Source organism: Stylophora pistillata, chromosome 13 (assembly GCF_964205215.1).
Source record: "Stylophora pistillata chromosome 13, jaStyPist1.2, whole genome shotgun sequence".
NCBI lineage: Eukaryota > Metazoa > Cnidaria > Anthozoa > Scleractinia > Pocilloporidae > Stylophora > Stylophora pistillata.
The window spans coordinates 8,788,459-8,930,633 of NC_142531.1; the positions used below are offsets into that span (position 1 = coordinate 8,788,459).

At 38.5% G+C, this 142,175-nt stretch overlaps 13 protein-coding genes across 19 annotated transcripts; 8 read left to right on the forward strand and 5 right to left on the reverse strand.

Moving 5' to 3' along the window:
* Positions 1-915: 915 nt before the first annotated feature.
* Positions 916-7,029, forward strand: LOC111332399 (uncharacterized). 2 transcript variants are annotated; one of them, XM_088743768.1, is made up of 6 exons: positions 916-2,439; positions 3,392-3,448; positions 4,474-4,509; positions 5,425-5,614; positions 6,196-6,434; positions 6,836-7,029. In XM_088743768.1, the coding sequence occupies exons 1-6, from the start codon at positions 2,418-2,420 to the stop codon at positions 6,892-6,894; spliced, it is 603 nt and encodes a 200-aa protein (XP_088599894.1). In that variant the 5' UTR covers positions 916-2,417; the 3' UTR covers positions 6,895-7,029. The 2 variants fall into 2 exon arrangements, with proteins under 2 accessions (XP_088599894.1, XP_088599893.1); XM_088743767.1 differs by lacking the exon at positions 916-2,439 and adding an exon at positions 2,668-3,022.
* Positions 7,030-18,387: 11,358 nt separating this feature from the next.
* On the reverse strand, positions 18,388-21,716 carry LOC111332400 (uncharacterized). Of its 2 annotated transcripts, none has more exons than XM_088742381.1 (3): positions 20,993-21,716; positions 20,448-20,519; positions 18,388-19,749 (listed from the first exon to the last, which is right to left on the reverse strand). In XM_088742381.1, exons 1-3 carry the CDS (start codon positions 21,135-21,137, stop codon positions 19,652-19,654), a joined length of 315 nt encoding a protein of 104 aa, XP_088598507.1. In that variant the 5' UTR covers positions 21,138-21,716; the 3' UTR covers positions 18,388-19,651. The 2 variants fall into 2 exon arrangements, with proteins under 2 accessions (XP_088598507.1, XP_088598508.1); XM_088742382.1 differs by having other exon boundaries at positions 20,380-20,519.
* Positions 21,717-21,864: 148 nt separating this feature from the next.
* On the reverse strand, positions 21,865-65,518 carry LOC111332401 (vacuolar protein sorting-associated protein 53 homolog). 3 transcript variants are annotated; one of them, XM_088742369.1, is made up of 24 exons: positions 65,259-65,507; positions 60,238-60,318; positions 59,734-59,783; positions 58,606-58,672; positions 56,428-56,514; positions 55,719-55,834; positions 54,948-55,067; positions 54,175-54,253; positions 43,883-43,953; positions 43,014-43,086; positions 42,225-42,367; positions 41,856-41,985; positions 41,321-41,353; positions 40,588-40,667; positions 39,737-39,982; positions 39,123-39,246; positions 38,732-38,814; positions 26,778-26,856; positions 25,951-26,099; positions 25,372-25,441; positions 24,734-24,819; positions 23,485-23,536; positions 22,887-22,991; positions 21,865-22,598 (listed from the first exon to the last, which is right to left on the reverse strand). In XM_088742369.1, the coding sequence occupies exons 1-24, from the start codon at positions 65,370-65,372 to the stop codon at positions 22,425-22,427; spliced, it is 2,412 nt and encodes an 803-aa protein (XP_088598495.1). In that variant the 5' UTR covers positions 65,373-65,507; the 3' UTR covers positions 21,865-22,424. The 3 variants fall into 3 exon arrangements, with proteins under 3 accessions (XP_088598495.1, XP_088598496.1, XP_088598497.1); XM_088742371.1 differs by lacking the exons at positions 21,865-22,598; positions 22,887-22,991; positions 23,485-23,536 and adding an exon at positions 23,751-23,786 and having other exon boundaries at positions 65,259-65,518; XM_088742370.1 differs by lacking the exons at positions 58,606-58,672; positions 59,734-59,783; positions 60,238-60,318; positions 65,259-65,507 and adding an exon at positions 57,235-57,253.
* On the forward strand, positions 27,467-29,263 carry LOC148717491 (histamine H2 receptor-like). The gene has a single exon (XM_088742377.1). It carries the CDS (start codon positions 27,824-27,826, stop codon positions 28,745-28,747), a length of 924 nt encoding a protein of 307 aa, XP_088598503.1. The 5' UTR covers positions 27,467-27,823; the 3' UTR covers positions 28,748-29,263.
* LOC148717492 (uncharacterized) lies at positions 32,924-34,841 on the forward strand. Its single transcript, XM_088742376.1, has 2 exons — positions 32,924-33,191; positions 33,473-34,841. Exons 1-2 carry the CDS (start codon positions 32,972-32,974, stop codon positions 34,588-34,590), a joined length of 1,338 nt encoding a protein of 445 aa, XP_088598502.1. The 5' UTR covers positions 32,924-32,971; the 3' UTR covers positions 34,591-34,841.
* On the forward strand, positions 36,924-37,981 carry LOC148717493 (adenosine receptor A1-like). The gene has a single exon (XM_088742378.1). The coding sequence runs from the start codon at positions 36,924-36,926 to the stop codon at positions 37,824-37,826; it is 903 nt and encodes a 300-aa protein (XP_088598504.1). The 3' UTR covers positions 37,827-37,981.
* A 1,234-nt stretch (positions 65,519-66,752) lies between the features above and the next one.
* LOC111332379 (uncharacterized) lies at positions 66,753-83,671 on the forward strand. The gene is made up of 4 exons (XM_088742379.1): positions 66,753-67,024; positions 67,827-67,868; positions 73,684-73,867; positions 77,762-83,671. Exons 2-4 carry the CDS (start codon positions 67,866-67,868, stop codon positions 78,448-78,450), a joined length of 876 nt encoding a protein of 291 aa, XP_088598505.1. The 5' UTR covers positions 66,753-67,024; positions 67,827-67,865; the 3' UTR covers positions 78,451-83,671.
* Positions 83,672-87,914: 4,243 nt separating this feature from the next.
* LOC111332373 (uncharacterized) lies at positions 87,915-93,757 on the forward strand. The gene is made up of 4 exons (XM_022937685.2): positions 87,915-88,072; positions 90,889-92,135; positions 92,691-92,842; positions 93,053-93,757. Exons 1-4 carry the CDS (start codon positions 88,024-88,026, stop codon positions 93,393-93,395), a joined length of 1,791 nt encoding a protein of 596 aa, XP_022793420.2. The 5' UTR covers positions 87,915-88,023; the 3' UTR covers positions 93,396-93,757.
* Positions 93,758-96,151: 2,394 nt separating this feature from the next.
* On the forward strand, positions 96,152-97,964 carry LOC111332402 (histamine H2 receptor-like). The gene has a single exon (XM_022937720.2). It carries the CDS (start codon positions 96,843-96,845, stop codon positions 97,860-97,862), a length of 1,020 nt encoding a protein of 339 aa, XP_022793455.2. The 5' UTR covers positions 96,152-96,842; the 3' UTR covers positions 97,863-97,964.
* An 8,105-nt stretch (positions 97,965-106,069) lies between these two features.
* On the reverse strand, positions 106,070-108,616 carry LOC111332403 (adenosine receptor A3-like). The gene has a single exon (XM_022937722.2). The coding sequence runs from the start codon at positions 107,860-107,862 to the stop codon at positions 106,816-106,818; it is 1,047 nt and encodes a 348-aa protein (XP_022793457.2). The 5' UTR covers positions 107,863-108,616; the 3' UTR covers positions 106,070-106,815.
* An 80-nt stretch (positions 108,617-108,696) lies between these two features.
* LOC111332404 (potassium voltage-gated channel subfamily A member 1) lies at positions 108,697-121,353 on the reverse strand. Of its 3 annotated transcripts, XM_088742375.1 has the most exons (4): positions 120,748-121,353; positions 118,359-118,510; positions 112,939-114,728; positions 108,697-111,662 (listed from the first exon to the last, which is right to left on the reverse strand). In XM_088742375.1, the coding sequence occupies exons 3-4, from the start codon at positions 114,083-114,085 to the stop codon at positions 111,223-111,225; spliced, it is 1,587 nt and encodes a 528-aa protein (XP_088598501.1). In that variant the 5' UTR covers positions 114,086-114,728; positions 118,359-118,510; positions 120,748-121,353; the 3' UTR covers positions 108,697-111,222. The 3 variants fall into 3 exon arrangements, with proteins under 3 accessions (XP_088598501.1, XP_022793458.2, XP_022793459.2); XM_022937723.2 differs by lacking the exon at positions 118,359-118,510; XM_022937724.2 differs by lacking the exons at positions 118,359-118,510; positions 120,748-121,353 and adding an exon at positions 115,087-115,965.
* Positions 121,354-122,097: 744 nt separating this feature from the next.
* On the reverse strand, positions 122,098-129,169 carry LOC111332407 (oxygen-dependent coproporphyrinogen-III oxidase). Its single transcript, XM_022937731.2, has 5 exons — positions 128,739-129,169; positions 127,612-127,889; positions 125,451-125,562; positions 124,566-124,752; positions 122,098-124,463 (listed from the first exon to the last, which is right to left on the reverse strand). The coding sequence occupies exons 1-5, from the start codon at positions 129,082-129,084 to the stop codon at positions 124,271-124,273; spliced, it is 1,116 nt and encodes a 371-aa protein (XP_022793466.1). The 5' UTR covers positions 129,085-129,169; the 3' UTR covers positions 122,098-124,270.
* Positions 129,170-129,223: 54 nt separating this feature from the next.
* LOC111332392 (large ribosomal subunit protein eL6) lies at positions 129,224-134,303 on the forward strand. The gene is made up of 6 exons (XM_022937712.2): positions 129,224-129,294; positions 129,701-129,907; positions 131,269-131,400; positions 132,033-132,081; positions 132,522-132,700; positions 134,108-134,303. The coding sequence occupies exons 2-6, from the start codon at positions 129,701-129,703 to the stop codon at positions 134,258-134,260; spliced, it is 720 nt and encodes a 239-aa protein (XP_022793447.1). The 5' UTR covers positions 129,224-129,294; the 3' UTR covers positions 134,261-134,303.
* Positions 134,304-142,175: the final 7,872 nt, after the last annotated feature.

The window sequence follows — 142,175 nt, forward strand, 5'->3', positions numbered from 1 at the left end:
TCGAATAATCCCCGAGACGAAGTCGTGGGGATTATTCGACAATATTCACCGAACTGAGGCGAATAATTGTTTTAGTATAATTTCAGAGCTGAACAACAGAGAAATTTCTAAAATCATAACATTTTAGTAACATTTATTAACATTTTATTTTAAAATTTTATATAAACGGCGTGGAGCGGTTTATATAGCGTCATATAAGGAACCGCTCGACCAATCAGATTGCTGGAAACTCTTTGCTCAGCTCTGAAATTATACTTAAAGAAAATATAAAAGAGTTAAGTTGAACAGGATTGCTTACATGCATGACACATAAACTTAGTATTCGAGTTAAAGGTGACTTAAAGGGTGCGTGGGAAACTTACGTCACAGGACAGTTCAAAATGCGTGTTCAAAGACCAATTAAAAGAAAATTGTAAAGGTGCGAGAGATACTAACAGAACTATCAAATGGAAGCAGACAGTTTCGGAGCACGGATATCAATGAGATTGTCGTGTGCAATAGGTGATTAATGTCTATACACTTGAGTTGTGCGAGAAATTAGGTTGTAAATAGAAATTGAAAATGTTAATAGTTTAAGAAGTCCACTGAACTCCAAATTCTGAAAACGAGTGAGTATAAAAACTTCTTTTCAGAACAGTCCATGCAAGAAACTAATCTTAAAATCGAATCAAAGGGAAACCAATATGTGAAAGCTAACGTTACAAAACTTGAAGTGTGTTGCTGAATCACAAACATGAAGTAATCGAGTGATAGAGAACAGAAAGGACATTATCTCTAAAAACTTAAATCCAGTTGCTAAAGGGTTAAGAAATTTGAGCGAAATACTAACGAAATAATCAAATGCAAGAGGTCAATCGAGATGTTGTTAATATTAATGCGACTATCAACCGAGAGAAAGTAATAGTGTTGGAGATCGATGCTTTAGAAACAGTCTGGCAAAAGAGGAAACTTAAGGTACGTTTTCGTTGACTTTCATATACATTTTGTTGGTTAATGGAGAGAATTATTTCTTCCCCGTTATGTCTAACTGAGCCACGTTTTTTTTTCTTTCAAATTGCAGCAACAGTTTGTGTGGGTTCTAGCTTTGTGCATTTCTTTTAGGTTTTCATTTTCTTCTTCTTGCTTTTAAGCGGAAGTAAGTTTAATTTGAATTTTGATTATAAATGACCGCTTGCAATTAACGAAACTGGCGTTCCATGGCCAGCATTAATATCGCTCTTTTTCACTGAAAAGAACTCGTATGTGTTGGCTCGATCACCAAAGCTTATTCCACGTGGTCATCCTGAGTTGTCTGTTAGTTTAAAAACTGACTGACGTGACCCACTTTGTGAAAACAAAGGTTTGTTTGATCAGGTGGTAAATAGCACGTTTAGCAAACTCTCACGGGAACTCACATATGCTTCAAAGGCTAATGGTAAAATACTAATGCTGTTTCACTACCCTTCCATTTCGTACTATATTTCAGAAGTAGTAAGTAAAAGTGGAATTTCATGAGGTAAATGCTCAATAAAATATCTAAGAACCCTCACATTGCGATAGAAAACTAGAACCATTTTACGAGGAAAAACTAGACAACTTACATCTCGAGTTCGAAAGTTTAATTGTTACATTTGCCTAAAACATCGCTTCCCCCCTCCTCCCGAAAAAAATTTCTTCTTGTTTTTTCAGTATTCGAGAGGTTGATTAAAGTTTGAAAACGCTGATGTAAAATTTACCTCTTTAGTCATGCATCTGTTTCCGGCCGTGTGGAAACCGTAAGGAGAACATAAACGCCACAGTTAACTGCATATTATTTCCTTTTTTATAGCTTCATTTAATGGATCAGTGGGAAAGTAAATAAAATCAGTCTTAGCTAATGCTGTTTGCATTGTTGTTAATTTCTGGCAAATTTTCATGCGTTCTTGTTTACTTCATCAATCAAGAGATTTAATACTAAGACAGAAGAGGATATTCTTCAAATGTGGCAGCTGCCAAGAAGAACTGACGCGTGTTAAAATCTGATAAGAAAATTAAAAAATAAATAAATAAAAAAAATACAACAAAATAAGTCCAATGATTTAAACCAACTTCATTCAAGGCGTGACAAACTTCGCCAGTTGAAATTTTGTTTAAACTGAACTTTCTTTAGAAAAATGATTTTAAAAATTATGCAGGCGAAAAGGTGTAATGTACTTCAGTATCAAATGGAGAATATTTAAGTAAACTTAGCTTAATTGAGATTATTTGCAAAGTTACGGATCGCGATATACGTCGATACGCATTAATTCGTCAAAGATACATCAGAGCGTGTGCTTATCTAAACAAGAAAAAAGGTATAACAGTGGTGATCTGTGACCATTACAACTTACTCGCCTTGAAGAACGGCTGTAAGCATTGTTCATATCCGAGGACAGTACAGTGCGCATGATACAGCATTGATGATCGAAGATAAGATGAAAGGTGAGAACGATTTTATTTATTCATTTATTTTTTTCATTTCAGTATCTCTTTTTTTCTGCTGTTTGTTACAAACGAATATTTAAACCATGTTGTTTCGTTTCAAGCGAGCATAATGATAAATAAGTACTAATTTTGAAAAAAAAATTTTCTTTTTTCTTTTTAAAAATCAAACGAAACGCAAAAAGTCCTCTCGACGATTGAAAACAAAGGTTAAACTCTTTTTGTCGATTTTAACTATAAGCTTCACATGATGAATATAAAAAACAATCTTTGCTTTCTTCAAAAGTTCAAATTTAAAAATTAAATGTGAAGCATAAACTCCTGTGGGGCCCAATCTCTGGAATTTCCCTCGAGGTGTTTAAGCAATGAGTTGTAAATTGTAACCGTGTGGCACGAAGATTTTGCTAGGGTAATATCCGAAATGGCGAGCTTTTGTGCATTGTTCAAAGACATTTTTGAAAATTTCTGACCAAGAAACCGAACATTAACCAGAAACGTAACATTACATTACGAATTTTGTTACTGTTAAGTTGCACAGGGGAATCAATCTACAGGATGGATAATTCGAAGAAGGATTTTTCAAGTAGGTCCAAGTGTAAGAAATACGAAATGACTCGCACGCAGAATTTGTATTTGAAGGACAATGATGATAAATTGCGGCGTTTTCTTTTCCTGGAATTTTTTAACGGCTTGCTTTTTCTTTTTTTTGTGGATTATGCAAAAAAATCCGCAAAAACAGACAAAAAACTCACAAAATTTTCATTCATAAAAGTTTTCATGAAACTGCTTCTCAACTTTACAGCTCAACTGCATTTGTGATTTGGACATCTTTTTTTTGGCCATTAAGCTACCTAAACTCTGTCTATACTGATCAAAATAAATGAATGAATACACACAGATTTTTACTTTTTATGAATTTGAGTAATACCCCCCTATCATATTTTCTTTTCAGGATCTACCATGTTCAGGGAGTTTGTCTCTCTTTTGCTTCTCCTCGCTTTAACCCAAGGTAAACGGATGAAAATAGTAACCTTGATACTCAGCTTATTGGTCACCAAGGATTTCCATATGCTGCCTTTTAAGTAGTTATTATTCCGCTGATAGAGGGTCTCGATGGGGTGATGGCTTTGACGGCTGATGGTTAAAACTTTGGCTAATTTACGGCCAATTGTTGATATCTTTCCATTATGATCACCAGAAAAATCTCTACGGTTACTTTCTTTTTTTACGACGTAAAATTTGCCAAAATTATTTTAAATCTTTTGGCTGTTTTATGGCTAACGGTAAGCTCATTGAGACCTTTTTTTACGCCATTTTACCATTAGGGCTACATTTTACCATTTTACCATTAGGGCTACAGGACGTGTAAACGAGGCAACGGTATTACAATGTGAAGTATGACAGAACTACGGACGAAAAGCGGGGTATCAAATGGCCACACAACACAATCAAAGGCTAGAATTTTTAAGTGACGAATTTTGTGACAAAGATTTCTTGATCCCTTTTTAAAAACACTCTAAAATTTTCGTTTGTGCTGTTTTCATACTTCACGTGCACCTTCTACGATCAACATTCAGACAATGCTGAGGGATGCATTTTGGAAACTAGACAATGAAATAATGCCGGACTGATAAGGTGTATGTACGTGTTCCTAAAATATCACCTCAATATACGACCATGACTTTAGTAACAGTTTCTTCCCGAAGGACCGGTCATTTTTTCATCGCTAAGGGAGGGGGGGGGGGAGGGAGGAGGGTTTTCGTTATATCAGGATAAATATACCTGATTCCCCCCTAAGGCTCTGCATATTCATACTATCCCCCTCCCCCACCCATCCCCTTGCTGACAGCCAATCGCCAGTCAATTTTCTTTATCCCCCCTGTATACTCTGTTGGCGAAGACTAATCCCCACTCAAGTCTATTCCCTCCGAAAAACTCCACCCCCCTCAAATCCCCCAAGCCCCCCTTCCAAGCGATATTAAATGACTGATCCCTTACCGTTAAGATCACTTTAGTCGTTTTTTTTTTCAACAGAGGCTTCTACCCGAACAACTCCTCCAAAGTCAGGAGGTAAACATGTGAGCCTAAATCAGCCTAGATAAATTGGAGAAAGTTGGATCAGAGCCTCTGCTCTGGATGATCGAAACATTCCTTTGGCTTCATCCACTCAACTACTTTGTTCTCTACATTTAGCCTACGGGCAGGCGGTAGTTTATGTTTTTTTCAAACGCGAGACTCAGCGCGGCGAATATCAGGTCGCCATATTAGACGGGTGGAAGATCTGGGACGAGCGACAAAGCGAGGGGGAGGGGGAGAGGAAAGAAACACCAACTCCTTCCCTCTCGCTTTGTCTTTCGTCATAATTCTTCCACTTTTCCAATATGGAAACCGAATATTCCATGTGCTGAATCTCGCGCTTGAAAACACAAACTACCGCTTGCAAGCAGGCTACTCTACATTTGATGATGAAGTTGTATCGCATACCTCACAATTTTTTTTAAGAAGTTTGATCCTGGGTAGATTCAGCAGAATGGTAATGATACATGATCGACTGTCACTTATGGGTGCGAACCATTTCATTTTTTCATTGCTCTCTAGAAATCCTTTGTATTACCCACAATCCATCGCAATCTGTCGTTTGGAGTTTCACCCTAGATGCAATGGGACGATAACACTACACAATCCACTGTTACTTTTGAGTACAAAAGCAAAAAAATTCCAATTTATATAATTTATAAAATGCTTCATTTGGCAATTGCTATTGTTTTTCTTTGTCCTAATCACCAAGAGAACAAATCTATTTCATCTGTTACACGGGTTTTATTTGTTTTTAAGTATTTTTATTGGTGCCCCTTAAGGAGAATTTGCTTGTTGTCGTGTCTATTTTCAATCAGGAGAAACAGGGTAAAGAGGAAACGTGAAAGTCCTACTTCTCCCCTTAAAAAAATATCTATATATCACGCGCATGCCTATGTACTCTTGTAGGTTTTGGAAAAAACTGTTATACCTCACGACAACCTAAATGTCCATTGGAGCGACAAAGGATCGGTTGTTTCGAAGACGATGGATATCAACGGGCGTTTCCAGAACTTCTTCTTACAGCTAGAGATAATAGGTCTGCAGTCTATTTCGGAGAGAACATAAATTGGAAAGATTGGGAAAACTTCATCGACGGGTATGATATTACTATGAATTTCAGCCGGAGTATATCTGACGTTGCTGTGTGTACGGCCACACAGTCCAAAAAGGTTGATTGTCACATTGCGTGTACCCAAGTCCTATCTGCTAATTCATGAGGAGCAACTATGGTGTATATCTCCATCTGCTCAAGAAGCTAGAGTTGCTTTCACTTCCGCCTTGAACAAACCTTGCGCTTCTCTCGTGCTCTTTTAAACTTAGTGAGTGCATCTATATCTTGATATACGAACGCTGAGCATGAACTCAGTGGACTGAGTGTGGTAAAACCAAAGGCAAAGTAATCATAACAGGCATTCGGAAGAAAGAAAATACATTTAAGAGCTAATGAGAACTCTAAGTAAAACCAACCAAACTGCAGCTGCCTATGGTGCGGAAAAACGGTTTTAGCTTTGCATTTGATTGGTTGAGAGAGTGGCGCATATTTTCTGGACCAATCACAAAGCAAAGTAAAGCAAAAACCAATACCATCACAGAATACTTTCGACACTGACTTGAAAATTGCTCTATTCTCTATATTTATTCCATATCTTTCACTCTCCCTTTTCCTTTCCTTTACAGCTTTACTTGCGCATGTGCACAGAAAGCTAAACAAAAGCACTACAAATATTTTGGCATCGAGTATTATGGTGAATGCTGGAGCGGTGTACCTGCTGATTACAGCGTCCATGGAAGGTCTGGAGAGTGCAAAAGCGTCTCGGGGCCAGATTGTACATTCAGGACTTGCGATGAAGATTCATACAAGCCTAAAATTTGCGTCGGAGGTCAATGGGCTTTGTACGTCTACAAAATTAAGGAGTGTGAGTGAATGCCGGGAAATAGCTTATCGCCTTCGTGGAAATATTGAATAGAAATTCACTTATATTAGAGGTGATCTCGTCGGATGCCGAGTTGAGAGGTCTGGGTTCCAGCCTAGGGTCATTGTATGGTGTTTTTATCAGGCTCTTTACTCCGGTAGTGCCTCTCTCCCCCCCCAGGATTATATATGGGTACACGGAATTTCTGGGGGGAAAGGGGTAGCAGTAAGGGGGAACATAGCAATGCTTACGGTATAGCATAAAACAACTTTACAGTAGTTTATGGCGATTCCGTTTTCCATAACGTGGAACAACTGAAATGTCCGAAAGAAATTATTGGTACTTGTGACTTTTTTTTTCTAATTTGCTTCACAAACTAATGATTTTTGCATTTATTTCCACAGTACACCTACCACCACCACAATCGACACCACCAATCCCACCAATCCCTACAGTAGCATAATCCCCATCTTAACCTAGAGGAGGACGAGGGCGAGTAAACCTTTAACAAGCCATTTCGTCTGTAGTGATTGTGTGTGTTTCGATAATCGGACAAGATGTAGCATAGAATGGAATAAACCAGTACCGTCGTAGTAAATGCGTCTCTTTGTTATAACATCTAACGATCTTTAGAAATCCTGCCAAGCCATTTCGTGCTACCGAAAGTCTCTGCCTAACTTTTCTCTTTATATCCATGTAGTCGATTGCTAAACGTTCAAGCAGATGAATTATGCTTGAGGAAAAATTTCTGGTCGAGGATAACTGCCTATTACTGGCTCTTGCGCTTTGATTTCCAAAATAGTTTTTACAGCTATTAGAGAAGAGAGTCACAGGTAGTATAAGAAGAATAGTTTAAGAATTCTCATTACACCGAGAAGAATTAGAGAAACCTCATTTTATAATATGGCAAGGTAGCCCTGAGGTAGATCTGATTGGTTATTACTTGTTCGGGTTTATGCTATACGGACATACGGACCGTTCCCACGGCGTTGATCATAAGTCGTGCATTCTTGTTCGCGAAATCCAGCAAACTGAAAATAAACAAGTCTGGTCCGACTGTAGGCCTTATGCTAGCATAATTTTGGCATAATTTGAGCATACTGGCATAATTTATGCCAAGTAGCAATGCTAGCATAATTCGCATATTTTGATAATTATCGGATCATTTTTGATGCTACAATTTGATCACTGTTCGTCCTTACTCCCAAGTACTTGGTGACGTTATTCGATGTTTTAATTTTTTAGTTCAAGTAGTAGCATTTGTAGTTCACTGCGAATCACTGAGCGGCGTCCGAAACGGTCTGAGCCCGGGTCTGGGGTGCACCGGAACTGGAAGTCACATTGGAGGCCATGTTGGTCCCAGTACCTCTCATCAGGCAAGGCTACAAATTACAAAAGGGCGCAATCGCAGATAAGCTTTATGAGAGTATAGTCTTGTACTAGTGTGCATGTTAACATGAACCACATGCATGTTTCATTGTGGATTTGTTGCGTTTCTTTCATTAGACCAACGGCTTCTAATTAAATCAAAGGCTCTGTGAGCCAACTCGTGAATTGGATAAGCCAATGTAATTTGTGTGGTCAATAGAAATGGGTGTTTGATTTCCATACTGGGGTATGAATCGTTAGACTGGTAAATGAGCATTATGAGGAATATGATGCGAAACTAAATTAGGCCTCAAAGACAGAAAATATGGCCAGAACAGGATTTAGCGAAAGACAATCACTGTTCTAAATTTTACTGTAAAGGTTTGTGGAATGAAAGTTCAAAAGGGCGCTGTTTTGTTTATCATAAAACTATTGTTCCAATCTTGAACTCAGTATTAACTTGCGATGCAAGCATAGGGATAGGCATGTAAAAGCTTATGCGCTGGATGGAACGCACGGACATAAGGATAAGCATAAAATGCATATGATTATCAAAACGTTGCATTTTTTTTATGTTTATACTGTCTCGTTAAGACTTGGTTGGCATAATCGTAAGGATTAACATAAGCGAAAGACTTTCAGGCAATCAGCAAGCACTATAATGCTTATACCAACTATGTCCCTATTTAACATAACATCGACTGAGCGCTTGTGCTCATGTATATGTTACAGCTGTGCCCATGCACCTGCGCATTAGCTTGTTATGTTTATGCCTATGCTTCAAGCCTGTCTCGCACTTCTGAGATACTTATTAGCACGAGGATGAAAACAAGTACAAGGATGTTCACACCACTCTAAAGTTTATTTTTTTCGAAATTCTTTTTGGTCAGTGGATACTCAAAACAGGGAATTTTTTTCCTTATTTCGAGAGTCAATTCCTTGAAATGTAAGGATTAAGATTTCTGCTTTTAAGAATTTTATACTCTCCAATGAAAGTTCCTCAGTTTAAGAATACCACCATTAAAAATACGATTTACATTCCTTGTTTTAAGAATTATGACTTTCAATTCTCATTTTACGGGTATTTCCACTATTGAATAAATATCTAAAATCCTTGCTTTTAGGAAGTATTCATTCTATGTAGAAAGGTTCTTCTTCCAATTAGATTTATAATAAATGCTTGCCAAAATGTCAGAAATATCTGTGGAATTGTGCTTGTCAAATTCCCAAGGAAATATAACTATAAACATAATTTGAAAAACTTTTTTACATTAATTCTTCTTTCAACACACTCAGTATCTGTGATTCATGAAACAAGACCAAAGTTTTGAGTGTTCCTAGTTTACCCTAAATATAAAGCATTAGGAATATCCTTGTTGCATGTAATTCAAAAAAATTTTTAATTTTCAAATGACAATCAAAGTAGTTATCAAAATAAATCATAAATTTATAACTTCCAGAAGAATAAGCATGGAATGTAAACTGCTACCATTTGTAATTTTTTACTTACAATCATGTGATTGTTCTACGAAAAATTACTGAACCAGAGTAAAGAATCTCAAACTAAATATAAACCACTAGTTGACAGAATTATAGTCATACACCAGCTAGGATATTCATCCTTGTAAAGGGATTGTTGTTGTCACTGTCAACTTGTTATTGTTTTAATCTACAATATGATTCAAAAGAAAAGTTGCTGTATCAATTTCTTGAAGAATATGTCCTAGGTGTAAAGCCTCTATGACGAACATTTAGGTACAGGCAAATCTGTAACAATATTTTTGACAAAGAGAAAGAGTAATGTTCAGTATGATTCAAAGGAAAGGCTACTATACCTATTCCTTGATGAGTTTGTGTTTGTCATGAAGCCGCTATATACTGTTTATTTTAGTATTGGTAAATCTGCATGAAGATCTTTATTGAATAGTTAAAATTTCAGGGTAGTTACTAAAACAAGGAATTACCTGGAAAGAGCTGGAATGATCCAGAATGAGCTGGAATGACCAAGAATGACCCAAGAATGATCCATAAAAATGATTTTCGATTGAATTTGTCTCCATATACTCGATTTTAACTTGCTAAACAAAGTCTTTACGTCCTGCCACCATTTTCTCACTCAGTTGGAAAAGGCTGATGGGATAGTAGCCACAGAAAGCCCAATACAATATTTCACAATGGTGGCCGAGTTCAATCCTAGTGGAAAATCGTGACATGGAATGGAAGACAACATGTTTCACTACTAAGTTATTAGGTCAAAAACACAACAATATGGCTCACAGTGTGGCACAGTTATTAAGTGATGTTACTGGGTTCACAATTTAAGTAAGTAGCCAACAAAAAGATATATATTAGTTAATAATCCTACCCCCTAAGGGCGAGAGATCAAACTCCTCCGCCATCATGTTGGAGATTTTGCGGGAAATATCCTATCCCTTGATGCATTGTATTCTGCCCCATGAGGTCATTTGCATCAGAAATATTTTATCAGGCTTCCTGTGGCTAATATCCCATCAGCCTTTTCCAACTGAGTTCCAACTGAGTTCCAACTGAGTTCCAGCTCTTTCGTGGTAATTCCTTGTTTTAGTAACTACCAAAATTTCAGCATATTAAGTTAACATTTAGTTGTGCCATTTTTTGAAGAATTGGTGTTAGGTATAAAGCCATGTCACTTTGCTGTATATTTGATCTACATCAAATGAAGTGAGGTGCAACTTAAGTCTTGCTTCAAAATAAAACTCGCTGCTGTGCAGGTATCTTAAGTTCAAAATAATGTAATACATTTTAAAGAAAGCACAATTTGGGTTTATTATGTCAGATTAAAAGTTGTTGTTGAGTTTGTAGTATGGCCTGGCTAACCTGTGTTACATGCAAAAAATATTGATAGAAAGAACCACTTCCTGGAGTTAAGATCCTTGTCTCAAGGACATAGGGATGATGTATTATTTAACAATCTTTGAGGAGTAAGTGCTCTCTTTTGAGATCTTTACTTACTCATTTTGAAAACAATAGGTCTTACTAGGAGAAACTTCAGTCACCTTAAAGTAAGGACTCTGCTATCAGTTTTAGGCAGTATTTGTCACTCATTGTCAGTGCACATTCCTTGTTTTGAGAACTGATAATTACACTCATTTGAGTGATATCAGTCCCCATCTTTAGAACTTCCTGTCCTCACTCCAGGACGCATTTTTAAGAAAAAAATCCTTAATTCAAGGTATCTGGAAATATACAAACTTAACAGTGCACTAATAACATACGCATACACAGTGCGAGTTACACCATTGAAGAAACAGCATATCGATTGATTGAACTTATACTTGAGCTTCTTTCAATGCAGTTCCCACTTGTGAACCACTTTCCAACGTCGATACAGCTCTAGGAATACCAAACAAGTCACTTTACGAGCAGTTGGCCGTGAGCGATGCTCCAGTAATATCGGACTATCGGCGAGCAGCGACTCGAGTCGTTTGAGCCCGCGGTTGAAATTACCAAAAGATCAGCATTTGAAATGTAAAATTTATAATTAAATAAAGTTTCACAAATAATTCTGAAGGAGCTTCCGTGGCCTTACGGTAAATAGCAGGCGGTAGATATTGATCTCATGGTAGCGACGTAATTGGTTCAAATCCGCTGTATGCGGGTAAATTTTGCGTTTTGCTTACCTTCCTTTCTTTGTTTTCTTTTTTGGACACAATAATCATTTTCCTGGATAAATGCATTTAAAAATAGAAGTATTGACGCCATAAATAAAATATACGCTGCAAGAGATAAAAGTGTATTCGGAGATTGGGCAAACTTTAATTAATTCACAAATGAAAAACGTATGCTTTTTTACTCTTTCAAGACAGAGTTAATAGAGGGTTCCCTCTATTAACTCTGTTCAAGATTATCATTGGCTTCTTTTTCACCCCAACAGTATTCTTAGCAACAAAGGTCGCCATTTCGTTTGTTTATCACTCGCCAAAAACTATCGAATGCGTTCAAAAGCCTAAAATAAAACAAAGTTTACAGGAATCGACCAATCGAGCGAGCGAGCGAGCGCCATTCATCACATCATACCTACAACTCGCTCTTGCGCATGCGCACAATTCACGAGTTAAAATTGTATTTTTCGGACTTATTTGCAATTTTTTCAGAGCATAATTAAAAAAAGGGCCTAATTTGGAAAAAAAGAGCATAATTTTAGTATAATTTCGCCAAAAAAAGCAATGCTACTAGCATAATATACTACTTTTACTAGCATAATCTATAAAGGCCTAGGTCCGAGTGACATATGATAAAGTACTTACTCGGCTCTCTAGCTCGAGCTGTATTGAGGAATATTGGCCCTACGTTGTTTTTGTGAAGACCTCTCTGCGCTCAGTCCGTATTGGGACGAACTTCGCCAATATTCCCCAGTAAGGCCCTCACGCTCGGTTAGCAAGAAGTAAGTACTGAAGGCTGTACCTTGTAGTTCGTAGGTTTCATTGTTCTAATCTATTATCTGCCACTTTTAAGGCGGATCAACCTATTCGCCCCAAGAATGCAAGCTATAAATACAACAATACAATATCATTACATAGAAATCCAAATGTCCATGTTGAGATCCGTTTTATTCTCCTTTAGAGCGATGATCGTAGACTCTGACAATTTGGCATTCGGTTATGCTAGGAAACTAGAAAACAAGGAACAAATTATCCGAAAAAAGGCTGACACAAGAGAAGCAATAAATGTAGAGAAGAGAAAAGGAAAAGCTGAATAAAAAAATTGCAGAGGAAAAGAGATGAATTACAGAAGAAAAGGAGAAAAGGTAGTCAGTTCAGTGATTTGGTCTACCTTAATCGACTTATGACAATGAAGCTGCAATAGAATCCCACTGACTTTCCATTTTCCTTTTAGTACATTCACTGCGCAGTCCTTTACCACAACGGTTTTCTGAACCATTTTTCTAGTTCTGTGGGTTCTTCTGTAGCAGAGCTCTAGCTGTTGTATATTAACTTCTTACCAACCTAGCGTGAGGGCCATACGGGGGAATATTGGCTCGAGGTCATCGCAATGTGGACGAGTGCAGCGAGATCTGTACAAAAACGACCTAGAGCCTTGATGTTCTTGTTTCTTTTACTTGTTTCCTGATGCTTTTAAATGGTATAACCGTTCCCCAAACAGAATCAAGAGCCAACCGGATAACCAAGATGGGAGGGGTGCTATTTTAGTCTCGAACGAAGTTCTACCAGTGCCCCTGTTACTGAATGTTAAGTTTCGCCTGACGACAAGGCCAAAAATTCAGTTATAGTAAGTTTAAGTTCGTGGAACAATACTAAGAGAAGCGTGCCAAAAGACAGTTTTAAAACGTGCTGTCGCTGTAAAAAGAAATTCAGTGTTCAGTTCAGATTTCTTGCCAGTAATGAACCAGCTTTTGTAAATTAAGCAATCAAGCTTTTCCTAGAAAATGTTCTCCGTTTGGAAGGTTCGCAATTTTAAATTCATTTCCCAATTGTATTTCCTGCAAGTGTTTTCCAGTGGCAAGAGTACTAATGTCCTCGAACATGCGGAAAAAGGTGCTCGCGTATGCAACCTATCTCATCTACATCACAGAGAGGTCATTTACGTTTGTACACATCCTTAGTAACAGGTGTCTTGGGCTCTGTCAGTTCATTTCGTCCGAGTTTTCCTGGTTGTAAACCCCGGGCGTTTGGAAGAAACTCAGTGTTCATTTTCTTTCTGAGCTCAGACAGGTGCATCCATAAATACCTTCACATTCATTAGCGCTGACTTCGTTCCTAATTGTTTGTCCCAAACCTATTTGTTTGAAGGACATAGATAATATGAGTTCATTTTTCGTTTTTTACACTCTTCTCTGATAGGCGAATGAGGTAAAAGAATCGATCGTTGGAAGCACCCCACAAAGTAAACCCTTCTAACTTCGCACCATTGAAGACAAAGAGCATGAGAAAAATCGACACTAACAAAATATATTGTTTTTTTTTCCTCTTAGGAACAAACATGGTTGCAAACATTGTCAAGTTGTTATTCCTGTTTGGTGCAGTAATAGGTAACAGCTATTAACATGATATTTACTTTACTTTTGCAAGCTTGCATGAGTATCTAATAACTTTAAATCTTTGGTATTTTTGCCTTTCATGCTTAAGTAAGATATGGCCTCAATGGAGATAGCCGTAAAACAGAAAAAAAAAGTAGCCACTAGGCGAAAAAATTGACGAATTTTAACCATAAGTCGTAAAAAAAGTTAACCATAAAAACTTTTTCTTTTAATCGCAGCGAAAAGAAACTAACCGTCAGCCGTAAACTGGCCAAAATTTTTGGTCATACAAGTGCAATTTTGGTACAATTGTTGATACAAGTCGAACAAGCCATCACCTCACGAAGACCCCAAAGAAAGACTGTATCAAATAAAAACAAAAATAAAAATAATGACATTTAGCTGTAGACATTCCATGTCGGTTTTGTTCGAAGGAGGAAACTCAGGGGGGCCTGGAGAAAAGCCCTGCGAGAAGGAATGGGAACAATCAACAAACTCAACTCACATGTGACAGATGTGACATCAGCTTCGAACATCGAACCCGTGCCACAGTGGTGGGAGGCAAGCGCTCTCCCCACTGCGCCATCCCTGTCCCTCATTCCGTTCACTTATCAAAGGGTGTTGAGACTAAATATGAAATAAATAGTTCATTATCGAAAAACAAGTCTTCCTAAAGTCTCCTTTTAGACAGCAATTTCGACTTTGTATAATTGTCACATTTTCCTGCCGATTCTGAAGGGACAACATCAGATGATCCGTGTAACTGCTACCGAGAACTTGACATCAACGACCGTCTTGTGAGTTATACTGATCAAAGCTCGTTCAAATGTGATCAAAGTGATTTTCTCCTGCTTGGTATTGCTTCACTGAAATTTCTGGTAAGACCACAATGCCTGCTACTTGTCCGTCAGATGTGCGTCGATGTAGCACACATGCAGCGGAATGGCTCGACGGCCAACATCCTACGACTGATGAAGGCATTGTAACGCCTCAAGTTTGTTATCACTGGTCCAGCAACTGCTGCATGTAGTCAAACAACATCAAAGTGAATAACTGTGGAGCGTATTACGTATATGAGCTGCAAAACCCACCTGTATGCAAACTACGATGTTGTGGTTAGTGTTAACTTGTCACAAGTTACTTTCTTGTCCCCATGAATAACCACCAAAGTAATTCTTGCAGAGGCCACCCTTTTCGTTAACTGTGCAACAGCCTAGGGCAAGATTCTTTTGTTCGCGCTCGTTTTGAGCGCGTTCGTTTTGTACTAGCTCGATTTGTACACGCGAGTTTTGTACGCCCTCGCTTTGAATGTGGTCGTTTTGTAAGCGCTCGTTTTATACGCGCTTTTTTGTACGCACTTTTTATGTACGCGCTCGTTTTGTACTCGCTCATTTTATACGCGCTGTTTTTGTATGCGGTCTTTTCTCAATCTTCCTCCTAAAGATTCTAATCTGCAAAATTGGTAAAACGGAAAATAAAAAAGTGGTAATTTATATACCAGTTATTTCCGGTTTGCGACCATAACAGAATTCTTCCATTACCGCGTAAATCTAACTAGAGTTGTATCTATATGGATGTCATTTAGTCACAAACGTTTCAAGGTACTTCCGTTGAAAAGTCAAATTAAAAGTGGTGTGCAGTCTTTATAACCATTATCCTAAAATACATCTTCTTAAAATGGCTCTCTTGGCAGCTGTATGCACTTTATACAATTAATAGATGTTCTTGCGGATTCTATAGGTTACAACATCAGCGGATTCATGTAACAGCTACACTGAATTTGGTGTAAAGTCTCTGAATTTGTCAAACAAAGATCTGTTGAATACTTTTTTAAATTCCAACAGCTGAAACATCTATTGACCCATGCTCTGACTACCAAAAACTCGATGCAAACGACCGTCTTGCGAGTTATACCAATCAGACCTCGCCCAAATGCGATCAACGTGATCTTACTCCTGGTTGGTATCGCTTCACTGAAGTTTCTGGAGAGACCACAATGCCTACCGCTTGTCGGTCAGAAGTGCGTGGATGCAATACCCTTGCCCCTGGATGGCTCAACGGTCAGTATCCTACGACTGATGAAGGCATTGTAACGCGCAATGTCTGTCATCACTGGGCAAGCAACTGCTGAAAGTGGTCAAACAGCATTCAAGTAAAAAACTGTGGAGCGTATAACGTACATGATCTGCAAAGACCACCTGTATACAAACTACGATATTGTGGTTAATGTTAACTTGTCGTAGGTAACTTTCTCGGCCCCATGAATAAGCACCAAAGTAATTATTGTCGAGACCACCTTTTTCGTTAGTTGTGCAACAACCTAAGGTAAGATTCTTTTGTACGCGCTCTTTTTGTAAGCGCTCGTTTTGTACGCGCACTTTTTGTAAGCGCTCGTTTTGTACGCGCTCGTTTTGTTCGCGCTCGTCTTGTACGCGCTCGTTTTGTACGCGCTCGTTTTCTTCGCGCTCGTTTTGTGCGCGCTCGTTTTCTTCGCGCTGTTTTTGTACGCGCTCGTTTTGTACGCGCTCGTTTTGTTCGCGCTCGTTTTGTACGCGCTCGTTTTGTTCGCGCTGTTTTTGTACACGCTCGTTTTGTACGCGCTCATTTTGTTCGCGCTGTTTTTGTACGCGCTCGTTTTGTACGCGCTCGTTTGCACGTGCTCATTTTGTACGTGCTCATTTTGTTCGCGCTGTGTTTGTAGCGCTCGTTTTGTATGCGCTCGTTTTGTACGTGATCATCTTGTACGTGCTCATTTTGTACGCGCTCGTTTTGTTCGCGCTGTTTTTGTACGCGCTCTTTTCCCAGTTGTAGGTATCGCCTCCATTTCTAACTAACCGACTTAGTTCCGAGAAATTTATTTACAACATAATCTGCTCACTTTCAGCCTGAACTAAAATCAGTAGGAAAATTCTCCACTTAATTCTTGATACATTCTCCAAGCTAGAAGTAAAGAAAATTTGTTTGAGCTTACTTAATTGACGATCATTTTTTTTTTTTGTTCTTATGGCCTTGGCGTTTGATTCAGCAGTGATTTTGTAAGGAGGAGTCAGATGCCAGTCATTATTAGAAGTTAAACGGTTAATTCAGACATGGGGTAGGTGAAAAAAATTACGTCACTGATTAAATATAAGACGCAAGTATGACGTCATCATAGATGTTACAGCATGGGGTGTCTTGACCCTTTCTTCCCTAACATCAGTATACGTATTCATCCATACTGTTCTCTATGCATTTCCTGTGGTACTCACAAGGAGAATTTGTTTAATAATCAAGATCTTCAGTTGGTGATCATTTCTATTGTTCTCGTGATTGAGGGGTGACATTGTTCAGCGGTAAAAGGATTTAAACTGACTGAAAAGAAAATGGATGTGTGTGCGGTGCGTCAAAGAGCATTTCTTTTTAACTGTAGCTCAACCTTAAGACGGTAGTTCTCGGTACCAAGGGGTATCAAGGAGGTGTCAAAAGCAAAGTCCAACGACCACAACCAAGATGAACCAATGCTGTTACTCTGGAGGTCTTAGTTCTGTTTCCTTTTGAATAATATCCATAAAAAAAACTACTCCTGATTGGCTCAAAACGAGTGCATTTTTCATATAACACGAGTGCAAAGTTGTAATACGTATGGAAATTACAAATAGTGCGCGCGCTGTCAAAATTTGGCCGGTCTTGTATTTCCGTAATGCTTTTTTCATGTATATCATCCATAAGTATTAACATGATTTCGAGTGCAATTTGATGTAAATAACCACTTTTTTAAATAAACAATTTTCAAAGACTACCAATTGCATGCTCCCTACAAAAGTGTAAACGACATCATGTCTTTACCTTTACATTTTGATGTTAACCTTCCTTACTACGCGACTGGTAGTAAGGTTAGCCGCTCTTGGGACTTGCTTAGTTGATCAATATGATTAGCTTGTGGAACGCTGACACTGATAAAGGTGCTATTGGGTAATACTTGAACTAAAAGTATATTACAGTAAATGGTTTGAACCCGGGAGTAACATGTAGAAGTGTAGTGTGATCGTCCGGGTGAGTGTAGTCCTGACAAGGACTGTTGTCGGTGGTAGTGACTGACGTTTCGACAACCTGTGCGGAGGTCATCATCAGAGTCAAGAGATGATGGCTTCCGCACAAGTTGCCGAAACGTCAGTCACTACCCACCGACTTCAGTCCTTCTCAGGGCTACATTCAGTCGAACGATCACACCCAGTACGCTTTCACATAAAAATATATTAATGACTAGTTGCACCTAAATTTCATTTGACGTGGAGTTGAACAAGGACATCAGAAAGGAAAAATTCAGAACGATTCTTCAAGGAGTGCAATCGGATACCAAGATCGAACAATCGTACCGGGGACGGATGGTGTGGGGGGAGGAAGGTACGTAAATCACAGTGGGGTAACCTTTCCCTATGCGCCCGACCACGCCCTGAAAACTTTTTTTCGCCAAGCTCCTTTTTTGGCAAGCTCAGTGGAAGAAGTTACATGTCGACAAGCTAAAATCAAATCAAATCCTGCTGCCAACTCATCAAAAACTGTTAGCTTATCATCAATTTAAAATCTACGTAATTCATTTCACAAGAGCAATTTCAAATTTAATGTCGAAAGTAATCTAAGTTTAATGTCGAAATGTTTAATGTTTGCATTGGTCTGACCCCACGATTAATTTTGAAAAAAGACACCTCTCTTCTCGCGCCTCAGAGTTAGCTATTTTGAACTTTTTTTAAGGAATTTAATTTGTTCGCCACGGGAATACCAGGAAAAAATAACAGAACTTTCGTCCCAATTGACACCTAACCCCTTAAACCCACCTATCCCACCCCAGGGGAGGACATCCATCACACAGTAATCTAGTGTGTGGGTAATTAACGTCTCCTACCCTCAACCCTGCAGGAGACGGGACCTCCATTTATTCGTCCCTATCTGAGAAGACTAGAATATCTAACCATTTCTTTATTTTATAGAAAGGTAGCAAATTCTTCTCGATTATTTTAAGACCTTGAGTGTTGGTCCGGCCGGGGCTCGAACCCTCGACCTCCCGCACTGTTTTATGACCCTTAATTGAAAGAACAAGTGTACTATACAGCATTAACCCTTTGAATACGAAAAAGACCATATTTTTTCCAGTTGTAATTTGGCGGTACAAACTTAACCTCACTTTGTTGGTCCTTATATGGGTTATCCGTTACAATATTTGCGGTTTTGAGACACCATGGGCTCAGACCTTGGGGTCACATGACCTAGATCAACAGTTCGTGTTTGGATGCGTTCAAATCGATTCGGTTTCTCGCTTTTCTGGCCGTTTATAAGTGTTTTTCGAGCCATTTTCCCTCAACAGAAGCCCTCACGACGGCATCATTAAGCTGGAATGTGGGTGGCTGCAAGCCTCTGAAGGAAAACAGGTGAGAGATGGTTTCATGTAGACTGGACCGCCAAAGATGCTTTACTGCCAGCTTGGCGAGTTCACAAGTGAAGTTGTCTCTCGGGCCCATCTGTGGATGGCTTCCAGGACCTACCAAGGTTATGTGGCCAAGTTTGACCAGTAAAAATTTCAATCGATGCGATATTTTGCTGGTAGGACTGGATGGCCCGACGCGATTCTAATAATTCTTTGAAATGGAAATGATAGGAGTTGCCTTTTCGAGTTGTGGCGGAATTACACTGAACTCTTTTCGGGTATGAACAAGGCAACGGTTGTGTTCGCGACACTGGCTTTCATCAAATGGAGAAGCAGGGCTGGCAGATAAAGTGAGAAGGAATTTTCTTGCCAAACTCCAAGATCTGGCCCTGAGGTGTGATTTGAACGCAAACTTTTGATTTTTTTAGCAAGTTTTTATCCTAAAAGATCGACATGTTTTTGGTGTTGCTCTTTGGTGTTGCTCTTGGAGCAAAATGCTGGACTTTGGGATTTGTTGCCATACGAACGGTTCACTGCAATGAAAATCAGGAATCATTGTGGGCGTTTTAGGTTGCAATAGGTGTCACATCAATTAGCTGGCACAATTTACACACTTACATAATGTTGTGTCTTAAGTTCAACAAGAAACAAGTATCAAAAGTAGTAAAGGTATTCACTTAGTATGCAAAGGGTTAAAAAACATTACAAACTGAAACAACTTTAGGCACCGACGGTGACTTTTGGGCGAATGCGGTAATTCTGAAAGGGTGGGGTACCAACCTATGATTCACAAAACACAGAATTTCTTTAATGCCGTAGCCTAAACAAGCTGAATATTTCAAGACAAGCAAAAATTAAGTACTCCATATAGAGATGTAACATGCCATCTAGCCATTGAAAGAATTTTGGAGTCAGGCAAGTAATAATAATACTAAAAAAGGTACGAACGAGTGACTGAAACAGGAGAAGAGTTCAGAGAATTGAAAATTGATTGACATTTTAACGACACAAATGCGTTCGATTATTATTGGCTGTACTGGTACCATAGCTGTGAATTTGGCTATTTGTTACAAAAAGGTTAAGAAGCAATGGGGGCAATAGGTTACTTTCATAAGAGTACATGAATTTGACCATTTCAAACGTATTGATTTGAAAAATATTACCGTGCACGGAGTTTCCCAAAAGAACAGTGACCTCGAGCAGAACTCGTTTCTGTTGCCCCACCCCTCACCTCTTTTCTCTTTCTTTTGACAGTCGCCCATCCACTTGGTATAAATTTCTCTCTCTCCCCAGCCTTCCGCTCCTGTATTTATCAAAGATGGCAGCAAATTTTTTACTTAGAAAATACTGAGCACTCGCCCGCGTCAAAATCACGCCTGCTCTGCAGACCATTGACTTCAGCAAAGCTCGCCTGACTGCGAAACAATCATTCAAACAGAGCAAACAAATCAGACAACCGCAAAAGTGAGGTCAAATGAAACGTGTGACTCTTTGTCGCAATGGACACAATAAACAGGAAACACAAAAGTACCCTCTTCGTACTCCCCTTCGCTAATTGCACTTATAAATTCGCCTTCAGTGATAAACATCTATATTTAGTCTATTTTCAGCATCCGTAACTATAATGTTGCCGTTTTGGTCGAGAGGTAAACCATGCGGAGATTTCAATTGTTGTTCAGTTTCCTTCCAATCCAGACTTAATATCCATGTACTCTCTGGACTCGAGTTTACGGCTTAATACTACCTGAACAAGAGCGCCGAAGGACCGAACAATACCTTTTGTCATGTCTGCACATAAAATATCCCTGTTCTTGTCTGGCGCGTCAAACTGTTTGCCTCTGTTGTCTCGCCTACTAGACCAAATCCGGCCCTTGCAGGCTTCGGCCACGTCCGGTCCATTTGATGGTTCAAACACATTCATAAGGTTGAACTTTCTTTTTTTAGTTAAACAGGGAATGGACTTCAAATGATGTACCTCCCATTTAATTAACTTCACGAACGCACACAGTTTTTGTTTTGTTTTGTTTTTTTTCAAAAGCGTGTATCTCGTAGATTCTATCTTCAATGTTATGGTTCCTCACTCCTTTCTCCTCTAGTACTTTCGAGGCCATTTCTGTCTTTCCTTGGCGGACGAATCTCCCTTTTGAGAGGCTTGTAACAAGTTATACGATTCGAAAAGAGGGATATTCTAAATGCAAAAGCATATGCTTCTGCTAAAAGCTAATAGCCACTTAACTATGATGTTATCCAAAGTAAAAGTATTATCACTTTATGAAGACTGTTTCTTTTTTCCTTTCCGCTATGGCTGACGATAAAGTTGATGAAATGCTTTCTCTTGCAAATATGAACTGCTTCTGTTTAAGCTAATAGCCACTTAACTATGATGTTATCCAAAGTAAAAGTATTATCACTTTATAAAGACCGTTTCTTTTTTCTTTCCGCTATGGCTGACGATAACGTTGATGAAATGCTTTCTCTTGCAAATATGAACTGCTTCTGTTTAATTTTCAGCATACTTTGCCATGCGGAAAAGTAAAACAAAGCTTAGTCGTTGTTTATAAAAACTGCGTCCTAAACAACCCTCAGGTTGAGCTGAACCATTTATCTGAACATTTATTATTGTGAACAGCGTCAAGAAGGGCGAAAGCTAACAGTGAAAAGACATTAATTTAATGAAATAAATTCTCTTATAGAGAAAGCCTGAGGCTCACAGACTGCGTTATAACCGTGGTTTTGGTTAGACCTCGTGTAAATAAGCGGCCCTTATATTTTCCCGCCACTTTGAACAATTCCAATCGAAGTACCAGAAACAATTTGTTTCGTTAAGTCACATGCTTTTGCGATGCTTTACGAACATGTGGTAGCGACAATACAGCTGATTCGTGTTGCTGTAATCATTCAGAATGGTTAAAAGGAATAATTTCTTAAATCTCACTTTAACATATCTCGTGAGAAGCAACATACACCAAAACTTTTTTTTTTTTTTTTTAGTAAGCCCCCATCAATTCTCCCCATTAGAGAAAGGGTCCATTAAAACTATCATTAACAATATCATTATCAATAAAAATATCTTTGTTAGTTCCGTATCAAGTTCATCACGAAAAAAACCTACATTTTACGCGCCAACTGAGTAAGTTTGATAGAAGCATCCAAGGCGTGTAGCCCGCGCGTACTTTTCTTCACTAAGGAAATAGCATAACGTGTCGGTCTAGAACGGCTTTTTGATCAGTCTCTCAAGTTTCTTTATTCTACTCGACTCCTGCTCGGTTGCGGTGTGGGACGGAACGGTCGTAGACTCCCCGGGTGCACTACCTGCCGGAGGGGAGGGGAGACGAGAGCGGAATAGGTCCAGCATGCTGTGTTGTTCGCTGCGTTTTAAACCCTGGGGGGAGAGTTGGTACATAATGATTACTCTGTGAAAACAGTATACACGTGTATATACATAACATGACGGTTTTGGAAGGAAAAAGGACTAAGTATGGCCATTGAAACTGATATGATCACTTAAGCCACTCCAGAAAACAGTGCGAGACAACGTTCGCATAAAATGAAGCTCTATGCGCCGTCCTGTTGTTTTTCGGCCAATAAAGTGTACCCTAAACATGATAATCATGTTTACGGTAAACATCACTGTTAGATAACCAAAAGGTAGCAGTATCATTGATCTTACCTTCATGTCCAGTAGTTTTTGGAAGTTGGAAGTATCTGTATCTGCAAGTAACTTTATATAATTGTCCACAAATCCAACCGCAGGATCGTGTGGGGACATAACTACCTACAACGAAAACCAAGTGATTCTCCTTACTTTCTGCCATACAATTATTACAATGTTAGTTTGGAGAATTTGTCATTAGATCAACTAATAATCCCCTGATTGATATTTTTATAAATTCTCATCACTTGTCTGCTTGATTTCGTATTGATATTGTAAGGGGAAATTCTGTATTGGTCACTGGTGGGAGCTAAAGGAAAAGTGCAGTTGTCTTTAACTCCTCTAACGTGAAATTTATAGGCATCCAGCAAAGAGGGCTAAGATGTTATTCTAATAAAGGTGGATTTCGAGGAAGACATCTCCGTTGAAAAAACAAAGTAATGAAAAAAAAAAAAAAAAAAAAGCTGACAAAGACAGATACACTCATTGAAATCCTATAAGTTAAGCCAAAAGAGAAATCTGGTAAAGCTTCTTTCCTGACTATGAGAAAGAGGTCGTAATTTCCTTGTGCTCTTTTTCAACAAGAGGTGCAGGAGACATGAAAAAGATTTCCAACCTTTAATATCATTTCCGCCTTTTTCATTCCTTTCGCCACCACTTTAGTGTAACTGCAGCCAAGAAATCATACAACAAGTAAACAGCTGTTGAAATTTGGAATATAAATATAGAGTGTTCGAGACATCTACCTTAAAGAGTCTGTTTGTTTTCGAGACATCTACCTTAAAAAGAGCCTGTTTGTTTTCGAGACATCTACCTTAAAAGAGTCTGTTTGTTTTCGAGACATCTACCTTAAAAAGAGTCTGTTTGTTTTCGAGACATCTACCTTAAAAAGAGTCTGTTTGTTTTCGAGACATCTACCTTAAAAAGAGATTGTTTGTTTTGAGACATCTACCTTAAATAGAGTCTGTTTTTGAGAATGATTAATAACCCAACAGCAGGTGAGTATTGCAAACGCAGTGATTAGCCTCCCCTCCCCCACCTTTACCAAGCCCCACTCTCTAGTAATACGTCCCCTTACGGCAAGAACTCAAATTTTCTTACAGACCCTCTCCTTCACCTTCCCCTTCCTCTACGGCCAATTAAATAGCTGTAATTTAGTAATTTATTACAATTTGTTTGGGTTAAACACGAAGGCGCGCTATAAAAGGAGCCTTAGGTCCCACTGGACCATTTGTCAATCAACCGTCGTGTGATGTAGAACTCTTAGAGTCAAGTCAGCTTGAGCTACAGCTACTCCAAAGCAGTGAACAGCGGGCGCAATCCTCAAAATTGTTTTATGTCTTCATCACAATACAAGAATATTTGAGATTTGTATTTCCTTTCTCCAATGAAAACTGTCTTTATTTGTGGCAGTAAATTTGAGATCGAAGTAGGTGGTTCGCACGTTACCTCATGCCACCATGCTGGTGGAAGTAAACAATAGATATCTCATTAGCTCCTTTTGTTCGTCTACCAGCATTCAAATTTGACCCGCACACGTCAACGGTGAGTGACAAATGAGCCTAGGTCTTCCCAGGGAAGACTTCCTTATATAGCGCGCCTTCGTGTTTAAGAAGCGAGGAAGTGTCGCAACACGTACTTGAAATTGTCAGGCGGTTTAAGTTTCCGTTTTAATACTTTTGGCAGAGAACATTGACTGTATATGGTATTTAATAAACCTAGGTAATTATTCAAATAAAAGAGAGTAACTTTCATTTTGACCCTCACTAAGGCTTCTACACCCCTCTTCCTTAGAGGCCACTTCAGGGGGTGGGTTGAAGACATTTCTTTGACAGTCCAGTTAAAGGGTAAGGTGAATGGCTTACCTTGCTGGAGGCTTCCTTTGCACTTTGGAGCCGATGGAAGGGAGATCGAGGAGAATTGTTTTGAGAGAGTGAGTGTCCAGTAACAGCTGTAACGTAAAAACAAACAAAAGAACCAACCATGAGGACAAACCTCTCCTCTTTTAAAAATCCAGATAAACACTTTAACATCAGTTTTTTTTTATTAAGTAATTGGGGTCATGGATAGTTGTGGAAAGACAAAAAATGAAAGGTAAGACACCAAGTAAGACATTCAAGCTCTGCATAGCGCAGCCACATGATCGCATACATGTATCGTTATGGAACGTAGCAGACGTTGAGCCTGGCTTCTTTTCTCAGTCACAAGAGCAGAAAATTTAAAAAGTCAATTCTAGATATGTTAATGAAAAAAATGTGTATGAAATGACGAAGGTTCGCTCAGTTAAATGAACTAAGGGAAACGTAGTTTTTCTTTTTTCTTTTTTTTTTTTTAGAATGAACTCAGTAATGACATGCACGTCAAATCAACTGTAAAGGTAGACTCCAGAAACGACAGACCCATATACAACTGAGGCATTCTTTTCTTTGAAAATATGAGCAACGTTCATCGAACTAATAATTGCCAGACACGTAGCGTAATGATATAGTGTCTTTCATATTACCTGCTCAGCACCAACTGTACTGATTGGTTTGCATTTGTACAAATTGCTGATGAACCGTGGAATGAAAGAACTGAGGAGAAAACAGAAAAATTATTCACTAGCTCATCATCATAGTTTTATGATATTCCAAAACAATCAGAGCATTTTAACTTTTAATCATTCAACAGCGCTGTTTATATCGAATTATGGCAAATACTTTTTATCTGTGAGAGAGAACCATAGTAACGGCATTACCCAACCAAAACAGTCTTGAGTTCCTTTTTTCAGTAAAAAAATCAAGATAACCACACGTTCTAACAGGTAGAAAATAATTTGGTGTCAAATAAAGACAAAAACTTTTAACCGGTTAAGTTTAAGTATTCTCATTACCTGTTTGCTAGATGATGAATGGATATTAAAGGAAGAAGTTACATATTAATCACTTCTGGAAGTTACAAAAATACCGCGTTTTCTTGCGCTTGGGACCGGTTACTTTCCAACTGCGAGTTCCAAACGACTCCCCCTGTTGTTCATCATTGTTCTTATTTCCCGTTATTATAAAAAAGATTTTTCTTTTATGATAATCAAAATCAGGCTTACTTGACAAACTTTACGCAAAATTGAGTAAAGTATTTTCTTGCTGAGGACAGGTAATCGCGTAAGAGTGGTACGGCTTCCTTCAGGTGATTGGAAATGGCTGTCACGTATGAGCTCTCGTCTCCCACAGCCTCTACGCTCTGCCAATTGACCTAAAAGAAAGCAAAAGCAGTTGACATTAAATGAAATCCACGTGGCCTATGTTTGGTCGATATGAAGTGAGCATGCGCTTATGTGACGTCCCGAGATTGTTTGGTTGTTTTCTCAAACAAGGCTCATGGTTTTGGAAATGTTTCCACGATTTAGTAATGGCCTCGAGGAAAGTTAGGCAAGAACTATCAACTAGCACAAAATAAGAAACAATGGTGATAATAACTGGAGAAAAACCTCGAAAAGCCGAGCCGAGTAACTCTTTTTTTATGAGGTTAGAATTACAGTCATTTACACCAGATACGCTGTGGCTCGTGTGCCACAGTTTGGATGTCGTCTTTGGTCGATAACTGGACAAACACAGCAAAATGGAATCTATTTCTAAAGAATATAAACTGGCTGGTCTTTTTTCTCCTATTTTTTTTACATTTTTATAATTCGATCTCATGGATTTAAACGTGCCATGTTTATCTCTGATTATTATCCCTGCATTTAAAATAATTGTCAATTCAACAACAAGTACGAAATGGCGACTGAAAACGAGTTATGAAAGATCTGTATTTAGCGCTTCAAATGTGCCATTTCCTCTGGGGGCCATTTCTGTGATTATTTCTGGCTCAATTCGCGTCACCTGCAAAATTAACTTTTAATGAAAAAGGAAAAAAAAGAGTTTACTGCACCTTTATCAATGCTGTCAAGGGCGCATCGCAAGCATTCTCCAAGTCCTGTACAAGCAGCTGGATACAGTTTGAAATGACGCTGGCGATAAAATAAAACGCAATGAGTATATCAATAGTTAATCTCCACTCACCTCGCTTCCTCTAGTCCCGTCCTTGTTCCTGCCTTTCTGGGAAAGAATTGGGACGCAAAGGAATTACCACCCAGTGAGTGTCAATTAGCTAAGCCTGAAAAAAAAGCCGTCATCGTTCGTGATAAAAAACAACATTATATCCCTACTACGCAGCGTAAGTAGTCTTATTGGTGCCACAGGCACACCAATCAAACGACTACTATAAAGAGTTAAGGGAAAATGACAACAGGACAACGTCAGTTTCTCAAAATGGGTTTTTTAGAAGGGGGGAGTTGAGCTTCCTTAAGAAGCTCAGGAGTTTCTCAGTCAGTAGCTACTGCAGAACTACGCAGTCACAAGAAGAAAAACTCGCGATCTAGTTTTAGTCAACGTTAGTGGAATTTCAGTGGGCACAATACCGTTAAACAATTCAAATAGAACTTGGGCTGGTTTTCCGCGTTCTGCAGGTTGCTGTCATTGACTTTCAGTTCTCTGACCAATAAACTTTTACCCAGTCGACGGGTCCATTCTTTTGAATAAATATTTGCACAAACGGAAAGACAGAATTCTGAGCTCAGTTGCTAAGTGTCTCTGTTTCCAGAGACTAAAGCCCTGACGTTGGTCAGAGAGTTCCGCAAGAATCACTTTTCGGTTGATACACATACAAGAAAAACAAGTTTGAAACATTCCATTTTCAACAAGAAGGAACGAGTCACAGCTATATGCAGTGAAGTACATAAACTAACTCTTGATGCATACCGTTTAATTTATTCAGAAAGGAGCTTGTAAATCAATTTATCGTGTTCATTGCTGGTTTTTTTTTTTTTTTTTTTTACCAGTCACTTTGAAACTATTTCAAATAACTGCATTCGAAACACGCACAAAGAAGATCATTATCTGGCGTCAACTCAAGAAAACAACTGATCATCAATAATAATGCCAAACTCGTCCGGAGAAGGAATCCTCGTAAACACAAATTTCTCTGCGTCACCTAGCTCTGTTAAATTATTCACAGCCATAAACGTTCTCCTTTCCATCACAGCAACTCTGGGAAATGTCCTCATCCTTCTTGCTCTCCACCGAGTGTCTTCTATTTATCCGCCGACAAAATTCTTCTTCCGATGTCTAGCTATCACGGATCTAAGCGTTGGGCTAATTACCCAGCCGCTCTATATAATCTACAATATCTCTTCGCTAGTAAACGTGGGAAGAACAAATTCTTACGAAAAGCATCTTGAGCGAGTTCGCATAGCTTCAAGTGCAGTTTTGTGTGGATTATCCTTATTGACATCAACCGCCATAAGTGTGGACAGACTTCTCGCCCTGTTGTTGAAACTGAGATATAGAAATGTTGTGACCTTAGCACGAGTTCGTCTCACAATGCTTTGTTTTTTGGTCTTTTCTGCTTTATGCGCTGTGATTTGGGTTTGGAAAGAGGATGTTTTCTATAAGGTGTCCTCTCTTAGCATAGTGCTTTCTCTGGCAACTTCTATTGCATCTTATGTCAAGATCCACTTGTCTATACGACACCAACAGGCACAGATACAAAACCATGTTCCCCAAGCAGAATCGAGCTCTGGAGGGAATCCATTACACATGATAAGATACAAAAGGATAGTGTCTAGTATATTGTGGGTACAACTGGCCTTAATTGCGTGTTATGTTCCCTACGTTATTGTGGCTGGTAGTGGGAAAGGCAATGGGGTTGTTTGGTTGGCTGTGACCACTCTCGTCTTTTTGAGTTCATCTCTAAACCCGATCTTGTATTGCTGGAAAATCAGAGAAGTGCGACAAGCAGTGAAGGACACTGTCACACAGCTACACTGCTGTTGTAGGCAGAACAGCGTGGATCGACAGTGATCACTTTGAAACAGCATCAGTGGAATAGTAACGACTACGACATTTTCAACTCATGTTCGCTGTTGCGAAGAATCGTCTTCAAGTAAAATAGAATACGGAAATAACAGTTTTCGTCACTCAGTATTTTCACCTCGCCTGACTGCGAATTGCTCCTAGCAACTAAATGAATGTATGAAACATTCTCAATTTTTGCTCGAAAAGCTTTCCCCGCCAACTCCAATTAAAAAGTGAATCACATCAGCTTATGACCACGATACAGTTTTCTGTAATTTAAACATATCAAAAGAACTCAAAGTTAACTTAGTTCGCCGAGGAAATCTCAATGAACGAAATTAATTGAATTGAAAATGCTTTAAATGTCACGAAAATCCAGCAGGTGTAGCCATAAAAGTTTTTAATAAACAATGTCCTCCCTTCCCTTTAGGAAAATCGATCTGCTGGAAATTTCGTTAAAGAATGTTATCATCATTTTTAAGAGCTAAATCGGTAGTTATAAAAACTACTTTGTTTAGTTCATTGAGCTGTCTTTTCATTTCTGAGAGCAGGCGCAGAATTCGTCAGTTAGCATGCACGAATTGAAATTGAAATGCGGCAATGATATTTTGTATCATAATAAGGCATGATAGTCTTGACAAAGATTCGAACGATCTGATCGTTTCATTTTTGGTGACGATTTTGCCATACGACATTTGTTCGCTTTTTGATTTTTCCTTCCATTCGTCATTTTGTTTTCGTTGTTTTGTTTTTTTGTTTCTGAAAGCCACCGAATTTAAATTTGCGATTGAAATAGGGTATTCGAACATGTGAATATTCCCATTCCCCGTAAAGACAGTGCCCGAAAGATTTACATTTTCAGAGTTACAATTAAGTAAAAAGATAATTCACCAGCAAAACTCATTACTCTCAAGAATCTTGAAACTTAAACAGGCATACATGAAAGCGCGTTGCCGCACATAATTTTAAACACAAACAAAAAGATGTGCATAAATAGATAAGAAAACGGGTACTGATACAGGTGGACACTTTCCACTCCTCAATGCTTTATGGTATGCAAATGGAAGAACTAAACGCCTTCGTTTATTTGGCATCACATTTCACGTGATCAAACGACTGATAACTTTGATAATTTTTAACTTGTTCCCCCCTACATTGCTCATACGAGTGACCAAAAGAGCTTGTGTCATAAAAAATTAACAAGCATGGCAAGGCTGCCACTTGACAAGCTGCATACTTACGACCCTAGCATGCTTAAGCCGTACAGGCCTAGGGAATGCTAACCATCGGTCGTTTCCTTTAATTTCATAAAGATCCTAGCAGATGTAATCATCGAAACTAATTTCTTAAGTCAACAAACGACCATCTTTAAATAGTTGATGAGGCGTCCTTAAAATGAACATTATTTTGTTAGAAAACAATAACGAAGCTTTGACCAAAATAATATCCTGGTAATCTGTGATACGACAAAAACGGTGCGTTTTTCTTCAATTGTTTTCGTTTTATTTCAGCTACTGTTATTGCTTTCTTTTCGGTTGGATTAGCCTTACTGAAACGGGTGACAATTATTACTCCAGTGTTCTTAATTGCGTTTAACTTTTCCGATGATTGAACTAGTTTACAGCACTGAGCAGCCAATCGGGAGGTGCCATGTAACAGCGTAGCGCCGTATTTACCAGTTACCATCACAAATGATTTCTCAAATCAAGAAAAAATGTTAAAAATGTAACAAAGTACACACTCATCGTACAAGGATGGCACGCTTTGGGTTTGTAAAAATTACAACTTGAGCATGCTTTGAGAATTACCAGAATCACCCACAAAACGCTGAGAACACTGCAACAAGCCGAAAATTTTTACCAAGAAGAACAATGGAAAACTCTTCAGAAAAAGAAATCTTGAGAAGCGTTCTACGTGAAACTCTCAGATCATCACCAACAGGCCTGGTTGAATTTTTTTTAGTTTTGAATAGCCTTCTTTCCATCACTGCATTCATGAGCAATGTTCTGATCCTTTTTGCACTTCGCCAAGTGACGTCTATTCATCCTCCAACAAAACTCTACTTTCGATGCTTTGCAGTCACTGATTTCTGCGTTGGGCTCATTGTGCAACCACTCTATGTCTATGCAATGTATACTGCGTTTCGTGCGAAAGAAATAAACACCAATGCTCTGTATCGTACCTTAATGATTCCTGGGCTAACAAGTATGATTCTGTCTGCAGTATCTGTCTTAACCTCGACGGCCATTAGTGTGGACAGACTCCTCGTGTTGATGTTAGGAATGAGATACAGACATGTTGTAACATTGGGTCGGGTTCGCGGTGCTGTTATCTGTTTTTGGTTAATTGGTGCCTTAACTTTACCAATCTGGTTGTGGAGTAAAGGCATATTTTACCGAGGATCCTCCGTTATCGTACTACTGTGTTTGATAACTTCGACTTCATGTTACGTGAAGATTCACCTGACACTCTGGAAACATCAAGATCGCATAAATGTACAAAACCACTTCCTAGATCATATGAACGAACCAGAAAGGAGTCCGCTCAGCATAGCAAAATATAAAAAAACACTGTCCAGCATTTTGTGGGTACAAGTAGCTTTACTAGTCTGCTATATTCCTTACAGTATTGTAGCTGGGTCTGGAAGTACCAGCGGAGTTCTTTGGTCGGCTACAGCAAGTCTGGTTTTTCTAAATTCTTCTCTTAACCCTATCTTGTACTGCTGGAAGGTCACAGAAGTGCGACATGCAGTGAGGAACACAATCAACAATGTGAACTGTTTTTAAAAACAGTTCTCGGTAAGGATGCTCCAAACACAAAATTTCTAAGTTCGTACTGCTTGTAGTCTAGTTACGAATTGATCATTTTCGACAAAATTCAGACGCTACTACTAAACTTCAAGATCTAACGAACAATTCATTTACAAACCCAGGTGAAGGCGAAAAAGAAAAAGTAAATATAAAATGTTAGCGAAGGTGTTCATTAATAACAAAATGGCAGGAGGACAGCAACACTGAATCATATCAGAACTTTAACAGCTTTTGAACTGAAAAGTGTTAACCAGGCTTTACTTAACAACAATCATGGACACAAAGTTCTTAAGATCTCTCATCTTCCCACCAAAGTTCCAGAAAACCTTAGTTCAAAATGCACGCCCTTCTGCGGATATTCAATTCAAGAACAGACTACTCATAATCATTAATGTCATGATTACTTCAGTAAGTATTTCCACCGGATATACTGCACAAAAGGAGCTCAATGATTTGACGAGGTAGTACACTTCTGCTAGTAATCTTCAGGGAAGCTTGACCCGATAGTCTCGCTTTCGCGTACGCAACCATAGGATACCGCTGTCCAACTAAACCGCGCACGCGGAACTGGAATAGGGGATAATGAAAACACCATACAGGTGTTTTCATGGAAAAACTCACAGGTCAAACAACAACCTGTCATCATGTATTTGCTGACGACCGTTTTTATATCAATATTTGTAACAGCATGTAATTTAGCCTTGAGTTCTTGCACGATACCGAAGGAAATTAGCAGTTGAAGGTATAACTTATCAATAAAGATTTAGAAATGCAAAGACTAGCAAAAACTAACGATAAAAACCGACGTTTCGGTGTCATCATGACGCCATTGTCAAGGAGAAATAAAAAATGAAGTTTGTGGCAAGGTGTAACACTAAATTAGCATAAATATGTTACGAGCTAATTAAACAAATACTTTTGCGCGAATTGAATCGCTTTGCACGTTCAGAGTGGGTTTTAAGTCTCTGATGAAAAGCATTTCGTTCACCAAACAATCGAACTTGTTACTACACTTTTTCAGAATGCTAAAATGTTTCAGTAGGTCTTTCGGGACTTCGCTGTGCCGTTCGTGGTAGTGTTTATATATTGAAGATGCCTTTCGTTTATGTCCATCCACGCGACAATTAATTAACAAATCTTACGCGACCAGAAAAAACAAGCGCGCGCGGAAAAATAGTCTTTGCATTTGCTCACGTCAGCAGCGTACACCCATGAGCAAATGGGGGACGCTAAATTGACCAATCAGAGCGCGCGCTTTACTTTGGTTATGTTATAATTTACATTATAACATAACCAAACTAAAGCGCGCGCTCTGATTGGTCGATTTAGCGTCCCCCATTTGCCCATGGGTGTACGCTGCTGACGTGAGCAAATGTTTCCAAGTGAGGAAATGTTTCGTTGGAAACTGTTTCTTTAAATAATGGCTGGAGTCTCTTCTGCCGGAAATATGGAAATGTCTTCGAAATTTCGGGAAAATGAGACAGAAATGCCATCCTTTAAATTATTTGATTTCTCATTTCTTGAGCCACCTACAAAGAGATTTGCGAGTTTAAGTGAAAGCGAACTCGAATTGCTTGTAAGCGAGCGGCACTCCAAAAAGACAAAAGAAAACACAAACTGGTCTGTGTCCACATTTAAAGGTAAAGAGCAGCTATCAGAGATAACCTGACACTTTTAAATAGGCTTCGATAAAGCTAAAAGTAAGAACAAATTAGTTCCTGAAGCCTTTACCGATGAGTAAAATGTTTGTAACCGTAGAACCCCATTTAATGCTGTACGTAAACAATCTTGACGAAACCTTTTAAATTGCCTTTGTTAAAGAGCGTTTACGATGATTAGAGGTTAAAATACTGAAATTGAAAATTTAAGGTCTTAAAAAAAGAGAATTTTGACAGACCGTTTCTTTTTCTGTTAATTTCAGCTTGGTGTACAGAAAAAAAAATTCAAACCCCGCTTGAAGAGATGAGTATCGGCCAGCTGGATCAAAACCTACGAAGGTTCTATGCAGAAGCCAGAACGAAAAAGGGCGAAGATTACAGCAAATCTACCTTACTGGGATTCCGTCACTCAATGGAAAGATATCTCAATGCCCCTCCTTTAAACAGAGGCCTAAAAATTTCCACTGATTCGAGATTTTCAAGATCAAACTTGATGTTAGATGCACAAATAAGAAGCCTTAAGCGAAGCGGCAAAGAAAATGTCACACACAAACCTGCTATCGAAGAGGAAGACCTCCAGAAGTTGAAATCCAGCAAAGTCTTTTCCTCCTCTCAACCACTTTCCTTGCTGAGGAACGTTTGGTTTCATGTTGTCCTTTTTTTTTGCCGAAGGGGCCGTGAAGGTCAAAGAAGCTTAACAACGAAGAGCTTCAGGTTCGAAATTGATGCGGCTGGACGAAGGTACGCAACAATGAGCCATGATGAAATGTCAAAGAATCATCCTGGAGGATTGAACGATGTAGAGAGCACAGAAAAAGAAGCAAGAATGTATGAAACACAAGATCAAGGAGACGGCTACAAAGCGCTGAAACTATACCTGCAGAAAGTCAATCCAAATTGCACTGCCTTTTACCAGTATCCGAAGAAAAACTGTGCAGCCGAAGATGCAGTTTGGTACGAAGCACGACCGCTTGGAATACACAGCCTCACTAAAATGATGAAAAATATCAGCGAAGAAGCGAATTTATCCAAAGTTTACACAAATTATTGTGTAAGAGCTACTGCCATCACTCTCTGGTCCAACGCTGGGATTTCTAACCGCCACATCATGGCCATTTCAGGACACCGCAGTGAACAGTCTCTGGTGAGCTACAACTCTCGTCCATCGACATCACAACTGCACAACTGCAGTCAAGTCTTGTCGAGAGCCTTTTCTTCCTCCACTAATAACCACAGCAAGTCATCAGAAGTTTCTAAGCAATCCATGTCGTTCCAGACCAAACTAGTGGCAACGAAATCGCTTTTCGGCGACTGCAGTATTCAAAACTTGCAAATTGTTTTCAACAATTCTTCCTCCGAAATTGAGTCAATTTTTAAATGACATTTGAGGACAGTTTTTCACTTTCGTCAGAAACTTCGCTCGTGATTGAGCAATTGCAACGATTAGCTGTAGATACAAAGCTCAGAAAGAGCTTTTTTTCATGAATTTCAGTAAACATGATCACATTTGTCTTCGATTGACTTGACGAGCATACCCGTGCAATGCCTAGTTTTCGCGCTCTTGTTTTGTTTGGTCATGTAAGACTACACGAACATTTTTGGTTCAATAAAAGGGAAATTCTATGGCTACAATGTATCGATGTTATGTTATAAAACAAATGGTAAACACCACAGCGTACACTATTGAGTTATGGATGCACTTGGGAGGTTTGCTAAGCACTCAAGAAGCTAGAGTCGCTCTCGGCTATCGCCTCGAGCGACTCTTACGCTTCTTTCGTGCTTAGCAACCTCCCGCGTACATCCATAACTCAATAGTGTACGCTGTGGTGTTTACCATTTGTTAATTAGGACACCTCATATTAAATTATCCGCTCTTCTGGCTTTTTTGGATTTTAACCTTTCTACTTTGTTTTGTGCTACAAGATGCACGCGCAAATGAAAGTGCACGCTCGCCGTACGCTGGTTGTGTAGATAACAGCAACGCTGCCGAAAATGAGGCCCCAAAACAATTACCAAGTTGAGACAAATGAATTCTTGAGAGATACGCAAAGGAAAGGAAATACGATTCGTAATCTGAAGCAATTAAAATTAGTATTTCAGGTGAGAGCTTAAAGGTATGTCCAAAAAAGCCATAGCCAAGGGTGGAGACAGTAGAGTAGTCCCGCTCTCCACCCCTAAATGAAGCTCCCGATATCAATCAGTCTGACTCGTACCCAGTCGACTCCAAAATGTACGCGGTGCTAAAGAGGAGGACCAAACGGTGATGGGAAGAAGGAAGAATGAGTCTTCCCCTCTCGCTATCTCCCTTCCCATAACACTTCACGCTCCCATTCTGCCTGCGTACGTTGCTCCGCTTTGAAGGCGACTGGGAACGAATCAGACAATCATCTGCTTTCTGTCTACACCATGCCCCCTACTTCTAGGGAAAGATTACGAATTACTTTGGTCATGGAGATTTGAAATCAACGACAAGAGATGATTGTCTTCTGTTTTTTTCAAAGTCAATCGCTCTCGTCAATACTTCATTTTGTCGCGACTGCCAACAAGCAAAAAGTGCTCTTAAAAGCTGACATGCATGAACAACGGTGTGTGACTAATGAGCGGATACAACAAGGTAAATCCATTAACAAAATATATTTCAATATCGCCAAACAAACGTCTGTAAAAAGAGTGAAAATATAATTTCCTGTTCTTGCGTAAGCTTCCAGCTATAAATACTGTCCAAAATAAATAAATATATTGCCATAGTTTACACTGGCGATGTTTCCTAATACAACTTTTCTTAATAATGTAATGTTTGTTCGAAAATGAAAGTACAATAAAGGGAGCTGTGTCACGCGATTTCGATATTGAATAAATCATTCCTACTACAGTGGCAAAAATGAACTATTTTCAGACAACCATTAAATCTACACTTGATAAAAATTGAAAAAAAAATAGATCTCTCTCACATTAAATTCAAATATCATCGAAGACAAACGGCTAAAACCAGACGGCAAGAAGTTAAATCTTTGTCGTTTGATGTAAACGTCGCGCTCCAACCGCTAAAAACATAAATGAGAGGTAGTCCAAAATGAGTCCGAACGTCAGATGTTTACAGTCTACTCCTCTATGGCAGAGGGATTCACAACCGCACCTTCACGAATTCGTGAAGGGGACTTTAAGCGCAACGAATTTGCTTGAAATTTCCGAAAAGTATCCAATGGGTCTCTTAGCCGAGATGAAATGCTGCATCATAGCAGCCAGAAAGTCTTTTTTCATAAGTATTTGACAATCATTTATTATACATATCGCTGTTTAGTCATCTTTTGAAAGTTGATCCAAGTTTTCAAAAAGTTTACCATATGGTGATTGGAAATAACTTTCCTTTATCATGTGTCCATAATTTGGCATCCACTGAAAGGTTCGCAATTCTGTAAATTTGCGGTAACAATCGGCGAAAATATACAAATTGATCCAAAGTGAAGTGACTTTCCCTCACAAAGTTATTGTAAAATTGGATTAATGAAACGTTCTCGGAAAATCGTAACAGCTGTTACAACAAACTTTCTTAAGTGAGTGACATGCGTCCATCACCTTTCAACAAAAAAGACTCCTTAAAATAAACAAAAAATAATGTTAAACTCTATAAGGACTGGGTTGTCTATCAATAACACAAAGAATTATTTCTAACCCTTAAAGTTGAAAAACTCATCATTACACTTCCCATAAACAATGGCAGACTCTACGAGAGAAGAAAACATTACCAGAACATTCAATGATGCTTTCAATGCATCTCATGCAAAATTAGTTGAAATTTTCGCAGGCTTTAGTATTTTTCTCGCCACCGCCTCATCTGTTGGTAACGTTGTGATTCTCAGCGCTCTTCAGCGAGTGTCGTCCATCTATCCTCCAACAAAACTCTTCTTTCAATGCCTGGCAGTTACCGACCTCTGTGTTGGCCTAATAGTACAACCACTCTATACAACGTCTATCACGTCTTACGCGGTAGAGATGGACGAGAATGTTTTGCATTACATTCGCAAGATCTGTGCGGCAACAAGTACAATTTTGTGCGGATTATCTATGTTAACAACGACTGCAATAAGTGTGGATAGACTTCTTGCGCTGATGTTAGGACTGAGGTACAGAACGGTTGTAACAATACAGCGAGTTCGTTTTGTTATAACTTGTATTTGGATTATAATGGGTTCAATTGCCATGATTGGGTTGTGGAAAGTGGATGTCTTCAACAGAGTAACTTCAGTCAGCACTGTGCTTTCACTGGTAACTTCCACTTTCTCTTATGTAAAGATTTACTTCACCATAAAAAAGCATCAAACTCAAGTACAAAACGACTTCGCCCATGGACAACCATACGAAGAACGATTTGTATTGAACATAGCAAGATACAAAAAAACAGTGTCTAGCATTTTGTGGGTGCAGCTGGCGTTAGTTGCCTGTTATGCCCCTTATGGCATCGTGGCTGGAATGGAGGTACATCATTTAGCGTATTATTTGGTTTCGTCCGCTCTAGTCCACTTAAATTCAACTCTAAACCCGATCCTGTACTGCTGGAAGATCAGAGAAGTGAGAAAAGCAGTGAAGGATACGATCACACGGACACACTGTTTTTAAAAAGAACATCGTGGATCGATACTTAGTTGAGATGCAAAATGTTTGGAAGAGCGTGGAATAGTAACAAGTCCTAAGTACCATAAGAGATCAGGCCATCTTCACTCCTGCTGAAGAGCATAGCAAGTGGAACGTGTACCTCCAACGGACACTGTTTTTTTTGCTTCTCCTCAGGTGATGTTCTTTTTGTCGAGCTAATCTTGGACAGTGCGCCTCCAAGACTACTTTGGATGGCCTGAGGGTTCCATTCGGGGGCCGTGCGGGGTGATAGTATTCCCAGGCTTGGGCAGCGCATGTACAACCTATTTCCATTTTCTTCTAATCATGCTTTTGTATGAATGTTTTGTCGTATCCTTTCCCACAGTTCTTCATTTCAACTACCTTCGGCCATCAGAAATTCAGAATCTTCCGTAAACACTTACCGTTGACATTCCTTAAGTAAAATAAAACTGTTGCCAATTATGACATTCTCGTCTCACGTTGACCCTTGCGCCAAACTAACTTCAGGTGGAATAAATAGGAGAACTCGTACTTCTCAAAGGCTTGCAACAGTTCCGATGCATACGCATAATCACTCTAACTCACATAGTTGCCACCTTAGTCCAGTTTCAACCAAGGCGAGATTATTTGAAAGCACACATCAAAGACTTACTCATAATCGAGTAAACTCAAATCCTCGGGTCTCTTAAAAAAAAAAAGACCCAAAGAAATACAAATATCGCGAACGGTTAACACAAGAGTAAGTTGTTCGTCTTGTTGGTTCATGGCATCGTTTCCAGGCAACTGGCGTATGCATTACGTCCAAGTTACTTGGATGATGTGTTGTTAGTTCGCGAGCAATTTACATTGGTGAAAACGAACAACTCAAACAGGTCTGAAAATCAAGCGTTAAAATTTTCGCTACTAACCTATGGAATACATCTTGTTCCCCATTGAGGTCAATTTTCTCCGCTAACTCAGGATCCACTTTCTCCTTTAACTTCTCCTCCAACTGTATATGATGGAAAATGCATTTAAATCAATTACTACATGGTGTAGAAAGAATCAGAAAAGGCTTTGGGTTTACTCCCTAGTTGTATGTTGTTGCTTTCGAAAAGGTAGGTACTCGCCCCCCCTACTGAACCAACGAGATGAAAAAGAATCTTGAAGAGGCACAAAGTATCCCAGCTTTACAAAATCTGCAATACAATAAAGGTACAAGTCACCCACGCAAGACAGAAAGAGCAGAATAGCTAAGAAAGAAAGAGTTACTGCCTAAGGATAGTCATGGTATTATCTAAAATGGAGAGAAAATCTAACCTGTTGAGTTGTTTCCAGACAATAATCAGCTGTACAAAGAATACAACAAGTCAAACTTTGCTCTTCTTTGCTAAATTTCACTTCACCAGTATTGTTCAAGATGCTAGCCAAGCCACCTGTGCTCCTAAAGAGGAAAAAAATTCACGATTTCTTTTAATTGACACATTTTTACCTAAAATCAAGTAATAACACATTCAAATACATTATTTCAATCAATACAACCATAGACCAAATAGGTGTACCTCTGAATACACCTTGCCACATGCGTTGGTCTTCCCTATTTTCAATGCTACTAAACTAACACATGTTATGCTCATCTTTCAAACCGGCAGTTTAAATCCCACAGGTATCAACGAACGCTTTTCATTCCACTAATTTATTCGTGTTTTTCTCGTTACCATGTTCCCACCAATCACGTAGCTCCTTTTCCTCCTTTAAAGGCACACACAACCCACAATTCCTCTATTCGCTCCGACGAAGGGCTAACGCTCGAAACGTCAGCTTTTATAATCGTAACGGTGTCCACTTTACCATTTCAACTTTGTTGATATATTTAAACTAACATATGTCAAACAATAAAAGTGTGAACTTTGACAATGAAGACCAATACTTACTTTACTGGGAGATGGTTATTGAGTACTCTGGTAGCATACTCTCTAAGAAACTTCTGGAATGCTGCAGTGAGCGAGAGCAGAGGGGGCCCGGTGCTGAGCTGAGAGCATTGTACCATACACTTTTTGTAAAACACAAACAGTTCACCGGCGCTGGGAAATACAACGTTACTTCCATCTCCTTCCACCATAGGGATGCCCTGGGACTTGAAATCTTGAACAAACCTATCCATCAATTCTGATAGGTTTCTGTTGAGAAATAGAACAATATCTTAACATTGTTTTAAATTAAAAGGTCTGTAAGTCTCGACAGTAAGTCAGGGTTATATTGGTTTTGAGTCACTATGCTTTGTAATAGATTTGAATTTGAAAAAAACACACACAACAATAACAAATCGCACCACTTTATTAACCAATAAGATGTACCAATCGCGCCTTAGTCTAGTGTTTTCAAGGATGCGTTCTAGGCAGATTGCTTCTCGAGCTGGGTTCTCATTGGCTTCGTCTAGTACTCTCCTTCCTCCTGATTGGCCAATGCGATCAAGTTGGCTTTGTTTTTACATACTCATTCGAAATGTGCTCTAATCTGTCGTAAGGGAACGGGATTGTATAGAGATGTGCAGCTCACAAGTTAACTAAAATATCATAAAACGGATGTCCTAGCTGAACAGACAAGCTTAGCTATCTCACAATTACAATCTGTTGGTTTTGTGGCCTTCAACAGACACGCCGTCTCACAATATTCCTGAGTGTCAAATCCTTATTGAATGACTGACCGTAGGACGAGTACTTTTTTGAGACTTGTCAAAACTCGTGACTCAAGATTTGCCATACAATAACAAAATGAATCTTACTTATCTTGTGATTCAATGTAAATATGAAGATGTGGCTCAAAGCATCTTGAAATAATTCCTAAGAACTTGGACTGTTTTGGCTGAAAAACAAAACAAAACAGAACTAACTTAGCAAATTATTCAATCGTTACCAAAAAAAACTCACAGGATTAAAGACAGTAATTTTCACTCTGGTGGAGACATATTAGATGGAAATTTAGTTGTTTGAGAACTAAGAAGACCGGCATTCATTTAACAAGCGAGCAGCACAAAATTTATAGAAGTTCCCATACAAGAAGAAAGGTCTGGTCGGTGTACGAGTCAGAGTGCGATCAATACGTCATTGCACCAGTCCAACTTCGGAAATCTCTCATTAACTGTTTCAGAGAAACAATTCTGGTTACCAGGCACCCTTCTGGGCTACTAGAACTATTAGACAGTTTTTTAAGTACTTCGATAGGAAAAAACCACTAAAGGATCGACGCAAAATAAATGTGATTTGCCTCCGATAAAGACGCTTCTACTTATTTGAAACTTATTTTTATTGTCAAGAAGTAACAAAATTAGGCATTCTTTAGAATTTACCACCCCTAATTATACTACTGTAATCACTCTGAATACGTTTTTCTTAAAAGAGAACCTAAATTACAAGTCACTAAGCTAACTTGTAAGGAAATCGTGTACCATTCAAGGATTTTAAACTTTGTTCATCTGTCACAGAAACACCTGCAGAACTTTGAATCGTGAGACAAACCTTGTCTCCTTTCTCCTTTGGTTCTCCTTTCTCCTACAAAACAAAATGGAGCAGAGACTGTCGAAGACAAACTAGACTAATAAAATACATGTGGTTTATACAATGTACAAAACACTTGCAGTCATTCCTAATTCATCATCTTTGTCTCATGCACAGCCTCTGGGGGTGTTTTCAAGTTTTATGTGCAATCATCAGTTGATAATGTGTTTGATGATAGTATTATTGCTTTGTACATCTGCCAGTTCTGATTTTGCGTTCTAATTTTTGACAAACCAAGCCACAGAGAATTCCTCTGGCCAGTTATATCCTAGAACTGTGGGTTAATATGTGTCAAAAAACTCAAGCAAATTTTTAATACAAGTGTCTTGTTTTGAGATAATCAAGAAATATGGTAAATTTTCAGTTCAACTATTAAGGAAAAACCTCACAGATTTGTCAGAGGGCAGCAAAAAATGTAGTGGTCACAGAGGAGAAAGAAATAAAGTACGCTGAATCAAGTCATAATTATATATATATATATTCTATATATTCTTACCTCATAGCCATGCTGAACAAACCTCTGAGCCAATAAACTTTCAAAGGTTGTTGTTCTTTGGATGGCAAACAACAACAGCTTGACATCAAGTTCTTGTACTCTTACTGTCATAATTTTTGACAAATCTTTCCTGAAGATCAAGAAAGAGATAAGTCAATATTTGTTAACCCTTTAACTCCTACAAATGACAGTGATCTCATTTCTTTATGCAGAATCACTGCTGAATTAAACATTAAGGTCACAAGAATAATAACTCAGGGAGCTTTTGATTGTTAGACAAACTCTCCTTGTCAGAAACATAAGAAATGTATAGAGTTCTGTAAAGAGAACTTTGATTCTGATGTTAGGATCTAAAGCGTGAAGTCATACTTGGTAATTTTACAGAATTCTTCACTGATTCTCTCCTCCACAAGCCATTCAAATGGAAATGTCCCCTGAAAGTCTTCATCAAACTTAACCAGGGCTCTCTTCAACCAGGAATACCGGCGGTCAATTTTATCAAGCCATGCAACCTGAGTGAAAAAATGAAATATGAGACCAGCACAGAGGATAATTTCTCATGCAAATGAACAAGTCTCACACACATGGTATAAAGTAGGTAGCCTTAAAAGGGATTTAGAAATTTTAATTTCAATTCCAATTTTAATTTATATGATAAGCTAAATTTTGATCGGCTCTTATTAATGAAATATTGGAGGACAGATGCATAGATAACATCACAATTAACATAATCAGAAAAAAAAAATAGATTCTATGTTGCTGTGAGTCTGTGGAGTAATTGATCCCAGAAGTTGTCAACATGTAGTAAGAACATGAGCAACATACTCCACTGGGTCTCAGGTGCCACTTTTTTGTTCTTATCACATTTTGACATCATCTGCAATCTGTTCAAGGCTGGGCTCTAAGAAAAATTGAAGGGAGCTTAGTGCTCTGAAACTGTGAAATCCAGGGTGCCCAGCATGATGTTTTATCTAAAAAAATTAAATTCCTGAGTCACCTTAAAGCAAAAGTAAGGTACCAGGGGCCCCTGGGCACCGCTAGACCACAGCCCTCTATTACTGAACAGGTCTACAGCAACATGGAATCTATAAAGTCAATAAAGTCAATGTGTTGTGTTCAAAATCTATTTGTTAATTAGTTAAGAAAAGAGGCTCTCACTTCAAATGACTCATTGAAAAGCTGCTGATATTCTGCAAGTTGAAGTTTGACAAACCATGTGAGCAACTCATTCCTGTGAAGTGATGAATCACAAAATCAGAAAGACATCACATCATTATAAAAACTGAGCTCGGAAATTCAAAGTTTGCCAGCCCTTTACCAAGATACAAAAATGACAGCTACCTTCATTTGTTAGCTTTGACTAAACCTCTGCCCACTTAAGTATTTTTGCTCTTCACCGTGAGCAAATAATTGTTAATTAAAACAAAACCACTCAAGAACTTGCTTGGTTTGGCTCGCGACTTTTGCCAAAATGACACCTCTGAAAATGCTAGACTTGAAGTTAAAGAGTACTGCTATCCTACTTTTCACTTAAACATACTGTGTATAATTCATTTTGCAACAGAATATTTGACATTAAAACTCATGAGAACAGTAATCTTTGGCACAACCAAATTTTGCACCTCTTCTGCAAATGAGCAATTATTAAGAACTCCTCCTTCATTTTTTTATCTATTTAGTTAATATTTGGATCTATGCCAATAACTGAGCAACTACACCCCTACCTCCCCCCCCCTGAACCTAACTTACCATCAGTTGATTGATGTTGGGTTGGGGGAGGGGTAGGTATGCAGTTGCTCAGAAACTTAAATAAAGCCTGGTGCCAACCACAAGGCCACTACACCCCCCCCCCCCCGATACTTACATGCTTACATTGAAGCAATTAATCTATTTTTAATCTAAATTTCACTTTTTTACTTTTGTTGACAATTACCAGACTAAGTACTAATCTAAATTAATTATTTATGATTTTCCACTCCGAATATTTTATCTGTTTTGTCTCCAATATTCAGAAAAAGGCCACCTACTTTACTTTAGGATCCAAAACATTTACCACTTGACATGCCTCAGCTAGTTGTGAGTTAGGTCCTGCTGGTGGCTGCCAAAAATTAAAATTAAAAAACTCATTTAGGACTACTAAAAAGGGAATACAATGTGGGTTACAGTATATGTTCAAACCCTGGTGAAAATCCTGTCCAGGATCCTGAAGGATCCTATAAGATCATATAGGATCTTGAATAGAAACAGGATCCTAAGCAGGATCCTGTACAAGATCTGAATCCTAGAATGATAACAGATCCTGAATAGGATCCTAAGTAGGATCTTAGAGATATATAGGATCTTATGTAGGATCACTGTCCTGATAAGGATCCTTGGCAAGAATAAGATCCTGGATATATATAGGATCCTATGTAGGATCACTATCCTGATCAGGATCCTGGGCAAGAATAGGATCCTGGATTATATATAGGATCCTATGTAGGATCACTATATCCTGATCAGGATCCTGGGCAAGAATAGGATCCTGGATATATATAGAATCCTATGTGGGATCACTATCCTGATCAGAATCCTGGGCAAGAATGGGATCCTGGATATGTAGGATTCTATGTAGGATCAGTAGGATCACTATTCTGAACAGGATCCTGGGCAACAATAGGATCCTGGATATATATAGGATCCTATGTCGGATCACTATCCTGATCAGAATCCTGGGCAAGAATGGGATCCTGGATATGTAGGATCCTATATAGGATCAGTAGGATCACTATCCTGAACAGGATCCTGGGCAAGAATAGGATTCTGGATATATATAGGATTCTATGAGGGATCACTATCCTGATCAGGATCCTGGGCAAGAATTAGGATCCTGTATAACTCTATACTAGTAGGATCCCATGTAGGAAGGCTATCCTGATCAGAGGGTGGGCATCCGTCAGTCTCACGAGACTTTGTGTTGGAATGTGTTGCTCAATGCTTGTTATGGTCAAACTTTGTTGATTTGGGTACTGGTACACTTTGATCATCTTGGTATCTCTCATACTTCCTTAGGTGGTATCTATCTCTTATAATAATGAGGGTAAAACACGTTTATTTATATCATCTTCAAATCATCGATCCAAGGTTAATCCATCGTCCAAAAGGAAAGTACCAGTCAGAGAAGTCAGAATAATCTTGTGCGCTTCTCTTGAGACTGCAACCGGGCAAGGCAGCACATTCTCTTTACAAGCCAATGACAATTCCCAAAATATCCTCATGATCTTACACGTGCTTGGAAACAAAGAAGACTACATTTGGCACTCATCTTTGAATGTACTTTTCATCGGTTGATTCTCCACTGTTTTGCTTAACATAATATCTGTAAAGATGGGTTTCATCATTGTTCAATGGGAAAACGAGAACATTATGAGAGGTATAAATGAAAAGCAAGTAGTTGGGGCTGTGGAGATAAGAGAAGGAACAACAGTTTACATATTGACTGGCCGGTACAAGGGTTGAGCGGCCATTTATAAAGTATGATTTTGAAAGTTTGTGGTGTGTTCAAATTGCGATATTCGGTACATGATCAAAATTGAGAATCCATTCGGTCACTTGCAGCCAAAATTTCTTAGCTTATGCTTAACAATGAAATAAATCTATCAATAAGCTGAAGGTTTCAGGATTATTTTAGTCATGTTTAACAAGCTGTGAGCCCAGCAAAAAAAGACAAACAGCTGCTTAGTCTGCAGTTTAGGATAACTTCATTACAATTTATTGTTACAGTTACAGCAAGATTTTCATTAAAAAAATCAATTATTCAACTGTAATTAAGCCCTTCACTTCCAAGAGTGTTCAGTCAAAATTGAGTAGAAATCTTTGAATTTCCATTTGCAGAATCAACAAAAACAAACAGTATAACATGAAAATGCTGCTTGACAGCTTACATTTGAATTTTAGCACACAAGAGTTTTATTGTATTGCCAGTATACAGCTATATATACACTGTACTATAGTCTTTGGTGCAAGTAAAGTATAGAATTTTTCATTCCAAATTATTAGGGTTTCCAAGGAATTTTCATGGTGCTTGCATATTCCCAAGAACCCCATGAAAACTAACTGGCAAGTAACTTTTATGTGCCATGAAAATACCGTGGAGCAGCCATGAAAATTCTGGGACAATTTTCATGGTCAATGAATTTTTTTACATATTCACAAGATATTCATGGGTCATGATTTGCTGCAACCCATTAAAACCTAGTGAATTTTAACACTAGGTTTTAATGGGTTGTTTGCATGGAACTCTCACATTGAATGCCTTGTAGCCAAAGCCAACCAGATGTTGGGTTTTCTCAGTCGGAACTGTGCTGACATAGGGACTGATAGCAGGAGAACACTATATCTTTCTTTTGTGCATTCCCACTTAGGCTATGCTAGCGAGGTGTGGGCCCCTCAATCTACTGTCCATCACTTACATATTCAAGAGGGTGTTCAACGTCGGGCAACTCGTTTCATTTTGAACTGTAGTTATAAGGTATCAGAAAGAGCTTACTATAAGTTCCGCTTAAAAATGCTAAAACTGTTACCATTATGTTACTGGCACGGACTTCAAGACATCTGCTTCTTCTACAAGTGTATGTGTAAGTACTACAATATTAATGTCAATGAATATATCAACTTGATCACTGGCCGTACTAGGAATGCCAACAACTTTAATTTGCGACCAAATCGTGTTTGTACTTCCTTATTTCGTGATTCATTTCTTAATCGCATTATTTCCTTATGGAACAATATTCTGTTAGATATTCATGAAACTGTAGCTCTTTCTACCTTTAAAGACCATCTATTTAACTATTTCTTTAACAAATTTATCACTAATGTTGACACATCTAGAATTCAAACATGGAAAACAGTCTGCCCACATTGTCGCTCAATTGATAGATAGAACTGTTGTTGATTATTGTTTTTGTTTACATATGTTTTAGTATAGTATATACTTATGGGGGCTGACCTCGCTGGGACCTCGAGTCCGTACGTTAGTCCTTCATTTAGTACTTGTTTTCTATTCTTTTTATCATTATTCTTTGTCACTAAATGGAAGTTACTATAAATAAATAAATAAATAAACACCATGCATTTTTTTGACATGAAGTTCATGGGTTTTTCAGAACCTTTGAAAAGGCCATGAAATGCCATATTCATGGGTATTTCATGGCTTCTAGGTCACCTTACACAATAATATTTCATGGGTCGTGAATACGAAAATTTTCACAGGTTTTTCATGGGATTTTTCATGTCTTTTTCATGGCACTGAGACCAAAAAAATGCCATTGATTTAACCATGAAGATCCTCTGAAAATCTGTAAATTTACCATGAACAATTTTACAAGATTTTCATGGGTTTTGATTTCATAGTGTTAAATCTCCCTGTAAACCGCACTGCAGCAAAGTGATGTCCTACGAAGCACGATGACCAAAATGTGTGAACAACAGGATCTCTTGGAGGATCAATTCTTGATGAACATATGTTCAAACCAATGTTATCAGCATAGCCATCATTATGGCAGTCCTTAAGGAAAAACTGGACCTCTCCAAAACAAATGTCAGGCTGTGACAAATACTTCACAAGATAGCTTACTGATTTAGCTTTCCTTTTGTACCACAGGCTGTGAAACACCTGACCACTTTTACACATTCTTTCTGATACACTGACTTCTCTGTCATCATTGAAGTATCCCTCTGTTGGATTACCAACATGAGGGACCTTGTGCAGCATTGGTGTGAAGAGCTTTAAATCTTCATCATTAACCTCAACAGCCTCAGGGGAGTTTGATGTTAGCATTCCTTGTGCAAACTCACATGCTTCATCATTTCCTGCTACACTTAGCTTTATGTAATGCTTGGAATGTTGTGCTCTTGCAAGTCATTTGCAAATCTGATCTGGAATGCCTCTCGTACCATGGAACATGCACTTAAGATGAACCAACATAGATTCAAATACAAAAGTGTAGTAAAGGATCAGTGGACCATGAGCTTTAACCTGTGCTGATAGGTGATTCAATGAATGAGAGTTGAAAGTACACTCCCGGTTTGAAAACAATTAGGGTATTAATCTTGTGTAACTCTGGATCATGGCTTCAGTTATGCTAATCTCATTTTCTGATATCGAATCACAGCAGAGCATGCTGCATGATGGTAAAACACTTCAGAAGAAAGCAGGAACTTCAACACAGGAAACTGTATAACTATATTATAGTTGTTTGTTAAAACCTGTGAAAAATGCTTCTAGTGTGCTTTGCTACACTTAAGCCGTTTTGTTACTGTTTCCTCGTGTGGTGTTCTTTTTAGTCTCCTGCGTGAAGAAATATATCAGGACCGCACAACCGTTTCACTTTAGAGAGCCAGGTTTATTTCGCGTCCTAATGGCTTTTTTAAATACAAATTGCACACACTATGAATAAAAATTTTTTGGCGCAATCTACAACTAATTAAGTGTGAACAATAGAATGGTGCATACTGAGAAAAAATGACCTAAACAATTATGGGCTAATTAATATGCAATAGCATATTGCAACATCCCCCCTTCTTTTAGAGATTATGACATCAGTGACTAGAAGACTTTGCATTGGATTCTTGTACCCGGGTACTCTAAAATTGGAACACATTTCACCTCCTCGTATGCGTAAAAGTTGAGGTGCTGATCCGAAAACTTGTTACATGCTTAAAAAAAAAAACTAATGACATTCACCATGAACAGCTATGACAGCTACAATTACCCATACGACACACTACAAATACATTTCTCTTAAACTGTTATAGTGTCCCTAGATTTGTTCAATTAGTCTCGTAGGTGGTTTAATAGTTCTTCATGGACAAGACAGCGCAATTCCGACAGGGGTCTTTTCTGGCAAACACTGTTTGGGCAATGGCTTTGGTGATGGCTGGTCAGCAACATCAGCTACTGCTGAGCTGGGATGTTTGACAAGTCCAGGTCTTGGTGACTTTTGTTCTGTTCCGGGAATTACTAGGGCCTGGTTTAATTCCTCTGGTTGGCTTTCAATCACTGGATGAATATGGCGATGATTCCTGAAGTATCGGGCACCGGATTCAGTCTGTACCTCATATCGCCTGGGGGAATTTCCACTTGGCTGCTGTACTACCGTGGCTTTTTGCCAGATTGGTTTCTTGGGATCCAACTGGAACCGGACACTCTGAAATTGTTGTAGATCTCGAAGCTTTTTGGCTATCCAATCATAGTCATCATGTTGGGCTTGTTTCTGTGCTATCTGTGCCTCTCTGCTGATCTCTAGATTAGGATGTAGCCAGTGATGGATAGGAAGGAGTGCTCTATATTTCCACTGGGAAAGCATCTCTCCTGGGCTGAGCTGACCTGGTCTGACTGGGGTTGCACGATAAAACAGCATTGCAAGATGTGGATCAGACCCCAACTCTTCAGCCTTCTCCATTATGCCCTTTACAACTTTGACCATAGCCTCAATGAAACCGTTCGATTGAGGATAGCTTGGGCTTGAGTGTTGCACTTTGAATCTGTACTGCATAGCAAATTGTTTGAATTCTTGGAACACAAACTGGGTTCCTTGGTCTGTATACATCATTGCTGGTATCCCATATTCTGCAAATATTGTCTTGAGAAGACTTATCACGTGTCCCGCCATCTGATTGGTCAGTTTCTTTACAACGGGGAACTTGCTAAAATAGTCGGCAATCAGCAGGTAGTGGTGGGAATGATACTCAAATATGTTGATTCCAAGTTTAAATCATAGCAAGCTGGGCACATCATGCAGTACTAGTGCTTCCTCCTGTTGAGCAGGCTTGTGTTTCATGCATACATTACATAATTTAACTGCATTTCTCACATCATCCAAGATCCCAGGCCAAAAGACTGTCTCTCATGCCCTTAACAGAGTTTTCTCTTCTCCTAGGTGGCCCGCATGAAGATCCTTTAGATATTCTGCTCTCAGTGAAGTTGGAATCACAAGTTGATGTGCTTTGAATATCAGGCCATCTTCAACTGCAAGTTCTTCACGGTAATTCCAATAATGTTGCAGTCGTTCTGGGAGTTGCTGCCTCTGAAGCGGCCAGCTGTGAAAGATGTAATGTCTTAACTAGTTCAAGGCCGAATCAGCAGTGGTGGCAACACTGGTTCTGTCAAGTCGGTTGTCTGTAGCTGGAACATTTCAAGTGATGTGGTGCACTGGAATCACATCCATGTGCTTTGAGTCCATAGGCTTTGGACTGAGAGGGTCGACCCGACTAAGGGCATCTGCGATTGAGTTGTCCTTCCCGCAGATGTACTCAATTTGAATTTCATATCTTGCAAGCCTCAGAAGAAGTCGTTGAAGTCTCGGGCTGACTGTGGCAATACTCTTCTTCCAAATCGTTTCTAAAGGTTTGTGATCTGTTTAAACTCTGACTGGCTCACCATACACATAGTTGTGAAGCCTCTCCATGGCGAACACCACTCCTAGCAATTCCCTTTCAATGTTGGAATAGCGTTCCTCAGCAGGAGAGAGAGTTCTGGATACGTAGAACACTGGTTTTCCTTCTTGCAGCAATACAGCACCCAACCCTTTCATTGAAGCGTCAGTCTGAATAACGTGCTCTGCTTTCCGGTCAAAGTATGTGAGTACTGGGGTCCTGGAGAGCTCTTCTTTGATGGCATTGAAGGCATCTTGATAGGAAGAGTCCCGGGTCCATTTCATTTCTTCCCACAGCAGTGATCCGAGCGGTTCAAATAGTCTCGTCAACTTGGCTGAGTAGCGCTTCAAATAGTTGATCATTCCCTGGAAACTCTGGAGAGCTTTCTTGTCTTTTGGCGCTTTCATCTGTTTGATGGCCTCTACCTTTTTGTCGTCGCTCTTCATACCCTCTAGTGTGATAATCTGTTCAAAGAAATCGCACTTAGTTGTTTTGAACTGTAGCTTCATTGGATTGAACTTACTTCCGTTCATTTGTGCTGTTTCGAGTAACTGGAGTAGATTTACATCATGATCCTTGGAATCCACCCCTCTCATAAGGATATCGTCAATGCATCTCATGATTCCTTTCACTTCCTTAAGGACGGCATTCAACCTCTCCTGAAATACGTTTGTGCTGACTTTAAGGCCAAAGGGAAGGCGGAGCCACTTGTATTTCCCCCATGGAGTGTTGAAGGTAGTTAGAAGTGAACTTTCACTGTCCAATTCTACCATCCAATAGCCCGACTTGGCATCAACTAGCGTAAAATATTTTCCTCCGTGGAGTTCAGCACTAACTTCATCCATAGTCTTCGTGTAGTACTGGTTCCTTTTGATGCTCTGATTAAGGTCCTTTGGATCTACGCATAGTCAAACTGATCCACCAGGTTTAGAGACAGGAACAACGCTGTTGATCCAGTCTGTGTATCCTTGAACTGGTTCAATGATTCCCGAACTGCACAATCTCTCAAGCTCTTCTTTGTATGCTGCTTTCTTCTTCTCAGGTACTGCCCGTGGTGGATGTTGCACTGGTTGTACATCTGGCTTGAGTTGGATGTGATACTTTCCCCCTGGTAGTTTTCCTATACCCTTGAATATATCTCTGAATTCGGATAATACATACTCCATTATTAAGGGCAAACAGTGTCTCTTTCCATTTAAGATGACTGCGTCATCCAACACCTCACATGTAGGCTTCTTAACCTCACTGGCTCCTGTCTGCGGTGCTTGTAAACCATGTACTTGAACCTGCCTAGGTTCACCAGCTGTACCTTGTTTACTTGTTTTGCTCTTGCAGCACATTTTGTAGTGTCCTTTCATTCCACACTTGTGACAAGTAACATCCTTGGCTGTACACTGCGATCTGGGGTGAGCGGCTTTGCTCCACAACAAAAACAACTTTGCCTTTTTGTCTCACCATGCTCTTTATCTTTAGATGTCTTGTCTCGCTTTGACCACTCCGTTGATTTCCCGCCTTTTTGATGCTTTGATTGCACTTTGTGAATTCATGTTGATCCTTGTTGTATTGCAGTTGTTGCTACAGTTGCTGTACTGAGAGTCTGCATAATTGATCTTTGACAATCACTGTTGTGTAGGAGAGTTGCAATTTCGATCACTCGTTCGGCGGTAAGGGAGTCCTGGTCTTCTTCCAAACACTTTTTATAAACTTTAGGATTCTTTAGACCAAGGAGAATAGCGTTCCTGAGAGCCATGTGGTTTGCGTCTTCTGGCCATCCGCATGCATCAGTGACTTGCCTGCACTTTTTGATGTACTCTGGCAATTCTGTATCACCTTGAGTGAGCACTTTGTACTGTGCAGCCGTGACTAGTTTGCTCCCTCTGGGTTTGCATTGCTCCTCCACCTTTCCGAGATGTATCTCCCATTTCTTGCAATCATCGGCTGGCATTGTTGCCTTGTCCAAAATATTTTGTCTGCTCTCACCTGACCACTGATAAATGCATTGACAAACAAACTCCGGGTCTGTCTTTGGTCATTACAAGACCTCTGCATAAAATTGATACCTTCTTTTTCCATTCAAGGAAACGTTCGTGAAGTTTTCTGTCGTTTGTCCAATCCAAGATTGGTCCTTTCACGAGAACTTCCATGGTGAACTTGAGGCTTGTGAACACAAAATATTCACTCAAACTCTGCGATTGTTGATTATCGATGAACTTGTTCGGCTTCTAGAACGTAGACTAGACTTTTACTCCTGACACCATGTTTCCTTTTGTTTTTTTTTTTTTAGTCTCCTTCATGAAGAAATATATCATGACCGCACAACCGTTTCGTTTTAGACAGCCAGGTTTAATTCGCGTCCTAACGGCTTTTTTAAATACAAATTGGACACACTATGAATAACAATTTTTTGGCGCAATCTACAACTAATTAAGTGTGAACAATAGAATGATGCATACTAGGTATAAATGATCTAAACAATTATGGGCTAATTAAATATGCAATGGCATATTGTAACAGTTTCTTTTGTCAGTACATGACTCTTACTAATTATTACACCATTACACTTTATTTTGCAGGTTTTTTCAAAATGACTATAAGTAATTATTATAGGCATGACAACAGCCTTTTTGGTAGAAGATGTTATGCTAATTAGAAAATATGCAACCTAATTGTAGCATAACTTTTTAAGCACATTGGCCAACATAAAAATAACTGACAAGACATTTTGGTTGGCTGTGTTTTCTCATGGATTAATTTCACAATATACTTGAATTTAAAGTCTGGTTTCCATTGTGGCATCTTTTATATCAATTTGTAGAAAAGATTCATCTCTATGCCAGTGTGTTGTTTTTTCCTACTAGAGATCTTGTACAAATTAATCCTCTTAAATCTTTAGGATCTTTTATAGGATCCTGCAATATCTCACAGGATCTTATACAGGATCCTTTTAAATCTTTAGGATCTTGTACAAGATCTCTCATACAAAATCTTGTACAAGATCTTGTACAAGATCCTGAATAGGATTTCAGGTAGGATCCTAGTAAGGATCCTACCGAGATCTTGAACAGGATCCTGAACAGGATTTTTACCAGGGAAATGAAAATTTTTTTTGTGGGTTTCAATTCTAAACTATTTTGTACCTAAATCATGCCATGCAACTGATACCTCACTTTTGTAAAATATGAGGAACTGGTAGCTTGCATGAGCCTCTTGGTTTCTTTGCCACATGCTACACTTTCAGTTCTATTATATTAATGTATTTGTTACAAAAAATAGTGTTGCGTGACATGCATGACCTTCTGGAAGCTTCGCGAAAGGTCATGGTTTGTTTATTTTAGTACATGACATAATCATTCTAAAAGCAGTATATTTTGTAATGTTGCTATAATTAGACCTTTCTTAGAAAGTTCTAGAATTTTATTGCGTAAGTATATAAGTACGATAGGTTAAGAGTAGTTTTAACTAGTTTTCACAAGCGAAGAGAGTTAGCCCTAATCAGTTGTGATCAGTCAAGTGTGACGAGGCAGTGTTTGTTGAATTTGGTGGAGGCCATGAGCATTTACAAGTCTATCGAGGTTGGCAGAGGCCGTGTGTATTTCTCAAGTTTATTGAAGTTGGCGGAGGCCGTGTGTATTTTCAAGTTGATCAAAGTTGGTGGAGGCCGTGTAAGTTTACTGAGTTACGTACTAGTGTAAAGTTTATCTAGTGGAAACTACGTTCAGTTTGGAATAAACCTTCTTGTTGCTGTTCCGACAACCCTGCGTTCTGTTTAGACTGCAAATCACCTACCACTCAAACATCAAACTCGTAACAGTATTTGTAATTCCTTGATGTATCATATTGAAAAAATGGCAAGTAAACAAATAAACAATAAATGAACAATGTTTTAAAAAGCTTCTAAATGTACCTTAACCCCTTTCACAGATAAAGCCTCTTCAAAATCTGCCAATATCTGTGTGCCAAGTTCACTTTGTATTTGTTTCACCCTAACATTACAAGGGTTTCACAATTAGTAAGATCTACAAGATGTCAAAATGCTGAAAGAACATCGCATCTTATGTTCAAGTTTTCATGTCATCTGCGACTTACATGTCATAAAACAGATATACAGCTGCACAGGATCCCTTTCTTAACTACATTTAGTACGTACTGAAACAGTAAATAGCACTGCTGGCACACCCTGATTGGCCACTCAAACTCTAAATATCCTTTGCTATTCATCTCTGAGCAACACATGCCGGATTTGTGCCCAAAAATATTGTAATCTTTGCAGGAGTAAATGAGTTAATATGGTGAGAGCACATACTGTAGATATGCAGGTGCAATGATGTAAAGAACTAAAATGTATCATGGAACTTGATGTGAACACAGCCTGGAAAATACCATCATGGCTGTTGGATAACAAATCTGTCACAAGATGTTTCAGTGTGTGCCTACGTTACATTGTGTATTTTGGCTAATTGTCTGTATTTTGACCCTTTCTATAGGCTTGGAAAAATACAGCAAAATTTGTGAAAACACTGGTGAATTACAGTATGTATGAATTATTAATTGTACATATAAAGGTATTGATGAAATTTCATAGAAATTCAACTTCATGCACGTGTATAGGAGGAATGCAACATCAACGTGTAGGTATTTACAAACTTATGCAGCAAAATGTTGTAATTTCAGACTTACTTGTCTGCTAGTTGCCGTATTTGTGCAATCCCGAAGTACTTTTTGAAATGTTCCAAAACATTGACAACTCCTTGTAAAAGATTGGCTACCTCTCCATACTGTCTCTTTCTGGTTAAAGTCCTAAGACACCAAAAATATCATAAACTTCTCTAAATTACAACTTAAGACTTCACATGGACCATACAGTATACACAAGGGAGTAGATTTACTGAAAATAATTATAAACGCTTTTTTAGACCAGTCTTGTTTCCATGCTGAGGTCCATGCATAGAGGTTTGGAAACCTCATAAATTTTGGTATTAGAGTAAGTTGCAAAATTTCCACCTTAAGTTTTTTTGTCTTTAATTTCCTAATGAACATTTCTGGATAAGAAACTTGCTTCTAGTAGACCAGTAAATGAGGGACAGGAGTCAAGCTTGAAATGGGTGCAGCTTTCAAGACTAACTGGAAATCAAACAGTTATCAATGGCCTTCTCTGACCATGGACTCATGTGCTCAGATGATTGAGGAGGACAGACCAAATGTAGTTTCAGTAATAAACTTCACCCACAAGTAAATAGACATTTTCTGTTGGACCCCTGACATTTTTTATGCAGAGTTCTTTTACTAAACTAAAGGTGTTACATATTTACAGAATTTCATTTTGTGAATAATGAGGACAACATGCAAAATTGGCAAAACTTGATAATTATATTATGCAATATTTTAGGAAGGATCAACCAGTTTAACAAATTATATCGTGCATAAGTTTGATCAAATCGATGGACTTACATCAGAGAGTCAACTCCGCCCACTAGCATATGGAGGTGATTAAGAGTTGTAATGGAGCTTGTCAAATGTCGCTTTGCATGATCTAGCTGCTTGATATCTCTTGTTATTTCTTTCACCTGAAAAAAAGTCATTTTTTATGACAAAGTTGTAGCTGTGTATGTTTTCTGAACAATAGCATGCAAGGGAAGGCAAATATTTGGCATATAAAGGGGAGCTTAGGCTTCCAGCTGCCAGCCACATGTACTGAGTACTCTTGGCTAGCTAAATGACATTGACACAGCAACCAAAACAGTTTTTTATGTGGTCCTAATTTTTAGAGATTTTTTCTAGTTACTTGACAGAAGTTAGATTTTTAACATAACTTTAGTTTTAATATAATGTAATCATAATCAAATTTTGATACAAGGCCTCTAAGATACCAGCCTTAAAGCTGAATGGGCCACCCTGATGGAATAAAGTTTAACTTAGTACTTACTTACTTGTGGTAGAAACAACAAAGGATAAGATAACGTGTCATCACTAGATACAAAATAAGTCTCCTTTCTTTTGATTCTTCAGTAGTCTGCCACAGAAATACTATTAACACCAACATGCCATACATGTTGCTGTTCTTTGACAGATCTACAAATTCTACCTTGGCACAACAATGTTTACTATGAAATGCAGGGTAGGGGGGGTGGGGGGTGGAGGAAGAGAAACATCTGCTCACCATTTGTTCTGATTTATCTGCTTTTTCTTTGATGTCAATGATTTTTGCAAACAACTGTTGAATTGCCTGTTGAGCTTCATCAAGTGCCTGGCAAAAGAAAAAATACCTTGATGATGCTGAGCAAGTACCCAAGGAGCGCAAGTCATACATACAAATTATTCATGTGGTTGGGATTTTGAACTGCTGGAGTGACTGATGCCCATAATTCAAGTTAATTGGCAGGTTTACTGTCAAACTTAGAATCCCTAATCCAAGTTAGTAAAAGGTTGAAAAATTTGTAGCATTAGAGGGAAAACATTTATGGAGTAGTCTCATGTCAACTGTGAATACCTTACTGTTACTAATAAGTCTTTCAGGACTTAGTTTTTGTAATTGTCAAAACTGTTAAATTAATTGAAGACCCCATAGAGAGGTTTTTGCAAAAAAATTATCATGGGAAATTCACTCCCTGCTGTATCATTCTTTAACCAAAGTCAAGGTCAGTTTATTAGATAATGATCTTGTCTATGTTTTCGATCTAAGTTTTGGTGTGCACGCTCTCTTTATCTGAATCAATATCACCATCTTGCCGCAGTTCTTATACATGTAAGATATCCTTGGTCTAGTTTTTTTACAATCCTTTCCCAGCTAGTTCGTCGTTTTGTTATAATATGGATTTCTTCAGTGTCAACCGAAACTATTGTTATGGAAAATTTGAATCCATTATCCCAATTTCTTATCTCTCTTTATCTGAATCAATATCACCATCTCACAGCAGTTCTTGTCCATATAAGATATCCTTAGTCTAGTTTTCTAACCATCCTTTACCATCTAGTTCCTTGTTTTTTTATAATATCGCTTTCTTCAGTGTCATTGGAAACTATTGTTATGGAAAATTCAAATCCATTGTTCCAATTCTGAGACACCACTGTCTGTACATGCAGATCAGTATTTTAACAATTTCCTACAATTTAGCTCCATTTGAAATACATTTTTGGCCAAATGGCAAAGTTAAATTGGCCACAAAATAGGTCCTTTCCATTTTCATAGACTTAAGTTCCAATGAAAATATGTAACAATAAGGTACACAAATCAGTTGGTGGAAATCACTCAGCTGTGAGCAAATTGTGTTCTCTAAAAATTATCATAAGAACAAAGCAGTCAGTCAGAATTACTCTAACGATCTTCCACATGTAATTTTGATGGACTCACATAAATCAATATATGCAACCAACCACATGGCATAACTGAAAATAACCCTGCTGTCTTTTGCATTTATACCCTTTAAAGGATGGATAATTCACATGGTGTCAGCTGCAAACAAAATAAGTTTTAATCACTGCATTCTTTTGGTAATAAGCAGTGTTACCCAGAAATAGAACCCCCTCATCTGCTACTATGAACCTAACCCTAACCACAACAATGACCACTACAACGACATGGCAAGACAAAAGATCTAAAGAACAACAGCTCAGCACGTGCACATTTCTAAACCTGGCTCATTTATCAGGCATCCTCCACAAAACAATAATATGAAATTACCAAAATTTGCATGGTCTGAGAACGGAAACCCCAGCGGCAAACTATTAAAACTCCACTGTAACACGCCAAAGCGCCGTAAGGGATCACAAACATGTCCAGCCATTTGTGAAATACAGTAAAAAAATAATTTCACTTTTTTCATCAATGTCTTCCTTGATGTTGCAGTCCTGACTGCATAAGGTAGAATCCAATCTACATTAGATCTCCACTAAGTGAACATAAAAAAGCTCTTCCAAAGGGAACCACTCACATATTTTTTGCATCATTTTCCAGCATCACAGATGGGTAGTCAAGGAGTGATACAAGTTAAAAGTAGATTCTACTCCTTTAACTCTCCACACCCAAAGATCAGCATGTACATTCTCTATACTGTCCTTTCTTAGTTAAAATCAGGAGATTTTCAAGTTTGCGATCAGGTCTTTTATTCTCTTGAGCCTAATGACTGATTCAGAAGTGAGACATCGGTGAATAATTAGAGGCTATTCCTCTCCAGGAGTTCAAGGGTTAGCTTCTAAAATGTGGCACCTCTTGATTATGGAAAACTTTGATGATGAAGACACAAGACTAGTTTTGAGACATTCAAGATCATTCGAGAAATTGACAGGGAAATTCAGAGAGATTTTAAGTCGAGAAGTTCTCAATGTTACTGTATCTTACCTGTCTTCCTTCATGGCCAATGTTAGTCTGTCCTCTGACAACTGTTCTAATTTCTTCATCAAGACCCCTATTAATTACAAACTCGTAGTCATAAATTCACCGATTAAATGAATCACATGCAAATAAAAAGAGAAGACAACCATTAAGTTAACTCTCAATACACAAGGATAGTATGAAAAGCACCTGCATTCCAAGGTGAAACAAGTTTGGTTGTCACCTTGGCAAGGAGGACCAAATATTGGCCATTAAATATTTCAGCTAAAGTCACCAAATTTGCAACTTGCATTTGGTACAGCTATGTAGAAATCAGGGCTCAAAATTAACGGTAACCTGTTAACCAATGGCTAGTAATTTTGGTTACTAAAAATTTGTCCAACTAACCCAACATGGTAAGTAAAATTTTCTAACATACTTAAACATTGGTAGACCTCAGGACAAAGAGCACATAGACCCGACTCTCACAGGAATACTTAGAATACTCAAGTTGTTAAGTCAACTTTAACTCTTTTTAGAGAATGTGCTGTAGATGTACTGTTCTTGACTAATCATGGTAAATGAGAGGGAAATAAAATAGGTGCATAATTGTCAACATTTTTGAGGTCACCATGCAATTTCAGCTACTCTTTAATTTGTCTTCTAGAGTTGTTATTATCAAAATGTTCAATATTTGAGATATCGTAACTTGTGAGCTTGGATACCAAACTTTATAATTTGGTTAGTAAAAAAGATGTCTACTAACCCAAAGGGTTAGTGATCCAAAAATTAAATTCGAGCCCTGGAAATTCTGTCTTAGTTGGTCATTCAACAGAGTGAAAGGGTGAAATGGTATACATGTACAAGGTTCAACACTAACTTTTCAACTTACTAGCCAAGTGGCTAGTGATAACTTAGATGTTACAACTACAATTTCAGTTAGTTTACTAGCCAAACTGGCTACTGTATCAAGCCCTGGGTACATATCTTATGAATCCAAACCAATCAACAAACCACATCAATGAATAAAACTTCGCAGAGACCTGTCTCTTAAACCAAAGCCACAAACAATAAAAAAAAATAATAAGACAGTTAAGCAGCATTTGCAAATTATAAACACTTAAAAAGAACCAAGAGCTTTTCATATAGCCTCACCTGATTCTCAGTCTCATCTTATTGACAACATCATCTATATTGGCAAGGGACTAGAATGAAAAAAGTTACAAGACACAAATTTTGTCATACATACAGCATCTATAACAACTTTGCTGTCAGTAGTAATCCTCACTATTAAAGACACTACATTTATTACATGACTCAGGCAGTCAGAGGGCCAATAACTAAAATCAACCAATCAAAATGCTCTATTGCCAGTCAATATTCTCTAAGTATTGGACCGGGCACTTTCCCGAATGGTCCCGAATGATACCACACTTGTGTCCCTTTGAAATTCAGTCATGTAGTAAATCTCTTATTAACCAAGCTTGCTTGGGACCGTACTGGAAGAATATCAGCCCTCAGTCTTTTTTGTACTGACCTCGATGCACTTGGTCCATACTGTCAAGACTTCAGGCTGATATCCTCCCAGTATGGCCCTCGCACTTGGTTAATAAGATATATGTACATCTATCTAGAATGTTACAGACAGCAGTAACAAACCTGTTCAGTTGGAAAAATGGAATTTATATAGTCCACTGGGTTAAAATCTTTACTGTCCAGTGGATCATCACTCTTAAACACCTAATCAAAAAGAGACAATGAAAAATTTAATCTAAGATTGTTATCATTTTCATATGTTCATACAAAAAATGTCCACTGCTTCATTCCCACCATTATCATCATTATCGCAATACTGAACTCCTAGATGCTGAGCTTACTGAAAAAAAAAAACATAGGGCGTAACAACGTAATTATTATTATTATTATTACTAATTGGTTCATAAACTAGCATGAGTTCATGGCAACATGAAGCACACAGGAAGTTTTGAAAGTACGAGGTGCAGATAAGAACAACACTTTTTGAGTGCTCTCAAAACTTCCCATGTACTTCATACCCCATAAAAAAAAGCAGCTGACATATGAGCCAATTATCTCATAACATTGTCAGCATAGTATTTTGGCTGTTGTTTTCTCAAAATTAAAACAATTTTTAAGAAAGCTAACTTTTCATTCAGAGCTCCTTAAAGTCTATCTTAACTGGGATGGAACGAAAAAAAAAAACCAACTTGAAAATCTCAAATCTTGCAGCCAAACTGGTCGCGATGTTTGCAGTCCCCGCAGAGGAAAATATTTTCTGTCTTGAGGCACTTGTTTGCTGACGTCATTAACTTGCATAATAGGATTATGATTCATGCTCTTGCTATTGATTTTGGGTGCATGAATTTGCTACCTGTTATGACTATTGTATAAAAAGGGTGATTACTTAATGTTTCATTTATTAAACCAAGGTTCAATATATCCACAATAATGAAAAGCAGCTGCTTGGAAAGGGGCCATAGGACAAAACCCAAACACCAAAGCCTACTCACAAGCTAAACAGACAGCAGTAAGAGGTTTTATCTTATCTTAGCAGTGGATCACCAGTAACCAGCTTTAAACCCTTTACACCCTAACATCAGTATTTATATTCTCCACACTGTTCTCTGTACATTTCTTAAGGTGATAACAGGGAGAATTTCTAAAGAAATTACGAGTTTCTTGAGTTCTTGATCATTTCCTTTATTCTCATGACCTAAATGTTTGATTCGAGAATGAAACCAATGGGAGAAATTAGATGCTGGTCACTCTTAGGAGTTCACCTTCAGCTGGTTTTGACTATTTACACATTGAAAAGATATAACCACTATTCTTTTTTGGTATAATTTCAGAGCTGAGCAAAGAGTTTCCAGCAATCTGATTGGTTGAGCGGTTCCTTATATGACGCTATATAAACAGCTCCACGCGGTTTACATAAAATGTTAAAATAAAATGTTAATAAATGTTACTAAAATGTTATGATTTTAGAAATTTCTTTGTTGTTCAGCTCTGAAATTATACTAAAACAATTATTTGACAATATTCACTGAACCTGAGGTGAATAATTGTTAAATATAAAATTTAAGTTCATTGAACTAAATATGTTTCATTTTCAAGACAACAGAGAGTTCACACTTTAGAGATCTGACAAGAGCTGCAAAGATCTGGAAAAGCTGTATTTTGAACATCATCAAAAATTAGCAAGGCCTTTTTTCCAATAATATCATTAACTTCATTAAGTAGGTTGCCAAATTTTATATGGACCCCACAAGCTTTTTTGAAATTTTCATGATTAATTCAAGGAAAATAGACAGATGTAGAAGAGACTATGACAAATGGAAGTGGAGTCAAAACAAAAACAAGATAACAGTCTGAGTATATGGATAAGTTCCCTTGATGGCATTAGTTATTCTAAAACACTGGACACATTCTTACCTAAGATTTTGTCACAATGATTTGTAAAATACTTGCCTCAAGAAAATGTACAAAAGCAAAGTTTAGGGCTACAAAAACTCTCCACCTCATGAACAACTAGTACTAGAGAGTATGATAGCACCACAAACCTGCATATATAACAAATTTATTGCTTAAGCACCAACCAGTGTGGGATGAATATTTGAAAAAAATTTAGCTTGCCCTTTGGGCAAGCTATCAGCAAAGTACTAGCCTGGTGCTCTAAGAAGCTAGCCAAAAATTAAGTTTATCATAAATTTTCATCAAATGTCTGTATGATTTGAAGTTGTCAGTGGAATTAATTCAAAACGAAATGGCTACTACTAAATATTAACAAGAATTTAAACTGTTTGTAGATCTTGTAACAGCAAAAAATAATCCGTTCTCGAGTCCTACTTTCTTTCACTGGATGAACACAATCAATTATCTAGAATCCCATGAAATATTTAGGCAATAGATAGCACTTTCTATCAGTTTTGCAGTGTAATAAACTGTGCCAGATGATGGGAGAATAAAATAAAACTCTGTAAATCATGAGCCTGTGGCATGTGATTTACATGCATGTGACTCATGTCCAAATGCAAATGCTAACTGTCTAGTGCTTATTTTGATCCATGTTTCGTACCTAATAATAAACATGAAAAAATTACGGGCATCAGATTGGCTAGAAACAAGAGAATTTTAATGTAACACAAGTCCAAAGTTGTAACACAAGTGCTAATTACAAATAGTGCAGAAAACAGAATTGGACAACCACAAGTCCTGTTAACAATAGATCAAAACTAAGGCAAAATTTGAGAGAGAAACTAGAGATTAGTTATATGTTTTCATAAAAAAAAAAACAACAACAGTTAACTTGGTGAAATACACAACAACAGTGCAAGCATATGATGTGTACTGGACTCCACTTACACAGGCACGATATGTCAACTGTCCTATCACACTGTCTAATTACAAGCAAGTCATGCACACTATCCCATTGGTGCTCAAATTGGGCATTTGATAACCAATCATGTTCAAGAATTTTGTTATAGTCTTGGTTATCACCAAATTGCCCTCAAAATCAAGTTATCACCAATTCAAAATGCTTATGGACACAACCCTCGTTTTATACTCATTGTACAGTCTATGGTCCATGGCTTGCAGATAATGTTAAAAAGTGACTGTGCTTTTATATAAATAGCAGGATTTGACACATGGCTATCGCATTACTAGCCACCGAGCTGGTGATTTCTAAAATTTACCAGCCTGAAACACAACTTGGTAGCCCGGATCGATTTCCCTCATGGTCTACTTCAATCCCAAACATTCCTCCAAACTTATTGGATAGGTCTTTTAAAATGATAAAGAATGGCATTTTTCTTTCATTGTGATAACATAATGTGCTATTTAAGAAAAAAGCTAAGTAAATTTTCAAGTGCGAGGCGATTATCGGAGGTGAGCGCAAGAGGCAATCGTGTGAGGTAATTGTACGAGGCGATTGTGCGAGGCGATCGTACGAGGCCATCATGCGAGGCCATCCTGCGAGGTGATGGTGTGAGGCGATGTGCAAGGCATTGCAACATTGGTAGGGAGAGGACTGGGGGAGAATTGACCATTAAGCGCAGAGTCTGGCATCTAGTGATGTTTACAATCGACACACAAGACAAAAAGACTCCAGAAGATGAAAGGTTTGGGCGTTCTTCACTGGTATTATCATTACAATTTAAACTTTCTTGTTTTTTCAATCAACTGTGAACTTCAAGTAAACTAATTATATATAATTTCTTTTAATTTTACTACTAGCCAGCGGGCTATTAAAGGTGGTTTTTTACTAGCCTGACCAAATTTTTACTAGCCTTAGGCTACCTGGCTAGCGGAGATGTCGAACCCTGAATAGCAGAGCTAGATCATGTAAAACAGCATTTATTGTGTACATTGACAAACTTCCAGCCCCTGGGCTCCCATGATCTGATTGTTAATTCTCCTTCTAGCTTCTACAGATTTCCTTTAAAATTAGAAACAAGAATTTGGTGCTAGGTCAAAATAACAAACTTCTACCTGATAATTTTGAGTATTTTCATTATGTTTGCTGGATAATGTATGAACATTAACCCATCAATAGCCGCAGCTTTTGTGAAAAACTGTGTTTTGAAGCTAGTCGAGCAGATTTTGGGTCACTGTTGTGGTTTTAAAAGCTCAAATTTATCACAAACCCATTCACAGCTTGTACACTTCATGGCCTTTCGATCCAAATGCAAAATGGCGGCCTGAAAATCTCAGGCAGGTGCAGAAAGCAAAATTTCAAGATATTTGGGTTGAAAAGTAATGCCCCACTTGCGACTTTTACCTTTCTCTCTTTCTCCTGCCCTTTCTTTTCCCTTTCCTTGCCTGAATTTTCTCCTCACTTGCTGGAAATTGAGTAGGCTCCATTTTTGTGTAGAGATTTTTTAGGAAACTATTCATTATATTTAAACCACATGCTCAGAAAGGTAGGTGGGTAATGGAACAAGATTTTCGTGCAGATTTTCAGGTCAAAGTTACATGGTTTTTTTGGCTATTTCTCCAGTGCCTTTGACTCAATTGCGCTCATTCTGGTATTGTTTGTAAGATATTTTCAACCTGTTGAAGTACATGCTCAAAGTCGTGCTCCAGGGTTCAAAGTGATGACGTCACAAGGCATAGAAAGGGTGTGGTTCCACATGGGCGCTTATGTGCGCACTGGACATCAATAGGTTAAAGGAAGAAGAAACATGTAAAAAACTTCTGGGAGTGACAGGGCTAAGCAAGAGCTAGAGCACTTTTTTAAGTAAATCATTTTTGAAACAAAAAATAAAACTCAACCAAGATGTCTGTGAAGAAAAACTTACAAGAAAAAAAACTTACAATTTCCCTCAAAATCCACCCTAATGTCGTGACAAGTCATGCACATTATCAAATGTTCTGCATTTTTTTTAATATATATATATATATATATATATATTGATTTACTAGCAGATTTTGTCCTGCATAAGATTTTCATCGAGAAGTCTCCTTGCTAAAAATTACGAAACTTCATTGAACGACAGGACTTGTAAATAGAAACACTTCCTGTGTAAAGGTGGCTTAATCCCATTCCTTGGTGGAAATTCCCTTTTCATGGCTATAAACCACATATACGCACACTTAGTGAAGTCTACACTCAAGATATAGGTGTACCCGACACAAATACCCCTTAATTACATCGGAAATACCTGCGAAATAGCTTCTTCCACTTCAGGTGAGTAAATGATAGGTTTCGACAACCTTTCTTCGAGAAAATCCTCTTCGAGCTCACCCTGAGAAGGAGCACTGACCTCAGCCGCCATTTTAGACGAACTTGTTGTTCACGGCGGAAGCCGCTGAACTGTCAACACTTGGCTCGGTTACAAAGGCGCTTGGCATTCGTTGTGTACTATCGTAAAACGCTTTGTCTCCGCAACAACAGAGTGTTCGCCTTGTCAGTCCTGGATGTTGTCAAGCAAGTAATGTAGAAGGTAGGTCCAGATCATGTAGCTTCGTTTGCCTCGAGGTAGACAAGCTAGATGGCAATCCACCGCCTTTTGCGTTACATAATTGTTGAGATCTTCCGATTTTCGAAATGAGACGTCACCAGGGAATGTCTGGTTGAAAACACTTTGGCAGTGTTTTTTTTGGCGCACATGTGGATTATTTCCTGGTTCCCTAAGCTAGGATTTGCGTCTCTAAAGGGTTTTGGCACACAAGCATGCCATCACCTTCACGTCTCCAAAAATTACTTTTCCTCTGCCCCTCTAGAGTGTCCACAATTGATGTTCGTGTGGAGTTTTTGAATCCAGACATACTATGTCTGGGCCGGTGTCATTTATGAATTTTGTTTTTTTACGACTATTTTTATCATTGCTATTTTGTAAACCGTCGGTCTGAAGGTTTTAAACAGAAGTGCACCTTTTTTTCCCAGACTGAGAGCAGAAATTCCCAGTTTATTACACAAGGGAATTTGTGTTGCAAGACATTTATCACATGAATAAGACAATTCATTAGCAAGGATACAATATATGAATAAATATCTCAGACGCTGAAATTATACATGCATTGGCCATCCGTGAGTGCTTTGTACTCACAAAGCCGTTAACACGAGGCAAACTGTCTGTGAAAAATTTGATAGCAATGATTCCTTTTAATAAAACAGGAAATTTATTGTTACATGGGACACAAGGTGAATTCACCATCTTGTGGCTATTATCAATTTCGTATGTACGTGTCTTTGTCTCTTCTTTTGACTTTGATGCATAGGTCGGCGCTTGTAGGCGATAAAGTTCTGGGTCAGTGCCATTTGCGTTGAAGCTTAGTTGCTAATATTGCACTGCACATGGAAAACTTAGCTTTAACGGTTTTCTTTCACCTTTTTCATTTTTATTATTTATTTATGTGTTTATTTTTTTTATTTGAAGTAAAACCATTTATGAATTCCCTGTACGTGTAACTTGGATGACTGCGAAAGCGGAATGTCTAAAGTCCGAATCATCCTGCCTTTCTCTATAAGTTATTTTGTTCTAATTCTTCCCTTCTTTTCACCAATTCGGGACTAAATATGAGGTGGTGTTCCCAAGAAAGTTTACGGTACTGATTTCTTTGTAAAAAAAAAACAGCAATGTTGCTGTTATATTGGTTTCAGACACACAACAATTTTAGCCATCTTGTGGTTGTTCTCAATTACATATATGCCTTTGTCTGCATTTTCCTTTGACTTCAATGCTTTTATTGCTGCCTGTGTGCGACAAACTTCTGGGCCCTTGTTGTAAACACTGAAGTTCTCAATTTCAAAAACTGCAGTGCCCATGCCAAACTTATTATTTAACATTTTCTTTGAAATTTTCACAATTTTTGTAAATTTAATATGTATTTATGTATATATTTGAAATAAGATCATCTACGCATTCTCTGTACGTGCAACTCGCATGGCTGTGAAAAGGGGTTGTCTAAGGTTCGAGTTGTCTTGGTGAGCTCATTTTTTTTTATATTTGTCTACCACCTTTTGACTTGTTACAAAGCAAACAGTATCTAAACAAGTTTATCTCACTGATTCCCTTTAAAAAAAAAACAGTGATTTTGTCGTTATATTGATTTCAAACTTTCAGAGATCTACCATCATGTCGTTATTATCAACTGCATGTTTCTTGCCTTTGTCTGTCTCCTTTTGCCTGCCATGCTTTATATTTGACATGTGCACTTCAAGGGCAAAACATTAAAGCAACGTTTTTGTTTGAATTTTCTTTTTATTACCATCTTTGTATGTGTTCGAAATAGGATCATCTGTGAATTCTCTCGTTTAACTCGGTAGACTGCAAATGCGGAATGTCCAAGATATGAGCTGTTATGGTGATTTGTCAATTTATATTCTGCGTCCAACCACCTTGTGACTAAACATGTGGCAAATTGTCTTCAGAGAAGTTTATGAAATTGATTTCTCTTAAGAAAAGTGAAAATTTCTTGTTATGTTGGATTCATACACACAGTGATTTGGCCATCTTGAGGCTGTTATCAATTACATATATGTGTCTTTGTCTGGTCCGGTTTTGAATGCAATGCTCTATTTGTGTCTAATATGCGGCAAAGTTTTAGGGCGGTGTTATTAACCATAATGTTTTTAATTTAAAAAATTGCTTTGCACATGTTAAATGTAGGATCAACCCTTTCCTCTCAACTTCTTTATCATAATCATATACCAGTATTTAATATTTATTTATGTATATATTTGAAATAAGATCATCTTTGCATTTTATATATAATTATATAACCAGGTTGGCTATAAAACCAGTTTGTCTAGGGTTTGAATCGCCATGGTGAGTTCTGTTTTTTTTTTTAATATGTATATTTTTCCATCATCTTGTGACTAAACGCAAAGTACACACTCCCCTGAATAGTTTAATATGTCACAGATTTCTTTATAAAAAAAAATTCGGCGATTTTACTATTATATTGACTTAAGACCCACAGGGATGAAGCCATCCTGTCGTTATTATCGATTACGTGTATGTGTCTCTTCGTTCGCCCACAATGCTATACCTGTATTTTTCATCAGTGGGCAACAAAAGTAAAACTGGAACTGAACCACTGTGTTCTAACTCTTTCATTTTTTTATCAACTATTTATGTGGTTATGTAATAATTCCAAGTAAGATCAGTTATGAATTGTCTGCACATTTTTCTCAGTTGATTGTGAATGCGGTATGTCCAATATTATAGCTGTCATGGTGATTTGTCAATTGTTTTTTTCTATTTTTCTGCTAAGTTGTGTCTGAACACAAGGTAAAGTGTCCTAAGAAACAGCTATGGAACTAGTTTCTATTTAAAAAAGATAAATTTTGTCATTTTATTGGTTCTAGACACTCAATGATGTGGCCATCTTGTGGCTGTTACCCAATAGCATATACGTGTCTTTGTCTGTGAGTTGTTTTGATTGCAATTCACTATATGCCGCTTGTGCATAACAAAGTTCTAGGGCAGTGTCTATGTCTGTATAGCATCAAGTTTATGATCACGAAACGCTTATAGTTCATAAAGTACTTAAAATCGACCATTTTCCTTTATTTTTTCAAATATTTGCACTTAATTTTTATGTATAATAAGATTATTTGTGAATTTTTTGTATTTGTAGCTCTGGTGATATGAATTGGGAATGTGGGCGGTTTGAGTTGTCACAGGAGACTCAGATATTTTCTGATATTCGATCTCAACTTGTGACTTGTGTTTAACATTTTTCTTTGAAAACTTTAGAATTTGCATATCATTTAATCGCCGTGGTACTTACTTTGTGTTCCTCTGACTTCAAAGACTCTGCGCCGACAATGTGGCGCCCTGTTTTCTGTTTATGGTCATGGACATTATGTTTCTCAACAACATCTTTCAATTGGTGCTTTAGCTGGGCCCTTAGCCCCCCTGATTTTGTATCACTGAGATGATGTATATGAAAGAAATATCTTAATGTGAAACTTTAATGGGTTAATGAATAAAAAATGAAGTAAATTATTCAGTTTTTTAATATTTTTGTTTTTTTCCTGATCTATGTCTGAATAATGAGCAGTAAAGAGCATGTGTGAAATGTGGAGTTTGTTTAAAAATAATGTTTTTCCTGTTATCCTTTAAATTTGGTGTGTGCACTTTACAGGCAAAACTTGATATCAATCATTCTCACTCAACTTTCCTTTTCCTTTTTATTACCATTTTTTAATGTGTTAATCAAAAATATATGTTTGAAGTATTATCATCTATGAATTCTCTATGCGCTTTTAACTCGGTAGACTGCGAATGTGGAATGTCCAAGATTTTAGTCATTGTGGTTTGTCAAGTTACATTCTCTGTCCAACTACCTTGTGACGAAACATGAGGCAAATTGTCCTTGGAGAAGTTTTTCAAACTGATTTCCACTTAGAAAAGAGGAAATTTCTTGTCATATTGGTTTCAGACCCACAGTGACTTGGTCTTGTGGTTGTTATGCAAAGATAGTATGTAAGTGTCTTTGTCTGGTCTTGTTTTGAATACAATGCACAACATTGTATATTTGGCAACTATGCTGGAATATTCTAGGGCAGTATTACGAACCTTAAATATTTTAGTTTTAAAAAATTGCATTATACATTGTAAATGTGGGATTAAGTGTTTCCTCTCAACTTTTTCATCACTATCACATAATGTGTCTTACTGGTATTTAATATGTATTTACGCATATATTGAAATAAGATCATCTGCCCACGCCATGTATATGTAACCAAGATGGCAGTAAAACTGGTTTGTCCAAGGTTTGAATCGCCATGGTGAGTTCAATTTTTTTACATATGCTTTTCCACCATCTTGTGACTAAACACAAAGTCAACACCCCAAAATAGTTTGAGTTACTGATTTCTTAAAAAAAATACAGTGAATTTGCCACTATATTGATTTCATTAAGACCTCACAAGGATTAAGCCATCCTGTCATTATTATCAATTGCATGTATGCCCCTTTGTCTGTCTCTTCATTTGCCCGCAATGCTTTACATGTATTTTTCATTTGTGGGCATCAAAGGTAAAACTTGAATTGAACCCCTGTGTTCTAATTTTCTTGCTTTTTATCAACTATTTATGTGTTTGTTTTTTAGTTCAAAGGAAGATCATTTATGAATTATCTGTAGGCTGAACTTTGTTCACTACAAATGCAGAATGTCTAATATTATAGCTGTCATGGTGATTTTTTAATTGTTTTTTTCTATTTGTCTGCCACATTATGTCTGAACATGAGGCAAATTGTTCCCACGAAGATTTAGGGAACTGACTTTGCTTTAAAAAAGAGGAATTCTGTTGTTATATTGGCTTTAGACACAGTAATGTGGCCCTCTTGTGGTTTGTTATGTAACTGTATATTATGTGTCTTAGTCTGCATTTCCTTTTAAGTGCAATGCTCCATATGCCGCCATTCAATAATGAAGTCTTAGGGCGGTACCTTAAATGTTGAGCTTCTGATCACGAAAAGTCCATGCTCACAAAGAACTTACAACCAACAATTTTCTTTCACCTTTTTAAGATCAATCGCTTATTTTTTTTATGTATTATAAGATTTTTTGTGAATTTTTTTGGATTTTTGGAACAGGTGACATGAAATAGGAATGTCGGCGGTTTGAGTCATCACAGGAGACTTAGATATTCTCATATGTTTGTTCCCAACGTGTGACTTGCGTTTAACATATTTATTTGAATACTATCCAATTTATAAATATTCAAACTGTTCTAATGAGGCCTTAAACTGCTCTCCAGAAAGTAAAATTTGCTTATCATTTAATCACTGTTACTGCAGTACCTAATGTGTTTCTCTGTCTTCAAAGATTGTGTGCCGACAGGGTGGCACCCTGTTTTCTGTTTATGGTCACCTATCTCGTTAACATCCTATTCAGTTTTTTATGTTTTCGTTTTTTCTAATTTATGTCCAAATAAAGTGCATGTGGGAAAGGTGTGGTTTTTTTAAAAGAATCGCTTTGCTTTTTTGTTCAACTCTGAGATGCCACATTAACAGTAAATCTAAAGTTTACGTTGATGAATCAATCGTAACTCTTAGTAAATGTGTTTTAGGTAGAATTTGTTGTTTCAGTGCATCATAAGTTAAGTGGGGTTTAAGACAAAGTAACAGCTGAAGTTTAAATCATTAGCAACAGTTTGGGGTCAAGCATGAAACAGAAACAGTTTGTAAGCACGTAGTGACAAAAAATCTGAGGTCTGCGTTTATCTCAGTCGACTATTCTGTCATCCTCAATTTGTCTCATAACTTATTACGTTTATATTATTGTATCAAACACAACGATTATATGAAATACATACATCTGAACTGCGGTTATGAAACGTATATGTGCACGATCCTCGCAGTAAAGCACTATTTAAGCAATATAATTATGTATTTCTTATCATCTTACGGGTTTACGACTCGCAGAGGTCAGTGGTTCGAATCCCATACAGGCCTGAATTTTTTCAGGTCTGATTTTCACTATTGCTTAAATAGTGCTTTACTGCAAGGATCATGCACATTTACATATATTATTATATATTATTATATATTATTATCAACCAATATTAGCAATGCCAACCAATGTTTACAAGCATTCATCAGTCAAAAACTAATACTAAGTTACAATTTTTAAAAAATTAGTATTTTTTGGTTCCCTATTTAGTGATTTTATTGCTGCAAATTCAGTAGGTATGAATGAAACAGATTCTTGGCACAAGATATTCTTTGGAAAAGTGTGAAAAGGGGTAACAGAGATAGAAAAGTAATTGAGGATAACTGTTTACAATAGAGTTACAGCACAAAGCACTTTTCTAAACTTTAATTGATATCAATGCAGTTATAATAAAGCGTGCAGTTAAACCTTTAACTCCCGTGAGTAACCAAGACAGATTTCCTCCTTATAATACCAATACAGGTATCAACGAACACTTTTCATTCCACTAATTTATTCGTGTTTTTGTCATTGCCATGTTACCACCAATAACGTAGCTTTATTTCCTGCCTTTAAAAGCACGCACAACCCACAATTCCTCTATTCGCTCCAATGAAGGGCTAACGCTTGAAACATCAGCTTTTATAATCGTAACAGTGGCCAATTTACCATTTCAACTTTGTTGATATATTCAAATTATTTCAATGTCAAGCAGACAAGTGATGAGAATAAATATATCTTATTAGATGTTTTGTTGTGTAGTATTGCTGAGTATTTTTAAGAGTTGTGCTGTATTTTGACGAGCCAGTAGGGTGAGTCAAAATACAAATAACGAGTAAAAATACTCAGCAATACTACACAACAAAACATGTAATAAGTTATTTATTATCCAACACGCCAAATTGTTATTTCAGTGCGGGCGAATTTCGTGGATATTTATTTACAGGGAGTGCGTGACAGAAGTATGCAAAGTGGAACGGAATTGGCGTGTTGTCGTGTTGCTGTTTCTATTTTCTTCAATAAAATGAAGAAATTTCCTGGTCGTCTAGCTGCTTTTCTTTGCTCGATTCATCAAGTAAACGTGGATCTATATTTGCCAGCCATTCCGACTCTTCTTTGTCATCCAAATTGTCTGCCATTTTTTCTTTTTGTAACTTCAATTCAATTCTTTGCTTGCACAATGCAAGAAAACCTGTTTAACTGATACTCTGGAGTACAATTACCGCATGATATTTGTACTCATCTATGGTGTTATTTGTACTCTACAGACTGTAGTTGGTTAATAAAGAAAAATATCGATCGGGGCATCAGTAGTTGATCCAATATCAAATTCTCCAAACTAACATAGTAAGAATTGTATGGCAGACAGTAAGGAGAATACCTAAATGAGATTTTTAGTGGGTTACACCTAGTAGTCCATTATTTGCATGTGGCAACTAGGAGTGTCAGTAAATCTACTTCCTCTACTGTAGATGGGGTGTTAGTCCATAGCAGGTTACCCCCTGTAAGCCTTCCTGACAGATTGCGGCAATCCTCTCAAACTCCTGAGTGAAGAGAGGCTGTGAGAGTTAGTTGTCTTGCCCAGGAGCAAAATCAAATGACCCAGCCAGGTCTCAAAAGCAGATTTCCCAACACAGAGGTCTGATGAAGGTCAATGGCTGAAACATCAGCTTTAGAAACCCTATCCAGTGGCCAATTAACAACTATTCACCGAAGTGGAGGTGGTTAGTGGTGGATATTTGCTGAGCCGCAAAGCAGCGAGCTAAATATCCACCACTAACCACCAACACTGAGGTGAATAGTTGTTTAAGTATATACTAAAACAGTGAGATAATATACACCACCAAAAATTGATTTGAGTGATTTCTTTGCTTGTCACGTATGCATACCAGGACACCATTTTTTCCCCGAGTTGCTCAGAGATAAATAGCGAAGGATATTTGGAGTTTGACTTGCCAATCAGAGTGTGCCTTCAATGCTATCCACTGTTTTAGTATATACTAATTTACATTATTAACTCAGTTGATATAACCAAATTATCTTGTAATACCCTCACCAAACTAGCACCACCATTTTCTATAGAAACTTACCCCCTTCTATCAATGCATAGTCCAGCCAGCTTCTTAATCCTTAGAATACCATGTTATTGTACTAATAATGCTTCCTTTTTTCCTACTCTCTTTGAATCCTTCCAAGATGGACTACCGGGAGTGTAATTTTGGACCCTCATGCACCTGTGATCATCGGCCAAGCCTAGTTCATGGTACCTCGCCCAATTTTCCATCACCAAATCTCAGAGGGAGTGAACCACTGACACTCACATCACCTCCATGTGCCAAGAAGGAACATACTGAGAACAATCTGAGAAAAAAGGCAAGAGGTGAGGGTTTGTGATGAGCCTGTACTGGCATCTTAGTGCTGTGATCAGGACTCAAATAATCAACAAATGTTTGAGGAATAATTTGAAATTTTTTTTTGCTTAGGCAACTTGCACTTATGTCGAATCTTGGGCTCCTCTCCTAATGATGATGATTTTTTTATTAATAATGTTATAGTTATAATTTAAGCAATGCCTCTCTCGTGCTTAGCACGCGAAAATAATTAATATTTTGCTCTTTTGCCTTCCAGCGCTCGAAGCTGCGGCCATTTTGGTCACCATTGCATGGCGAGTGAAAAATATATTTGGTGACTAAAATTTCGACAACAGATTAAAAAAAGATATAGGAAGACTTGAAAATTTTCCGATCTGAGGTCGAACTATCAAACAAACAAATGTCAGTATCTCCTGTCTTTATCTTTTTAATTCCCCTTTCTTCGTTCGTAAATTAAACTTCCAGATCGCATTAATCGAAAATGAGTGCCGATCAAGTCAAAGAAACCGATTTCGTTGGAAGAAATTTCATTTAATAGCGAGTCTAACATTTAAGTCTCACCATCAACTTTACCGTAAGAAGTATGACGACTAAGTATCAACTGATTCAAGGTGTTATTAACAATAGTTTTAATACCAAGAGTTCAGCTTACTTCAAATGAGAGATGTTTCTCAGCTGGGCAATCGACCGAAATCTTATTAATTTGGTCTTTGCAACATTGTTGTAAATCGTTTCTGCCACAAGAAATTGGAGTCTCTTCATCCTTTTAACCGTTATTACAATCTTTCAAATCAGTAAGCGAGTGAACGCATGAGCCCTGATTTTTTCTTCTTTCTTTGATCAGTTCACCCTCTCCCGGCGCCATATTGGATTAGTGACTGTGCATACACGAAAACGAGGCTGGGATTAACCTTGGACGCGGCGGTTCTCTCAATCAGCGATCTCCTGAGCTATATGCATTCGTATGCACTTTTTAATGCGAGTTCTCCCTTCAAAATTGTTCACAAATACAAAGATATTGAGATTTCCTTGTTAGATGACATCCAGAAACTCAAATCAAAAGATCTCAGGGCGATTTTAAAGTCTAATTCAGAATCTACGGGTGGAATGAGAGCCGTCTTGGCGATGAAAGTTTATGCTTTGCCGATGCGTCGAGTAGTGGAGAAAACCGAGAAGACCTTCCCACAGATATCCAGGACCTAAAACAAAACTAGAGCGGTTTCACATATGAAGCAAAGGTTTTATTGGTAAGGATTTCAGCCCTTAGATGGTCGATTGGTCGTTATTATTTACCCGAGATGAATTCCATTCAGCTCTACAACTACTTCAAAATTCTATCAGCTTTTCTGCAAAGGAAACGTGAAAAAACCTTGAGATTAAAGTTCTTGAAAACAAAACTTATGCAAGGGCAAGTGTTCTTCCCCTTGATGAAGAAACGCCTAACAGAGCTATCTCGAATTCTCACCTAACTGTGATGAGTACTCGCAACGTGTACTTGCCCTGCTGGCCTCGGTCTTCTAGGAAAAGGAAAATACAACCCCATCGGAGAAGTGCTGTTTGCCAAAAGGAAGCCCTTTTTAGCAACAAGATTGGACAGAATTATAACAAACCTACTTACCCAAGAAAATGGGGTATACAAATTTTGAAAATCACCTCTAAGCAAAGTGGGCATGAGAGTTGAAAATGCATGAAAGAGTGAAACATTCTTTTTGGAAAAATGTTGTGATGAAACAATAAGACTGAAAAGATATGATTATTTTATTCAAGTTCAGGGCCAAATTTATGTTGCTTCAGACTTAGATATCAAAGGTATTCATGCTGTTTTGTACTTTGAGGGTGAAATGCCTCCTATCTAAGAGAAAAAGTTTTTGGATAGCCTTCACTGGAATCAAGAACTTTTGTCCAGGGCTCTGTGTCCTGAAATGCTAACCAAATGGGTAGAAAAAGGCAAACTTTTGTATGTCCATGGTGGGTGGCAGCCATTCAGCCAATATTCATGGCAATTGAAAGTGTAGCAAACATATTGTTTGGTTCGTATTTTTGCTCCTTTTTTTCTTTTTTTATGGGGGGAGGGCAGGGGCGACCAAATATTTTTCTGTGGCGACCATTTTACAGTTGAAGGTCCCCAAACAGCAACTTTTATTTTAAAGAAGAGCTTGAAGCCTTGCTTTCCCTTCCTCCTTTGCTCACTTCATTGGTTTTGCAGCAGAGGGATTTTTGGGAACTAGGGTTCTTTTCAACTCAGTGTCACTGAATCAGCAGAAAATTGTGGATAATGATACAGATGTTGAACTGTCTTTCAACAAGGAGAAGTGAAAGATGCTTGTATCACTCTGAAAAGGAGACAATATATTGTGCATCTTTAGTTGTAAATCTAAAAAAAAAGCCATACAAATTCACATTCCTTGACCTTAATAGTTTGATTAAGAATGAAAAAAAAAAACAAGGGTAACACCTTTTAAAATTTATGTTACCCAGCTTTCGAAATCTCATGTCAATGTAAATACATTGGTTTGCCATATTTATAATCTCTGGTTGTACTTGCATGGATTACCAAGAAAACAAACTCTCCAGGGTGGCCACCATGCAAGAATTCTGACTTTCCACACCCCTCGACATATTGACCTCTTCAAATCAATAAATTAAGTACATGCTCTTCTACAGATAATCCAAAGCTGGATTTTTACCACATCCCTAGTCCAGTGGGAAACTGGCTCTTTTACTCTGAAGTGTTATAAACTACAACTTTTCTAGAACTGTTGAATCCCGATAACTTGAACCCTCACTAACTCAAAGCAATTTTCATTTTACTTCAGGTCATTCTCTTGTAACTTGAAACACCGCTGTTTATACATGAAAAATCAAAACATAGTGTGCTGCAGTCCAAAACATTTACGTTACACTGACTTACAGCCCCTCGCACATGTTTTCGCCGCGACACTACGAAGACAGCAGAAAATGATAAACATCTCACAATTATTTAAGTATTGTGCGCGATTTGAAGAAGTTTTCCTCGCAGAAATATCTTGATAAGTATGATTGGTGCACTATAAAACAAAGGGGAGATTTTTTTCTTGAAGAGAAAGCATTTTACCGTTTTAATCAGCAAATTGCGTAGATCAGAAGATATCACCTTTTCAGTACTTGCCGTAAGTAACGCTACAAAAGACGATAACCATCTCAAAATAGTTTCACAGTGGCATCCACCGACGTATAGTTGAAATCAAAACTCTTCCTCGCAGAAATATCTCAATAGACGTGATCCGCAAATCATATAAGCTTTGAGGAGAGCATTTTACTGACTGAATCGGCGACTTATGCCAATCGAGGTCGCTAAATTTGCGAAGCGAGGAAGCTGCGAAATACGATACGATACAATACGTTATTTGATAGAAAGATGGAACGGAGGAACTGTGGATGGCGGAATATTCTAAGAAGCGGAATGACGGAAAATATCCCAAAACAAAGTCTCAAAAAATGGAATTGCAATGAAAAAAAATCATTTATAATTAACTGGCAAAATTAAAAGAAGCATATATATGTCATCATTGTTCGAGCCAGAGGATAAGGGAACTGTGAGGCTTTCAACTTAGCCCATTTAAATTATTATTTTATTACTATTTTTGTCATTATTATTATAATTGTAAATATTCTTCTTTGTCACCATTTAATTATTTTTGGAATGTCAATTACACAATAAATTCTTGAATCATCTCATATAGAACAGGATACTCATAAAAGTGTGGGCTGCAGCAGGTTTTCTGTTGTGCATGTGTGACAAATATTCTGCAACACTACCTTCTAGCATCATTATAAAACCTCTAATTCATTTCAATGCCTCCAAAAAGTGTACAGTACCAGCGGCCACATGCAGTCTTTGACAATTTATTTTATTGTTTCAGTTACCAGTGTTGGCGCATATGACTGCCGAATGTGTGAAAGGGTGTACCAGACTGAAGAGGAACTGGAGAAACATCTGCTTAACCATGCTGAACATCGCCCCTACAAATGTCCTCAGTGTCAAAAAGGATTTAAACAGCCTTGCCATCTGAATCAACATCTTCGAACGCATACAGATGAGAGGCCATTCCCTTGTGAGGTGTGCCGCAAATCCTTTAAGCAAGCTTGTCAGCTTAAACAGCACATGCGGCTCCACACAGGAGAGAAGCCTTATCATTGCTCCCAGTGCAATCGTTCTTTCAAGCAAGCTAGCCAGTTAAACCAGCATGTGCGCCTCCACACTGGAGAAAAACCCTACAAGTGTAGTCACTGTGACAAGACATTCACACAAGCTAGCCAACTGCGATCACACAAGAAGACCCATGATCCTAAACCTGAGAGGAAGTCCATGTCAAAAAAGCCGAAGGCAGTCACCCGAGGTGCAGTGGTTTTGCCTACTTTTACCACCAAGGTCTCTTCACAGTCCATGTTGTATCATCAGAAACAACCAACCTTCAGTCCAACTTTAAAAATGGATCCACCATTTATTGGAAACTTCAAAAGTGCACCACCATTTGGTACAGGTATGTCTCAGGTATGTCACATGCGAGAAGTACCAGTTTCCTCTATGACGCATGACTTTATGGGATAGATCAACCTAGGAGCCTTAATTTCCTTATGTATTTCCAATGCTGACAAGCAAAAAAACATGTGATAATTACAAGGCTGTGCTCTTCATATACATTTTGCATTCATATACAAGATTTCTGTTCAGACACTTAAAATCATCAAACAACAATTGAATTTTGGTGTCCATTCTGAACCCACAAACCAGACAGATCTTTGAACAGCAAGAATATATCTAGAATCACAAAATCATTTAATCATTTCTAGTAGTTTGCAGCAAGAGAAATCAACCAAACTTGTCCAAACAAAAGTTTAGATTACAGCCTTGAATGCAGAGATTGTTAATAATAATAATTGTTCTTGTCAATGAATATTAAATTATTGCAGTTTTATATAGCTCATGATAGACTTACTACAGCCTGGGATGACAGTGAGTATGCAAGCATTTTCTGAAATTATTCAACAAAGGGACAAGTAATGAAAAGTGAAAGCACCTATGAAAAAATGAGGAAAATACATGTACTTGTAAAAGTCATGTAACATTTAAGAAAGCTTAAATCTTTTCAGTCCTTAAAAAAGATCCCCTCACATGTAATAGTGTACTTTTCATGGCCAGGAAAATAGTTCCATCCATCGAAATGCTTGCATGCACATTGTTCTTTCAGGTTTTTCTGCATGAGTTATGGTAATAAAATTACCATGTAGAGCTTTTTCTAAGCAAGATGAATAATTCCTTTATATAAATATATTCCATTGGTGTAGTGTAGCCTATGTGGCATGCATGTTGGATGAGTTGTCTTACAGAACTTAGAGAGATGGGTATTTAAGGTATGCAGGGTGTGGCTGTTATGACTGAGAACAATGGTCAGCTGTTGACATTGAAGACCTTTTCAGGAGAGTATTAATGGGGTTAACCAAGAGGGGTTTCACAGACTCTTTTAATTTCTTTTACCTGGGATTTTCAGTAACATCCCATGTATAGAGTTCAAGTTGTATACTTCAAAATGAGTCTCTCAGTTAGTTTGCAAGACAAACACTAATGCACAAGATTTGGCACCCATAGCCCCCTTTGGGATGCAATGTGATCAATTGACACACCTTTATTTCATCAATAAACTTTAGTGTAATCTGTCTCTGATTGGCTTGTTCTTCTCATAAAAAATAAACTCTTAATTGTTGATTACATGAAAATCTAACCTTATCTGAAATACCTATGAAACCTGTCAGTTTTCAAGAAATTTTGAATTCTGTTATTTGCGAAAAAATTATTTTTTACACTGCTCACTGATGATGCCCTTGCACCATTGAAACTCTCCTGAAAAAACTTAGCCCATCAAGTACTAACATTTCTGATGCTGTCCCCTCGCAGAATAAGCACATAGACAGACTAGATATCAGGGTCGTGCATGCAGCTTTGATTTAGTTCTTGAAATATTTTTGCATCATTCAGGGTTCCTAGAAAATGTGATTTACAGTGTTGCTCTAAGCTGCAACTATTTTAGCCTCAAAAGCAACTAGAAATACATTTCTTTTTTTTTTTGGTCAAGTTTAACTGAGGCAAGCAGTTTCATAAGATGTTGCATGAAGCTGCCATACTTTTCTCTTTGAAAACTCTACTTTTGGCAACCAATCTAAGATTTAAATTCACCAAATGGCCTCTTCCAGAATAAGTTCAGCTTGGAACCCTGAATGACTGAAGCTACCATTGCAAAGTAATAAATGGAAGTTGGAAAACAGCTAAGACATACCTGAGAGCTGTTACATGTGAACTATTCACATGTAACAGTAGCACCCAGAAATACAAGTTTAGTCTCCAGATATTTTTTAGAGTTTTGAGTACACAATGGAGGAAATAGCCTAAGTTTAAGAGGACTGAAATCGTGAGATTTCTGCATTTTTCCTCCAAGAAGTTTACAGAGCACATCTAGATGATGAACTGGTGTTTTTAATTATTTTGTACATCAGGGCAGTTGTTATGTATTGTTAGTGCTGGTACACTTGTGTACAGTAATGTCAGTGATGACTCAAAACTATTTTTTTTTTTAAACCAATATTTGATATTAGTTGTAACGTAAAATTTTGAGCAGTTTCAAATTTAGTGTTGATATTTGATTGGAGAAGTTACCAAATTTGTCATGAGAGGCTGGTGGATTTATGTAATAATTTACATTGCAGTAAATTTCACTTCTAATTGTTCAGAACATTAATGATACCATCATCTGACAAGCCTATGAAACTCAACAATATGATCAAAAGGCACAATACTAGATGAGTTTCTTCTCAACCCCAGAATTCCAGTTTTGCAACAGTATTATTCAAAGCTTCAAAGCCCAAAGCATGATGCTGCCAAGGATGTCCAGGTTTAGAAACACTAAATTGGACACTGCTCTGTAGAGACACTAATAATTTAGTCATGAGAGATTAGAATGTGTGAATAGTTTGTAGATATATAAATATGCTAAGTTATAGAAGTGTGAGTTAAATTAATTTATCAATTTTATAGTTACCGTAAGTTATTATTTTGAGGGTAGCCAATACCTTTTTCTCGTATGTGTCTGGAGACAATAAATCCAAATGAGGCAGAAGCGTACATGAATATAAAGGATTAAAATACACCATACTAGCATTCAATAACATGCATAAGCTAGTAGCATGGATACCATGCAGACGGAAATAAATTATAAGGCAATATAAGGTGGTGTGTAAAACATACCAGTAAGGTACCATCTGTAGTATCTTCTTGGTGTTCGTCATGTATTAATCAACTTATGGAGTGCACGTTGGCAAATAAAGCGAAACCTTTTTTAGATCTGAAACTATAAAGCTCTGAAAGGATTTTAGACTTGAAGAGCTAGCATTAAGCTAAAGACAGATGGAGGCAATCTCTCAATCTGATTGGCCAAAATTAATTTTTCTTGATAGTGTATCTTTATTCTAAGGAGTAGGCTGAAGTATGACTTTTAGTTTCCTCATTTACCGAAAAGAATGGCTCTGTCAAAATCCACAACTTTGTAGGTATCAATTACTGTGATTCCATTTGATTGTTCACAGCTTTACTTTCTCTTTTAATGCTGGACTGCAAGGAAAGCAAGGTTGATTGCATTCAGTTTTCAAATAGCTCAATAAAATGATCAAAGAAAAATACAGGAAAATACCAAATATTCGAAATATCTAACTACAAATTATCAGGCATGTAGCTGTTCTTATTGTAGTAGCTTGACAAGTAAGAAAATTTAAATTTTAAACATCTTTTTTCTTGTTGATGTTCTTCTACTGACAGAAGTAGAAAGTTGCAAAAACTACCTCTCACCAGAAATTTGAGTCCTCAAATGAAAAAAAAAATTGTTCCTGCAAAGTACATCTTGTCCACTAGCACTGGAAAGGCTGTGAGCTATCTTTGGGGCTGAAAATATTCCATAACAAGTTCCAAGGAGGGTTTATGTAGGAGGCTTTTAGAGAATCCAACATACATTGTGTTATCTAACCATTCTGTAGCAGCCTTAAGTCCTAGAAAACACTAACTGAGCTTTCTTTAAGATACAAGGTCTGGAAATGTTTCATAACCTTCAGCTAATGCCTTCCAAGTTAAGCTTTTATTGGTTTCTTCCATTAATACTGCTGCATGGTGATCACATTTTGATTTTGCCAAATTTCTGTACTTGCAACACTGTTCAAAAATGACAATAATTATCTTGACTACATTCCCTTGTTACTGGAAAAAAGTAGGTTACATCTGTAGTGATGGCAGTAGGAAACAACACACTTCTAATTCTGACAGTGTGAGTGTTTGTAATATATTTCAAAATTGAAACAATTTTCTCTTAAGTAGCAGAGGACAGTTTCTACTTCCTTTAGCATATCATCTTGCAATAATACCAGATCTAAGAATGAAATTTTATGGACTTGAACATTTTTGTTTTGGTTTAAGTAGATTTTGATCTTTATTTGTAGAAAAACATATATATCTTCAGAGTATCCTCTGACTTATTTTCAACAATGCCACTTTAAGCAACAGTTCTTTTAACAGATGTTGGTTGAGCTGTCACATGATGCCTTCCTTTCAACATCATTATCATCATACCTGTGTGTCTCACCGGCAGAGACTTCTTTACAAGGAAAAAGCATTCCACCACAGCCCAACTAACAGCTGGGTGAAAGGATTTCTGTATCAGGTAAACTAACCAATTGCTGAGACATAGACAGCAACAGCCATGCTGCCTAGCCTGCTGGTGGCCTTCTGACAGTGTTACCTGACATTTTGTAACTGTGGTTGCTATTGTAACTAAGTGTGACCTTTACAGTTAAAATCATTTTATCTCATGAGAAAAAATGATGTGATAAAACTTGTGTGCAGTTAGTAACTCATTATTTTGCAACATGTTTATTAGCTCATGAACATGTTCTCACCTGTTCACAAAAGCTGTTACTTGTTTTATGCAACTCTTCGCTTACAAAGTTCAAGTCTGAAGCATTATTGTTATTATTTTTGTTTTGTTTTTTATGTTCTTTTTGTTTGTTTTTTCCATCATTACTATTTTCAAGAAGAGATTTTTAATAGCTCTTTCATTTGATACTGTCAATCATGCTGCTCTTAGGGACTAATGGAGGAAACCAAATATGTGATCTTGTGTATTAGAGCAGAGATGTGGAGCATATTTTTTTTTTTAACCTTCGGGATATTCTTTTTCAACCTTTTGCTATTCTTTTCTCAATTTTATTTGTAAGCCTAACCCTCTACAATCTTTCTTAAGAGTGTAAGGGTTGTATATTAGTTTCAGCTGCTAAAAAGACAAACTTATGAACCATATATTCCAAGTCTTACTATATTATCAATGCTATTAGTTAAAAAATTATGATTATGATGTTTTGTTCAGATCTTGTACTCAATTTACCAAGAATTTGGTCCTGTTTTGTTTTAGTCTGTAGTATAATGGCTAGTTAAGTTATTTGTTTTCCTTGAAGAGATATAGATGTGTGTTAGAGATATTTATTTTTGGTTTGTAGATAGATACAGGTGTAGGAATGTTTTAAACTCCTGATAACATATTGTGTACATAACTAAAATTGTTGTAACAAGATAAGAAGGTCCAATACTCATTATTGTCAACATAACAGGTCCAAAAAAAAAAACAACCTATGAATTCAGTAAATAATTTGACGTTCTACTATGTAATGTTTGTGAATCAAGAGTGAAGTTAATGAGGAATAAAACACTGGCCTCTCATGTGGCACCACTTGGAAAATGTGACATTATTTTGTTAGATGTCTTTTTAAAACCTGTTCAATGCACAATGTCTCCATACCGCTCTTAAGGTACTGTTTTGAAAGGGAGAATTTGTTAAATGACCAAAGTTTCTGAGGTTAACGATCATTTCCTTCATTCTCATAATCTTTTAAAAATGATTCAGCAATATTATCGTAAGGAGAAATTAGATGCTGGTCACTCCGAGAATCTAGGGTTAGGGTCAGGGCATTTAGAGGGAATCAGACCTGTTGGGGCTTTTTACTACGGGTCTGAGACCAAAATTCTTGCGACATGATCGCATTCTATTGCTTAACCAAATGTATTTGCAATTTACCTAACTTAACTGACTCCCCACGTTATTTATGCTTAAAGGCTCATTTTCAACCGAGATGCCTTGCGCGCCCAGATCATTTTTCATATATGAAAAATACGCTATTTTCCTCGAAGTTGCGGAATCGCTTTGATATCTTCTTCCATCTTACTAATTAGGGCTTTCAAAGTTCCATCTTGAATCATGTGCGAACAACAAACTATTCGTAATATCCATATCAGTAAATAGTTTTTAATTCTTACATGTATGACAGTGAAAAACGTCATTTGAAAAGTTGATGCCGCCGAAGAAGCGGTCTAGAGGAAGGCCGGGTCTGCCCGGCTCGGCAAAGGTTATTCGACTTCGAGAGTCTGTGTATGATTTATGGAGGGCAAGAAAAACAACAATGGGTTTCGGTAACACTACAGACAGTGCTTTTGCAGAAGTAAGAATAATTATTTGACTGATTTTTACTTGAGATCCTGAGATATGTATCTCATTTATGTAAGTCATTATTCTATAATTGAAATGCGTAAAGTAAATCAGTTTTGACCAATATTGGTTATTTGTTTATATTTTATTTAGTGTTGAAGCCGAACAATTTCCTTCAACATCAAGTAAGCTTTTTACAAGTTTTATACACAGACTCTATTTATGATTTTTCAGTCTCAAATATTTAGCTGCAAATTTGTTTACTGTGTTCTTCACCAAATCTTTGTTTTTCTTTTTAATAGTGTTTGTGAATGACTATCAGAGTTCGCCATTTAACAATAGCGCGGTTCCAAAACAAAAACAAACGACTGCAAAGGATATCGGATGAAAATGGGCCTTTGAGTGTTTAAAAGAAAAAATTCCTAGGATTCCCCGCCCCATCAGAAATTCCTGGATTCGCCCCTGAAAATGCATTTTTCGACACTTTCTAGCTGAGGGACTCATCAGAGTCAAAATATCGCGTTTGAACCGTTCCTGCAAAAGCGCTCGCTATGCTTTAGCACCCTAACATCAGCATTTCAATTCTCTGCACTGTTCTATCTTCGTTTCATTCAGCAATGACAAGGAGAATTTACTTAAATTTGAAAAGCTTTTAGTTTGCAATCATTTTCAAAATCTCGTGAGCCTAATGTTTGATTCAGCTATTACCTTGTACCACTAACAGAGAAGCGAGAACCCGCCCTTCAATCTCCTACAGCTTTGGCTCCTATCCTCCTCCTTCCCATAAATAAGTGATAAACTGGAGATTGATCATTGCGAGATGTTCCCACATTGGCATTTTGTTACCCTTTTCCGCTCTTTTCCCGGCTTGGCATTCCCGCACCCGGTCCCCCCTTTACGCATGTGACATCGGGCCGGTAACATTAGTCACACAAGCATCATTTGATGCCAGCGTGACTTATGTTACGTTTTTTATGTTTAAGGAAAATTTTTTTTATGTTTATGTTACGTATGTCAGGCCAGTTAAAAATTTGTATTGTGACATCCTTTGCTCCTTTTTGACCCCGTCATTCATAAGATAGGGCGTGGCGGCTGGCCATGCGTTAACAAGCCCTACCCGCATTCTTTTGTTTGCTTTTGTCGCGTGCAGACGTCTCTTGTTAAGGAGGAAGATCCGTTACAGGCTTACCTAAGATGTCGCTTTTTTTTTTACCCCGTCTGTTCCCCTCTTCAGCACGCAAAAGATAAATACCACTGCTCGTAATCAAATAGGCCCGCCTAGACCGTTTATAGCTTTGAAAAGAAAAACAACGCCTGGTTTTATATTCTTGGAAACTTTTAGCGGGAAGTGTGACTTACCTCTTGAGAACCTGAACCTTTTTCAAATGATAATAAAGGAACTCAGATTTTATGTAACGCTAAGGGTTCATCACTCGATAATATATTAAACAAAAACAATGAACACCTAAAAAAAATTACAACAACTAAAATTTCAAAACAACTAAATAAATTTTCGGACCCTAATTCTAACGAGTGTACGAACCTGCACCCAACTAATTGCCCCGCGAAATGATTGAATCTATATCCAGTGTCATATCAAAAACAACTACAGTCTTTGGCGCTGTGCATACTCATACAGCTTATGAATACAAAAGGTGACCGCTGGAGCGCTTACATGTCGCATAAATCGGTGGCGGTCTCATAAATCTACTGGGTGTTATAATGTTGATTTGTATTTCGCAATTTGCGCTCTAGTTCGCCGAATTTTTTCTTTCCTTTGACGGGTGTAGAATTAAATGGCACCCCAGATCGCAGATTAAAATTCCGACGGTCGTAAAGTGCTTGGCGACGAAATTGATATACGGAAGTCTTAAGGCGAAGATCAGCACAAATGGTCTCGTGGGTCCAAAGTCCGGGAACAAAATTGTGAGGCCGGTTTCCTATGTTGAATTTGCAGTCAGTTATTTTCTTTGTGTTAGTCGTTCGATTCGAAGAGCTAAGTGAAGAAACGATATAAAGTGCTGTGTTTTGTCTGGCTTACGAAGGAGCCATTTCAGTTTCATTTTTTTTTTCCATATCGGGTGGCCGAAGCCTAAGCAAGGTAGGGGTCATGCGAAGACCCTTGTGCCTTTACCCGAGTCCCGCGTACCTCACGAAAAAGACGAAGAGGTGTTGAGGACACAAACAATAGTTACCATTGCCTGAAGCCACAGAGGACTCACATTCCTTTTGACGGCATCATCGTTGGAAACTAATGAGGAAACTCTTAAAACTTCACTACAATCTTACTTTGTGCATCCATTTTCACCTCAAAAAGATGCCTTTTTTCTCATAAAAAATTTTCCCTGTATTCCTTCCGCTCCGACAATATTCCAGGAGATACTACAGCTCCCCAAAGACCCTTGATTCTAAAATGGGCATCATTTCCTCCCATCTTTCATGTATGAAATGCGCGCACTGATTATGGCGGGAGTTCGCTTGAGATAAGTCGCGCTCGCTCTGAACTGAGTGTATGGGGACCAAATGTTTCTAACTTTATGTTGAAATAAGTGTTAAATTTTTACAACAAGCACGCCGGTTCGTTTCTAGAACCGCACAACCGCAGAACTGTGAGAGCCTCTCGGGGTAATTTCAAACGTAAGCAAATGCAAGGTGGTATTTTCTTTCAAATTAAATTTCGAATTAAATAAGAGGCAAAGGTGGACAAGAACAGATTCTATTTCAGAGGAAATGACTGCGCATTACAACAATAACCTAGTCATAAAGTATATCACCTCCGCACATGCGGTGAAATTTCCCGGAAACTCTTTTTTTAATGTGGATTAGCGCAAAGGGCATCGCTAGTAAACGCAGGAAAGTACTCTCTATTATACTACTGTCATTCCCATCTGTCAATTGGACACTTAGTAATGTTAGTGGTACGTGAAGCGAAAGTACTGACTTAACTGTTTTCGCCCACCGCTAACTCTCAGGGGGTTTTGTAATGGTGTGAGAAAATTCTGGACTTCATCCAGAAATAACAATTCTCTTACATAATTGCTCAAGAGAGCTCAAACATAGACTCAACTAAAACTGCCTCAGAGACTAGGGTAAAGTTTTTAACTGAGAGTGGTCCGACTCTAGAGACCCTTAAAGAGGAAATGTCTCTTAACCTTGTTACTAGAAATAATCACGTTTTCTCAAGAAAGAGTGGAGCAATTTGCCCTCCCCAGAAGTACTCTCCCCGACGTGAATGCACAAAATGACGCGTTCAGTTTCGTTTGCTTATGAGAGCATAAAAGACAGTTGAACGCACTTTAGCTATCGTAAACTCTTTCTTCGCGCCACGCATCGCTCTCAAGGTGTATTTTTCTTCACTTTAATCAGTCTAATGGCGATCTTCCCCGTCGGTGCCAATCCAAAGAAAACTGAGATACATGACACCTCACAGTTATTATTAGTGACGCATTTCCGACAAACATTCAGGATGACCAATACTATCGCATCATTCAATACCTTCTCGTATTCCGTTCTTACACGGTTAAAGTCCACTTTTTCTCGAGTCAAGTTTTATATACCTTTTCACCTTCAAAGAGGACAGAGCTTGCAATTCTTGAGAGTTCAATTCCACGATGAAGTTAGCTATAGCTGTTCTTCTAGTCTGTGTGGCTGCACCACAAAGTAAGTACTTCTTTCAATTTACCTCTATTTTCGTAAGGAGCACGAAATATGACCATGCTGTTTACCCTAATGACACTACATGGGAAACCATTTGACCGTCCTTAATTGAATCCTGATGTCAAAACCGTTTTCTTACTTTCGAAGTAGAAAACAGACAACTGCCACAGATTAGTCAGGACTGTTAGAAAGGGCTTGTGTTTTCCTTGCCGCTTGTCTCTAAAAGCAGTTGAACGCGACAACGTCTCATTGAAAACGCACTGGTGAAATTCGCAGTGTGAACAAATGCCGAGGTAGAATGCGGCCTGGGCGTCGCTGAAGGAATGTTAAAAAAAGAAAAGCTATCACACTCTTCAATACATTTACTACTAGAGTGTCTTTTCTTTGAACGATCATTTTTTGTTTTGGGGCAGAGAAAGAATCTGAAATCAATAAATTCAACCTTCCAACCCTCGCGTTTTTTCGTAATTTGTCAACGTTCAACGAGGATTTCAGTGTTTGTGATATCGATGAAGTGATTGGTATCGGCTGCCATTAAAGCGCTAGGTCTCGAGTTTATAGAACCTTTCTTGTTCTTGCTTCCTTTCAAAAGGAATTCGCACAGTTTCCTCTGCTGTTGGAACTATTTTACCAACGGAATGTTACATGACCTTTTTTCTCATCTACTGCGTTGTCACTGTGCGAATGACATATGAGAATCGGAAAGTGATACTTTAAGATAAGTTGTCAAAATCGCTTCAGACATTTGATTAGCTTTAAAGTTTATTCAGACATATTCACAAGATTATTCCGAGAAAATTGGCATTTTCTTTTCTCGAAATCGCATCAAATGAGTGTAGTGTCGAAATGTCAGGAAATGGCACGCTGTGAGGTAATCTTTCGGAAGCTCGTATTCCGTGCCTTTTGCTATAGTTTAGAATCGAGATATTTTGTCTTGTAAGTCTTTGTTTAGTCTTTCTTATCCATAGTATCGCGATTCCTTGTTTTGAAACTCACGAGCAAGACAAAAAAAATCCCTGATTGCAGCAATTACACGATTCCGTAGTTTGATACTCACGAGCAAGACGAAACAAATTCCTTGTAGCAGCAATCACGGGTGTCGATTGCACAAATAGGTCACTAGCTTAGAGGAGCTTAATTCCTCACGAGATGCGTAGTTTGGTGACCAACGTCATGCGAAAATTATCACATTGAAAAATTGTTCTTGGCTAGATTCTGTGTGGTTTGAGACTCGGAGCATTACGTAATAATTCAGATGTGAAAAATCCTGGTCTTCCATTGCTCGGTAAGACGTATGAAATAGGATTTGTCTACCGAGCTAAAAAAATTTGCGCCGTGAACAGCAAAGGAGACAGACTCAAACAACTCGGCTAGATAATTTTTGTCTCCAAATCTTGCTCTTAGTGAAAAGCTGGAATCCCAACTTCCTTTAGCTCTTAGATAAATATTGCTGATTAGGTTACTTTCTTTTGGATAGCAATAAGCGTATCTGATAACAAATAACGTTGTTTGCATTCTGTCTTATGATTTCGGACTTTAGCCATAGACCCCTGTGAAGAGTGTTACATGATACGCCTTCTCTGCCTGGCTTTCGTAGCATATGAAAGGATTAGTCTGCAAAAAAATAAAACGACACAGCAGATCTTGGTAGATCTTTCTTTTGGTTTCGAATGCTAATCAAAGAATGGAGACCTAGCGTGTTAGAGATCATGTTATGAAATAAAGCACAGCTCTTTTTGGCCAACGAACGGCTGGGGATCGACTTGAATGTGGATGTGACCTTTCTGGCTTCGCGTAGTGGTGATTTCACATCGATGCCTTCTTTTCTCCCGAGCTTAATGAGAAAAAAAAAATTCATTCCAAGCCTTTCAAGACCTTGCTTTTTGTCACGAAGGTTTCAACTGAGAAATTTCACAATTTTTCTGAACTTGTGCGTAATCGTTGGCGGATCAAGTATCTATCACTAATCGCAAAGTATCGACGGAACGACCAAAGTCCGGACTGTTATAAAAGCAACTCTCGCAGGGAAGTAGGGACAAAGTTCAAACTCGCACTTGCAAAAATTCCGCTGCTTAGGTAACTTTATACTACAAAGATGTTAAAATTCTTGCATGTATGCTTAGAGCCTTCTTTACATTTTCTTTGTTCTGATTGATTATCCAAAACAGATATTACGCAATCAGTTTCAAGTTGAATAGAGAGCTTCTAATTATGTTGTTACCTATTAGATTGAAATAGATTCCGATCTGAGTCAAAAAATGTTCTTTATACGTTCGTGAACCTGTAATTTATTGCAGTCACGCTGTAAGAAGTGCGTTTTCGATCGTATGACGATTTTTAATCGAATTACACAGTTATTATTGCTCACGGACCTTTCTCGACCATGCCCATTTCATTTTTCCTTGCATGACTTTTGCGCCCCCGCTCCAAGATAAAAAAAAAAACTGCGTGCGCAGACCAACATGCTCGTGCATGCACTAGCCGGCTATATCATCAACATGTTTGTGTTATAATCAAGTCATTTGAAGAAGCATTTCCCTTTCCAGCGTCTCGTCATTTCATAGATCTCGAGGAGAAGTGCATGTGCCTTGCACGAGACACGCCCGCGTCGCGATCTGCTTGTCTCTCTCTCTCTCTCTCTTTGGTTTATCTCTGCCACTTCTCTCTAAAAACGTTACTTCAAGAACTTAATTATTTAATAAAGAAAATGCCTGAATCATTGAAAACTTACTTAAGAATTATCTAATTTAACATCCCTTTTATCATACTTGTAAGTACAGTGATACTTACAGCCGTTTTAACTATTTTATCTTCGAAAGTTTTTGCATTCTCGCTCCCATCTTTCGAGTATGGCGAAGCTTTCGAAAAAGTCAAGGAAATTGGACAAGAGGTTGTTCGTGAGGTTGGAAGACATGCTGAAGAGAAGAAGAACTCGTTGCTGGAATCAGGAGAACAAGCAATGGAAAAGTTGAGGCAGTTGAAAGAAGAGGCTAACAAACGAGCTGGAGAAATGCAAGAAACCTTAGGAGAATCTAGCGAGCAAGCCATGGAGAAATTGAGAGAACTGAAAGAACAGGCAAGCCAGCGTGCCGAGAAACTGAAAGGAAACGCTGAAGAAATTTTGGAAGAGCAAAAGAAATCTCTCCAGGAAACTGGAGAACAAGCTGTGGAGAAGTTGAAGCAACTTAAAGAACAGGCCAGCAACCGTGCTGAGGAGATGAAAGAAACCTTCCACGAAAAAAGAGAAGAAGCCATGGAGAAGTTAAGTAATCTGAAAGAGCAGGCAAGTCAACGTGCCGAGGAAGTGAGAGGAAACGTAGAAGAAATGGTGGAAGAGACGAAGAAAACATTCCACGATAAAAGAGAAGAAGCCATGGAAAAGTTGAGGAATCTGAAAGGAAACGCTGAAGAAATGTTGGAAGAGCAAAAGAAATCTCTCCAAGAAACAAGAGAACAAGCTGTAGAGAAGCTGAAACAACTTGGAGAACAGGCGAGCAACCGTGCTGAGGAGATGAAAAATGCCTTCCACGAAAAAAGAGAAGAAGCCATGGAGAAGTTGAGAAATCTGAAAGAACAGGCAAGCAAACGTGCCGAAGAAGTGAAAGGAAACGTAGAAGAAATGGTGGAAGAGACGAAGAAAACACTCCACGAAAAAAGAGAAGAAGCCATGGAGAAGTTGAGAAATCTGAAAGAACAGGCAAGTCAACGTGCCGAGGAAGTGAAAGGAAACGTAGAAGAAATGTATGAAGAGAACAAGAAAGCACTTCAAGAAAAAAGAGAACAAGCCATGGAGAAGTTATTGGAATTAAAACAGAAAGCGTTGAGCCAAAAGGAGATACTGAAAGAAAAGAAACAACAGTTGAAAGAGAAGATGAACCAACTGTGGGATGATATGAAGCAAAAAGCTGGTACGAACAAAGAGCAGCTGCAGGAAGCCTTCCAACAGAAGAAACAAGAAATGAAAGAATACTGGAACGAGTTGAACAAGCAAGCTGGTGAGAGCAAAGAAAAATTCAGGAAAATCTGGAGGGAGAACAAGGGCAATTGGCGCAACAAGACAGAGGAGGTCAGTGTAACCCATTGTTTCCGTTATTTGAGTTGTTTTTACGCTTCCTCGGGTAGAGTGTAAAATTTGCGTCTTAAATATTTACTGGCCAAAGATCCCGTTTACATTTAGATTTACCATCTTAGCTATAGAACCAAAGCCAAAGTATTCATAACGAACAATCGGAAATGGGAATACCACAAGGAGCCGATGGAAACTCATTGCAGAAAAGATTAAAACTGTTTTTACCCTTTAATCCCTGACAGTGGCCTGACTTCTTGAATCACCCCTTGATTCAATATAAAGGTTATGATAATGAAGGAAATGATCACCTTCTCACAAATCTCTTGATTGCTAAACAAATTCTCCTTGTCCACACCTTAAAAGAAATGTAAAGAGAACAGTATGGAGAATATGCATGCTGATGTTACGGTGTATGAGGTACAGCACCGAAAAAAGTCCTAATTGTTGTCAGATTTGCATAATATTGCATTGTCTGGTGCATGTTTTTTAAAAAAAGATAATTCATCGAAAATAGATTCGTACTGAGTTACTAAGAAGTATCTTTCTTCACAGCAATGGATGAAGTTCACTGAAGTGACCACTGAACAACTCGACCGCGCCAGATCAGAGATTGCTGCTCTTCAAGAGCGACTGGGTTCCAGCCTTCCCGACAGACCTCTCGAACAAATCAAAGACATGAAAACGACTGTCAAGGACATAATACAGTAAGAGAGATGACCGGAAAACTCCATTATTTTGCTAGAATTTTGTAGGAGACATGGAAGAAAACGTCAACATGGAACTTGGGTCTTGATAAATAAACACAAAATAACTAGTCTGATTTCGTGGCCCACCTTGGTTTTCGCTATAAAATAACTGAACATATGAGAACTATCTACAGTTAACAGGTCTGTATTTTTTTTCTGTCCTCTTAGGTCCCTGAAAGAATCCCTGAAAGTTAAACTGCAACAACTGCAACCCGAGGAGCCTGAGCCAACAGAAACTCCTGTCAGCGGCGAACCCAGCGAGAGCCCTGAAATAGAAGAGCCTGAGCCGACAGAACTTCCGTTCAGCGGTGAGCCCAGCGAAGCTCCAGTCACCGAAAGCAATGCCGCAGAGGAGGAGGAGGAACAGAAAAGAGAATCCAATCTTTTCTCGCGTATCCTATCCGACCGCAGAAGACGCAGAATGAAACAGATCTTGAAGCACGGAAGATCCTCCTTGTGGAAGTTGTGGAAAAAGAGCAGAGGACTTCACTCTCTGAAAAGTCAGCCCTAAGTTTCTTCCCTGGTTTTTTTCCCGGATAACGTTTTGATTTATACAGTTAATTTATATATCATTTCAAGGGTACCATGGGTTCATTATAGGGAGATCTGATTAAAAACTGTTCTAAGGCTCTCGATTGTGAAATTCTGTGAACTTTTTGTTGAAGTTGTAAACCACTTTTCCGATCTTTCTTTACCATGTGTAACGCTAGTTTCTCGTCATCAAACTGTCGTCCTCTTTGCCGACGACAGTGAGCTCAGTGATTTTCTCAGTTTCATATCGATAAACTTCGGAGGGGACCGAGTATCAACCGTGCAATTTCATGTGTGAGTCGAAAAGTTGCTTTGATCAAATAAAAACATTTTGAATTATAAGAGCTTTTGTTGTCAACGCTGTGAGTGTGAATTGAAAGGGCAGGTGTGCGATGTTTATGGTTCCGCTCTCCATGGCCAATAAAAAAACCGTGCGAGAAATTAATTAAAGTTAAAGAGACAGGAATTTCCAAAAAGAGTACATCCCGGCAAACTTAACTAGGATCCAGACTAGACGTGGCCAAGGATGTACGGCAACGTGACTCTGTGTGACAAGATAGCGTACTATAGTGTGTTCATTTAATTTGAGTAAAACGATACTCATCGTTGTAATTTTGCCGAGAGGCTTTGAATCTTTGGTGGCCAGTAACACTGTGTAACACTGTCAAGCTATTCTTTTCTTGGAATTCTTCCACTTTTTCAAAAGTTGTCTTCTCGTACTTTTATTGTCAACCACACATGGTTGCGTCACTTCATTGCTTTAAAAGGCTTTCTGTAATGGCAGAAACTCGGATATAATATTTCACTTGGTTAACTAAAAATGACCAGAACCCATTGTACTTTATGTATGTTGTTTATGCTGTTCTCAATACATTTTCTGAGGTGCTGACGAGGAGAATTTGTTTAATAATCAAGAGCTTCCTTAGTTGGTGACAGGGGCGTAGCCAGGATTTCTAATTTTTTCATATTCGGGTTACGGTTTCTCTTCGATCTAAGCGGCAGGTATGCGCCTCCACTGATCTCGAAAAGCTGCGAAACTTCTGCATGCTTCACTCGTCACCACTGTATCAGATCGATTAGGGTTTGATAACTGGAATGTGAGAAATTGACGGTTTTGTGCAGAATTAATGACATAGGTCCCCGATTCCTTTGTTAGTATACCTTAAAGATACACTTTTTTTTTATTCAAGACCTCTTTTATAAAGGCCTTTAGGCTGAGATAAACCACAATTGTAGGAACATATTTTAAAACACCCGAGCCGAGATTCATTAAGAACGTCTTTATCAAGAACGTCTTTGCTAAGAACGTCTTCATTTTGCGTTTTTTTTTTTTCTGTGAGAAGTAGAAATAAAGGTAAAAGAAATGTAAAGGTGTAATCCAACAGGACACTTGACTCAAATGCTTAGGGACAATTTTTAACATTGATTTACTGAATTACTATACCACGTGTGCAACCTTAACAAGTTATGAAGAACGTTTAAGAATCAAATCACAATAGAAATAAGAACGTCCAGCCTCAAGCCCCAAAAGTAGATGTTCTCTTTGGTGTTCACTTGAGACAACTTGGTGAAAGAAAATCCAAAAAGTATAGGCTCTTGAAGTCGTGGAATAACAATACGGATTTCCCGCGGCTTTTTGATTACAAAAAGAAAAAAACAAGTGCATAAGAAAAGACTGCACTGGAAAGTCTTGAGTATTAAAATTTGATGTATTAAAACTTTAACACATCAAATAATGGACTCTCGAGTAGCTATAATGCAGTTTACATCGATCTGTCGCACAATATTAATCACATTTACATTTGATAATCTTCTGTTTCGATTTCTATTCTGAAATCAACTTGTTGTTACTGTTCCAGCACTATATCTTAAATTTTTCCTGCTCTATCAAGCGTTTTTTTTTTTTTTCAACGGTTAAGTTTTACTGTGAAAAAATACTTGAAGGGCTTAATCTCATTAATTATTGAGCGTACATTTTGTTGTTTTCTTTACAAGAGGAAAGATTAATTTCCAATTCAAAGTAAGCTCCAGCATACCATTTCTCGCTTGTGAGTCCATTTTCAATAATTATGCAATTACCAGTGTCTCAACAAAACACGAGCTGTGAGTTTAGTATGTTTTCTTTGTATAGAAGTCAATAAAAATTCTAAGGCTTCGATTGACTTCTCTGATCCGGCTGACAAAATCGACAGCTTTAGAAGCTTCACATTAACATATTACATCAATTTATACATGTCGTTTTATTAGGCAAAGAAGCGAACGGTCTTGTTGCCCTGCGTTTTTGTTTGTCTCCCTGGCTGCAGTCCAAACAAAAGATTATCAAGAAAAAATCAAAGGGCGCTCTTATTCTTGCACTGAACTTGAGAAAAACATGAAATTCCTTCAATTTTAGCCTTGCATCTCTCAAACACAAGAATATAACCGTTTTATCAAGTTTCGTAATACATGCGATTTGTGCCGTTTTTCAGTTGTGCACGATAATTAAAAACACTCTATTTTAACACTTAACCTCTGGCTTCATTCCATCAGGAGCCCCTTTAATCTTAAAGCAATACAACAGATGAGCTATTTTACTTTACTTTTTTCCGAGAAAAAAAACGTGTAATCTAGTGTAAACAGAGCGAGATTTCATATTTTCAAAACAATTTTTTCTCGATTTTTAACAATATTTAAATCAAGTGTTTTCTCTCTTAGCTTGCTTCGACCGAACTAAGATGTCTAAACGATATCTGACTCAACACCTTATTTCATAACGTCCTCTTTCTAGTCATCAAGTCGCGCGAAAGATTTTGGATTTAGACGCTACTTCTTCCGAAGCATATGATATCACCTTGACCGAGCCGTCCTTAGACGAGATTTACAAACAACTTCATCGTAAGATATCAGTACATTATCCATTGATCATATGAAGAGACAAGAAAAACTTATCAGCTAGAGCAAGGGTTTTATCTTGATGAACCACTGCACTCCCTACATTAATTACAAGAAGATGTATGCAAGTAAACGGTTGGCCGGAATTGAGAGTTAACGAGTTAAAAGTGAAGCGGACTTTCTTACAATAACACCTGTCCAAATACGTCGCAAAAATAATGACTCTGTCAAACCGTCCCTAATTGTTTTTCACAAAATAAGAGAGTTATTTGAGTGACTTGCACATCACTTCGGAAGATTCGCGTACGGTTTGAGAGAGACAGTTCCCCATGCCAGAAGACCCTATCGTTTTGTGAACAAAGGCGTGATAAAGGAACTGTTTTGGTGGATAATTAAGTTATAGCCTCTTCATACCGTGAACTGCAAACTCCAAGCGGAGTTGCTTTCATCGTGGAGTTTTAATTTACAACAAAACGATTTAACGTTGGCTTTCAGTTCGAGCGGCCGTCGGTTGGGGAGCTTGGATTGATATCTCTAAACTTTCTCCAAGCTGACGATGTTCATGTATTACGAGGGATATCTTTTGACTCCCAATGAGGCTTTAGCGATCCTGTTTCTCATTTTCGGATTTTACACTGTTGTCGGAAACGTGTTGGTTTTTGTGGTGTATATTATAGACCCAGACAAGAAACTTCGCCGGGTGTCTAACTCGTATTTTGTGATCAGCTTGGCTGTAGCGGATATCCTAGTTGGGATCACTGTGGAACCTATAAATGCGGCGAGTTATTGGACGAATAACCGCAGAGTTCTCTTTAGCTATTTCATCTTCGCTGTTCTCTCTTGTGTTTGTTCCATTGTAAACATATCCGCTCTAATGGCAGATAGATTTCTCGCCGTTTGTCGACCGTTTCAATACAGATCGCTAATGTCGCCAAATCGCGTTCGTTGGGCTTTGTTACTCATCTGGTTATTTTCCATCCACTTCTCCATCTTGCCTCTTGTCGGATGGCGCAGCGCAAGCTTTCAAATCTACCTCTACGGCATGGGAGTTCTATCACCAGCTACACTAATGCTCATCTCCTACTATGGGCTGTTGCGCGCACTAAAAAAGAAGATGATTAATTTGAAGATTTCAACTGATAGAAAAGAAGTCACCCAGGTAGAAAAAACGGTAGCTCGGGAGCGCAGAGTTTCCACGACCGTCTTCATTATGCTTATAGTTTTCCTCGTCGCTTGGGGTCCGTTTGTGATGGTAGATTTTGTCCTGGTGTTCTGCGAAAGTTGTCGCTCAGAAAAGCTTCTTCTAGCGCGCGATATAACGTTAACGATAGGATTTTTCTCGTCGGGAATAAATCCGGGTTTGTATGCATGGCGAGTTCCGAATTTCAGGCACGGGCTAATGCTTTTATTTCAACGTGGAATTAAGACGAAATCCAGACTCGTCCGAGTTGTTCCTTTAGAAAAAGACGGTCCAAGTGGTGTTATGGACTCAGATAGTTGCATTTTAAAGAGCAACTTACATAATTTAGCTTACAACGTGAATAAAACACAGAAAGAAACTATCAATTCAGTTTGAAGTCAATAAACATCCAATCTTTCATTTTTATTTGTTCGACGATGCAGGTTTCTAGCCCGGCACAGAAATGATTGAAATAAAATTATGTTTTCGTGTATCAGCTATTTGTTTCAGTTTTTGTTGGATATACATTAAAATCTAGTTAACTTTGAATAAACGCAGAAAGGCAATTTCAATACACATTCTACGTTTCCGACTCCTTCAGAAATGAAAATTAAACTGAGTTGCCAACCATTGCAATGATTTACATAACAGGTATAGGTGTTTTGACTGCATGTTTTAAGTTCAGTCAACTTGGATTATGAACAACATTTTTTCGTTCTCGTTTTGTCATCTACTTAGCATCAAACATTAAAGAAACCAGAAACTTATCTATAACTTGTAATCAACTCTCTCAGCAATTAGTGGCTTAGGAAGGAGAACGGATATTTTCATTAAAAAAAAATATTTTTGGTTTCACAGGATATCAACTCCAACTCAAAATATTTTAGGTTTCAATCTAGAGATAAAAAATGCGTTAATGATTACACCATTTCATAACTGATCAACTCAATGACTCAAACGAGGCTTCTAGAATTTCTAGAATTCTATTCGAGAATTTATTCAAAATAAGCTATTTCGTTGTCTTCCCTGTTGACAATCATAGCTCCAAAAGTTTAGTTAGCTTTGAATTTATATTCTGTGGCCAATTAGTTTTAATGAGATTCTTTAAGAAAAAAATTAATTATACTAATCGTTGCCGAATTATCTACAAAAAAAAAATTTAATACTTGAACAAAGTCAAAATCAAGTTTCAATACATGAACTTACTCAGAATGTCTTCTTGAAGCTAGAAGATTTCTTAGGTAATAATATTAGAAATGTTGCTAATAAGCATCGCGGCGAGCTCTTGTAAACGCGCTTGGAAAAATTAGTGCACCTGCTGAATTCTCAGAACAAATTACAATCATTGTAACATAAACACGTTGCGTATATATGAGAAAAAGAAACCAACTCGTTAGTAGGATACTCAAATTGTTATGAAATTCGTTTTAATAAAGCTGAAACCTTTTTTTTTTTTTGATCGTCAGTGACTCTAAGATTCGAGTTTTTCCGGGCATTTCGCATCTTCTCAGTTTGACACGTAGTTTATTAATTTCTTTCTTGTAATTCGGTGATAAGATAAACGGACGCGATATAATGATGGCTGGCATCAAAGGCGACTTAACTCTTAAATCATTGCCAGCTATGAAATAATTTATTATCACCCTGAGGCGTTTCATATACTGATTACTTTTTCCGCTGACGACATTTCCTTCTCCCACGCCTCCTCTCCAGTGGACTACGAACCCGGCAAATGTAAAACTAAAAGCGAGTTGCGTGGTTAAATTTCGCTGACGCGCTTTATCTCCTTAAGTTTGTGCGTGGTCGAAGAAGAAAAACTTGACATTTTCACTTCCGCGGGAAATCACACTCGTAATACGATTAAAGATCATTTTTAAGCTGCATGCATTGCGCGGATTCTTCGAAAAGTTAAAAAGCTATTTTGTTAAGACTCGGCTGCCGCACATAATTTTTAGTCAAACGCGTTAAACTCTTAATTTTTAATCGAACATCACATTGCGTCCACTAATCTTCTATTCCTGGCCTACATACGATCTTTCCTTTTATAGCTTTATACACTTAATTTTCGTCAGAATTCCATGGCCACTAACTTTTCTGAGCTGATGTTGACTCTGAGTGGGGTTATGACTTTTATTAGTTGAAAATAGACTTAGAAAGTTTGAGTTGAGGTCATCGGAAGCCATGCGTCTGTAACCTTATCTTTAAAACTATCATGAGCTCTTTACGCCTTAACATCGTTATGCATATTGTCGATATTCTCCATACTGTTCTCTATACGTTTCCTTGGGTGCGGACAAGAGGAATTTGTTTAACAATCAAGAGCTTCTTTATTTCGTGATCTTTTCTGTTATTCTTGTGACCTTAACGTGTGATCCAGGGATGATATTGTCAGGGGAATTAAATGCTAGTCACCTCAAAAGGTTAAGAGAATGTGAAAAGATTAACAGTGAGTGTGGGAATTGAAAATTTGGCTTCTGTGCCCTCGTGAATAAATCTGCTCCTTTTTCTGTACTGATAGATTCTTCTAAACAAGGTTTATATTCAAAGGTATACATTCAAGGTATTTATAATAAACGCGAAAAGGTGTCGAGTAACTGACGGTCTCTCAATTTTAACTGCAGACGGCCGACGGCTGGTCTTAATGGTAGCTGCTTTGATAGCTCCCAATGTGTGGTTAATGATTATTTAAGGTATAGTATTTATTTGTAATACTTTGGAGCTTTTTACACTTGAACTATTAAACTAATTGGAAATATTGCATTTGCTTCCTTAATCTTCTGCATTGATTCCGGCTGGAAAAGCGTGGCGGCCAAATGGTCATGGCGCCCTAGACATCCTACAGGTGTGTAAATGAGTGGAGGTGAATTTAAAACGGGGAGAAACCATGTGATGGATTAGCATCCCATCCCGAGGGGGAAGGGAGAGCACAAATATTTCGTCGCTTAGGCTGTATGGGCTACTGGCCTGACGCAGACTTTTTTTCAATTCTAATACGTGCATCTCCATGAACAGTGCCGGTAAGTATTTTCTGGGACCTTCAGAGAAAAATTTCGTTTAAATTGTTTAATTAAGTTGTGAATTTACCATCAATTTTTAATCATCAATATTCTTATTTATCTGTTAATTTACTTTTATTTTTGTGAAAATTGTTATTTTTCCGGTCATTCCGGGAATTCCGGGTATTCCGGGTATTCCAAGTATTCCAGTTCCGGATCCGAATTCCGGCATTTCATATTTCCCAAACTACCTGCGATTACTCTTCAAATTTAAACAATCTGATCTGCTTCTGATAAAGCTCCTGGGGTTGACAACATCCCAATGAGAATTTTTAAACTACTTATTGATGTTATTGCTGAGTCCTAACTGCAATCATTAACCCTCTCTTCAGAGGGTGGCTATTTTCCGGAAGCCCTCCAAATAGCAAAAGTTTTTCCCATCTTCAAATCTGGTGTGGGGAATTAGTGAGAAGCCCACACTGTCACTGTTCTCTTCCAGAATTTATTTCTCAAAAAAGCAGACAGAACAACGTTACGCGAAGTTTCTTGCCGACTAAAAACTACTCACAATGACTTTCTTATCTCATGAACACACCTTGATCAAAACGTTAAGTTGATTGGCTGTAAAGTTCTTCCCAACAAAGACAAACAAACTGATTTATCGGAGCGGACAGATCGTGACACTCGATTTCTGGCAGATAATTTTCAATCGCTACAATACTAATTATCCTGTTTCCGACACTGGTGATCCTGAAAGGTTTAAAAATTATTGATCTATCTCCAATCTTCTAGCCTTCTAGCCTATGAATTTTAGACCTATTGCAATCATGATCTCTTGAACGGTAGTCAGTGTGGCTTTCGCGGAAATCACTCCATCTCAATGACCTCAATGGCCTTGATTCAACTGGATAATCACAATGCTTTGTGATAGACAGCAGAGAGACAACTGCCGCGCCAAGGTTTTTCAAGCTCTTCTAAACCTTTTGACACTATTAATCATTGCATCTTGCTCCATAATCTGGATGGGCACACTTTTGCATACTCATCAATGGATTTCTTGCTATCTAAAATTGCACATATCGATCGAGTATCGACCGACTCTCGACCGATATAAAAGAGATTTAGTACCACGTTTACGGGAAGAGTGACCACGTGACCTTGTTTTTCCCGCCATTTTTTCACGTTTGCTGGTTGCACTTTGCCGTTTCTACGTGAAAGTAATCTGTTTCGCGTTTGCCGTGTACTAAGATTTTCTTCACTTTTTCTCTCACAGCGTACAAGTTAATTGCCGGAAAAAGGGCGCCAAAACTATTCCTTCTAGGTCATACAAGGCGCCTTTAAATCCACCATGAAGTGAACTCCCGCGAAGCTAAAGCAGCAGGGTTCATGTTCACGCTATTTTATGTGAAACGTGAAAGGGCAAGCTGACGTTTGCTGTTTCACGTACTGAAACGCGGTGCTAAATCTCTCTATTGACCGATACATCGGTCGAGAGTATCCACAATAAATATGATCCCGTTCATTTTCGTACAGCTTACTCGCAACTGAAACCATTTACATGTTGTAGTCCGCAAGGATCAGGGTTGGGCCCTCGCCGCCTTTTTAATTAATTATTAGAGAGATTAAACACCACGTATATTTTTACCCGCGAACGGCAGAGAGGGTCACGTGACCTGATATTTCCGCGTTTGCCGTTTGCCGGCCGCCGTTTCTACTCGAGGAGGACATTTTACCCGTTTATAGGGAACACGAAAACGTGAGTATTTGCAGCCCATTTTTACCGCTATTTCTACATTTTGATCGCTTGCTTTTATAACTAAGCTTCGTTTATCATCTTACTTCTATATGAACTGCTTGTAAAGCAAATAGAATTCAAATTCAAGTGGAAAATACATTGCTTCTTTGTATCCATTATTTCTAGTCGCAGTGACTGGCGACCGAGAACATTTGTTCTACCGTGTCGTCGGGAAGCTTAAACAGACGAACTTCGCGGGCGGAACGGCAAACGACAATCGGCTAGCCGAGGTTCAGCGTTCGCCGTTTTCGCGGTGCTTAATCTAACTATTGTCTATATATTAATGACGTCTCAAATGCAACTAGTGTAGTAATAAAAAACTCGCCTATTTGCTGATGATACTGGTCTTTTTTTATTATTATCATTCTCATAAAGATCCCATGAAGACCATATTTGTTATGAATTGTGAAACGACGAAGACACTGAGTTGGCTCAAAGCCACTATACCCTAATGTATCCTTATCTCAATTCTTTTTGTATACCATACGGTCCTCGCCTTATCCTTCCAATTTGATAAGGATATTCCGTTTGCGGAGATCTATTTGCCAGAAACATATACTCATATAATCATATACTTAAATCTCTTGCTCACTCTGTGACCTTGTTTTACAGTCTTCATATCCTCGATGTTTTAAACATCAATGCTTTCCTTGAGGATGGACAAAAAAGAACGCGCGAATTGCGAATTTTTATATCCTAACGCGGGCGTTTTCAAGAGCGACTTCAACAGGCGACTGGTGATGAGTGTGAGGCACAAGGGACTATGGGAAGGAGGTTCAGGAAAGCGCGCAACAATCAAATTTCACCTCGCCATCCTCCCTTGCGCGCCTGGCGTTTACTCGCAGAGAAGTGTATGAGCAAGAGGTAAATAACATATATCATTTAGTAACTTAAAAGATTTCCTGATTGGATTTTTCTGTTGTTGAAGTACTAGCATCCCTCAGAGATGAAAATCAAATCAAGATTAAATCCCTGCTCAATTTCATTCGAAAACAATTTCACAGCACGCAATATTTACTGCTTCTTCTCTCCATCTATTTTTCGTCTGGTTTTTTAAATTCTCTTTTAGTTACTTCCTTAATGAATGATGCTGAGTGGTCAATATTCCTTTTTCTCGGATCACTTGCAACCTGTTTTCGCACAAACCGAGAAGTCTTTGAGAACAAGTTCGAAAAAGCGCTGTCTAGCTTATGATCACGGATTGAATATTTATTTCAAAAGTACCCTAATTTTTTTTGTCTACTTTTCCAAATTTATAAATTGTTTACTTCCACTAGTTTGTTGTTGCCCTCGCTCGAATCTCTATGTTTACTTTCTAATTTCTTTCATTTTCCTTAACATAATCATGAAGAAAGAAAGAAGAGAGTCTTAAGCACTCCAGGCAACAAGCGTGCCTAGTTACAATGATAAAGTTGAGATCGGACGTCAGCATTATCAGGCGCCTCTGGCAGCCGCTTCAGTCCATGTAACGATCTCACCTTCCCGCCCATCCCAGGAGGACATCCACCACACAGTAATCTCGTGCGTGTAGCCTGCAGAGCAGGCGTTCTTGTGGAGTTTGGGCGAAAATTAGGACTTTGGGCTTTCTGTTTTATTTTCCAGACCGCGCGTAAAAAGGAGCGAGGCGAACAATTAGAAGGTGGGGGGAGGGGGAGAGGAGAGAAGGGAACACCTGCCAGCAGCACTAGAAAATTTGAAAAACGCCCCCTAATTAGATATGCCCGAATAACGATAATGCGCAAACAATTGGCCAATCAGGTGGCGCGACGGAAGTGGATTTTCACTTCCGTTGCTTGTCAAAATCTGTTGTTATTGATGATGAACTTTTTATGATGAACTTTATTCATGTGTCAATGATAAAATAGCAGTAATAAAACCACTAAGTAAGGACACAACAAGATAATTATTCGAAGGGAAGTCCCAATTTTCGCCCAAACTCCACGAGGAAGCCTGCTCTACAGGCTACGTGCGTGGGAAATTAACGTCTCCTACCCCTAACCCTGCAGGAGACGGGGTCTACGGTTTATTCGTACGTCCTTATCCGAGAATCATATCCAAACGCATTAACCGGGTTAATCATTCTGCCGACAGTACTTCAAGCGCGCTCATTAATGTTTGTTTTTTGTTGAGCAACAGAAATTCATATCTAAGGTTTTGAGCCAACAGGTCGGGAAAGCTATTATAACTTTTGGAAAAAAAATGTGAGATAAACTGATCGAACAAGAGTTAAGTAAAAGTACGCACTTCCTACCTTTGTGTTTTCGCAACATTCAAGAGCACTGGAACTTCGTAAATTACTCGAAGGCGAAGAAAGCGGCCAGCAAATAAAAACTAACACAGGTTAAAATGATATAACAATCATCAGTCAAGCGTTAATGAACTCTCATCAATTTGTAGCATAAAGGCGTACCACAAGGTTAAATACCGCAAGGAATAATATGCCAGTTCAAAACAAACAAAGTTTTTCTGTCGCAACGTATACAGCCAACAAAGAGAGAAGATTTTAATATGTATACAGCTCAAATTTAAGGTTTGCAACAATTCTTAATTCCAAAGATACGAATAGATATTTTAACTATTACGATACGAATAAATATATTCCCTCATATCCCTATTAGTTTTAATATATATACTACTGTAAATAGCACCTAGTCTTTTTTCTTTTTTAGTGTCTCCAAATTAGTAAGGGATTTTTCCCTAGTTAGACGGCTCTTGACACTTTCAATAAAGTTTTACTACTACTACTACTACTACTACTACTACTACTACTACTACTACTACTACTGCTACTACTACTACTACTACTACTACTGCTACTACTACTACTACTACTACTACTACTACTACTACTGCTACTACTACTACTACTACTACTACTACTACTACTACTACCTTATTTTATTTCCATGTCTTCTTCACCGTATTATATTTCTATGTCCACTTCACTTTTTTTAATAAAGCAAAAGCGATGATTTGAAATAAAATGTACATAATTTCTTGGCTACCTGTCGTTCGCGCACGCTTTAAATCCTGAGCAGTTACTCTGAAGGCCTGAGCAGTTACTCTGAATCGTCCAATCTGGCGTTGAATTCAGAAAAAACGAAATGGATGCTTCTCTCTACAAGACAATTGGCGCGCGCACACTCTTTAAATTATTTTTCTGCAGATGTATACTGCGGTGACACTAAACTTGAGAAAGTCTCAAGCACCAAGCTTTTAGGAGTTTATCTGGATCAGGAACTAACATGGCAAGAACACACAACGAATCTGTTGTCATCGTGTTAAGGTGCTTTAGCAGTACTACGGAAACTAAAAAACTTCGCACCATACCACATAAGAAAACGACTGGTGGAAAGTCTTATACTCTCTAAACTGGATTATTGCAACGTTGTGTTTAGTCCTATCCCAGAGTACCAGACCAAACGCCTTCAAAGAGTACAGAACACGTGTGCGGGTTTTGTGTTAAGTAAATTTGCTGGACTCCAGGATGTTAGAAACCTAGGTTGGCTCACAATCAAAGAGCGTTTAGAATTTAATATAGCTAAGCTAGCGCACAAGTCATTATACAATGAGGACTTTCCACTAAAACTCAAGCAACACGTCGTAAATATATATAGTCTTAGGTCATTAGCTGCACCAAAATTAAAACTTGCCAACAAAATTGAGAAGAACACTCTACAAGATCAAGCTGCAGAAGCTTTTAATAAGCTTCCTGCGGAGCTAAGGAATTGCAGTGACCATGCACTTTTTTGTATAAATCTTAAGAGACACATACTGACATGCAATGGATAATCTAGTATAGTTTTTTTTATCAATTTTGATTTATTGTGAGTATTATGCATATAGTTAGTTTTTATATTGGTAGCGAAGAGCCACTATGTGGAAGTATACTAATAAAGGTCACTATTATTATTATTATTATTATTATTATTATTATAAATCTACAGAATCTGTTCTTGGAAATCGATTTTTTTGGTTTTCAACAAAAGGCTAGCGCTACATAGATATTTTTTTCGGTAAAAAGCAACACAAATCCTCGGATAACTTAACTTGTTTATCAAAGCAAAAGGCGATAAAAGAAAGGAGATGAATATATAAGTTATTGAACAAGTCTATTTGAAGTGTTCTAAAGTCGTCAAGTAAATCCCAATGAAAAAAATTCTCGCTAATTGTTTTACATATCAAACCTACACCAAGCTGCCTCTAAGTATTTGTTTGCTGCACATCTGGTTTTTTCCTTTGTATTTTTCCCTAGATTGTTATTATTTTATTGTGTCCCTTTCCATATATCCTATCTGAACGGGCCAGTGGAAAAAGCCTGGAGACCTCTGAAAGTTCTTTGCTCTTCTCAATATCTATCTTGGTCTTAAGACCTTTCGAAGTCTTCTCAGGTGTTTTGCGCTTAAAATATGCAGCTCTTTATGAGCCTAGCTTATAGTGCAATAAAATATTTCTTATCCCAGTCCCCAAGAGACGATCCTCGATTTCGCCATGCTCGACTCTCTTCGGCTTCCATCCAATGCCATCGAACCAACAATGTTCATCTTGCTGATTACTGTTACGAACGAGAAGTACTTCTTGTCCTTGTAGATGTCGGACGTCGATCACAAGGAGCGTCATTCGCTAAGTCGAGAGGTGATATAGGATTCAACTCTACCACGGCCAAAGAGAAGTTTGAAACAAACGGTCCCACCTTGGACAGGCGTCGCGGTGACCTTAAGTTAACACTATCCCTTCGGAACTTTATGATCTTAAAAAGTCCCTGTTTAAATCGGCGGACTCTCCAGGCATACAGCAGGGGGTTAAGTCCAGAGGAGAAAAACCCCAAGGATAAAGTAATGTCCCTCGCTAGTAGAAGATTTTGTGATCGACAATGCGCACAAAATACCAAAATAAAATCAACCACTACGAATGGGAACCACGCAGTGAGAAAAACCAGCAACATAACAAGGACTGTTGTTGAAACTCGTCGTTCTTTTTCTACCATTTTTTTCGCCTGCGCGGTTCTTTGACAACGAGACGAAAATCTCCGAAGCTTGGCACTTTTCTTCCAGAGAATTCGAATCAAGCCGAAATAGGACAAGAGCATTATGGCAGATGGAAGGAGAACTCCACAACAGTACAAATAAATCTGGAAGCTTTCTTGGCGCCAGCCCAGCAGCGCTAACAGCGAAAAGTGGAACGAATAAAGCCACAAAAAGACGACGGAAAGACGCACGCGCTTCTCCGTCACCAAAACACGATAGCGAAACGCTTGGCTAACTGCAATGTAACGGTCTATCATCATGGCGGAAATGTTAAGAATGGAGCTAATACATGATAACACTGCAAAGATATAGAAGGCAAACAAGGCAGGCTCACTCCCCGTCCAATAAACAGACACATTGAGAGGTTCCACAACTACACCGACTAAGATGTCAGCTAATGCTAAATTCGCCACGTAATAAAACGACAAGGTCCGCAGATTTTTGAACGGGTCAATAAAATATACACAGCAGACGAGCACATTTCCCACAACTGTATAAATACCAAACACAATGAAGACCACGGCGAGAGGAAAGCTAACTCTCAGGAGATACCCTTCGTAGAACATGTAGTATTGCATCCCGAGCTGGTTTAAAAAAAGATTCCACAGCTAAAAATCTGAAATGACATCTGCGACAACGCGAAGCTCTGAATCAAATTAAGACTGCTCATAACTCGTGCGGAAAGCCCTTCCTGACAACAATATAACACTAAATCACCTGCAGGTTATACGACATGCAAATGATCGGGAAACAGCAAAGGTGAGCTCAATCAGAGATTGGGTAATGACTAAAGGGGATTAACATACTGGTTTGTTGAGATTCACCCATAATGTTATTATACGTTAACAAAATCGCGACATAATAAGATCTTTTTTGTCGTCAAGTAACAGTTATTGTACTCCAACACCTGTTATATTTTAGGCAAAAACACAGTCTCCAGGCAGCTGTTTCTTAGACATGTTCAGAGCCAGTATCGTCATGTTTTTGTTGTTGTTTCTCTATCAAAGTTTTATTTCATGGCTCTGTGGGATGAGTTTGCTCACATGCAATGTTCTTTGATTAGAGTATTCGGGATTTTTTTGAGCCTTAAAAATTAAGGTATATAATGGTGACCTTGGTAAAAAAGGCTGTTGGTTCCCAGAGCGCAGGGCTTTAAACTCGAGTAAGGATATTAAGGAAAAAAATTAGCTCTTTTCTCATTTCACAACGAAATGAGTTTTAAAACAATGCAATTCATCGTGGTGTAAAATGTGTAATTACGGATATGAGAGAAGTGTTTTTTAGACCACTTTTGCATAAGTGAAATGATTCAGCAAGTCTTATAAAGCGACAACAACAGCAGGTATCGGTAAAATACGCGCGGAAGCCTAAGAAGGAAAGGAGAGTAAATCGACAATGAAGCCAGGCCACTGTGATATTCTCTCTATCTTTTATTATTCAGGTTCTAAATATACCAACATGCAAGTCGCTGGTTCTCTTCAAATATCCCTGTGTATTTATCAAAACACTTAAAGCGTTTTTACAATCGTTGTCAGGTATCATTCAATTAAAGCGTATCCTTAAGGGCCTAGTCCAAACGTGAATATTAAAAAGGGAAATCCGGCAGCTGGATCTTCGCATTGATCGACGTCGATTTAAGATGAAACTACTTAAAAAAATGAAATAAAGAGTTCGCTGAAGAAGTTATCGACGTCTAACTAGTGAAAGACCTTGATATTTTACGCTTGAAAGAGGCCTCAGTTATGTACATGTACCGCTCTCATTCGGAGATATTCCAGTGAGGTGGGGAATACCTCTGTTAAATTGGTGCGTTTTAACTTATCAATCGCGAAAATCTTTTTCTCGACGTAGTTTTTGATTCAAAGTTGTAAATCTTTAAATTTGTTTTACAAACAGCGTCTCACCTAGAAAAAAAAAACAATCAGCTTGTATTAACTATATTAAAACTTTCGCCCAGTGTCAGTTGATAGAAAGCTTAATTGCCAAGCAACAAAAGCAGATATTTCATGTGATATATTTCGACCGGCACTCATTAAAGACTCCTCAACCTCTGAAAATAAACAGAGCTTCTAGTTTTCTTGCATCTTATTTTACCTTAAAATTGGAAAAAAATGAGGAGAGCTTTTAACAGAAAATTCCTGCCCTACTGCGGACTAACTCATTTTCTTATTTTACAATTAAGTCAATCTAGCCGCACCGTTATTAGGACCATACTAAGCTTCGTGTCCCAACGGCGGCCGTAAACATGCAGTTTTACTGCAAACCGAAACTTAGTTTCGACAGAAACATGCTTTCCATACGGTCACGAGTATCATTTGTACTAACAAAGCAAAGTCGTTGCTTTAGAACAAGGAATCCCAACATGATAGTTATGTTATCCTCCAGCACGAATTACGTAAGAAGTCTATAACACGTCATTTCTTTCCACTGTGCGATCAATTCGATTCTTTCAGCACGTGATCAGCTACCACGTGACCTAGAAGCCACCACACGGATTTCTATCCTCAGCCTAATAGCACGAAGTGTTCTTCAGCTTTTGAGAACCAAAAGCCCCAACAAACTCTGCATTACCCGTGGCAGGTGTTCTCCATTCAGAAACGTTTTTACACTCTGGATTATGAATTTAATTAGCAACAGAAAGAAAATTAAGCTCCGACCCTCCTCAAAGTTGTTCCCGCAGTGGCGACGTTGGTTGATAGTAATCGGTAACTGTCGGACAGCACGAAATTTTCCGAAGATCTGCGTTCCTAAACAGCATAACCATCGTATTACTGAACAGTGTTCTACAGCTCCCTAGAACTTCAAACACGGTTAAAATTTCGTTGCTGTTGCTGAACGAAATAAGTTGCTCCGTAAATAAAGCAGACTAAGACAATAGATACTTCAGGCAGCGTGCGAAAGAGCTGCCGCGTGTCGTAAGGGTAACAGTGAGCGAGTGAAATAATTTGAATATATCAACAAAGTTGAAATGGTAAATTGGCCACCGTTACGATTATAAAAGCTGACGTTTCGAGCGTTAGCCCTTCGTCGGAGCGAATAGGGGAATTGTGGGTCTGTGTGTGCTTTTAAAGGCAGAAAAAGGAGCTACGTGACTTGTGGGAACATGGCAACGAGAAAAACACGAATAAATTAGTAACAATCACGTAGCTCCAATCACCGATCACGTAGCTCTTTTCTCTGCCTTTAAAAGCACACACAACCCACAATTCCCCTATTCGCTCCGACGAAGGGCTAACGCTCGAAACGTCAGCTTTTATAATCTTAACGGTGGCCCATTTACCATTTCAACTTTGTTGATATATTCAAATTATTTCGTTACCCCCACCGACGCAGCCCCAAACAGTTCTTTAGAAACTATCAGCCTTTATTCATCAGTGAGCAGCTGAGCTTGCTTGTTTTACTGCGAGTTCGTTAAGATTTTTTATTCAGCTAGTTCTGATTGCTTGTGTTTTGTCATAGACTTACGATTTCTCATTCGTAGTACACGCCCCTATCTCCATGTTCGTTTCTGTCCGCAGGTTTTTAGCCTTAAAATCAAGCGAGAGCATATTTTAGGTGGAACGGCTGTCCTTTTGCTCGTGATACTGAAGTCGGCGTAAAAAAAGGTTAACCAGAACTCACGCGCTTCAAACTTTCTCTAACTTTTACACACAGCCAAAGGGAAGGCGAAAATACACTAGCAATTATATTTTCAATTGTCTTCGCTCATCGGGGAATCCTCTTCTGTTAAAAACTATAACTTTAGTAGCACAACATAGCGTAACAGTGGTCTGCCGTGGTGTCTCCTTCGTATTCACGCACGCGTAGAACAGAGAGGACTGAACACAGCTGCTCCTATTTGCCTGGTAGACATTTGAAATGTCATCAAAAGTCACAAATGTTTTCATTTCAGTTCCATTGGCCTCTAAGACATATCGGAACATATTTCCCTGCACGATCTATAGGACTGTTTCTGATCTAGGTGGAGCAGATTGTTGCTGCTTCCTTCGATTGATTGGAGTCGATGGTTTCGAGCCGCTTCCTCCACCTCCACCAGAGCTGAGCTCATCAGTCTCAATTATTGCATCATGTCCGAACTTCATGGCACCGTTTGTTATACGATGCGTTAATAATGGACTGGAATAGTGCCCAGGATTAACTTCTAACTTGGCCGAGTGCGTGGGTGTGCCGGCAGCGGAATCAAGAAGTAACTTGTGCTCTAACATCGGCGACTTTGGTACCAAGCTATTCAGGTTCTTGTATGACACTGCTGACTCGGCATTCTCTCGTTTGCTTAGTTCCTCTTTGTAGTAAAATTCAAAGTTAGAGACGATGACTGGTACAGGAAGAGCTATGGCGAGTACTCCCGATAGGGCGCACACGGCCCCTACTAATTTACCTGCAAACGAGCAAATAACAAGTTTTATTACACGACTCGGGCAGTCAGAGGGCCAATAACTAAAATCAACCAATCAAAATGCTCTGTTGCCGGTCAATATTCTCTCAGTATTGGACCGGGCACTGTCCCAAATGGTCCCGAATGATACCGCACTTGTGTCCCTTTGAACTTCAGTCGTATAATAAATCTCTTATTAACCAAGCTTGCTCGGGACCGTACTGGAAGAATATCGGCCCTTGGTCTTTTTTGTACGGACCGAGCGCAGCGAGGTCCAAACTGTCAAGACCTCGGGCCGATATTCTCCCAGTACGGCCCTCGCGCTTGGTTAATAAGATATATTTACCCTTTCACCCCGAGATCTCGTGAGTGATTCTCTTTACTGTCTGGTAAACGATTCTCCTAATATTAGTTTGGATAATTTCAGTTGGTATTTAATCAACCAATAATCCTATAACTGCTATTGTCCTTTCTTCTCATCCCTTTAAAAGCATGGTATCGTATTGATATTGCCAGGAAAAATTCTGTCTTGGTCACTCACGGGCACTTAGGGTTAACTGTGGCAGTTTTTCTCGGCGACAAAATCTCAGTGTTACGCCGCAAGCAATGGGAGCGACTAAGTCTGCTGTTACTTTGTTAGATAAGCTTTTGCCTTGTATAATCTTCTTAAGGTCACCGTGCACCTTCAGGGGTGTCTCGCGTGCAAGCGATGTAGCGCGTCCGGTTTAAACTGTAGATATTTAAACCCCTATATCAAATTAAAGCTAATAGGACTGGCTATCAGACTAGACCAAAAAATTTGAAAAAAAATTAATTGTCGAATTTTTCACGACTTCTAAATGCGAGCGCCCGAATCACCTTTTAAGAGCTGCAAGTCAAAGGGAATTTGCAATTGTTCGATTGCTCTCAACTTTTGAGAGTAGCTAGTTTTACATATAAACAACAAAAACGTGTCTCCGAATTTTTTATTTCTAAATACTTTTTTTTCGAGAGCGTTTTTTGTACGATCACTCCACATTTTTTTAATCCTATTTAAAAAATGTTCTGTAACTTTTCACTGAAATTGAATATGGCAAATCGCGAACACGTTTTTTTTGGTGCTTTGGTCCCGGAAACGGAGGAACACATTAAATAAGCGAAAAAAAAAAAAAAATGAAGCAAAGCTATCAAAATAACAACCTTTGGATTAACTTTCCAAAAATAGTTATTGAATTCGTACAAGGCCTGAACAAAAAGTATTTAGGACTTCATACGTAGTTTATTAGCTAACACAACTTACCAACTGTAGTCTTAGGATAGATGTCTCCATATCCTACCGTTGTCATGGTTACAACAGCCCACCAGAATGCGTGTGGGATGCTTTTAAAGCCCTCATTTTCTTTTTCCTCGGCGTAATACGCGGCGCTTGCAAACAGTATGACTCCAATGACCAGGAAGAGCATTAACATTATCAACTCGTTGACGCTAGCGTACAGAGTTTTCCCTAACACGTGCAAACCTTTTGAGTGGCGCGTCAGTTTGAAGATTCGACACACGCGGATCACTCGCATCACTCGGAGAACATCAATACTGCCCGCTGACTCCTCTGGCACAACCAGGGTCACGTAAAATGGAAGAATCGACAGCAGATCTAAGATGTTCAGAATCGCTTTAAGAAATCGAATCTTATTGGGCGATGCGATGAGACGAATCACATACTCAAACGTGAACCACGAACTACAGATTGCGTTCAACACGAAGAACACGTGTTTGTTTTTTCCGCGCTCGGCCGGCTGACGTATTGTGCCATTATGGGGCTTCTGGACAGGAACGGAATCATCCAGAACAGGCATTGTTTCCACGCAGAATATCACTATCGAGAGCAAGATAATTACTAGCGAGAATATAGCCAAGCCTTTGGAGCAGACGGAATAATTTGGGTTCTCGAATACGAGCCAAATTGCTCGTAAGGTTCTATTCTTTGGAAGTTCTTCTTCGTCGTCATCGTCCTGTCCGCCATCGTCGACTTCACAGTTTGCAGCCTCTTCGTTCTCCTTCTGCATGTCGTCTGTCAACTGGAAGAAGTTCAATTCCTCTAGGAAAATATCATGTGGCACGTGCAAAGGCCGTTCTAACAGACCACCCGACTGATAATAATACAGAATGGCCGTGAAGGAGCTGCGATGTCGGTCAAAAAAGTATTCGTTGTTTTTCTCGTCGAAATATTTCTTGCGCTTGTCAGGATTTCCCAGCAGCGTGTTAGGAAACTGGTTTAGCGTGCTCTCGTAAGTCTCGTATTTTTTCCCGCCAATGTTGATCACGATTGGTTCAGTTAACGATGTGTCCACCACGCCAACTGGTATCGAGTTGGCGACAGCCCAGTCACGTGACGTGGTGCGTGAACGGCGATAGCTGAGTGTAACTGCTGTAGCGACAGCCATTGCCATAAGGCTGAGTTGAAGCAATTAATGACAAAATTCTCACTTTTCAGTGGTGCTTCTTCCTTTTCGAAGACAGTAATTGCTCAAGTTTCCAGCTTTTTTCGAGGGTGTGCTTATTTGCAATATCTCATTCGAAAGTTATTCATACGATAAAGATTTTTCCCGAAATGCGAACTTTCGTAGTTTTCACAAACATCGGCCCATTGTCTGCGATCTTCAATCTCTTGGCGATAAGTCCTTTTTAATCCACTTTTTGATTTTTTTTTCCGAAATACGAAAACAATCAACTGTTTCAATTACTCAAAATGCACAGCACGATACGAGATTGAGAATTCTGAATTACACGTCTCGGAAATGATTGATCTTTTTGGCTTCTTTCTGAAGTATTTCAAACATTCAGCTTTCCAAACGGCTGTTAAACAACTGATGCCGAAAAAGGTTTCGTCTCAGGTCAAATATCAGTGAAGAAACGTTTCACGATGTCCTCTCCGTTCCTTGAAACTGCAACAGCCAGTCGCTGGTATCAAAAAAAATTTTCAGTCTACAAAAGCCTTTTTAGATTTAACCTTGCATCTTGTTCAAAATATTCTGAAGATTTTTTTCTCTGCAAAATGAAGTCCTTGACAACTGTTCAGTCCTTTACAAAATTCTGGAAGAGAAAATTTCATAGGTCATTTCAATCACATGTAACTTTGTGTACAGCGATCAAGGTAGAGCCTATTTTTGACCTTACCAATCAGTGGTTTATGTAAGAAGCTAAAGTATTAAAAAGAGAGACAAATTAATACATAGTTTGCTGTGACCAAAGGTAATTTCCTATTTTCAATTGCAGGCTAGCGGGGGAGCCGCTATTTTCCTTGAACTGCTCAAATTACACCTGAACTGGCATATTCAAATCGGAACGCTCTGGACTCAAAAATAATTATCAAGTTCGTTTGAGCAAGAATTGTATTAAAAGGTTAATGAAAAGAAGAAGGGGAAAACCACACAATATTCGCTTTGAATACCTCCCTGTCTGTATATTCTTCACCATTTTCCCCATAGAATTGAACGCTATTCCCGTTATTCGCCTCAACTCTGATCAAGTGGTTTTGCTCAAGCTGGTTAAACAGAACAACGGCCGGTCACGACGAAGATTTTTCAAAAGCTACAAACATTTTCCCTAAAAAAGCGCGAGAAAAAATATGCCATATGCCGAATCCATTTTTAAATATCTTATTCCCTCAGGTCAACGTTGTTTTGATTTTTTTTCTGCCCGCGATGACGTCTTTGCACTTCTAACAAGATTGCCGATATGCCATCGTAGTTGTTTCCCCACGCAAACGTGTAAGAACATATAAGCGCCCACTAAGGAGTCTCCAAATACGCAGTTCTCTCACAAGGTACCGTACCCAAAGGTTGGAAGCTAAACGTTTCAGTCTTCCAAGGTATTTGTTTTCTTCAGTTAAGGGCGGTTCCTTAAGAAATCCACGCAAAACTTCTAAGGCTTCTGAACTTAACAAAACAGGTGTCTTCGAACGCGGTAATTAACAGGCAAAATTTAATGGATGATGTTTGTTCGGCGCCAACTTCGGGAAGCGCGGGTGTTGCCCGAGACCGCAAGAACGTCGCAATTAACAATTATTCCACGAGCGCGCGTTGGATATGAGATGATAGATAGCCAACGAGGCGCGTAGCGCCGAGTTGGCTATAATCATCTCATATCCAACAAGCGCGAGTGGAATAATTGTTTTATTAAAAACGCCCCCAAGAAATTATTATTTTGTAAGAAGAAACTGGATTTTTTAGCTCCCTTTTGATTTTAAGCTGATGCGTACGCTTACCATATTTGTAGATTATGGTATATTGGCTGATATACCATAATGGCTAAGCCAATAAAAAGTCTTCAATTGCATTATCCAATGATCCAGTTTTTAATAATTACACTTATTTTCAAAAATAGCGTGGCGTTTTAAATGAAATCTTGAATAAATTAGTAACCCTCCAGACCGCTTTTTTGTGGCGTGCAAGTTCGCTTGATTATAAAAATTGTTTTTTGGGAAAGCGTCAAAGTTAATCAAATTGGCAAAGACTCAAAATGCTTTGCTTGGAGTGGTCTGAAGTCTTAGATCATAGGAATTAATTCAGGTAAAGAAAAATAACCTTGGCCTTCTGAAAGTCCTAAAATGGCATTCGGTTTGACACGAAAAAAAAAGTTAACTTCGTGCTGTAGAAAGTACAAACTCTTGTAATATTTGATGTGAAAAAAAAATTTGAGCCCAAAGTTCAAAAACCGTAGATATACTCCAACCCTGCAACACGGGTCAAAAAGACCGAGATGATCTAAGGTAAAATTCTCCCATCAAGAATAGTAAAAATTTTCAGAAATATTAAGGAGTTTAAACTTCTGCTGAGCGAAGTGCTTCTCTCAACGGCAAGGCGTAATTAGAGAAACATAAGGTGGAACTTCCGCCGAGAAGTTCTCGTAATCTGTTCAGTGTTTCAGACCTAATGAACACGATCTAAATATAACCCCTGATTTTCTTAATTGTTTGATCAAAAAATAACTTTTTTTTCACTCAGTAAGTTCTCGAGTAAATATACTCTCGTGCGGAACCGAAGTTAGAGCAGCTGTCCCACTACCCTTTATCAAACAACCCCCCCCTCCCCTGCTCCCAGACATTTGTAGCTTTGGTGAAACTGCGCTAAGTTTTTACTTTTATTCACACTTAGATTTAAGTAGATTTTCTGAATGGGATTGCAGTCCCCAAATCTGATGCTAACACGTAAGAAATGTACCAAAGCACACATACACCGACCCACAGGGCTGTTCTGCAAACTCCTGATCATAAATGACCCGCTGATTGAGTTAAAAAATTGGAGCAATTTCCGAAAAGGGTACACCATTTTGAAATAATGAGAGCTTCAAATTATTAGCAGCGATTTTAATCATTTGTAGAAAACAACTACAATTGTTTACTAGGACGTGCGAGGAACTGATATTACGAACAAACTATTACACCCTTGCGCAGCACGTGGCAGGTAACTCTTCGTAAACAATAACGTCCAGAACATGTTTATTTCTAAAACAGCGCGTTAATCATTAATTTTCCTTTTGAATGCAAATTCTCTCAAAAACGGGGTACTAGTTTTAAGACCTGGGTGGTTCTTTAATACCCACCTAAGTCTGCCCACGACTTCTTCACAATAAAACACTGAATTTCTGTAGTTGATTAAAATTGTACCCCTCACTGATACACGGTGTAGTTGATTAATTGAACATAGAAGTTAAACCGGCATAGCTACAACGATCAATGTCGGGAAGCATAGAGTTTAGAAACCATCGTAAATAAAGCGTTAAAAACACCCGAGAAAAATGTTAGTAGTAAAAGATTACCCGAAAGTTTGCATCCAAAATTTCGACGGAACGATTTTGTTAAAACTCAATTAAAGGAACACTTTTCTCAAATGATTCCTGATTGACAAATGAAAATTATCAATTATTTATTGAAGAGGGGTCACAACTACATACGGTCAAAACTGTGTTAAGCGGCATCGTATTAAGCGATCACATTGTAGTAAGCGGTCGATTTTTTTAAGTTCCTAAATTTTCACGACTAATTTTACTGTAATTTTCACCTCTACTTAGCGGTCCCCTCTATTTGCTGGGTCCCAACTGCCTGTTTGCATTGTACTCCCCCTGTATCGAACCGTGGCGACTGTGGAACCTGTGTCGAGCGGGTGACTGCTTAATACAGTTTCGACTGTGCCAAAACGGCGGCTTAAAGAGAATTGCAAAGTTTTGAACAGTTTGTGCAAATCGAAGGCTTCCATCCCTCACGCTTTCTAGTATTTCATTCTTTGGCTTTCTTATTCATTGCGGAAAATTTTAGTTCAACTTAAACCCTGCAGATGATAGAGATGGAGGGAGAAATTTCTCCATTCGTTTGATAATTCGTCAAGAGGATTAACTGTTCCACTCCAATGAACAAAAATCACACCAAAATCGAAAACTCTAGTTCTTCAATTAGAACATCGTGTTTCCAAATAGCTGCGCACTACTTGATATAAAACTGTAACGATTTATTAGCATGCACAAATATTTTGTTCAACGTGTACCAAAACAACACTAAAGGTGTGCAAATATCACTCGTAAAGCACTGGTACTTCAATTTGTAGACACCAAAGTCTTGTTATTCTTCACACACAGACGGACAAAATTGTCTATTCTCAGTGCCCAAGCAAACTATACGAAGACTTTGTTTCAAGTTGGTGTAAAATTAAAGGAAAACAAACTTACAATAAAGTGAAACTGATCTAGTGACTCCATTCAAGTTGCAATGGCGAAAGTTTGATCAATAGCAGAGAGACTCGGTTAAGTTCAAACTGCTTTCAAAGTTAAATGATAAAGTCCTCTTTCATTTCTGCAGGGGTTAGTTCCTTTTCAACTTCCTACAGAGTGTGGAAAGACCAGATGTAGAATGTTTCATAAAAAAAAAAAAAATTGCGTAACCAAAGTGTTAAAAAAAGGCAAATTCAAAGGATATCTACGTCTACTCTATGAAAAATATTAGGGACAGTCTATTAGATCTTGAGCAAAGATTACGGTAATCTGTGTTATCAACGTTAGGCGGCTGATTAAACACCAAATGCTATAGCTTCCTTCAGTAATCGTCCGACCGACAAAATAACATTGCGTTTAGATAAATTCAGTTGATATTTTTGGAGTACATAGTTCCTGTACTTTCCAATTTTGAGGTCGTTTTTCTCGCTGAGTTCCGTTTCCAATATAGTATTCACCCGAAATTCTCCATAAATTTCAATGTATTTCTTTGGATTCTTAGGTCACTGTGTTTTCGAGCTATATCAAATACTTATTTCTCCTCAGGGTCAAATTTGACATCTCATCATTTATGTAACCTCGACAGTAACTTAACGCTAGGAGAACTTACATACTGATCTCACGTTACCGCGCACAAGTTGTCAATCTCCAAGAAACCAAAGTTGTAAAACACACTTTTAATTAACACTCGCAAGAAAATTCCAGGCTTAATTAAGGCGAGCAAGAGACTAATGATGTATTGCTAATATTAATTTGTTGCAGGTCAAATATTCTATGAAATAACTAAAAACTAAGGGTGAGAAATTTCTGAGTTGTTTTCCCATTTCGGATCTTTTAACCGTTTCCGTAGCTTTTACCCTATCTGGAATATTCCTTTACTGATCTGCCAAATGGATGCGTTCAAAATTGGCGTATTTGACAAATGAAAACCACCAAACAAATAGAGGAAAAAAGCAGACTTGCTTTTGAAAAATCAGGATGGAAGTTTGGAAACCTTCCTCTCAAGATTGTACTTATTTACGTTTCTCGAATGAAAAATGTATGTAGCACTCATCCGTTTTCTGTTTCTGTTTGGTAAGAACGGAAACCAAAACAAGACATTTTAAATTTTAATTTTCTAAAACTCTTAAAATAGAAAGAACCCGACTCGGAAGAATGATTATTTCATTAAATTGCGGTGTCATTCGCCAGTTTTAATGTATTCGCTACAAAACCCTTTTGTTAAAACTATGTTTTATACAAAATCTGAATCTGAATTCATTCGACAAGGTTCCCTGAATCTTGCTACTTAAAAACTCTCGTTTCTAGTCACGTTTATATCCTTGTCTCTAAAACGAGCGTAAAAGTTCTACGATGCCACAAAATAATAAAAAAGCTGATCCTTTGACCGCATTTTTAATTACTTTGGTTCTGAGAGATCACACACTTTTTAACTTCTACAACTAATAATTTTTTGGCTTGAGTAAAAATGAATCGAACAACTGCAATTTATGGGAAAGAGTAAAGATGAAGCAAATAAAGAGACGCTTTAGTGGAGACTTTGGTTTTCAGTTCTCAATAAATTTGTATAATCCAGTAAACCATTCAAAATTTGAATTATTTTGTAACTAATAAAACTAGGTGTCAATTCCAAGAATACGTGCTCGATTTTAAATGTCTTACCGCGGTTTTACATGAGAAAGACAATAGGAATTTTTATCAAATGAATAATTTTCGAAGTTTTCTGAATTAAGAGCAGACGAACAGTGCAGAAGTACTTCACAATAGTAGACGCAACGATTTCTCAAAGTTTAATCGTCTGTTATTCGCCCTTTTTTAAACAACAGTGTTAACCATTTTTAGTCAAGTTTAGTTTCTGGTTTTACACTTGTAAGTTCTCCTCGAGTACATGTTTCCCTCTGCTAATCTAGCGCTAAAAGTGTGATAATATTGGAAAGGAAAACCTGTTTTCCGATGCGTATGGTTTAATAAAATGAAGCAGTATACATTTTTGCGGCAATTTGAACCTCGGTAACACTGCATAACTGATTAGTACAAATTGCTTTGGGCATCTGTTTTAATCTGCAATTCGAATATAGTATTTTTCTTGATCAAAGTTTTCAGGATTCGTTACAATTTAAACAAAATAAAAGGCGATGAAATTGCGAAAATTGATTAAAGCGAAAGGAAAACTAACCAAATAGAGGTTTAAAACTAACAGAAAAAAATAGACATGAGTTTTATTCCTTCATGTTCGCGCCGAAGTTGCTCAAAGGCTGAATTTAGACTGGGGTTGTCTGGGGCTGAAAAGGAAGTAAAACCAATGCAACAAAGGAAAAAAATTAAAATAAAATGGGTTTTTACTAACCTTTTGTCAATGATCACAGCCATCCATTTCGCGTTTCCTCTTAGAGATGAGATCGGTTGGTAAATCTATGCGCACACAGTCGTCCTTTTCGACTAACGAATTAAAATTTAACGCAAGTTTCATTCAAGCCGGCAGGTGCTGATGCGGTGTTATTTGGCAGCCATCAACGCAAAAAGTCCGCAATATTTACCGCAACTCACAATAAAAGTTGAAGAAGATAACGAGAAAATAGTCTCTGGGCTCATTAATATTTTACGCGTTTCAAAAGTAAAATAAAACAACCTTCTTTTCGTATGAGGAAAAATACTGAAAACGGGTGAAGGCTCGCGTGGAACTGATATAAGTTCTACAAAACCGAGGCAAAGCGAAAGTTGCTTCTCTTCGCGAGTTTAACAGTGTCCACGGGAATCTTTGGAATTTACGACTGGAGCTGTAAATTAAATGCACTTGCTAGTAGGCAAATTCGATGGAGTGTGAAGTATAAACAACGTCCTCAATTATACACCTGTTTTATAACTCGCTATTTTTCTTACAACCTCGCAGTCACCATTGTAAAATGGCTCCAAAAGCTCTTTTGATAAAATGACATACAATAGTCTCTTAATTGTTCGTTTCCTGTCTATGCAATTCATTCACGCTGACCTAATCACGTCGTGCTTTTAGCGAGCAAAGCTACCGCGATGAAATTCTCAGGCAAGCTTATTTTAACGCACTGATAAGAGCTGCGACTTGAGTTCATTACTCAAATATGAAGCAGGTTTAATTTGTGATTGATCCAGTTCCTTCCTCTGGTAAGCCAAAAGAATGGATTTTAGACAAAACAATCGCAAAAGTTCGAAAACCCTGAACATGTGGCGGGAGTTTCGCTCTCCAATCCGGCGCATAAACTTGCCCTTAATTAATGCAAAACAGTGGTCTTTGACTTGTAAAGAAAAATTACACAATGAAAGAAAACAGCTCGGGTGCGTTTTTATATTTCCTTCGGACTGCATAACTTGACGTTTATAAATGACCCATTCAATTATAAAACCTTTAAGGCAAAAGCGGTTTGGCAAAAGCTCTTCCAACTCTTATCACCTCGTCATGTAATTATTGTTCTCTTTTAGCGTCATTTGCATGTGAATGCTTACCAAACCATGGGTGAATTGATGAAGGATTGTTTAAATTTTAGTCAATCGAAGAACATCCAATCCAAATGGCTCTTGCGATGATTTTGTGAAAATTTAAGTCGCTAAAAATTAAAATTTAAATGGGACGATTCGCAATTTCGTATCATCCATCAGTTCTGAGAAGCCCACAAAAATTCAAAGAAAACGTTGTTGTGATCAGTCGAAGAAAACGAACCAGCCAGTCATTAAAACTTTATATTACGTCCAACAGAAATACACGCGCTCATGAATAAAAAAGTCAATTTACCAGATGAAAGTCAAAAGGTAATTCTGGTTATTAGTATCAAAGCTAAAAGCAAGATATCAAATTATCCTAAAGAAAAACTTTCATTCTTAAATGTCGATCCTCAGTCATTTGGAGAGATTTCCGGTTCAGACAAGATCTAAATCTCGTTTCCACCGATTAATGTTTAAGTACTTTTAAACCCTGTAATAAGCTAAAGATTTTTAACATTCCTGAATATCTGGGTTTTCCGTTGCAAAGGGATGGATGTGGTTGTTCCTAGGGAAGAAAGGGGGGGGGAGGGGAGGGGAATAGACTCGGAGGATTTAAATTCCCTAGGAGAACATCAACATCCCCGATGGAAGGTTTAACGCTTAACGTTCTCAGCTCAAATTCTGACGTTTTATCGAGTAATTGATCCTCTCTCTCTCGAGGACTTCTTGGGTAACGAGTACGGGCTCTCTTTCCGATCAGCAACTGATACTTAAGCCTAGATTTTTTTTTTTTTAGATTAATTACCAGTAAATTCATCGATCAATTCGATGTAAATCAACCGAGACAAAAACAAAAAAAAAAGACCAAAACAAAACAGAATAAAGCAAAACAGAATAGGATCATTTCTGAAAAAGTATTTGCTCTACATCAAATATCAAAAAGGTACTTCTAAATTGACTGAGTTTGAAAGTCGGGAACCAGCGAACGTAAGTCGAGCGGGACTGGGACTGAAAAACTCAAAAGAGGAGTTACGCGACAGCGTTTTTAGTCGCTGTTTGCCTACAGAATATTTTCATAATAAGCAAGGTCGCATTTAATGTTCATGTTACTGTAGGAAATTCCACAATTCTGCCGGCAGTCTTCCTCGTGTGTGGTGAATTTTATCAACTAAGGGTGTCTCCCTTCTGAGATTCTGGCCATAATCCTTTGAACACAACGCGTGATCAGCATCAGATTTCTCCTGAATCATGCACCAAGATCACAAGAACAAAGGAAATGATCATACATTGAACTTGTGATTGTAAACAAATTCTCCTTGTCAGCACCTCAAGAAAAGTATAGAAAATATTATGTCGTATAAAGTATAGAAAACATGATGTCAATGCTAATTTGACAATATGGTTATGAAAAATTGTTACAAAAATAAAGATTATGATTCATTAAATATTCAGCTACTGGCTCAGAAAGTTCTTTCATATGGCCCGTTATTTATTGTTGTATGCTTTTTTATTCAAAATACAATTCATTTTTGACAGTTTTAAGATTAATTTTAAAATCATAGATGATTCATTTTATCAGTAACAGTATTTCAAATTCAAAACTGTAAATCTTAGATTTTGTTAATTTTCAATTATTACGTAGTCTCTGCCAGTCACAAGTCTCAATATTGCAATCTCATTTTACACATTTATGAAGAACAGCTTTTCGCTAAGTAATAGTATGTGAATTGGCCTCTGTAAAGACTTCGTCAGAGCGAAAGGCTGAGTATGTTGTGTAAAACCATCCTATTGTAGCATTAAATTAAATTTTTAGGGCCTGTTATTTACATGAGGTCTAACCCAAACCATGGTTTAACACAATCAGTGGGCCACAGACTTTTTGTATAAGATGGTTGATTTGACAAATTAAATGTCTTTCCACTGCTAGCTTTGAGCCCTCTTGACACAGGTCACAAAAAATGCTCAGATTTAAATGAGGATTATTTAGGGCACAGTTTTGTTAAACAACAGGTAAACTTTGTTAAAACAATCACACATTAGTGTCCCTTTAAGGGACCCATTCACATACTTTAACCAAAACTATTTATCTGCTCTCTTATCAAAAGTTCACTGGATACTTAGCCCAGCCTTCACTATTAGCCCTGCAAGACACGTGTTTCTCCGCCCCAAGGAAGATCTGAGATGGGTCAGTAAAAGGTTCCCTGGGGGTCTGTTACTAATAAAGAGGGAGCAGAGAAACTCTCATGCTGAAACATTGATAATGAAGGACTGTTCACAAGTTACTGGATTGACATTATATGGAAAAGTTACCAGTATGTGTCAAATGCTTCTAGAAGTTATTGAATTACTGTCTACATAGCTTGTATTATTTGCCTCCAAGATGTAGCTTCCTGAGTAAAAAAACATGCATTTACTGCTTATTTAACCCAATCTCTAGGAGTCTGCAGAATTTGTAGCAGTTCGTCTTCTCTGCTGCCTTTCTCAGGTGCCTGCATGTACTCCCAGCGTGCCTCAAGGGGCAATGACATCAGAATGCTTTCTATGCGAGCACCAGGTGTATACAGACCAAACTTGGTGCCACGGTCATAGACCAAGTTAAATTCCACATATCTACAAATACAAAAAAAATCATTAATTATTATTGAGATGTTGAACTGTTGTGTTAGTGTATATCTTCTTCCTGGAAGAGTTGCAAGACCACACAAAACTTACCGTCCCCTCCGTAACAACTGCCACTGTCGTTCACTTTCAGTGTATGCATCATCTTTATGTTTTAACACCATGGGAACATAGCCAGGCAGAACAGCATTGGCTCCAGCTTGAACAAACTGGAATACCTGTTCCTGTGAGGGTTTGTCTAGGTCATCAAAGAATATGCCGCCCACACCTCTACATTCCCCTGTTATGAAGAAAGCAACATCAAGCCTCAGAAGACTAGTGCATATGATAAAGACTTAGTTATATCTCACCTTGAGATTATTGCTTCTACTTGGTGAAAATGAAAAATTATGGCTTCAAATTGTCAAGGTAATAATTCAAGGTATGGAATTCATTCCTGGATTAATGGTATAGTGCAGTTGATGGCAGGGAGAGATGTGTGATCAACCTAAGCAGACATCATCAACAGAGTCAACTGCCTTAATGACTTGACTTGACTTTCAGGATGGCACCATTCGTGTATTTGAACCATCAGTTACTACGAACAATAGTCCATAATGGGACCACTCTTACCTGGACAAACACAGAACATACATGTACTTTATTGTTCCAGCAAGTTCAAGCCATTTGTTCTGAGACAGGCTACTCAGCCCAGAGATGCACATAGTGTGACACAGGTGTCTTCACATGGTTTTGCCCCACAGGCAACCACCTTTTGTCTTTAGGCAACTTGCATATTAACTTTGTTTTAGTGAACTTTAAGAGTTTTTATACCCTGGAACCTCAGATTTCTAAGACAAAAACCTTCTAGCATGCCATGATTATTATAAGAGCCCCCTCTGTCATCATATTTTTTGACAAATCTAAGCCTTCCAGTATCTTGTTATTATTCAATCAGTTTTTTTAAGGAAATTTTTCAGACCATTGGGTGTGACTCACCTCTATGCTTCACAACAAAATAATCATCACACCACTTCTTGAATTTAGGATAATAGGATAGGTCATGCTTATCACAGAAGTCCTTTAAAGTCTTATGAAAATGCTTTACATCCTAAGACAAAAACAAAGAGAAGATGTAACATCATCCCACTGAGTAATAGTTCTCTGAAGCATTAACCCCGCAATGCACTCAGGAGTGGAAGTGCGGTGGCCTCATGGCTAGTGCGCTTGACTTCGCATCAAGTGGTCTGGGTTGGAGCCCTGGCCAGGGACATTGTGTTGCGTTCTTGGGCAAGACACTTTACCCTTACAGTGCCTCTCTTCACCCAAGAGTATATATGGGTAACAGTGAATTTAATGTTGGGGGGGGGGGGGAAACCCTGTGATGGACTAGCATTCCATCCAGGGGGGAGTAGAAGTACTCCTAGTTGCTTCATGCTATGGAAACCAGATTTAAGCGCCAGCCTGATGGGTCACCTGCTCGTAAGCAGGCTTTACCTACTAACCCTAACCCTAACCTGATATGTCCAAAGTTAGGGAATAATAGTCAAATCCCTGGCACTTGAGACATATAATAACCTTGCCTCTCAGACTCAAAACAATTTAGAATTCTGAAAATAAAGTAACTTTGCCATGCCACTGGACTTACTAGTGTGGTTGGTAAAATTCCGAGATGGTTTGCATAATTTGAAATTCTTTTCCTTTGGTGGATGAGTATATGAGCCTTTCTCATATAAATCAGCTGATGATTATTGACTCCTAGAATTGAGGGTTCCCAAATTTCATTAGACTACAAGTAGTTCCTCCCTTTCAGCAAAATCCATGGTGCGAGTCCAAAAAAAATCCACAAAAAAAAGAGAAAATTGACATCAAAAACCGCTGGAAGCTCTGATTTTGACTTATGCACCACTGGAGCTCCATGAGTCGGGTGCTCGAAAATTAGGAGTGCCCGACTCTTAACTCTCACTGTACCTCTATTCACTAAGGACTTTAACCCTTCCACCGCCTTCCAGTTAGCTCAATTGGTTAGAGCACTGGATTGTGTCGTGCGGGAGGTCGAGGGTTGGAGCCCCGGTCAGACCAATACTCATAGTCTTAAAATAACTGAGGAGAATTTGCTACCTTTCTATAATGTCAAGAAATGGATAGATATTCTAGTCTTCTCAGATAAGGATGAACAAACCGTAGGTCCCTTCTCCTGCAGGGTTAGGGGTAGGAGACGTTAATTTCCCATGCACAAGATTACTGTGTGGTGGATGTCCTCCCCTGGGGTGGGATGGGTGGGTTTACTGGGCCCACAGTAATTGGCACAAGCTGTTGTGGTGTCCCTGCCTGTCGGCGAAGCAAATAAACTAAACTAGACTAAACTCCCATGAGTGAGTGAGACAGAATTTCCCCCCACAATGTCAATACAATATCAAGTGGACAAGTGTTGAGAATAAAGAAAAATATCAAATTAGGGAAGTTTTAGTTGATCCAGTACCAAATTCTCCAAATTACCAACATTATAAAAATTGTATGATAGACAGTAAGGAGAATTTCTAATCAGATCTTGGTAGTGAAAGGGTTAAATGAGTACCAGTAAAATTTTCAAGGAAGACCGATGAAATGCTTAGGGGGTAACTAACTAACTAACATCCCATCCAGGGGGGGGGGGGGGGTAGTAATACTCCTAGTTGCTTCACCTGGATAAACTCTAGCTGGATGGGTCATTTGGCCTGCATGAGTACAGACTTGACCTTTTATTACTTCGAGGAGTTAAAGAGTAAAGAAATGAAGGGTTATCAACAAACTTTTAAAATTCTTGAATAAAGGCTGATAGTTTCTAAAGAAACTGTTTGGGGCTGCGTTGGTGAGGGTAACAAAATAATTTGAATATATCAACAAAGTTGAAATGGTAAATTGGCCACCGTTATGATTATAAAAGCTGATGTTTTGAGCGTTAGCCCTTCATCGGAGTGAATAGGGGAATTTTGGGTTGAGTGTGCTTTTAAAGGCACACGTAGCTCTTTTTTCTGCCTTTAAAAGCACACACAACCCCTATTCGCTCCAACGAAGGGCTAACGCTCGAAATGTTGGCTTTTATAATCGTAACGGTGGCCAATTTACCATTTCAACTTTGTTGATATATTCAAATTATTTTAAAATTCTTGTCATTTACCTCTTGATCTAGGTAATAAGGTGTAAGATCAGTTCCTCCACCAAACCAACTGTGTTTCTTGCCACTCTCCTCTTGGACTTCAAAGTAACGATAGTTGAAGTGAAGGGTTGGAACAAATGGATTGCGGGGATGAATAACAGAACTTATCCCTGCCGCAAAGAATGGAAAATTGTTTCCTTGAAGGTCATTACCCCTACTTCTCATCTGTTCCACAGCTGCAGGTGGCAAATTCCCGCAGACAACTGAGACATTTACACCAGCCTTCTCGAACACCTTCCCTGCAGAATTATAATACAATTTTTGAATAAAAGAAAATTTTGAATTTGGATGTCAAGTAAGAAAAGTTTTTGTCTGCATTCATTTTGTCAAGATTGAGGGAAAAGAAAATTCTGACTTGATTGAGGAATTGCATCCCATATCCTACACCCTTTAACAGCAGAGTACTATATACAGAAAACAATAAACATCACGAAATAATTCAGAATGGTATAAGATCTTGAGTTCTGCTATACTCTGCAAACTGGGCTGAGTCTAAGTTACTCCAAGTCTAACCCAGTAAGGCAGATAAACATAAGACAATTTGGCTTTATTAACTGACTTAACCCTTTAACTCCCAGAAGTGATTAACCTTAACTTCTCTCTAGAGTATCCATACATGATCCTGCAAACAGGTAATGAGAATACTCAAATTTATCAGGTAGTTGTTACCTTGATTAAACACCAAATTCTCATAACAAATTTACAAGAAAATGTGTAGCAGCTAGAGGGGAGAATTCATAATCAGATCTTGGGAGTTAAAATGTTAATGATGTAGATTGGCCACCATAAAGAGTTTCTAAAGGAGATGTTTCAAGCATAAGTCCTTCATCAGTGATGAAGAAGGGCTATCGCTCTCTCTTTATGGTGGCCAATCAGCTGATAAAACCAAATTATTTTGTTGTACTACCCCACTGATGTAGCACCACAGTTTCTTTAGAAACTCTAGATAAATAGGCTAAGTTGTTGGAAAAATTTGTGCTTGAATGCCCCTAAATGAGATTGGAAGGTGCTTTAATGCCACAAAAAAATTTCTTGGAACAATCGTCGTGGTCAGTCGTTGTCTCGTGAGCCTTTATATGAAGCCTTACCATCTTGCAATACACAGCTTATGCCGCCTCCACCTTCTTTTCTCAGCCAACGATCTACACGAAAGTCGTTCCCATCGATTGCTGCAAGTTTCCGACATATATCGGCCTGAACCCCAAGGATCATCACCTCCATCCTGCTTTTCATGTCATCCATGCTGTTCTCTAGAGTTTGAGTTTCTGTCAAAGGTTCCGCCATAAATTTGGAGGTGTCGACTTTTCTCTCGCGAGCAGTCACAAATGAAAACCCTAAAGCTGTACCTATACCAACTGCCGAGGCTCCAAATCCGACTAAGAGACTTACTTTTTTATGCATACGTGCGGCACGAAAAATGCGAAGAAAAACCATTATAAAACTCAGAAAACTAAAATTAAACGTAAACTCTTAAAAAACTTTCAAAGAAGTTACCCCAATTTTCGCCGTGTTATGTGTTGCGAAGACTGGGTTATAGCTCGTACTTCCACTGACACAATACTGCCTGAATATTGCAGGCGCAGATTGCTTTCAATCAAGGTCTCCCGGATGTAAGCTGTCTCTTCGTTTGTGGCTTTTGGAAAGGTGAGGGGAATGATTGAATAGTTACTCAAAATCAACCTCCATCCAGCCTCCGTTACGACATCATTCAACCGTGCTTAGTTTACGCCTTAACGAATAACCAAGTTATCGAACTGTAACTCTATTCTGAGCAAATAATAAAGAATCACACGTTTTTTACTCTTGTTCTTTCTTACGATGATCGACAAAAATAAGGATGGACAGGTTTTGTAAATAACAAAGATTTAAAAAAGTTTCATTTGCATCATTATGATGATCGTTTACCCCCTTCCCCGTCGGAAATTAATGTTTTTTAATTATCTAATACCTTTTTTCGCGAAACGATTCATGCCAAAAATCTATCCATCTGAAATTGTTCCCCTTGCAACCAAGAAATTGTTCGTAACACTTTTCACGTGCACTTTTGTAGATGGCAAAAGTCCACACACCACGCAACAAAGATCTCGCCCCTGGCATAGGGAGGTACAGCAGATCAGCTATCTACAAAAAGAGGGCTCTGTACAAACGCAAAAAGACAGGAGTTAAGAAGGAAGTTGTTGAAGAACCAAAAACTAGAGTAAAGGAGGTTGGAGGGGACAAGAATGGTTCCACAAGAGTAGTTCCAGTGAAGAGAGAGGTATGTATCTTTGATGAATATCATTTAAACCTGTAACTCCCAAGATCTCATTTATAGTTCTCCTTACTTTCTTTTACACAGTCCTTGTGATGTTAGTGCAGAGAATTTGGTCTTGAATCAACCAATAATCCCTTGGGCCCAGTTGTATTAAGGGAGGATAATGCTATCCAACAGATAAATGGCTATCCAGTAGATAAGTGACAGCTAAACATGCTGCACTATACACTGGAGTAAGATTTTTCTAGTGGATAGTGTTATCCAACCTTGAAACACCCAAGACCAGATTTATATTTTTCCATATTTGATTCCATTCATCAAACTTTCTAAGCTTTAAGACGAAATTTCAAGAGTTTTAACTTAAATAATCACTGAATTGGCCAAGTCGCACATTCGCAGCACTTTTTCTTTACTTGATTTATTATTGTAAGTCAGGTGGCTCTCCCATAAGCCACTGGCTTCTTGGGTCTCTTCGCCCTCTAACTGTTATCGCTGTAATTAATTATTGTTATTGTTAAAATAAGGCAAATAAAAGATGATGATGATGATGATATTCTCATCACTTGTCTGCTTGATATTGTATTGATATTTTATGAGAAATTGTCTTGTCTCTCATGGGAGTTAAAGGGTTAAAAATAGACTATTGCCATATATCTGTTCAGTGATAGAACAACAAAGATTTTGTTTGTGACCATAAATATATATTGGGTCCAACTTAGAGCCATTTAAGCCTGGGCTACTGGGTAAGGGTTAAAATGGAGAAGGACCTGAAACATATTATGGTCCAAGAATATAAACTCTATTGCTATTGTTATCACTTAGGAGGGGATTGAAAAATGAAAACTCACAACAACACGGTCCCAACAATGGCATAATTGCAAAATCCCCTCTTAATTTTGCGAAATGGACCACAATGCCCCACCAAGTGAAAACTATAGAACATAGTTGATACAAAAATGTGGTTAGAACAAGAAAGTGGTAGGCAAAATGCAGGTGATTGTGTCACAGATATTTTTAACACATTTTGATAAGTTGATGCTTTTCATTTAATATTAAAAAAACATGACAGAAATGAGGTCAACTAACAATGTTCAAGACTAAAGTGAAACCTTGAGGGGCAGCCAAGTGGTTTCACTGAATATGTCAAGGAAATGGTTTTGACCTAGTAACTGTCTGCATTCCTGGATGTTGTGGAAAAGTAATTAGTTCAAGTGTTGCCTCTATTAAGAGTACACCCATTTTCAGTGTAAAGTTCCCTATTTTAGTAGCACTGATTTTATGGTTCGTGGGGGTCATCTAGTTTGTTATTTATTTCAAACTGCAATATAATACTTTTCTGTGTTGCTCTGTTGTAAATGTTTTAGTCTCGCTACTATCCAACTGAAGATGTGCGACGACCTCTGAGGAACAGGCGAAAGGCTAAGCCCACTAAGTTGCGCACCTCTATCACCCCTGGAACCATTCTCATTCTCCTTGCTGGACGTCATCGAGGCAAGGTTTGTAAAAAAAAAAAATGGTTGCAAATGGTGGAGCTCTTAACTTACATCTTAGGTAGTACTTCTGAAGCAGGTATTGTGGAGATTTATTAGATAGAAAGACAAGATGGTTAGTATAGTTTCACCTGTAACAACAACCCAGGGATTATATGATGACAACTACAAGAGCTGAGATCTTTGTTTGTTGTATGTGAGTGTGTGTTTGTGTTTGTGTTTTCTTTTTTGGTTTTTGAGGTGCAGTCAAATCTTAATTATCCCAATTTTTTTAATTATCCAGACACCATTACCTGGTCCCATTTTATTTTTTCACAAATATCATTCAGCTGTATTCAAGATTCCCATCAAATAAAGCAGATGTACTGAAACAATGTTGCTGCTATTGCATTAATGCAGCTTTATTAATATTCATATTTTCAATTATCCATCCCAAATGTTCACCCCAGGGGACTAGTCAGCTCAGTCCCCACAAGTCTAAATAATCAAGGATTAACTGTACCCAGAATTAGTTCTATAGACCTTTCTGCTACATAAAGAAATGTGAAGGGGTAGAACGTAACGTTACTGAGAGTCAAAACCTCTGTTTTATTTAATGATGTTTTTTTTTTTAAAACAAAAAAACTCTGATTTTGTAGAGAGTGGTCTTCCTCAAGCAGCTTGCCTCAGGTCTTCTGCTAGTCACAGGTATGGCTCATTATTTAAAACAGGTTATTCGTAAATCAGTGGAAAAGACATTTTGTGGGCCACTCATATTAATTTTAGGTCTTGAATACTGAGTAATAATATTGTTACCACCAGTCACCAGCAACTTCAGCTACAAATTTAGTTGTCAAATTTGTTTTTTACTTGTTATGGTGGCTGAAACAGTGGTGGCTCGAAGTGCTTCTAAGGCTTTTCCATCACTTGGAGGACTCACAGAAAGAGCAAATTGAATAGTTTGATGTAGCAACTAACCTGTTTTTCTCCTTCAAGGGATATGCAAGTTTAACACAACACTTTATAGAAAAGTGTGTTGTGTTATTTGTACCCTCTGATCTTCCGAGTGCAAGCATGAGCCAGTTTACTAAAATGATTCCTTTTCTCATGCCCTGGTTTGTTTAAATATGTTAACTGTTCTTCTGCAGGACCTTACAAGGTGAATGGTGTTCCTCTCAGAAGAGTGAACCAAGCTTATGTCATTGCCACCAGCACCCAGATAGACCTGAGCAACTTCAAATTACCCGAACGTCTGTCTGATGACTTCTTCAAGAGAGAGCCAAGGAAGAAGAAACGAACAGAGGACATGTTTGAAGATGCTCAGGAGGTAGATTTACCTGCTTTCATTCCTCTAGAGTTATTTTGTCGAAGGTGCTGTATCAGAGTAACCCTCATGGGCACCTACACCTGTGTAATATAAAAATTTTAAGAACCTGTCAGCTACAAAGATGACTAAGAGGGAATAACGTCAACTTGTGGAAGTAATAAGAAAGGCGCCAGTAGGAGCTAACAACCTATTTCATCCTTAACACCCCTAACATATTCAGATTTAGTATAATTTCAGAGCTGAGCAAAGAGTTTCCAGCAATCTGATTAGTCGAGCGGTTCCTTATATGATGCTATATAAACCGCTCCACGCAGTTTATATAAAATGTTAAAATAAAATGTTGATAAATGTTACTAAAATGTTACGATTTTAGAAATCTCTCTGTTGTTCAGCTCTGAATTTATACTAAAACAATTATTCGCCTCAGGCTCGGTGAATATTGTTGAATAATCCCCGAGACGAAATCGAGGGGATTATTCGATGATATTCACCGAGCCTGAGGCAAATAATTGTTAAATATGGATTTCATATATTCGTTGTGTTTGATTTATCATCTTACGGGTTTATGACGGACTAATTTGATGACTTGCTCCCAGTTGGCATGTAAGCTCAATTGGTAGAGCACTGCACTAGTATCGCATAGGTCAGTGGTTTGGATCCCATACAGGCCTGATTTTCACTATTGCTTAAATAGTGCTCTTTACTGTGAGGATTGTGCACAGATACGTTTCTATAACCACAGTTCAGGGATATGAATTTCATAAATTCGTTGTGTTTGACCTCTAACGTTGTTACGCATATTCTTCAAACTTTTCTCTTTACATTTGCTAAGGTGTTGACTAGGAGAATACGTGACAGCTAGTCACTTTTAGGGTTCAAGGGGTTAAGACTGTAGCACTCAAAACATCTTGAACTATGACTGATTGTGACTCTGTTTACAGAGACAAAAGATAAACCTTTCCTTTAACATACATCACCATAATGAAACAACAAATCTATTAACTCTGTTCATGTAGTGAGCTACTTCTTTTTTTTTTCCGAAGTTTTTTTTCCGAAATTCTGAATTTGACGAGGATTTGTTCAGCAATAGCAAGCCTTCCAACATATGTTATTTCTTTGCACCCCTATGTTGTCCAATTTGTAACTTGTTGCATATGTGAGGCATAGAGGATGAGTTAATGCAATGACTTGATTGGCAAATATATCCCTCACTCACTCACACACTTGGGTCATAATGACGATGGTAAATTATATTAGGAGAGTTGTCGCTTTGATGCCTGAAGGTGACTTTCATCTAAGAGTGTGTTTTACACTCACTGGCACACTTGGTGTGTTTTCTGCCTTTTTACCAAACAATAAGTTCATCTATGAGTATTTTTGTTCATGTTTGTTTGTCTTTTAATAAAGGAGAGGAAACCAAGTGAAGAGCGCATTGAGGACCAAAAGACGGTTGATGAGCAAATCCTCCCAGAGATCTCGAAAGAGGCACATCTAAAGAAGTACCTGAAAACCTTGTTTTCCCTCCGAAAGGGACAGTACCCTCATTCAATGAAATTCTGAGCTTGTTGGTGTAAATTACATGAATAAAAGTTGGCAACTCAAACTTTTCACATTTGATTTGTGCTTCTTTTTTTGGGAATGAAAAATAGGGACCCTAAGCAACCACGACGGCGACGGCAACAAGGACGTGGAAAAACAAGAGATCTAATTCGCAGAACAATAGCTCAGCACGTGCGTTTTGAAACTTTGTACATTCCTTAGTTGTCCTATGCAAAACAACGTGAAATCGCCAAAATCTGCGTCGTCTGCGAACCGAAACCGCGACGGCAAATTATTTAATTTTTATTTGGAACTCAACGCTACTTTTATACGTCACGTTTAAGTTTAGCTGTGGCGCCATATGAGACAGTAAGCTCCTGCAGCCATGTTCGAAATTCTAACTAAGAGTAGAAGTTCATTTTTTAATCGGAGTCTTCCTTGGCGTTGCCGTCCTGACTGCTTAAGGTCCCTAATATCACCTCATTTGGTAACTGGGTACAACACTAAAGCTTCACTCGCTTTGCCTAAAATTCATAATGTCAACCCCTAATAACTTGGAAGGTTGAGCCTATTCAAATGAAAATCACATTGGATTGGCCTTGAAGTAGAGTGTAATTTTGCCTTAAATGGCTTGAGCCTCATGATTTTTGTATTTGAAGTTACTGCTTACGGGTTGAGGGAGGAGGGGGAATAAACCAGAACATGGCTCACGATAGTAAGAATCAGACCTAAAGAATCACTCTTTGCGCCTTTTCAGTGCATGAAGTACTTCAATGTAATTTTCCCTAATCCCTCCCTGTTGTAGCCGGCTGCACAGGCTAAGGTGCCCTTCTCGTAAATCTTGGGTAAATCACCTCTAAAATCTAAGGATTGTAGGTGAGTAGAGTGACCTTTTAGAATGGGTAGTACAGGCCAGCTATTCCGTTGTGTTTAGGCCGCGAACCTAATTTGATTTCTTCAGTTCGCCTTGCGTCCGTGGCCTTGACTTGTCCTCAACTCTCCCAAGCTCCACCAACAAACTACGTACTGACAAACCAAATTTCCGTTTCACAAACCAGAGTTGATAGATTAACCCTGCACAAACCAACCTCCCGTTTCACCAGTTTCCAACTGTGTACTTCCCTCTTCGCTCAGACAACTTCTCGTAATTTGACCTTCGTTCGGACTTTTCTTCTTAATTCAGTTATCATCACTTCTTCGTCAGCTTACTATCTGACAGCTCCTCTGTGCACATACGTTCCCCGGCAAATGGATTATTTGTCGTGAAATAGAACGGTTTTCTGAATGACTTTTCAGAGATGATAATGTGCTCTGATCTTGAACGAGTCTCTGTTCCTTTCAAGTCCCCAAAGCCCTTCGCTCAAAACTAATAAAACCTCTCCCACCATAACCACCCAAAAGTCTTAAATATATGTGGACGCAAGGTGCAAGGTGACAGAAAAAGGAAAGAAAACTATATTGGATAAAGATATCTTAATTACCAAGCGCGAGGGCCGAACTGGGAGAAGATCGGCCTGAGGTCTTGACAGTGCGGACCGAGCGCAGCGAGGTCCGTACAAAAAATACCGAGGGCGGTATTCTTCCGGTACGGTCCCGAGCAAGCTTGGTTAATAAGAGATTTATTATACGACTGAAGTTCAAAGGGACACAAGTGCGGTATCATTCGGGACCATTCTGGACAGTGCCCGGTGCAATACTGAGAGAATATTGACCGGCAAAAGAGCATTTTGATTGGTTGATTTTAGTTATTGGCCCTCTGACTGCCTGAGTCGTGTAATAAAGGCTAATTACAAAACGGGTTATGCAAGTACAGATTACGTAATAGGAACACTGCACTACAACATAATACATTGATCCCAGGAAAGTAAAAGAGGGGGATGAATAGGGGTATGCAAATCCGCCACGATTTGATAACCAAATCCGTCAGTCCGTTAAGAAGAATTGTTAAATCCAATTCCGTTCGCTACTTGCTTCGTAAAAAGGTGAAAAACATACCTTGAGCTGTTGTGTGTTAGCTAGGCAATGGCTTTCCCATCGAGCGAATTGCAATCGGTGGGGTACAGTGTCACGGATAAGGCCCGGGGGGACTCCCATTTGAAACAAACGGGGTGCCCGTCGGAAATTTTAAAATTAACCCCTAAAGGAGACCATCTGGGCGTGGCTTAAGCAAATTTTGACCCCTAAAAGAGACCGCTCATGTTCATGCATTGTCTCTTTGGTACTTGGTAAAATAGAAAACTAGTTAATGTTGAGGTCATACGGTAAACAAAACAAGTTAAAAAGAAAATTTTACTTCTGTTTCTCTTCGCGTAATTCTGTATTTCTTCGCGGAACCCTAAACGAGACCTTGGCAGCTTAAAATATTGGCGCTTTGCCTGGAACACCCTAAGCGAGACCAAAATCCACACCCCTAAGCGAGACGACGAGCATCCCCGTCTGTTCATATGGGAGTCCCCCCCCCCCCCGAGGATAAGGACGCGAACACAGCAGACGTCACAGTGCGTTACTATTTCCCTGATGCGTGACATGCAGAGTCTCGTCCGTGACAAAAAAATACACATACTCAGAAAACAACGCATTTCTGACGATCGTTCAGACCCACAATCCGAACTTCCTCACATGCAAAATTCAAAATCCGGACCTAAAAAATTGACAAGACCGCGAACTGTTGCAATTTCAAAATCTGCAAATCCGTTAAAATTTTGCTCTAAATCCGAAATCCGGACAAAATAATTCTCAGAATCCGCCGATCCGTTAGCCTATTCAGCCCCCTCGTAAAAGAATGAATTACATACACTTAATAAATTCTTTGGTAACTACCATGCTTTCATGACAACTTCAAACATTTTTGTGGGTAGTACACTATAGAGAATTCTATCCCGTTCATATAAAACAGGCATATCTGCAATCAAACTGATTTGCGCTTGCGAGCGTAGATCCTTTCGTCGTTCAGGGGAACGAGGGATGAGAATGGGTATTAATTGATCAAAACGCATCACGTGCATCACGTGACCGTATATCCCCCCAAACTAAAACTAGAGGATATCCGAGGTTATAACCCACCCATTAATTTTGGCGCGATTTCATTGGTTACTTTACGTCACGTGGTGCAAAATCACAGGACAGTTATCACGCAATAACCCCCGTCCGCGTCCATATTTGTCCTCCGATTTTTTCCGTGTCGTGTCTTTTCCCGCCAATAGTAATTATTTTAATGTATTTCATTGTTTTCTTTGGTCACGTGGTTTTTAGTTTTCGCAGTCAGTCACGAAATTTTAAGCTTTGCTTTGCTTTGCCTTGCCTTTCGTTTCTCGTCCTTTTGTGCAGTTGATTTAAAGTTTTTCGAGGGTAACTGTTGCGGTGGCACGGTTGTTTTTGAGTCGAGTAAGTACAGGCTGAGTTTTCCGCTTGTGGAGCGCTGAATGGGTCGATCGAGGATAATAAAGAACGACAAAGAACTAGAGGTTTGTGAATGATCTCGTGTTTGGATTTACATACATCACATTCCGTGAAAAAGAAACATGGTCAACACAAGAGTTTCAACTTTTCCGTTCTCCTATTTACGAGGGTCTCCAATAGGGTTCTTCAATCCCGCCATCCCGACCGGAATTTTCCCTCAATCCCTCAATCCCGACGCCTTCTACCGGCTAATCCCGATCCCGGTCATATTTTCTTAATTCCTTACCTCAGCAAAAATGATCCTTTTGAAGTTCCGTTTCAGATTCCCTCACAGCAGACCCAAGCACTGACTATTACGTTGAATTAGCTGTATCTCTCTGCACTAAAACGATGATCTAGTTCATTTGTTTTTCATGACTGGTTTTAAACCGGAGTTTCGTCAGTCAGTGAGTCATTTTTATGGTTTTTATAGCTGGTTTTTCTTTTTTTTCTTTCTTTTTTTCTGTTTTGACTCTTTTGTTCGATAACACCTGCCTCCCGGATCACTTCGATCCCTGAAAAAAGTGTCTCTCGGAGATGATAGCGATCAATGAAGAGCATTAAGGGTACATATGAGTACGATGCACCACGGCAAATTCACTGTTCACTACACATATGGTAAGTCCCCGTCAATCGCAACTCAGAAGACAGTTTGCTCATTCACAATTTTCAGCCATGGGAACGATCATCTGGAAACTCCATAAAATCGAGTACAATTGTGCTCAACAGATACTGAAACATATATTCTTTTCGACCCCAGTTTAACCAGTGCTACATGTTCCGGCTCAAAATGCCGTAACCAAAGCGTACTATAATAGGTTGAAATAAGAGCCTGTATGGATTTAAATTTCGAACGAAAACTATTTCTGTTTTCCTTTGAAAAGCTACGATAAAGTTCGAACCTCTCTAAGTGGTGTCCTTTTTATGTCGCCGAAACGCTTCTGTAAGCCATTTGAGCGATTTTGACGCGTATAAAGAGTACGCGTCACTGTGTTGTAGCTTTCAAAGGAAAAACAGAGATAGTTTGAATTTGAAATCCATACAAACTCTTATTGTACGCTTTGATCACCTACGGCTAAATTAATGCGAAATGTTTATTTGATCAGTGACTGCTATCATCTAGGAGCTTCTTTAGCAATTCGCTGCAATTAAACTATAATTCTGCTATTGAAGCAAACAGTTCTTCCCGAAACATCATAGTTAATAGAGGGGACCTGAATGATTTAGGGCTACAATTACGAGTTTAATTACGGGAATATCCTCTTTGAACTTAACAATTTGATAGCGAGTGAGTTATAAAGAAAACAAATGTTATTCAAATTAAAGAGAAAGCTTTCGCCGAAACATTTTTATTTGTAAAGGTAGTTAAAAGGCTTCCGAACAAATTTTCAAACATTTTTTTGAAAAGTAACTGTCCCGATGTGACACCTGTCAATTGAAGAGGAAAGAAGCATACGCTTTTGAAGAAACAGCAGTACTGGTGTATGGTGGCCTAGGAATGCCATAAGAAAATTGTGTAGTATCTTGTTAGTTTCCCGTTATTTGTTATGTTATTTCATTTTATTTTTAAACTTGAAACGAAACAAAATTTATATCGAGATACTTTCAATCAAAACGTAAAATAAGAATTTTTAATTATTAGTTAAATGGAACAAAAATAATCTTATCTTAGCCTAGCAGTGCCATAAGGTTTTTCTCAAAAAAAAAAAAAAAAATTCGCTCGTGGCCTATCGATACCATAGCCCACAATGCACTTGGGTCATGATGTTTTCTGCAAAGATGGCGGAAAATCAAATCAGGAAGGCGACTGGATGCAAGATCAAACGCTTAAAGATGATTTATCAAAGTACGTTCGGCAAAACTGGAAAAAAGTGAGTGAGATTTTAGACATAAGAATCGAAGTACCCAATGTATACATGGAGTGAGCGAACTTTAGCACGCAGGCTGCAGTACTTTGACATTGAGTTCACGAATTATGAATTGGATATTGAAGATGTGAAAGAAGCTGACACGCGAAATGGATGCTCTGGGACAGCTGCTTGGCTATCGTTCCATGCAACAAAAGGTACGCGAGATTCACGGGCTAAATGTGCCCCATGATGTTGTTTACGCTGTGATGAAAGAAGTTTCCCCGGAAGGGCTTCAAGCTAGAGGTGTGAGAAAAGCAAAGCGGCACCAGAGAACCAATACTTTTGTTCCTGGTGTAAATAGGCGTTTATCCGTTTTTTACTTGAAATGAAGCCGCGTTGAAATAGCTAGTAGGTGTAGTTATAATACTATTTTCTTTATTTTCTGGATTCGAAAGGGAGTAGACTGCACTATGTCTTTAGATGGCCATGACAAGCTTTGCGGATACCAGAAGGCGATGTTTTCTTTGTGTATTTACAGCGCACAAGACACGTACAGTGCCAGGATAATTTTCTTAAGAATTTGGACTTCAAACAACAACCCTAAAATTATAGGAAAATTCTAACTGGATTATCTTTATGAATGCCGTGGTAAGATGTTTGTTGCCCAGCTACTTCCGTTGGTTAAATAAATGTTCAGTTTGTTACATGTAAGATATATGTGTTTGTTTTTGCCAGGTAATTGCTTCGAGAGAGCTCCTACTGACCCCTCTCCCCTACTATAATTTTATCGCGTCAGCGATCGTAACCCTTTAAAAAGGTAAATGATTATTTGCTGTGTCCTCCTGGCTGTGTCATTCTATTTCACTTTACGAAACGGTTACGACCGCTAACACGATAAAATTATACTTACGATGCAGTGAAAGTGTGACCGGAAAAGGGTCTGACCACTTCAATTCACTGACTGCAAATTCTTGTAGATGGAGCGTGACAACATTTGTTTCTGGTTCTGGCCCACTTTCAGCATTTGACGAAGAGAGACAAAACGCGGTATTACGGACGATTTTATAACAGCTGTAGCCGCACTATTGCACTCTCCTGGGCTAACTGGCACACGTTTATGAAATGGCCGGACGAAGACTAGTCTCCCTCGCAGCCGTTTTTTTTGGATGTCACGCACCGCTCCCCCAAAAGAACGGCTGCTGACAACCGAACTACATTCCTTTCTCATTGTCCTTGCGGTTTGGTCGCGGTCTATTGAACAGACCAATCACATACCAGAAAATCTGAATGACGTTAGGTTTCACGCGAAAATGTGAATGTGGCAGATGATCTAGCTATCATGTCGGGAGAAACACTAAAGAAATTTGTCGATGAGAGCTCGAAATGTTTCACATGTTCATCCTTGTGCCCTGGTAAAGACAGAGTATATATTGTTGGGAAAACTTCTCACAATTTGGTTGAAATTATAGAATCTACGCTTATCATAAACGTCAACTGCTACGCCAACGACACGAACGCTAGATTGTTTGAGCGGTTGTTAAAGTTTCAGCGAGCAACTGAGAAAGTAGAAGAAGCTAAAAACTGAACTGAAACTCTTTATTCGCACTATTTCAAGAGGTTACAACAGATTATAAAAGTCAGAATATATAATAAACAGTAAATTACATCAATAATCAAAAGGAAATACAAGACGACTTTCAATCTAGGCCAAGGGCTAAACGCTTGCTTCGACCTACAGATGGAGATCAGGAGGAAAAAAGCGCGTGCCTGCCCTCAACAAACTGGGCGAAGCTTCGAGAACACTGCAATTTAGGTCGGCCAACGTCTCCTACACTACTTGTACTTCTTCATTTGCCAGTCCACTGCTTGCTGGAGCGAACGCGATTAGTTATGTTCGTGGCTTCTTATCACCGGTACAGGAAATCGGCCCGAATTATCGAGTGTTTCCGCACGTTGGTACAACGCAACAACAATAACAATAATATGACCACTTTCATCGGTAACATGGTCAAACACGAGCGGGAGTGCTTGATATCTTAACGATTTCCCGGATCCTGTAGGCAACTTAACAAAAACATCTTCTTTCTCGACTAAAACTTTTTTAATTGCCAGCCTCTGGTGAGCATTAAGCTCGAAAATTTTGAACTTTGACGACGCTATGCGAAAAGCTCCTTCAAGCACGCCATTTGTCTTGTGTTTTCCACATGAGGATCGCGATAGAAAACGATATCTGATTGGACGAGTCTTAAAAGGTGAGTCTGGCGCGAAAAGGTTCCTGAAAATGGAACGCGAGCTATGATTGGCCAATTCGGAGAAAGGAATGTAGTTCGGCTGTTAGCAGCCGTTCTTTTGGGGGAGCGTTGCGTGACATCCAAAAAAACGGATGCGAGGGAGACTAGACGAAGACTGGTTGATCGGCTTTTTGCGACTGCTCATATTTCAGAAATCTGATGTGAATGACCTTCGACCAGTCTTTGATCTGACTTTCATGGGTGTACGAGGGCCCGCGTTCGCCCGCGTTCGCCCGCGAGGACATCACATTCGTAATTTGTTCCAAAATGCGACTTAGGCCCTGTTTACAAGCAGGTAGGGTAATCCTAGTGCTAGGGTTACCCTAGCAGGTGGGTCAAAGGTAGCCCGGGTTTACA

Bases quoted from the DNA above. Each gene is read 5' to 3' on its own strand.
- LOC111332399 (XM_088743767.1), top strand. From the start codon at position 2,995: ATGGATAATTCGAAGAAGGATTTTTCAA. The intron at 3,449-4,473 runs GTAAACGGATGA...TTTTTTCAACAG, and splicing joins TCTCCTCGCTTTAACCCAAG to AGGCTTCTACCCGAACAACT. The intron at 5,615-6,195 runs GTATGATATTAC...TTTCCTTTACAG, and splicing joins TGGGAAAACTTCATCGACGG to CTTTACTTGCGCATGTGCAC.
- LOC111332400 (XM_088742381.1), bottom strand. From the start codon at position 21,137: ATGAATGTGTTTGAACCATCAAATGGACCGGACGTGGCCGAAGCCTGC. The intron at 20,520-20,992 runs GTATTGTTCGGT...TGATAAATACAG, and splicing joins ATGTGCAGACATGACAAAAG to GAGCGGAAGGCTGGGGAGAG. The intron at 19,750-20,447 runs GTGAGGGGTGGG...TTTTCATTGCAG, and splicing joins TCAAAAGAAAGAGAAAAGAG to TGAACCGTTCGTATGGCAAC.
- LOC148717491 (XM_088742377.1), top strand. From the start codon at position 27,824: ATGCCAAACTCGTCCGGAGAAGGAATCCTCGTAAACACAAATTTCTCT.
- LOC148717492 (XM_088742376.1), top strand. From the start codon at position 32,972: ATGGCTGGAGTCTCTTCTGCCGGAAATATGGAAATGTCTTCGAAATTT. The intron at 33,192-33,472 runs GTAAAGAGCAGC...TGTTAATTTCAG, and splicing joins GTCTGTGTCCACATTTAAAG to CTTGGTGTACAGAAAAAAAA.
- LOC148717493 (XM_088742378.1), top strand. From the start codon at position 36,924: ATGGCAGACTCTACGAGAGAAGAAAACATTACCAGAACATTCAATGAT.
- LOC111332401 (XM_088742369.1), bottom strand. From the start codon at position 65,372: ATGGCGGCTGAGGTCAGTGCTCCTTCTCAGGGTGAGCTCGAAGAGGAT. The intron at 60,319-65,258 runs GTATTTCCGATG...CTTTTTGATTAG, and splicing joins TGGAAGAAGCTATTTCGCAG to GTGTTTAAGAGTGATGATCC. The intron at 55,835-56,427 runs GTGAGCAGATGT...ACTTTTTTTCAG, and splicing joins CAGATAAATCAGAACAAATG to GTGAAAGAAATAACAAGAGA.
- LOC111332379 (XM_088742379.1), top strand. The intron at 73,868-77,761 runs GTGAGGGTTTGT...TTATTGTTTCAG, and splicing joins TCTGAGAAAAAAGGCAAGAG to TTACCAGTGTTGGCGCATAT.
- LOC111332373 (XM_022937685.2), top strand. From the start codon at position 88,024: ATGAAGTTAGCTATAGCTGTTCTTCTAGTCTGTGTGGCTGCACCACAA. The intron at 88,073-90,888 runs GTAAGTACTTCT...TATCTTCGAAAG, and splicing joins CTGTGTGGCTGCACCACAAA to TTTTTGCATTCTCGCTCCCA. The intron at 92,843-93,052 runs GTAAGAGAGATG...CTGTCCTCTTAG, and splicing joins ACTGTCAAGGACATAATACA to GTCCCTGAAAGAATCCCTGA.
- LOC111332402 (XM_022937720.2), top strand. From the start codon at position 96,843: ATGTTCATGTATTACGAGGGATATCTTTTGACTCCCAATGAGGCTTTA.
- LOC111332403 (XM_022937722.2), bottom strand. From the start codon at position 107,862: ATGCAATACTACATGTTCTACGAAGGGTATCTCCTGAGAGTTAGCTTT.
- LOC111332404 (XM_022937723.2), bottom strand. From the start codon at position 114,085: ATGGCAATGGCTGTCGCTACAGCAGTTACACTCAGCTATCGCCGTTCA. The intron at 111,663-112,938 runs GTAAGTTGTGTT...GCTCGTTTGCAG, and splicing joins CTATCCTAAGACTACAGTTG to GTAAATTAGTAGGGGCCGTG.
- LOC111332407 (XM_022937731.2), bottom strand. From the start codon at position 129,084: ATGGTTTTTCTTCGCATTTTTCGTGCCGCACGTATGCATAAAAAAGTA. The intron at 127,890-128,738 runs GTAAGGCTTCAT...ATAATTCTGCAG, and splicing joins AAGCTGTGTATTGCAAGATG to GGAAGGTGTTCGAGAAGGCT. The intron at 124,464-124,565 runs GTAAGTTTTGTG...TTGTATTTGTAG, and splicing joins CAGTTGTTACGGAGGGGACG to ATATGTGGAATTTAACTTGG.
- LOC111332392 (XM_022937712.2), top strand. From the start codon at position 129,701: ATGGCAAAAGTCCACACACCACGCAACAAAGATCTCGCCCCTGGCATA. The intron at 131,401-132,032 runs GTTTGTAAAAAA...CTGATTTTGTAG, and splicing joins CTGGACGTCATCGAGGCAAG to AGAGTGGTCTTCCTCAAGCA. The intron at 132,082-132,521 runs GTATGGCTCATT...GTTCTTCTGCAG, and splicing joins AGGTCTTCTGCTAGTCACAG to GACCTTACAAGGTGAATGGT.